At 49.7% G+C, this 139,808-nt stretch overlaps 3 protein-coding genes and 1 long non-coding RNA gene across 11 annotated transcripts; 2 read left to right on the top strand and 2 right to left on the bottom strand.

Moving 5' to 3' along the window:
• Nucleotides 1-3,867: 3,867 nt before the first annotated feature.
• On the bottom strand, nt 3,868-6,275 carry EGR4 (early growth response 4). The gene is made up of 2 exons (XM_065665326.1): nt 6,105-6,275; nt 3,868-5,785 (listed from the first exon to the last, which is right to left on the bottom strand). The coding sequence occupies exons 1-2, from the start codon at nt 6,241-6,243 to the stop codon at nt 4,473-4,475; spliced, it is 1,452 nt and encodes a 483-aa protein (XP_065521398.1). The 5' UTR covers nt 6,244-6,275; the 3' UTR covers nt 3,868-4,472.
• A 26,534-nt stretch (nt 6,276-32,809) lies between these two features.
• On the bottom strand, nt 32,810-35,253 carry LOC136005153 (uncharacterized). Its single transcript, XR_010608689.1, has 3 exons — nt 35,198-35,253; nt 33,906-34,031; nt 32,810-32,903 (listed from the first exon to the last, which is right to left on the bottom strand). It is a non-coding gene; the product is annotated as an uncharacterized LOC136005153 (long non-coding RNA).
• On the top strand, nt 35,254-99,865 carry LOC136005126 (centrosome-associated protein ALMS1-like). Of its 6 annotated transcripts, none has more exons than XM_065662347.1 (20): nt 35,254-35,440; nt 47,536-47,602; nt 47,933-48,067; nt 50,619-50,814; nt 57,059-57,176; nt 58,612-60,823; nt 63,168-63,327; nt 64,619-66,001; nt 66,811-66,941; nt 74,011-75,742; nt 76,201-76,326; nt 78,391-78,558; nt 83,528-84,705; nt 86,754-86,865; nt 87,979-88,233; nt 89,887-90,131; nt 90,744-90,927; nt 91,129-91,192; nt 93,844-93,943; nt 99,398-99,865. In XM_065662347.1, exons 3-20 carry the CDS (start codon nt 48,023-48,025, stop codon nt 99,440-99,442), a joined length of 8,454 nt encoding a protein of 2,817 aa, XP_065518419.1. In that variant the 5' UTR covers nt 35,254-35,440; nt 47,536-47,602; nt 47,933-48,022; the 3' UTR covers nt 99,443-99,865. The 6 variants fall into 6 exon arrangements, with proteins under 6 accessions (XP_065518419.1, XP_065518400.1, XP_065518392.1 ...); XM_065662365.1 differs by lacking the exon at nt 35,254-35,440 and adding an exon at nt 35,540-35,555; XM_065662355.1 differs by lacking the exon at nt 35,254-35,440 and adding an exon at nt 36,897-36,967.
• Nucleotides 99,866-108,163: 8,298 nt separating this feature from the next.
• Nucleotides 108,164-139,124, top strand: ADAM33 (ADAM metallopeptidase domain 33). 3 transcript variants are annotated; one of them, XM_065662288.1, is made up of 24 exons: nt 108,164-108,345; nt 111,058-111,140; nt 118,111-118,181; nt 120,808-120,883; nt 121,542-121,618; nt 121,943-122,129; nt 122,508-122,573; nt 122,678-122,749; nt 123,510-123,676; nt 123,789-123,873; nt 124,545-124,687; nt 127,012-127,189; nt 127,519-127,608; nt 127,899-128,094; nt 128,992-129,100; nt 129,588-129,792; nt 131,060-131,137; nt 132,702-132,810; nt 133,140-133,290; nt 134,026-134,116; nt 135,105-135,335; nt 135,628-135,794; nt 136,530-136,547; nt 137,973-139,124. In XM_065662288.1, exons 1-24 carry the CDS (start codon nt 108,225-108,227, stop codon nt 138,022-138,024), a joined length of 2,823 nt encoding a protein of 940 aa, XP_065518360.1. In that variant the 5' UTR covers nt 108,164-108,224; the 3' UTR covers nt 138,025-139,124. The 3 variants fall into 3 exon arrangements, with proteins under 3 accessions (XP_065518360.1, XP_065518369.1, XP_065518378.1); XM_065662297.1 differs by lacking the exons at nt 134,026-134,116; nt 136,530-136,547; nt 137,973-139,124 and having other exon boundaries at nt 135,628-135,716; XM_065662306.1 differs by lacking the exons at nt 134,026-134,116; nt 135,105-135,335; nt 135,628-135,794; nt 136,530-136,547; nt 137,973-139,124 and adding an exon at nt 133,783-133,996.
• Nucleotides 139,125-139,808: the final 684 nt, after the last annotated feature.

The following is a 139,808-nucleotide window of genomic DNA, read 5'->3' as shown; positions in this document are numbered from 1 at the left end:
ATAGGGATGGGGCCACAGCATCCGGCCACCCATAGCTCGGGCCTGGATCCCTGCCGGCATCTCCTGCTCAGCCTCAGCCATGATCCAAGGCAGGTCCGAACGCTCGCGTCGCCCCATCCCTCTCTTCGGCAGGTTCTATCCTCACCATAAACCTCTCCCACCCGCAGCCACGACCAGGATTGAAGGGAATTATTAGCGGAGTCATTACTACAGCAGCCCCACTATTAAATCCCACAGGCATCCGGAGCCGGGAAAACGCTCCCGGCTGCCGGGAGACTGCAGCATTCCCGGCGCCGCTACCTGCGCTTCATCATGGATCCTCTCCGTGCATTGTTTAGCAGTTTTCCTGCCTCCAACCCCCAAATACGGCATCAGCAGGCATCAGCATTCCCGCCTGCTGGAAGCGGGAAGGGGAGGATGGAAAAGAGGGGTGGTGGTGGAGGATGATGCCGGGTTGGTGGATGCTCCCCGTCCCCGCTGGTCCCCATCCTTCCCCGGCTGAGGCTGCTGCGGGGTGGGGGCACCACGATGGGAAAAGTGCAGGGAGGCTCGCATGGAAAACCGGGATGCATCCATCCCCCCCCACCTGCAGCGAGGAGCAGCGGGTCCCTCCTCACCCCATGGCAGCGGCTTTGTCCCCACCGCATCCCCGCTGCTCCCCAGTGGTCCATGGCGAGGAGCAGCCTGGGGACAAGCCACCACCTCCCCATGAGCATCCTGCTTCTCCCCGTACCTGGTGCTGGGCGCCGAGCTCCTGCGCTTGGCTCCTCTGATGGCAGCATCCCTCCTGCTTCCAGCACCGAGCGAGCCGCGGGGATACGGGATGGGGGCTGGACCACGCACACCCCAACACCCGCACAAAGGAGGAGGCTCAGGGCTTTGTCGGGAAGGAGGGATGTGGTTCGGGAGGGATGCAGCCCGGGAGGGAGGCAGGAATGGCTGGAAGCATCCGGCTCCCTGCGGCCAGCACCTCCATGCCAGCCAGGCCCTGGGGAAGGAGGGAGGGTGGTGGCTGCGGGAGGAGGAGGAGAAAGGGAGCAGAGGCTGAAGGCCCCGGGGGGGAGGATGACGGATGCTGGGGCACCCTGGGGACAGCGGGTCCCCGGGGCTGCGGGGTTCAGGGGGGGCCCTGCATGGCGAAGGGGCGAGGAGGGAGGGATGGAGGGAAGGAGGGAGGGAGGGCGAGCGCTGGCAGCCGCCTCCTCCTCCTCCTCCTCCTCCTCCTTTGCAGCCCCAGCCCGGGCTGTTTCTCTCCGTCGCTTTTCCTCCCTCACAGCTCCCTCTGCCTGTGTCCCCACGAACGCCGCGGGCGCTCCGCCGGCCCTGCTGCCATGCGGCAGCCCCAGAACATCTACCCGGCCCCACAGAACCCCCTTGTCCCCACCCGTACCCCTTTTGTCCCCATCAGTCCCCCCTGCCCCTGGCAGCGCCCGTCTGGGATGATCCCGGAGCATCCCCCTGGATGAGGGGTGTCTGCATCACTCCTTCCCCATCCCAGGCTGCGCCCATAGCTGCAGGGATTCCGGCTTGGTCCTGATCCAGTCTCTGAGCATCCGGACTTGGTACCTGGCTTGGTCCTGATCTGGTCCCTGATTGCCTTGGGTTAATCCTGACAGAGCCCCCGAGTTCCTTGGCTTGGTTCCTGGCTTGGTCCCGAGCTGGTCCCCAAGCACCCCGGCTTGGTCCTGATCCAGTCCCCAAGAACGCAGCATCGTTCCAATCCAGTCAACAAGCACCGTAGTCTGGCCCCTGGTTTCATCCTGACCCAGCCCCTGACCACCACGGCTTGGTCCCTGGCTTGGTCCTGATCTGATCCCTGATCACCCTAATTTAATCCCTTCCTTGGTCCTGTTCTGGTGCTTGAGCATCCTGGCTTCATCCTGATCCAGTTCCCAAGCACCCTGGGTTGGTCCCCGGCTTGGTCCTGACCCAATCCCTGAGCATTTGGACTTGGTCCCTGGCTGAGTTCTGATCTGATCCCTGTCTTAATCCCTGCCTTGGTGCTGACCGAATCTCCAAGTACCTTGGCTTCATCCTTGGCTTGGGCCCCAGCCGGTCCCCAAGAAATCTGGCTTGGTCTTGATCCAGTCCCTTGAGCATCCAGGCTTCACCCTAATCCAGCTTCCGAGCACCCTGGCTTGGTCCTGATCCAGCCCCTAAGCAACCTGGCTTAATCCCTGTCCTGGTCCTGGTTGAATCCTCAAGCACCTTGGTCCCTGGTTTAATCCGTGGCTTGGTCCTGACCCAGTCCCTGAGCACCTCAGCTTGGTCCCCAGTGCCAAAGGCAGCCCAGCACTGATGTGTTCTTATCTCTGCTGCGGACACAAGGCAAGACGTTAGGGCCCAGGATGCTGCTGGCCTGGGCTCAAGCGGTTCATCCCTGGGGATTGGGATGCCCCTGATCCTCCCCTCAGCCCCATCCCACCCCAGGAACCGCTGCTGTGATGGGAGCAGAGGGCGAGGGCTGGAGCCTCTCAGAGCTCTCAGGCTCAGCATCAATAATAGATGTGCTTCCAGAGGGGTATTAATAAAGGCCTCATGCATGATGCATGGCCAGCGGCGAGGGGAAGCAGGGCTGTCTGCTGCTGACATGAGCTGATGTCCCATGGAAAGGTGCCCAGAATCCGTTCTCTTCCCAAAGCAAACCTGGGCGCTGAGTCCCTGTGAACGACGTCTGGAGTGTCCCCACAAGGGAAAGGCTGTTTTTGGGTGCCTGGGCTCATCCGCATCCCATGGAGTGCTCCTTGCTCAGGATGGGGTGGTTCAGCTGCTGGGGCCGGCAATGCATGGGGCTGGTGGGGCAGCAGCACCTTTGGGTGCCATCAGAGGTGTGAGCTCTTGTAGGGACAGTTAGGATTTACCCCTCATCCAGGTTTCCTGCTGAATCCTTTCCCCATTCCATCACATCCCATCACATCCCATCTCATCCCATCCTGTCCCTTGGGGGCCTCACAACCCCTGCCCAGCTTCCCACCCCAGCTCCATGGGGTCCTCCCAGCTCAGTTCAGGGCATTGGATTCTGCTGGGATAATGGTATAAATGGGATTTAACCCTGGGATGCTCCAGTCCATGTGCTGGCAAAGGGCTGCGGGACACCAGAGGACAAGGCAAGGAGACCCCCCCCGTTTCCTCCATAACATGGATGGGGACAGATCCCTCCTCTCCAAGGGACAAAACCCATTGGAAAGAGCAGGTTTCCAGCCATGCCCTTTCCCTGCCTCGGTTTCCCTGCCTCTATTCCCTGCATCTCCCGAGCTGCGGCATCTCCAGTGCCGCTGGATGTTCCCAGCGGAAGGGAAAAGGCATCTCTTGGCCGTGGAACCTGCCAAAAGGGAGGGAGCAAATGTCCATCCTCATGGTGCCTGGATCCCCTCCAGCCCTGGGGATGTGCCAGGTTGAAGACGGGGAGCAGGGGCTGTATCCCACCCCGTTTCCTGCAGGAGGAGCCTGCTAAGGACACATGGAAGGACCAGAACGGAGGCTCCAGGCTGGGGTTTGGGGTCCCCACAGTGAACCCCATGGCTCTGGATCCAAGTAGGGCAGATCCCTCCAGGGTTTGTTCCTATTGGAATAAACCCAGAGCCACGGCCCTGTTTTCTGAGCCGGGAGCAGGGATCCCTTCCCTGTTCTGCGCCCGGACAAGACCCTTCTCCTGGGATAAGCCACCCACCGAGGGGGTTTGGGATGCTCGGGATGAGGGCCACAACCCCCCCACTGCTCTGATTGATTTTCCTCTCTCTGCTAACTGTTTAAGCACCTTTTCCCCCATATGAGATGTCAAAAGCGATGGAAATCCCACCGGCATCAGCTGCTCAACGGGATATAAAGGCAGGAACAAGGCAGAGAGGTCTCGGATCAGCTCAAATCTTTAATTAGAAAAATAGACAGGATTTTCTCATCCCGATAGAGGCTTTTTCCCATTTACAAACAGGATAATAATAACAGCAATAATAATCATGATAATGACATCACCTTTCCAAAGGGACCATCAGGCACCGGCTGCTGGAGCCTGCTGGCATCTCCCTCCTTTGGGAGGAAGGGTCGGTGCTGCCGCAGCCCCCAGCTGTGCTGGGTGGTGGATAACCCATCAGGAGCATCCTGTAAAGTGCTGGCAGGGGGAACCCCAGTCAGGTCGCTACAAACACACATTGTCCATGGGGCTGGGGGTATAAAACCCATCTCTTTCTGTCCATGGGTTTTCATTTCCCCCTCCTTGGAATAGGAGCTATAAAAACGACTCAGTCCCTGCAGTTTGGAGATGGCTCCGGGGCAACCGGAGCTGCCGCATCCCACCTCGGTCCAGCGCCGGGGCACCACATCCACCTCCCGCGCGGCCCTCTCCATCCCACCACGGGCCCGCTCCTTCGCCATCCTCTTCTCCAGGGCCACCCCAGGAGGATGGTCCCACCCCGGCTCCTCCACGAGATGCTCGGGGGGAACGTCGGGAAGCGCCGCGTCCCAGTGCCGGCGTTTCAGAGCGTCCCGAAGGAGAGCCCCACCGAGAAGAACCCCAAGCCCTTGAGCTTCTCCTCGGTGCGGGCTTTCTGCTTGAGGTGCACCTTGCTGTGACGCTTCTTCTCGTCGCTCCGGGCGAAGCGGCGCCCGCAGGTGTCGCAGGAGAAGGGCTTCTCGCCCGTGTGGGTGCGGATGTGGGTGGTGAGGTGGTCGCTGCGGCTGAAGTTCCGCAGGCAGATGCGGCACTGGAAGGGTTTGTGGCCCGTGTGGATGCGGAGGTGCCTGTTGAGCTCATCCGAGCGGGCGAAGCTCCGGATGCAGTTCTCCACGGGGCAGGCGAATGCTTTCTCGTGGGGCTTAGGGCAGAAGCATTTGGAAGAGCACTTGGTCCGGCGAGTCTTCTTCTTGGGCTCGGCCAAGGCGGGAGGGGTGGTGGGAAGCAGGGAAGGGATGGAGGAAGAGGTGGCGTGGCCCAAAAAGTCCGTGGTGGGGACAGAGGGAGAGGGATGAGGATGGAGGAGCTCGGCGGAGCTCATCAGCCCCGGCAGGACTTCGGGCTGGGTTAAGGAAGCGTCGAATTCCGGGATCAACGGAGGAGGGAGGTTGTGGATCTTGGTGTCGGCTGGGAAGTTCTCTGGCTCGCAGCCGAAGCCCAGATGGGTCCCGAAGCAGGGAGCATCCTCGGCCAGGCTGCCGAGCTCCGACTGGCAGCTCACGGACAAGACGCTCTCCATCTTGGAGCCCAGTGCATGGAACAGCCCCTGGCTGCTTTCTCCAGCCGGGAATGCTTCGGGAGATGGGTAACCAGAGGGCAAGTAGGCCTGATGCTGGGTGATGGGCTCCCACTGGGTGCAGGAGGCTTTAAACTTGTCCAGGGGTGGGGAGCCAGAGGGCAGCTTGATGTCCTGCTTGCTGTCCAGGAGCTTGGGTTGGAAGAAGCACTGGGAGGTGTTTGCCAAGGTGGGCTGTGCCTGCAGGGGTTGAGCAGCATCCGGAGTGGGGAAGCTGCCGTAGCCCTGCTCCGGGAATGGGGTTTGGGTGGATCCGTTCATTTCCGGCTGGCAGTTAGGATAAAGGTCCAGCTGGCTCTGAGCCACATCGGGACATGGATAAAGAGCATCCAGATGCCTTTGGTGGCCCTCGGAGGAGGCGAAGGGGGAGATGCCCAGGATCCCTGACATCAGGTTGAAGAGGGATTCCTGGTCCTGGGGATGCTCCGGTACCGCTTTGATGAAGAAGCTGCCGGTGTAGCTGAGCGAAGGGGAGGGCTGGCTGCCCAGCAGGGAGTAATCCACAGCCCCGCCACTCATCGGGGTGCCCAGCACCTCACCTGGGGACACAGAGGGACCATGGTTACAGGGATGCAGGGATGCAGGGATGCAGGGCTGGGGGCGGGATACAAGGGAGCAGCAGGATGCTGATGTTGCGCCACTGCGAGGTCCCCATCCTAGACGAGTCCCCAGGGATGCATGGAGAGACCTGGGCTTCACCCCCCTTCCCCAGCAGGAACCCCCCATGGATAGTGGGGGGCTGTTGAACCCCTATCCAGGGACTAGGGGGATAGAGAGGGGAAAGATTCCCGGTTCCTGGCTGCAGCTCCCACTCCCAGCAGGATCCCTCATCCCTGCCCGGCCCCCTCCGGTCCTTACCTCCGAGGAAATCGCCTTCTGCCAGGAGTTGCTGCTCAGCCTGCCCCAAGCCTTGCAGGTTCCCGGGTTTCAGCTCGCAGCTTTCCTCGTATTTGGAGTAAAGAGGATCCGAGCAGGAAAAATCCATAACGTTGAGCATCTCCTTTGGAAGCACGGCCGGAGCGGGGGGGGGCCGGGCTGGAGCGAGCTCGGAGGGAGCAGGAGGATGCTCAAGGGAGAAGGAGGATGCTAAGGGGGAATAGGGGGATGCTCGGGGGGAATAAAGGGATGCTCAAGGGAAGGAGAGGGATGCTCGGGGCGAGCGGGGGGGTGCTTGCGGTACCCGGACCGAGCCGGGGGGTGCTCGGCGTAGATGCCAGGGATGCTCCGGGATGCTCGTGGCAATGGGGGGATGCCGGGGCCGGGTGCGGGCAGCGATGCTGCACCCCGGGGTGATGGAGGAGGGGTATCAGGTCCCGGGGGGCCGGGCAGGGGCAGGCAGCAGCGGCAGCCCGAGCGGACGCCCGGCTCTGCCTCCCCTGCGCTCCCTTTATAGCTGCAGCGGGGCTGCTCCGACCTTCCGCCGCAGCCATTTCTGGAGTCCCCAGTGAGGCTGCCGTGACGTAAATGCCCATATATGGACTCAGGATGTAGGCTAGGGAGTCCCAATAAGGAAATCTCTCCCGTGACGCGGTGCCCCCTCCCTTCCCCTCCCCCTTTTCTCTCCCTCCGTGTTTTTTTTTTTTTTTCTCCCTTTTCCAGCTCTTTTTAACCGAAAATCGCGATATTTTTATCAAATCGCTGCTCTCGGTGTGCACAACATCACCCCCCCCCCCCCAGCACCCTGCCCGCATCCCCCCATCGCATCCACACCACCCATGTGCACAGGCACGCGTGTGCAAGCACAAGCATCTGCAGCAGCCAGGGCTGGGGATGCACTAAGGGATACTGGGCATCCCTCTGCATCCCTAGCAAGGACCCGGGGCTCATTCCCCCTCCATCGCGGGCTGCTCTTCCTTCCAGATTCATTCCCGATTTAACTCTCCTCTGGCTTTTATTCTCCTCACGCTATTTTTCCCCCCCTCAACGCCTTTTGTTGCTCTTGCTCCTTCTAGAAGCGTGAAATGTGCTGGGTTTGCTGTTCCCCCCCCCTTCCTCCTCTCCCTCCCCTCCGTTCCATGCCTGGTTTTGCATCGCTTTCTGCTGGCAGCTGGGCTTTGCTTGGATTTGGAGCCTTGAAGTGGATGCCGGCTCCTCCTGCGATGGAGCGAGGAGCCAAAAAGAGACGGCAAAGCTGCGGCCAGCTCGGTTCAGTCATCCGAGTTCATGGCTTCCGCCCAGGCTGGCATGTAACAGGCATGGATTTGAGCTGGGAGAAGGAAGATCCATCCTGTAAATCCCACAGGATCATCGAAAGGGGATGGTCTATCACCCGACTCAGAGAAAGCAGTGATTCCGAAGGATCCCAGCAGTGATTCCGAAGGATCCCAGCAGTGAATCCACCCTGAGCATCCTCCCGACCCCCCCCAGTCACTGCACTGGGGTGAAGCCTCCACTGAAGCAAGGCTGGAGGCTGCAGCTTTTCCTCTGCTTGGTTGTTTGGGGATGTCTAAACTGCCAGCATCGATTTGGAGCTCATCCTGGATGGGTGGTGATGCTCCGGGGGGCAGAGCACAACCAGCACAGGCCGTTTGGATGGGGAGGGGAAGGTTTTCTCTGGGCAATTTGGTTGTTGGGTTCAGAGCCCTGGAAACCACATCTACAGCAGCATTTACAGCTACAAAGCCACTGCTTCTGAGGGCAAGGTGGCCCATGAGAAGGTCAGCTCCACGATGGGGTCTGCGGGAGAAAGCTGAGGGGTGCAAAGGAGCCAGAAAGGAGGAGGGGACCTCTCCCCAGCACCCCTACCTGTGCGTTTCATAGGATAGAATGAATCCCAGCCTGGTTTGGGTTGGAAGGGAGCTTAAAGCTCCTCCAGCTCCAACCCCTGCCACGGGCAGGGACCCCTTCCACTGGAGCAGCTTGCTCCAAGCCCCTGTGTCCAACCTGGCCTTGAGCACTGCCAGGGATGGGGCAGCCACAGCTTCTCTGGGCACCCTGTGCCAGCGCCTCAGCACCCTCCCAGGGAAGAGCTTCTGCCTAAGAGCTCAGCTCAGTCTCCCCTCGGGCAGGTTCAAGCCATTCCCCTTGGCCTGGCCCTACAGGCCCTTGTCCCAAGCCCCTCTCCAGCTTTCCTGGAGCCCCTTTAGGCACTGGAGCTGCTCTCAGGTCTCCCCTTCAGGAGCCTTCTCTTGTCCAGGCTGCCCCAGCCCAGCTCTCTCAGCCTGGCTCCAGAGCAGAGCTGCTCCAGCCCTCGCAGCAGCTCCGTGGCCTCCTCTGGAGTGCTGCACATTCAGACAGGTTTTCCCTGCTTTCATGTGCTTCCAGCCCTTGCAGAAGGCCAGATCCATTGGGATGTGCAGCAGCGCCTGCATCCGTAGCCATGAGGCCAAGCAATGCTTGAGCCGGGGTGCAGCAGCTGAAGCGGGGCCCTGCTCCAGAGCTATTCCTGGCTCCAGGAATGACTCACCGCGTTACCTTGGGCAAATCACTCTGAAATGTGTCTAGCAGTGCTTCCCCACGTTGGGGGCAGGCTGCTCAGCCTTGCCTCTGCAAAAGAGGTGCAAAGAAGCCTTGAGGCCTGCCTGGTGATACAGGGAATGTCAGGGAATGAGCTGTAAGGTTCAGGTTGGAAATAAAAAGAAGGGATGGAGAGAGATCCAGGATATTATCAGAGTGTGGGAATGGTGAGTGGCATCCAGGTATTCAGTTTCTCATCCCATAGGGGCTGGGGGATGCCCAGTGCAATGGACAGAAAGTGGGTTTCAGGCAAGGCAAAGGCAATCTGAGCCCTTCAGTGCTTGACGGAACTGGAACTCAGAGCTTCGGGACATCACGGGGACCAGGACGATTGATGAACAGACTGAGGATCTGTGGCTATGAAACACAACCCCAACCTGCAGCTTAGGGTGTCTGCTGGTGGAACACAACCAAGGGATGGACACTGGGCTCCACGCTTTCTTCTTCACTTCTCCTTGGTTGTGTTAGATGGACCTATCAGGCCTTGGTCGCTCTTCTTTTACCTCCCTGTGCTGCACTTTAACTGGGATGTCAGGCTTTGGGGTGTGTAGGATCTCCAGCCTCTGAGCCGAGATCCAGACTCACATCCTTACCAGCGGTGTGCACATCCCTACCAGGACAAGCAGCTCTCCCTTTCCTCCTGGAGATGGAAAACACCATCCCACCTTGTATACAACACCAGCTTAACACACCATGGGCAGGTCCCTGCTATCGCAGCAGGGCCGAGGCAGCTCTGCTGAACCTCTGCTCATCCTTAAAGATGATCCTAAAACACTGGAGCCATTTCAGATCCCCAGACAAGAAAACAAGCCATTACCGTGTGGTTTTTATATGCCTCATCTTCATGGGAGAGATACATGGGGCTGTGTAGATACTGACGTGCCCTATTCCCCTGGATAAACACCTTTTTCTTCTAAGCCCGAGATAAACAGAGACCCACTCATCCTAAAACCCAGTCTGAAGTGACCCTCTTGGATGGCATCCCCATGGGAGGAGCGTGGCTGCGTTAGCTCCAACCGTGGAGGTGACACCACGCATGAGGTAATGGGAAAACGTGACCATGACTCAAGCCAAGCTCCAGGACCAGGAGCTGGCACAGCGTTTCCCTTCCCAGAAGGAGCACTTGGCTGGCGAGGAGGCGGGATAGCCTTCCTGGGGTGCAAGATGGCATCACACACATGCAGGGAGGAAATCCCTGCAGCGGCCAGGCCCCTCCTGCCACACATGGGCACCCCAAAGCTCGATCCCTGCTCCGGGTTTTGGGTCTTCTCCCTCTTTCCCCGGTCCCCGAGGTGCTGTGGGAAGAGATGAAGAGGTTTGGAAAGCCATGTGTGTGTCCATGGGGCATCTCGCAGCCAAGCAGAAAAGCTCCGTGCTCCTCCGTGCGATGGGAGCATCCTCAGGGCGGTGAATGACGATCCCAAAGGAAGGAGTGGGTTTGCTCCAGCGATGCTGGGAGCACTAAAAGCACCTTGGAGCTTTCTAGCTCAGCACCAAGCTCACCCCCAAGCCCATCCAGGACTGTTCCGAGTGTGACGCAGCGCAGGCTCCAGCCCGGGTCTCCCCCAGTCACCAGCCATATGGAGCAGCCTGGCACAAGCCACCATCACCAGGCAGGGTGAGCATTCCTTGGCGAGCTCCTCACTGGCTCCTGCTGATCCACCCTCATGTTCCCAGCCAGCTTCATCCCGGGGGTCACCTTTGTCCTGACCATCCCACCGTACAGCGTGCAATCCATTGCGATGGCGTGTTAGCATTCCTTCCTATCCAGCTTCTAAGTCTGTGCTCCCGTTGGGGTTGTGGCATGGAAATGAAGCCTTAATTCATGGCTTTCTTTCCCCCATTTCTCCCCATTTTGGAGGCTTCATTTGGGATCTTCCCTATAGTCTGGGAGGGTTTTGGCAGAGGGTTGGATGCTCCCAGCCCTGTTTAAGAGGGAAGCAGCTGCGGAAAGGGGGCAAATCCTAGAATCCAGCCTGGTTTGGGTTGGAAGGGACCTTAAAGCTCATCCAGTTCCAACTCAGTCTCCCCTCTGGCAGGTTAAAGCCATTCCCACTTATCCCTCAACCTGCTGCTCATACTCTGGTGATGCAGCCCAGCACCATCCTCTTCCTCCCGCCTTGCCACAAGCCAGCCAGGAGCTGGCGGAAGGTCTGGGAAGCACTTTTCCCACTGCAGCACGCAGGTTGGGCAAGAGGAGAAGCCCTGGAGCTGCTGGGAAGGGCAGAGATGCACGGCCCTGATGTGAGGCTGGAATTCATTTTTCCAAAGGGATGGGCCAAGTATTGGTTCATGGCAATACTTCTTTGGCAGCCAAACTTGCATCTGCGTGCCCAAAGCCTAGAGGTACATAAGGAAAAGTGTCATTTCCACGTGTCTTCTCCTAGCTCCAAGTATTCATGGCTCACGCACCTTCTGCATTCAACCTGATGCACTGTATTTAATAGTCCTCAGTGGATTCTTTCACTGCCTGATCCCTTACTGAACCTTTACCATCTCCTGCGCTGTGAGATGATGCAAGCTTTAGGTGAAGGAGTATCTGTGCCTGGTGTTTTGGAGCATTCCCACCATCCCCACGCTTCCAGCTCCAGAAAAGCCTCCAAGCAAATGTGTGTGTGTGTGATAAATCTGGCGGGTGCTCACACGGGGAGATGAATTCCCTCCTCCTGGTGATGAAAACCTCCCTGTGGTGATGGGTACAGCTGGGAAAATCCCTGCTGGCAACACTAACCTCTTCCAAAGGCTTCTTTCATGGATGCAAAGTGGCTCTGTTGACTCTGGGGCTCAATATTCTATCCATTCATATGGTATACCAAGCCCTGTAGCACTGCCCGTCTCCCCTTGCTCCCTAGCATCTCCATCTCTTACGGCCAACAGGATCCACTGGGTTTTCTGCTTGGTGCTCAGGTTTGTTCTGCAGATGGGATGGAATCGGGCATTTTAAAGAAATCCCTTGGGAAGTGCTGCTGCTTCTCCCTACAGCATTAGGTGGGCACCCACTGCTCACACGCTGCTGTTTGGGTGTGCAGGAGCTGCTGGTCCCATCCCGTGCTCCACAAAGTGCTCTGAATTCCCTTTTGTGACTCCTACCTTCTGGATGCACAGCATCTCCTTTAAACCACCCCCACCAAAACCACACCAAAAGCCAACCACAAACCCCACATTCCTTATAAACCGTGCCAATTTCCCTTCTGCCAGGCATCTGGGATGGAGAAGGGAGCAGCATCACAAACTCCTGAAGCTGGCCATGGACTTCATGGGGTGGTGGATGGCACAATGCAACTCAGCAGTGATTCCTAGAATCCCAGCCTGCTTTGGGTTGAAGGGACCTTGAAGCTCCTCCAGCTCCAACCCCTGCCACGGGCAGGGACCCCTTCCACTGGAGCAGCTTGCTCCAAGCCCCTGTGTCCAACCTGGCCTTGAGCACTGCCAGGGATGGGGCAGCCACAGCTTCTCTGGGCACCCTGTGCCAGCGCCTCAGCACCCTCACAGGGAAGAGCTTCTGCCTTACATCCAACCTAAACCTCCCTTGGGCAATTTAGGTTGCATATAAGGAAGACAGGTTAGGGAGGAAGATGGGTTAGATATAAAGCCATCCTCCTGGGATGGCCACCAGTGATAGATAGCGCGTTGATGGGTCACAGCCCACCTCTCTGGAGATGGACCTCATCTCTTTGCCCTCCATCTCCCCCCAGTTTGCTCCAACCATCTCCCCTTCCAGGAAAACTTCTCGAAGACATCGCTCTGCATTTCCATGGCAACTGGCACGCGACCAGCGGTGCTGTCTCTGCTGCATCCCTATTCCTGGCACTGTAGAGAGGATGCTCGTGTGACAGAGGAGACAACACACAGAGGTGGAGAAGGAGAGCACCATCACCTCCTGGCCAAGTCACCAGCCACAGTACGGCAGCAAAGGGATGCTCTGAGCATCTTCACCAAAGAGCATCTTTCCTCAGGCATGTCCTGACCTGAGGCTCTATAAAATTCCTGCCAAAAGGGGCTTTTGGTTTCATTACCAGGCACAAGGGAGGAATTGCTGGCTGGAATTTCAGAGCCTGGGCACGGCGGGAGGTCAGGGCGGATGGCTATCACCTCCTCCAGGTTTTATGTTGCTGCATATCACCATATTCTCCGGGTGCTCAGCTAGCGATAGCAGCTCTTCCCTTCAAACGTATGGATTGTTCCTCCTGCATCCTTGGGGTTTTTTTAGGGTAAAATCCCTTAAATTTGGCTGTTACCTGCAGTTTAGCTGAGGGGAATCACAGCCTGGGAGCTGCTGCATGTGGGGATGGCAGAGCAGCTTGCCAAAGCATCACCTCCTATAAATAGGCTATAGGCAGAAATAATCCCATCTCCTGCCCTCCAAATAACGAAATCAAACCCAGTTCTTATGGCAAAACGCTCACACTGGCAGCTCTAGGAGGGAGCAGAAGTGGGTTTTCTGTTCTCTCCTTCATCACGTGCTTCTGATCACAATGTTTTTAGCATGTGCTTTAGCACGCCTTGGTCAGGGGCAGGCAGAAGCAGGATAAGCACAGGGCTGAGGCTGGGGCTGTGTGGAACGCAGTGATTTGGCTGCAATAAAGTGATGAAGCAGGAGGGGATGGTTTTCTCAACTTCCCTGCAAATTCACATGTTTCTCTCGGAGTCTGTCTGCCTCCATGTATTGACTGGGAAGCTGCAAACATTTCCAAGGGAGTTTGCTTTCCAGCTTGAATGAAATGATTCATTGAGCCCCAAATAAGCCTTTCTCCACTCATTCTCACACTGGTTTTAATCACCTCTGAAAAAAGAAGAAAAGATGTATATTTTTAAATGAAATGTTCTTGAAACCAAATTTTTGGATGGTTTTAGTTAGAAAAAGCTCAAAGCAAAATATTTGGATGTTAATTCTTTAGTTTCTAGGGGAGCTGAGCTCCAAAGTGAGCCCTGAGCATCGCCAGGCTCTATCCTCATTGTGCTGCACTACGATGAACAGGCCAAGGGGAATGGCTTGAACCTGCCCGAGGGGAGACTGAGCTGAGCTCTTAGGCAGAAGCTCTTCCTTGTGAGGGTGCTGAGGCGCTGGCACAGGGTGCCCAGAGAAGCTGTGGCTGCCCCATCCCTGGCAGTGCTCAAGGCCAGGTTGGACACAGGGGCTTGGAGCAAGCTGCTCCAGTGGAAGGGGTCCCTGCCCGTGGCAGGGGTTGGAGCTGGATGAGCTTCAAGGCCCCTTCCAACCCAAACCAGGCTGGGATTCTGCGACATCTCCATTCCCATTGCAGGTGAAAACCAAGAGGGCTGTTCCTCTTCTATAGGCCCTTTCTTCCCTGGACAGGTTTCTTTAGGACAAGCAGAGGCTCACTCAGCACCAGCAGCCTCGAGGCTGCAGCTACGCAAGTGATACGGAGGAGTGCTCTGAATGAGATGCAAACCAACCTTGGCCCCTTTAATACCCGTATCATCAGGAGAGCTCCCTTGCAATCAGATAAAGGCGTTCATTAAGAAACCATTAGAATAAAATCCCTTTGAGAAGGACAGGTAAGAAAGGCTGCAGAGGGAGGAGCGAGTTTCCTTGCCCAGGGAAAGGAAGAAAGCCTCAAGGTTGCTTCATTCCACCCATCCCTCCCTCTCTGGGCATCCAGCCAGTTTCAAGACCCAGTTTCCCAATGCCCAGAGGGATTACAGGGAACTGAGGCCACCCTGGGAATGGGCACAGAGCTTCCTTGAGAGACCTGGGGTTAAAAAGGCTGTTCTGTGCCCATTGGTGCAAACTGAGTCAGCCAAGGACCTGGCTTCAGTGTGCGCTTGAGCCCAGAACCCCTCCGTGTGCTGGGCTGCACCCCCAGAGTATGAGCAGCAGCTCAGGGAGGGGATCCTGCCCCTCTGCTGTGTGATGGGGAGACCCCCCCTGCAGCCCTGATCCAGCTCTGGGGCAGCAGCACAAGAGGGATGTGGAGCTGCTGGAGCGAGGCCAGAGGAGGCCATGGAGATGCTGCGAGGGCTGGAGCAGCTCTGCTCTGGAGCCAGGCTGAGAGAGCTGGGCTGGGGCAGCCTGGACAAGAGAAGGCTCCTGAAGGGGAGACCTGAGAGCAGCTCCAGTGCCTGAAGGGGCTGCAGGAAACCTGGAGAGGGGCTTGGGACAAGGGCCTGTAGGGCCAGGCCAAGGGGAATGGCTTGAACCTGCCAGAGCTTTTAATTTGTGAGTGTTGTTTGCTTCCATGACCAGCGCACTGCTCCTTTTCAGGGAAGTAAGAATCCAGAGAGATGCTCTCTGGAATCCTTAATCAGAGCAGCATGAAGATTTATTAACTCTCCCCTCCATGCAATAAAACCATCAGCCTCTGAATTCAGCTTTCTGTGCCATCAATTCTTCCTCCCAAGTACATCTAAAGGCTGTCACCGTCAGCTGCTAATGAAGGCAAATCCATCTATCAAGTTCTGATGTGTTGCTTGTGGTTACAGTATCGTGATCTCGACTCTCATCCAACATACAAGAGTGGAATGATAGCAGCCCTTTTTTTTTTGCCATTAGTATTAATCATGTTAATAAAATGTAATGATATTCATGGCAAAGGTTGGAAATGCATGAAAATTCATGGAACTCTTTGAATTAACTGCTCTGGTCTTTCAGCATGTAATTAGGAAAGGTATGAAATACAGTATGGTATGGAAATTGATACAGGTTGTATCTATTCTATAGTCCAGCTCTGAATTTGGCACCTCACCTGCAGGGATCAGGCTGCCCATCCCAGCTGTAAATGGGAATAGTCTTCCTCTAAAACGTCTATGCTAAAGTGCATGTCTTACCCCAAAATACAATGTGTGAATGCTGATTTTGACTCTTCAAAACATCTTAACCTGCATGTTGCAGCCAAATGCTACAGATTGCCAGAGCCTGGAAGGACATATCAAGGCGATACAAGGGCATATGGATACCCCATTGTACCTTCCTCCAGGTATCCATCAGTGGCCACTGCCAAGGGACAAAGTATGTGGCTTATGTCCCCAACATGAGAAGGATGTGGAGCTGTTGGAGCAAGCCCAGAGGAGGGCACGAGGATGATCATGGGCTGGGGCACCTCTTGTATGGAGACAGGATGAGAACATTGGGGCTGTTCAGCCTGGAGAAGAGAAGGCTGCGTGGGGACCTCAGAGCAGCTTCCAGTGTGTGAAGGGGGCTACAAGGATGCTGGAGAGGGACTTTTCATCAGGGACTGTAGCAATAGGACAAGGGGGAATGGGTGCAAACTGGAACAGGGGAAGTTCAGGTTGGATACAAGGCAGAAGCTCTTCTCTGTGAGGGTGCTGAGGCGCTGGCACAGGGTGCCCAGAGAGGCTGTGGCTGCCCCATCCCTGGCAGTGCTCAAGGCCAGGTTGGACACAGGGGCTTGGAGCCCTTTCACCCCAACCTGTTCTATGCTTCTATTATAAATCAACCCAATGAGAAGTGTTACAGAAGAGAGCAGTGTGCCTCCTCGCTTCGTCCCCAGAGCTCTGCTGGATGGAGGCAGTGGGAATCCTGTGTTATTCCAAATGGACAGAGCAGGGCTGGGCCCACTCTGGCTCATTGACAAATACAGATACATATAACTGGCACGAAGCACAGACTGCCTGCCAGGACAGTGCAATGTCTCCATAGAAACCCCTGACAAGAGAACCTGATGCTAATTTAACGGTGGCAGGAGCGATGCTGTAGCCTGTTGATGTCAACTTCCTCGTTTGAGCTCTTCCTTATTTTCTAAAGGAAAATGGGATGTAATTGCTGCTGGATGCAAGGCAAGGGATGGACGCGGTGTCTGCAGTGTTGTGACTGCGAGTGATGACAGATGCCTGCTCAGCTCACACTGATTTCTCCTTCACTGCTCCAGTTCCCAACTAAAAATAAGCAGGAGCTGAGTCTGCTACAGGGAACTGTGGGGCAATGGATGAATAGAAATGAAAAGGGGTATTCCTGAGCGGAGACATTCCTGAAGTGAGTCACCTCCTTCAGTGCTGGCCCTTGAAGCCTCTGCCCAGGGAAAAACCACCACATCAATCATTTCCTATGGAAAAGAATCATTCCCTTCCCATACAGTCAGGAAAAATGCCCAGGGATGAGGGTGCAGTCAGAACCCTGGACCCAAAATGCTCGATAAACACAAAGGTGACGCCCCAGGTTGATAGATGTGTATAGAGAGAAGGAGGTTGGATTGATTGCTGCTTGGTTTAAACTTGCTTTCAGGTCTTGTGGCAGTGCTCACATTTGTGTCTGACTGCTGTGATTGCAGAATCTAGGTTAGGCAGCACCTATGTGCCTAAAGCAAGGTTATATTATAACTGGGAAATCCTCTGGAAGTCCCAAGTCCGTCTCTCCCACTCTCTGGATCCATCCAGTTCCATATCAAGGTGAACCCTCGGCGTGACCTACCCCTCTTTTCCTCTTCATCCCCTAAGCCTGGGTACACCAGAGAGGATATGGAGAGAGCTCTGTGCTCGGTTTAGGTTTTGGAGGGATCAGGATCCCATGATAACAGAATAACCCAGTGAGTTCAGCCGCACATTTGGGAGCAGCTTTTCCTATCAGCTGAACAGTGGGACTTGAGCTCCCAATTAACCGTTTAATTGCCCAGTTTTAGGGTGCATCCCACCCTGCACTCCCTCTGCAGCCTTTCAGTCTCTGCTCATCAGCGCAGGTTTATATTGTGCCTTGCCCATACCTCAGCTCCCTGATGGGAAAAGATCTGGTTGATCTTAAAGGCTTTTCTCCAACCTAAATGACTGATAAGCATACATCAGCCTGAACTGATGATTATGCATCAGCCCTCTATCCCTCCCCTCTGTGCCCTGGTCACCTATAGAGAGGAAACGGATGTAGGTGCTCCACAGCCATGAGGTTGCCCAGTGCAAGTGGCTGCAGCTTGGGGACTCCAGAGACGATGACTTGCATGACACACTTCAGTGGATTAAACATGCATGAACACTTGGGACTGAGGGCAGCTGGTTAATAAACTCCTTATCCTTCAAAACAGGAGAGCTTCCTGCAAGCTGCCTCCTGGGAATGGTCCCTGGCCCCGCTCCCGGTCTGTGATAACGCAGCAAGAAGCCAAGCCCAGGAAGATGTATTTGATGAGCTGATGCAGAGGAACATTGTGAGATTTAATTCATTAAATGCTTTAGAAGTGTTTTAGAAGGGACTGTGAGGTGAAAATCCCAGAATCCCAGAGTGGTTTGGGTGTGAAGGGGCCTTAAAGCTCATCCAATTCCAACCCCTGCCACGGGCAGGGACCCCTTCCACTGGAGCAGCTTGCTCCAAGCCCTGTGTCCAACCTGGCCTTGAGCACTGCCAGGGATGGGGCAGCCACTGTTCAATCCTCTGCCCGGTGCCGTGTATGCTGCCAATCACCTCCAAAGGACTTGAGGAGTGAGATCTGGCCTCTGCAGGGACCTGGTGGTGAGAATATTGCTGTTGACTTTAAGGGTACCAACATTCCTGGCAGGTTTCCACCCCACCTTGGGCTTTACGCACACAGAGACATTTGATGCTATACAGAGCTCTGTTGCCTGCACGACTGTTTGCTCTGGATTCTCCTGTTCTCTTCTCCCAGTGAAATAAATAAAGCTGATTTCTCAGGAAATACCCATTTCCTCATTTGTCCTGGCCATAATCCAGCTGTCCTCAGGGTCTGAAACGTGATGACAATTATTTACTCTTGGCTCTGAAATGCCACCGGTTTTGGTACAGAACATGCTAATATTTTCTATTTTAACTTCCACATGGCATTTTCTTCCGCTTTTTCTCCTCTTTTTAGTCTTCAGATTCAAATAGTGATAATAAAAGGTCTAAAACCCACAAAGCACTGGAAGCACAAAGGTTTTGGAGGAAGAGACATGCCTTGTTTCCATGTGATGAAACCACGCCATGTTCCATGGGCATTGCTGTGGCTTCCTCATGATGAAACACTTTGGAGGTGTTTTGCATCAGGTTTGCACTTTCTCCTCATTCTCTTTGGTGATTAGAACCTCTCTTTGCTCCATCTTTCTCTGCATTCATGGAATAAGGTGATTAATAATGCTTGATATATCTCTAATGTGTTAAATAAACCGCTGTGGTGCTTTGCAGATGTCAGGCTCTTGCCTGAACAGGGCCTGGAATGTTTGCTTCCAACTGTCAGGTTTCACTTCCCCTTTGTCATGTTGGAGTTCATGAAAAACAAGGCATTGCATTTCAATTTCCATTGAATCACAGGGACACTGGAGCCAACCAAAGTGAAACAACTGAGGAGCTGACTCATGAAGTTGGCTGGGGTTGAATTACTCTTCCAGAGAAAACTGAGAGCTGAGGTTTTCACTCCCAAGCGATGTTCAAAACCCCATCGTGATCAACGCCAGTGCATCTGTATTTGCTTTTCATTATTATCCCCAGCACTTGTTATACCAGGATAACTTGGAACAAAAATAAGGCAATACATGCACTAACTGCTTACAAACCATTTGCAGAGATTCAACCATTCACAGAGATATTGCCTGCAGCAATGCAAACATTATGTGCCTACAGCATGCACAGAACTGACTGTCCCAAGCTGGGAATGCCAGCAGGAAGGTTGTCTTTGTGGTCCTTTGTAGATGACACCAGTTGACATCAAAACCAGTACAGCATGTCTTGAGGCGCCGGTCCCAAAATGATTCATGTCAAGGGCAAGGCTACAGAGAAGTGTGCATCCTTTGTACCTGATCCACCTGAGCTGTTTGAATCATAGAAGCTATAGAATCTCTTCCCTCTTCCTTTTCCTTGTCCCAATCTCCCTACCCCTTTGGTCCTCCTATACAAGAGACATGTGCCGCACGCCCCCATGGGGCCTTGGGAAGAGGCAGACAGACTCCTGCTATTCATGTCAGCTCTTGCCTGTATCGTACTTGGCACTGGAGAAGAAAGTTGTCTGGAGCTCCTATATTCCTAACATATGTTCCATGTGCTGTAGGAGCAGAGCACATGCTGTTCATATTTGGGAGCTGGGGAGGGCTGAGGCCCTCATCCATGTTCATGGAACATGCCTGTACATTTGCCACAAACCTCATAGAACACAAGGAAAAAAGCTGCATTTTTCCAAGGTGTGAAGCCAAGCATGTTCAGGGGGATTTTCCTGGGATAGGTATCTCCTTGATCCTTTCATAACACATTCCATACCACCCCAAAACATCTGATCTGGCAAAGCAACATGTTTTTGTCCTCCGCTCATTCCTGAAAACCACGGAGCTGTTTCATCTGAAGCTTTACACACAACCTCGGCAAGAGAGAGACATTTGTCCCACTAAATTCCTGTCCAAACAATTACAGTTTGGCAAAAGTTCTGAGCAACTGAAAGCAGGCGTTGGAAATGGGAAAAGCCTGAATGAGGAGAGCAGCTGGAGTAAGAGGAACCAGCAATGGGCTGTGTATGCTATCTACAGACACAGAGTTTATAGCTTTGTCTCATAGAATGGTTGGAAGGGAGCTTAAAGCTCATCCAGTCCCAACCCCTGCCACGGGCAGGGACCCCTTCCACTGGAGCAGCTTGCTCCAAGCCCCTGTGTCCAACCTGGCCTTGAGCACTGCCAGGGATGGGGCAGCCACAGCTTCTCTGGGCACCCTGTGCCAGTGCCTCAGCACCCTCACAGTGATCTGTGAGCAGCATCCATGACACAAAGCCCATTTTAAACATCTGGCTTCTGGAACCAGCAAAACTCATTGGCAAAACGTTCTAACACAAGTGCACTTGCTACCTGTCTGCACTGACTGGGGTCTTGCCTCTTCCCTCCTGATGATCACCCTGCTTCAAGCTCAGAAACATGAAGGTTTTGGCCTTTAAGACTGAACTCCAGCAGTGAATGAACCCCAAAAAGCAGGAGTCTTCTCTTCCTGAGGAGGTAGGAGAAGTTCAGGTTAAATATAAGGAAGTTCTTCCCTGTGAGGGTGCTGAGGCGCTGGCACAGGGTGCCCAGAGAAGCTGTGGCTGCCCCATCTCTGGCAGTGCTCAAGGCCAGGTTGGACACAGGGGCTTGGAGCAAGCTGCTCCAGTGGAAGGGGTCCCTGCCCGTGGCACGGTTTGGAACTGAGTGAGCTTTAAGCTCCCTTCCAACCCAAACCATTCTGTGATTCTATGATCTTGCAGGGATCTGTGGTCAGCCACAGCAGGCTTGGTTTTCCAATAGGAAATCTTGAACTTGTGTAGCACGGGTTGCCAAAGAAGCTTCTAAAATCTTAGTAGAGTGGATCACAAATACCTGAACCAAGGGCATCTTGCTTCACAGATGGAAAGAGACAGAAACGATGCTGATAAAATGTCTGCAAACTGTAACACACCCACAACACGCAGGCTACCATCTATCTGGCTTTTGCATGTAAATTCCGGGTGATCCTTGTAGCCAAAATTGGCAACTAAAAAAGCAACCTGAGGGGACGCACTTCCTTCCTATGAATTTGGGGTCCAAGAATAATGATGTGTGTCAGCTGTGTGCTGAAGCAGCCAGAATGATTCAGAATGGTTGGCAAAATGGAAGCGTTAGTCATTGGGAAAGATCAAGAAGTTACTGTTGGCATATTGTGGGTATGTCAAGGAGAACAGAAAACCAAATAGGGAAAAGAGGAATGGAATAGAAGAGAAGCTGAGAAGGAGATGGAGGTGGAGAGGGTAACTTCTCAAATAAAGAATATTATGGAAGAGGATTGGCTAATAAGAACATTATGGAGTTCAACAGGGACAAGTGCAAGGTCTCACCCCTGGGTAAGCACAATCCAAGAGTGCAGCACAGGCTGAGATCTGGGTGCAGAGAACGGCCACAAAGATGATCCAAAGACTGGGAAGTGTGTGAGAAAAGGCTGAGAGATCTGGGACTGCTCAGCCTGGAGAAGAGAAGGCTCAGGGTGAACCTTAAAGGGTGGTTATAGAGAAGAGACTCTCTTTTTACAAGAAGTCCTATGGAAAGGAAGAGGGGTGATGGGCACAAGTTACTCCTGGGGAGATTCCGACTGGACACAAGAGGAAAATGTTTCACATTGAGCACAACCATTGGAACAATCTCCCCAGGGAACTGGTGACTCCCCAGCATTGGATACTGTTAAGACTGGGCTGGACAGGGTGCTGGTCCATCCAGTCTATGCCATGCTTTGCCTGGAAAGAAGGTTGGATCAGATGATCCTTGAGATCCCTTCCAACCTGGGATTCCAGGATTCCATGAACTCAGAGGTCAATGCCCGCCACTAAGCATAGACGAACTTGCTGGCTACAGGTGGGAGAGCAAGCTATAGTGGGGCATGGAGTACTGCTTGAGTTCTTTGCCTGATAGGTAACTTAAATGAACTCAGATTTAACTTATGCTTACTACTGGCAAAGTGAGACCCTCAAACATGGTCTCTTTGGCCCACAAAGTGTGATGAACCATGTAAGAGAACAAGGTGGGTGGTGCTAAGTAGAACCAGTGAAGCCTGATGTCCTACAGAGGCTGCAGCTCTTCACTGGGTCCCCAAGTGTCTGTAACAGACACTATAAAATAGACTCTAAGATAGTCTAATAGGCTCTAATAATAGGATCTAATAGACTCTATAAAAATCTTTCCATGCTTGGGATATTCACATTTGGTTGAAGCCCGATGGCTATCAGCCAGTTAGCACTTTATTCCTTTAAAATCAAGAAGCTGAACAGGCAGACGGATGCATACAGTCATCAAAGCCTTGTTTCCAAGGAAGCCGGGCTCATAGATGCCTAAAGGAGCTCAAGGAATTAGGATGGACATCTTACACCTCTCAAGTGTTGATTCACAAGCCCCCACACTAGAACTGACCTGCCAGACAAAAGTCAACATCACGCTCTCTTGGTAACAGGCTCTGACAATGAGTCTGGGTGTGAAATACCAGCCTGGCAACATCCAAACAGGCACGAAAGGGATTGAAGTGCACTTTTTAAAGCAATCCCTGCTTTTGATTTGTTTCTATATTGAAGAGAGCGGAGGAGAACATGAAAAGGTTGAGGTAGCAATGACCAAGTGATTCACCAGGAAAGTGAAGGTCCATAGGTAGGGGCGGGTTCTACATTTAATCTCTGTGCTGGGCTTTCAGGAATATAAATAAAGAGCTGATGACTCTTTAGGACATAAGTGGATGTGTGACCCCTCCTAAGGCTGCATTGTGGGTTTGTATTATGTCTTTGCAACTAAAAATTGCAGCTGAAAACCAGAGAAAGAACAAACTGTAGGTATTTGGTTCAGTAAAGAGAATCTGCAAAGGGCAATTACAAATTTGGGGGGTTTTGAAGTAAGTTGAAGTAAGATGAAGTTTTATGCTGGAATAAACAGGGTCTATGTCTGTGGTCTCACAAATACCTGAGCTGCTCAGGTGATGTAAAGAAGAGCACAGTAAATAGAAGCACATTGGTTGCCCAGAGAAGCTGTGGCTGCCCCATCCCTGCAGTGCTCAAGGCCAGGTTGGACACAGGGGCTTGGAGCAAGCTGCTCCAGTGGAAGGGGTCCCTGCCCGTGGCAGGGGCTGGAGCTGGAGGAGCTTTAAGCTCCCTTCCAACACAAACCAGCCTGGGATTCTGTGATTGTGTTATCAGTAGATGCGTGCTACATGGGGCCCCTTTTTTAATTCAGTCTTGATCTATACCCCAGGAGATTCTCTGGTTTCGGATGCAGATTCACTGCAGGGAAATGTAATAACATAATCAATATTTATGACCTGTCATTGTAAAAGTCATCCAGAACCAAAGTGCTGGGCACTGCCCAAGTGGAGGAAGGAGATTTTTGCTCTACAGAGCCATACACCAAAGAGTGAGACAAGAAGTAATCACCAGAACTGGTGGAAACAGTCACCTCTCTGGGGCTTGGCTGTAGAAAAGACCCTTTTGAACCTTTGCTTCACCACCAACCTGCTGGAAGCAGCTTCCTCAGACATTCCCATCATGAGGGCAGTTGTGAGCTCTTCCTGATCATCCCCAGAGATTCTGCCCCAGGCTCCTCTTTGTGCCAGGTCACCTCTGCATTGGAGACAACAGGTTCTCATAGAGGACAGAGCACAGCACAAGGACTTGGAGCTGCTTCCCATGGTACCTAAGCCTGCCTTGAAGGCACGCACTGATCAGTAGCTCTTTGGAAGGAGAGCTTATGTGATAACACCATTAACTTCACAACATCTTGAGAATACAGAAAACGATCCTTCTCCATCACTGCAGTTTGCCAGTTCTAAAGAAGGAGAATGACTGCTGGGGAATAGTAAATGTTTCCCATTGGCAGGTTTCCTTCTCACAGCCCACAGCTCCCCATGAGGGTGGCAGCCACTTGCTTTGCCTAAGCTGAGAGCCAGCCTTGGTGAAGGAAATGATATTCAGGTCTCTGCTATCATCGGTTCTAAACCATTTGTGCCTGCTTCAGCCCACAGATGGGATCCTGGTTCAGTTTACAACATGGTCTCTTTGCTGCCTTGGAAGATCTCACTTCCTCATCTGTGCCACTGAGAGACACCAAGTGATGCAGTGTCCATTTAGATGGTGTGAGGACCACGAGCCTGGAGCTGAAGGGTGATAAAAGAAAGATGAGATGAAACAAAGTGAAAGATGATTGATAAAAATATAATTCCACTGATAATTCCATCTGTCAGTCTAATAACTCCCAATGTTTTATTTAATAATAACTTGCGCTCAAGTAACAGCTCCTGTATGTGGGTTTTTAAGCAGTTTGTAAGTATTAACTAAAGCCCGAAAGAGCCATGTGAGCCAGGTGGGAATTCACATGGCATAGCACTCTCAGCGCTTCCTCATTCCACAGGCAAAGAAGTGGGCAGAGCTGCAGGCAAAATGCAGTTTGCTCTGAACAAACTAGCTCCCCTTGGTGGTATCCAGAGACACAGGCATGGAATAAGGCCGGAGGAGCAGGCAGGAGGGTTTGGGCCACCTCTTGCCAGCACTGCTTCATTCAGACTTCGGGTCCACATGTCCCTGGGGGGATTCTCTGCTGTCTTGGGCCGGCAGAAGTTGCGCAGAGCTGTGGGCGCTGCTGTAATGTTCAGAGTTGTCTTCACCTTGCTCAAAGCTCAGGTTCTGCTGCTCTAGGTAACCACCTACTTCACCTGTGTCGAAAGACAGTGCTGGCAACGGGCAACCCAGTGCTGGTAACAATCTGTAATCAGCCTTTACAACCAGCACCCCTAATCCTAACTCCTCTTCAAGGAAATCCTCTTTCCTTCTTGGCTGTACTGGGAATGACCAACTGGGACATCTGGATCCTGTAAAACACTTGGGACTCGATTGCTTTCATGCTGTTCTCCCTCAGCCCAACCATCCCATCTGTGGAAATGTTCTTGTATCTGTTATTTGCTACACGTTTCCTTTTAATTGCTGTATTTAATTTCTGATGCTACTGCATTCTAAAATAGATAACCTGCTTGGCAGCATGGGTTCCTGAAATAATCAACTTCATTAATATGATTAGGAGCAACAGCTTTTACTGCTGTGGGCAACTGAAGAACGAGCACTTAAACAGACAGTTTCTTGTTTAGGTCTTTTTATTTTTGCAAAGTATAAAAAAATCAGTTAATTAAGTTTTCTAGCCCAAAATAGTACTAGTTTTAATAGTAAAGTCATAAAAAAGCATCCTTCCATGAAGAAAGAAAGAAACAAAATGTTAACTACTGTATGTTCTCACATATTCATTCCGTGAGTAATACCTGAATGATGACTTTTGACCAGTTAAAAATCAAGACATAAGGATGCTCTATAATATGAAACCATGAGAAAGATGATCGTGCAGTTAACACAGGCTGATGGTTTAGGATTTGTAGGATTTCTGTTACTGTGCTAAATTTACATCCTTAATTTGCTTAAATTACAATTTCTCAGTCTGCTTACAGCCTTTTCTTAGCCAAGCCTGAAAATGAGCTACAGTTGCATGTTATTAGTCTTATTGTGGAGGTTTATAAGTGTAATGACAGTGATTTAAGGATGCTTGGATGGTTAAAACCGGGGGAGACTGAAGAGCATTTGGGGAGGTCAAGGCTTGTACAAATTCAAGCCTTCTCCTTCTTGCTTGTGAGAGTCAAAGGCACATTACTGTGTGTTCAATACAATAAACTATCATTTTACTGCACATTTATCATTCAGGTGTTTTTCAGCCGTACTCACAGACAAGGCCACGCTGTGCCATGCACTGCACAGACACAGAAATAAAAGGACAGTGTGTCTCACAGAGGCTACGGTCTAAGGATAAAGCAAGATAGAACAGATGGAAGCAGACAGATGGAGGAAAGCAAGAAAACAATGATACAATGTCAGCCAGCGTGACGGGAAGTCAGCTCAGCACCCCAGGACTCTGCTAGGCAGCTTTTTGCAGGAATCACAGCAAAATGCTGGGAATGGCGAGGGGAAGGAGCATGAAGGTGCTTGTCTGTGTGGTAGGAGTGAGATAAGGAATGCTGGCACTGCTGGAAGAGAGGGCTGGCTTCCTGATGCTGATGAAAGGTGATGGATGCACTGGGAGTAGGTAAATAAGGCTTTGAAAATGAAGAGTAAGCCTTTGAGTTGGAGGCAACAGAGAGGGAGTTAGAGGATGCAGAGCATCAGAGGTTAAAATGTTTGGGATTGCAGTTTCCCCTTGGGTAATAAGGGGTTTGCAAGTATTAACAAAGCCCAAAGTAGCTGAGTGAGGCAGATGAGGTTAGGCTGGGATGTCCAGAGGTGGGGATGTATCACAGTGGGATATCACAGTGTCTGGGCTGGGAAATGGATGTAGGTGACTGCATCTCTGAGCCTTCAGGTGGAAAGAGTCAGAGGCATTTAGACAGCTTGAATGAAGGGACTAAGAGGAAAACCCAAGTCAAAGCTGGGACCCAAAGGAAAGGTCTGAGTGATCGTCTGCTAATAAAAGCAGAGAAGGGCATTCAGAGCTTGAACTGACATCCATGATAAAAGGATACCAAACACAGGCTGGGTCTCTGCTCCAGATGGAGGAGAACAGGTGGAGTAAGGGGCTGGATCTGTGGGTTGCTATCACAGGGGCAGGACCTGGGTTTGTGTCTGTGAGATTGTTCCAAAGCAGATGTGACCAGGAGATCATACAGCACAAAGAATATAGAGACCTGTGAGACCTGCAGAGCCTGGGAGCAAGAAGAGATATATTCTCCCAAGTCCATACCGAAGGAGCTTGCAGAGAAATAGGAAGATGCCAGAGAAGGACAAGACTCCAAGAAGAGCAGTGTAACTTCTGGAATTGATTGACAGGGCAGGGAAGGTGAGGATGATTGGAACATTCCTTGCTGGAACAAGTCCAGAGGAGGCCACGAGGATGATCAGGGGCTGGAGCACCTCCCATATGAAGACAGGTGGAGAAAGTTGGGGCTGTTCAGCCTGGAGAAGAGAAGCTGTGTGGAGACCTCATAGCAGCCTTCCAGTATCTGAAGGGGGCCTATAGGGATGCTGGGGATGGACCATTCACTAGGGACTGTAGTGACAGGACAAGGGGTAACGGGTCAAAAGTGAAACAGGGGAAGTTTAGATTGGATATAAGGAAGAAGTTCTTTCCTGTTAGGGTGGTGAGCCACTGGAAGCTGTGAATGCTCCATCCCTGGCAGTGTTCAAGGCCAGGCTGGACAGAGCCTTGGGTGGCATGGTTTTAGTGTGAGGTGTCCCTGCCCATGGCAGGGGGTTGGAACCGGATGATCTTAAGGTCCTTTCCAACCCAAACTATTCTATGATTCTATGATGTGTTGGTTTTGCGATTTAACTTTAAAGAAGTCATGAAGGATTCTGGAATTAGCATTTCTTGGGTATTGAAAGAGATGGATGCTGAAAGAATCCAATATAGGTTTGGTGTGTCCATCCCTGGAGATGCTCAGAACTTCACTGGACAAGTCCTGAGCAAACTGGTCTAATTGAATCTGCAAAGTCTCTTCCAGCCCTTAACTATTCTCTAATGAATCTGTAGCAGCAATTGCTCAATGTCTTCATTGAGCTTAGAGGTGGAGAGAGAAGGCAAGGTGGAGTGGGGATGGAGGTGGTGGATGGCTTTCAGAGTGGAGCTGATTGGGATTTGGAGGAAAGGGTTTGGAGATGATAGAACCTAAAGCATGATTGTACTGAGAGAGGGAGATACCAGGGAGAAATGACGGGGTAAGGACAGAGTGGGAGGTGGGATAAAAGTGAGTGCAAAGGAGACAGCTTGAGACATCTGGGGCAAGTGTGGGGATGATCAAGAAGCCCCTACACTGGTGACCACAGAGGAGAACAATGAAAGGCAGATGGAGGGCAGGGAAGCACAGAGGTAAAGCCGGATCACAGCAGACATTTTCCATAAACTCTTGGGAGTATTATGCAAGATCCTATCCTTGGAGAGGAGCAGAGCAAAGAAGAAAGGGAACCTCAAAGAGTGAACAATGCAAAAGACTTAACAGTGCATTAGCCAGGTAGAACTCGAGATTGAGTGAATTCACTCAAAAGAATGAATATACAAAGGATGAAGTCATCCTTGCTCTTCATCATTGCGATTCATCAGACCAAAGATAGACTTTTCGTAGCACAGATATCTCCATTTGAACATGGGTTCTGTTAAAGTCAACACAGAAGAACAGAAACTTTGAGGGCATGCTTCATCTCCTCCTAAAATAGAGATCTAAAACAGATCTGCTGACTCATGCCTTAAAAGAATATGATTTTTCCCCACAGATTAGAAAGGGAGCTCACACACACGAGTTCAGATTAGAAGCCTGTACTGTAGGAATATAACCTTTGATAACTGCTGCGCTGCCAGTCCACCCCAAACACTGCAGTCTGGACATGGGACCAGGGAAGAGCTAAGACTGGGTAGCCTTGCAGTGGGAAAGAAGGGCAGAAGAAACAAAGGTAGAAATGATGGAAGAGTGGAGATCAGACAGATCCAGTGGTAATCCACCATGGAAAAACTGACTGTGGGTTTATGGTTAATGTCTCAAGAGTACTCAGTGTGTGGCTCCTCTTGAGAGCGTGAAACTTGACTAGGAGCTGCAGGCACAAGGTTGGAGCTCCTGAAACAGAAGCATGTGAACATGTGAACATCTGCACCTGAGCAAGGTTTCTAAACTCCCTTTACAGTCAGCTAAAATCTGAGGATCAATTCTGTTGCCCAAGCATAGGCATCCGGTGCCACTTGAGATGCCCAGCAGTATCACATCTCCATTTCCATAAGGGTACAGGTCTCCCATAGGTCTGGTGTCGGATTTACGAGCTCTGCATGGATGTCTTGAGAACTCTATAACATCTCAGATGGCACTTGGTGTCTGTGGCTAACTAACAAGAGTTGAGCACAGTGAAGTGTAGGAGTGATTCAACTGACCCTAGAGTAGACACCCACACTGTGGCAGTTGAGTGCCTCAGGAATCACTGCAAGTTGCTATTGCAGAAGGGTGAGGGCTGTCCCCCCACCAGCTCCACGCAGACGTGGTGGTACGTTGGACTGAACTAGGTGTTATTTTTAAGCAGCTGGATCCCATCCTGCATTGCTACCAATTGTAGAGGGGTCTGAACACACAGTCCACATGTAGAAACCTCTGTATAGAGACTTTAACCCAGGTTTAAGTCCTCTATCAGCTGAACTACACTCTTGGTCTGTAATTCAGATGCCAAGGCATAAGGGCACTGGTGTGGTGGGTGGATTAAGGAGACTGCTACAGAAAAAGACATATTGAACACTTAAATAGACTCCTCAATGTTTCCAGCATAAAACATGTTTCATCTTCCACAGACACAGCCTCAGATGCTACCGCAGATCTTACAAGGAGGTCACTCGGAAGAACTAAGTAGCCCTGGCACAATCAGGGCCAAAGTGCCAAAAAGCCACCAGCACACTTAGCAGAGATGAATATGTTTCTGGCTGCCCCTTGAAGCACAGAAAGCAAGGTCTGAATGGGTGCTGGAGCACAAATGATTCCTGTGTCAGAGCAGAAGCACACCGATGGCATGGCACAGGCAGTAAGTGTACTGCAGGAGCTATTCCGGACCTGTGGGTAAAGACTCCAGTTCCCAGCCCATTTGTCATTTTTCATCCCTATTAAATTCACTTTATTTTCTTGTTTAAACTTAGCACATAACTCAAAAGAACGTAACATTTTAGCTTGACAAAGAGTTTATTCAGGCAGCTGATTTATCAAAGCAAAGGCTACTCCCTACCAACTCCTACCAGAAATGTATGTTCAGTCATAAACCTCTGATTTCATTAAAGGATTTAGATCTCCACACATTATCCCAGCTGGAAAATCTATAATTAGTTGTACACTTTTCCAAAGGAACTTTGCCCTGATTTGCCTGAAACCTGGGGAAGGGCTCCATGCATCCATCACAATTTCCTACCACTTTAGAGACGCTGTGTGGGCAGATTTAATAGGTTCTCTCTTGCTTCCTGGTGAGGAGAAGGATTGCATAAGATGTGAGTCAAGACACAGGTCCTGAAGCTGTGACTGTGATACTTGCAGGAGCTGCACTGTCTGCCTGGCATGTCAATAGCCAGCACATTTTGCAGCAGTGAAATCAGCCAACTTTGGGTCATTGGAGAAAGGTGGACTCAAATGTTCTCCCCGTGCTTGAAATCCCGGGGTCAGCACTACCCACTCTTTGGGAAGAAGGCTTTGGGGTTCTTTTTATCATCCCAGCTTACCCTTTCACACTCCTAACTGTATCCTAAGCTTCCTGACACCTAAGGTGAAGCTTTCTTTGGCGATGAGTCCTCTTGATCGTTTCTCTGAGGGTCCCTGTTTATTCACAGTGCTTTCCTTAAGGGTGTTTTTCACCCAGGTCCAGAGCCTTTCCACACAGGGTTTTCCTTCCTGTCTATGAAATAAGATTTTAAACAACTTACACACCATTGGCAGAGAGAAATTCCAACCCTTCTCCATGTTTAGTCTCCCAAAATTGAGTCTGTTTCACCTAATTTTGGGTATCTTACCAGAATTCCTAACTTAGATGTATAGTTATCCGAAGTACCTTCTGGGGTCACTGTAAGCAACCATGTACCCTCAAAGAGTAGGTCTTTCGCATGCTGAATTACTTCTTCCCTGTGAGGGTGCCTAGAGAAGCTGTGGCTGCCCCATCCCTGGCAGTGCTCAAGGCCAGGTTGGACACAGGGGCTTGGAGTAAGCTGCTCCAGTGGAAGGGGTCCCTGCCCGTGGCAGGGGTTGGAACTGGATGAGCATTAAGGTCCCTCCCAACCCAAACCACTCTGTGATCCTGCACCTCAATAAGAGACTGTGGGTCAACCTCTGTCCCAGCTTAAATATCCAGTTAGGTGTCTGAGGTTGGCAGAGTGATGCTGGGCCAAGTTCCTCAGCTCATTTTATCTCATTAAACAGTGCTCTTGGTTTAATCCTGGTCTGCTCTTTTGAGATTGGAAATGTCAGTTAAGCCCAGATTCTGTTCATCCCTCAATCTGATTTAGAGAGAATCAGCTAATAAAGCCTCCTTTCTCTGACAGTATTTGAGCAATTATCATAGAATCAGAGAATGGCCTGGACCCCCACAGACATCTGGTCATTCTATAGAATGGAAGGACCCCCAAGTCCCTCTCCTCAGGGCTGCTCCATCCCATCGCCCCCACCCTGTGTTTATGCTTGAGGTTGTCCTGACCCAGGGCAGGGCCTTGCACTTGGCCCTATTGAACTCCATCAGGTTCACTTGGTACCACCTCTCCAGCCTGTCCAGGTCCCTCTGGATCCCATCCCTTCCATCCAGCTTGTTAATGTCACCACACAGCTCAGTGTCATTGGTAAACTCACTGAGGGTGCATCAATCCCTATGTCCATGTCACCAACAAAGATGTTGAACATGATCAGTCCTAACACTGACCTCTGAGGAACACCACTTGTCACTGGTCTCCACTTGGACATCGAGCCATTCATCCCCAACTCCTTGAGTGCAACCACACAGACAATTCCTTTTCCACTGAGTGGTCCGTCCATCAAATCCATGTCTCTTCAGTTTAGAGACAAGGCAGATTATGGCAGATTGCTAGTGCTACTGCAGACACCAAGGAGAAAAATCTTTTCCCAGCTTTCCTTCAACTCATATTGACCTACACTGGTTCTGTTCCACCCCTTCAAGTTTCTATTTCTCCAGCTAAATAAACCACAGCATGAAGCACAGTCTCCCCGTTCACACTTTCATTTCCATGTTCCCTGAGCAGCACTGACTCTTTGGTGCCTGTGCTCTATCATAAGCTCTATCATAAGCTCTACCTCGTTATTATCATCATCCTAATACCTGGTTTCATGTCTTGCACCTGCAGGCTGAACTCCTTTACTTACACTAATACATACACATTTCAGCTCTTCTTTTAATGGAGCACTCCCACTGTCCTTTCACTAATTGAATCACCTAATCAGGCCTCCTGCGTATGAGCATGTTCTTTCTCCGTGCTGCCCACCCTTCTACTCACTGACACACTTTAGCTTCCCTTGCTTTTTTGCCTCATATTTTTTAACCAAGTCTAGATGTAGAGATCACCTTGGCCTCTCACACTAATCCACATAAACTTATCATTTACTAGCCAGGAAAAGGCAGAGAGGAGCCAGCTCCATCAGGTTCCTGAGATACCTCAAGGGAAGGGATTCTCTCCTTGTGCTCCTTGTGGAGCAGCTCTGCTCTGGAGCCAGGCTGAGGGAGCTGGGCTGGGGCAGCCTGAACAAGAGAAGGCTTCTGAAGGGGAGACCTGAGAGCAGCTCCAGTGCCCAAAGGGGCTGCAGGGAACCTGGAGAGGGGCTTGGGACAAGGGCCTGTAGGGCCAGGCCAAGGGGAATGGCTTGAACCTGCCCGAGGGGAGGCTGAGCTGAGCTCTTAGGCAGAAGCTCTTCCCTGGGAGGGTGCTGAAGCGCTGGCACAGGGTGCCCAGAGAAGCTGTGGCTGCCCCATCCCTGGCAGTGCTCAAGGCCAGGTTGGACACAGCGGCTTGGGGCAAGCTGCTCCAGTGGAAAGGGTCCCTGTCCGTGGCAGGGGTTGGAGCTGGATGAGCTTTAAGGTCCCTTCCAGCACAAACCAGTCTGGGATTCTATGAATTAGCACATTCAATTGCTGTATTTCTAATATCCATTATATTTCACCTTTAATCACATTCCACCTTTGAAAGCCCCTGTGCTGAACAGGGCTTTGGGGGATGCAGAACCCAGCAGGGCTGGTCAGGTCTGGATCTCTCTGAACATCTTCTACAGCGATGGCCTTTTATTAGCATTCCTCTCTGGTTCTCATGCCGAGTGACATTTCCCTGGGAAGGATTTTCACATATTGCATCTCAGACTGAGTAAGTCTCTGGATATTGTTAGCAAATTAATAAAGACTGTGAACAGCTTCCTGTGTGATGTGTAAGTGATAAACACTCCGAAAACCCCTCCTCCTCCCCTCGCTGCCTGTGAATTGCTCTTCTAAAAATAAAGGAAATGACAGAATTCCTGTATTGTGTGACAAGAGGGGCCCTTCAGTCACTCGCAGCTGAGAAAGGCTAATGTCACAGATGACATTTGGGACTGTTATTAGTGCTATGGGCCAAATCCTGCTCCCTGTACTGCTGTAATGAGGGAGAAATGGCAGTGAAATCAAGCAGGCTATTCCTTGTGTTTCCCAGGGAAAGCAAACATGGAATCTCTGCTTCTTGCAGCGATATTTCCTTTCTCATTCCTCTTCCTCACCCCATCACCCCGCCACCCCCCCCGTGTGCTACTTTCTTAAGCCTCACTCGTAAATTATGAGGTGGTGATTTTGGGGCTGTGCATAACCCATCAGTCTAATTCCAACACATTTAATTGCATCTGTAACAGGAGATGGGTTTGGATCTGAAGCTGCATTTTCTTGTCAGAGCTTTAATTATTTGAAGGAATGTTTTGCCCTGACATACTTCAGCGTTCCCATCTATCCGCTGTGGAATTAACACCCGGTTCAGCGTGGAATTAATGCAGACAAAAATGAACATGCACGCTGCCTTTTGGGAGATGTTACGTTGGATACATGGCTGATAACTGCTACGAGGGGAATAAATAACTCCAGAGCCAGAAAACGTTATGGAGGAGCTTTTATTTTTCAGTCTGCTTCAGCTTCTCCCTTTTTCATAGTCTTCTATGGACAGTCTGGATCTATATCCACACAGACAGTTGGATGTATTGCTTATGCCAACTGCACAGAAGCTTAATTGCTTGTGAGAAGGAGCTCAATAACTTTATGAATGATTAAATGGCGTTCTGCCTGTGCAACACAGGTTGTGAAGCTGCAGTACCTGACCCTGGGGACTCCTCTCACTCCTCTGTAGCTCCTGAGCTGTAGGGAAGGACTGTCAGTTTCCGCCAGATCAATGAGCTGCATCTTCTGCTGCTCCGGCTTCAACTGTCATCAGCTCTTAGTGCTGTAGAAGAAGGTAAGTACGTCAAATACAGCTGGACGGTTGTGGGTTTAAGGGGAATTCCTTCCTCGCCCTTGCTTACGGCCAGTGAAACATAAAGTGTTAGCACTGAATGCCTCAGGGGGGGCATTATGGCTGTGTCAGGGGAAAAGCAGAGCCCCTCCTTCCTCCATGGCACCCAAAGGGAAGCAGTGCAGGGAGTCCAGACCCGGGCATAAAGGGATCCTTCAGAGCTCATCTCAGCTGCTCTGCCTGCCCAGGCAGCTGAGCAGATCCCCAAAACTGCGGCCTGTCCTTCGCCAATCCGCCTGGGAAAAGTCCCTGACAGAGCGGCACTGGCAGAACACCTCCGTGGTGGAGAGGTCTGAGCAAGGTGAGTGGGCTTCCAACTGGGAATTGCAGCGTATTCCTTGGCAACACCAACACTATAGAACCCCAGAGTGGTTTGTGCTGGAAGGGAGCTTAAATTCCATCCAGCTCCAACCCCTGCCACGGGCAGGGACCCCTTCCACTGGAGCAGCTTGCTCCAAGCCCCTGTGTCCAACCTGGCCTTGAGCACTGCCAGGGATGGGGCAGCCACAGCTTCTCTGGGCACCCTGTGCCAGCGCCTCAGCACCCTCACAGGGAAGAGCTTCTGCCTTTTACCCAAGGGTAAGACCCTGCAGAAGGATCATTTCTCTTCATCAGGGGCTGCAGCGACAGGACAAGGGGTAATGGGTTACAACTTAAAATGGGGGAGATTCATGTTAGATCTAAGGAAGTTCTTCCCTCTGAGGGTACTGAGGTGCTGGCACAGGTTGGAACTGGATGATCTTTAGGTCCTTTCCAACCCAAACCATTCTAGGACCCTATGATCACCACTCTGTCACCAGGTATCACCCCTCCATGAGCGCACTGGCACAGAAGAGCAGGGAAAACCACTCTTTACCACAGCAAAAGCACACAGCCATCGCATTCCTTTGAAAACCCCATATTCACATCCATCCCCGCTCACTGCGCACTCCTTCCATATCACTCTGACCCAAGAGATAGCTCCGAGGACGGGTTGTGTGAGCAGATCCCATTCCCCTTCCCATTCCCCTTCCGCTTCCCATTCCCATTCCCATTCCCATTCCCATTCCCATTCCCCCTCCCCTCAGGCCCCGCTCACATCCGGCCACCCTCCCCACCTTTGCCCGCCAAAACGCAGCCTCGCTCTCCCTCAGCCCCGCCCCGTCCACCAACGGCCACTCTGGCAGCCACTGCGCATGCGCAGGAGGCGGAAGAGGAAGGGGGACCCGGCAGCGAGTCCCTAACGACGGGGCGCGTTGCCAGGGCTGCGGCGCATGCGCGGAGCGGCGGGGCGGGCTCGCCGTGAGGAGAGCCGGGGCGGGCGGGTTGCGGCCATGGAGCCCCGGGAGGAGCGGGTTCCTGTGAGTACCGTGTCTGAGGAGGGCATGGGGCAGGCGGGGTTCGGGGGTAACGTGTCAGGGAGGTGCTGGCAGCTCTGAGGAGCTCCTCACGCTGTCTCCGGCCTGGAGGAGTGGGGTGGGTCACTCGTGTTTATCCTTTCCCCCGCAGTGTGGTGGAAACTGACCAGGTTCTGCCGAGGGAAGGGGCTGTTGATGGTGGTTGTTGTGGCTCACAAAAGAGGGATGAAACTCACCACAGCCCTCTTCTTACCTACTGGAGAAAAGGAGGGAAGTGGCCGGCTTGGTTCCTCGCCATTCCCTGTGGTATTCCCTGGGAGAAGGGTGGATGTAACCGGTCTGATTCCTCTTCTCCTCGTGGGAGGAGGGGGTGTGTAGCTGTCCTGTTTGCTTTGTGCCTTATTCTGCCCTGGAGAGGGTAAGGGACCAAGCCAGGGGTGCAGCAGGCTTGGTCTGTAACCCTTCTGGGAACTCGGAGCCAGTGGGGCTGGAGTGGCTCCTTGGAGCCATTTATCTCCTAAGGCTCATACTTGTCACTGTGCACTTTGCTGTGTTCACTCAGTGCTGGAGATGGGGAAGAGGACAGCTATGGAGAGCCAGTGTGTCCCAGTGCATCCTGTCACATTCTCGAGTTAGTGTCTTCCTGACTTTGTCCCTTCTGAGAGCAGTGGGAAGCTTCTCGCTGTGGTGTTACACTGTTCTGGCATCTGAACTGTGTTGCTTTTCTCATGGTGGTTTCCAGAGGTGCACAGGGCTTGCAGCAGCTGCACAAGTTCTCACTCCTGCAAACTGAGTGCAAGCTCAGGCTTGAGAGAGCTGGGCTGGGGCAGCCTGGACAAGAGAAAGCTCCTGAAGGGGAGACCTGAGAGCAGCTCCAGGGCCTAAAGGGGCTGCAGGGAACCTGGAGAGGGGCTTGGGACAAGGGCCTGTAGGGCCAGGCCAAGGGGAATGGCTTGAACCTGCCCAAGGGGGGACTGAGCTGAGCTCTTAGGCAGAAGCTCTTCCCTGGGAGGGTGCTGAGGCGCTGGCACAGGGTGCCCAGAGAAGCTGTGACTGCCCCATCCCTGGCAGTGTTCAAGGCCAGGCTGGAGAGGGCTTGGAGCAAGCTGCTCCAGTGGAAGGGGTCCCTGCCCATGGCAGGGGTTGGAACTGGATGAGCTTTAAGGTCCTTTCCATCACAAACCAGTCTGGGATTCTATGAAACTGTTGGGAAGCATATTTGTGCAGGGTATTTGAAGAGCTGGTGTTGGACACTTGGGTCTGGAGATGTTTATGGGTGTCAGTTCCACAGTTCTGTATTAGGAAACATGTAAGAGGAGAACCCAAAATGAGAAGTTATGAAATGATCACTCCAAACATTTGTCCCAGAGCTCTGAAAGAGCCTGGATACACCACAGCCAGATGGTAACCAGTGGTAGATGGCATATCAGCCTTTACTTATGTTCCCAGCGAAGAACCATGGATGGGTACAGGCTTCAATCTCAACAGGAAAAAATGATAGAAACTAAACCAAAGAATGGAAGCAACCATGTGAGTAAATATGATGTGTTAAAGGCAAGTCTGGCTGTAATGAATGTGTGAATATGGGAACTCAGAATAGTCTTAAACCAGTTTCCAAAAGTCTTCTGCTGAAGGACCTTCACTATGTGTTTTCAGGCAGCTGATTTGCCAGGGAATAGAAGGGGTGGCTCTTTCACTAATGTGTATATATTGTATCTATTCTATGTGGAAAAGAAGTTGGTTTGAGTGCTGATGTACAGGCCAGTTTCACGCTTTATGTTTCAAAGTTGTAGATGGTGTTATAGACCGGTGACTTTGCCTCTTGTTTCTTACCTTAATGCTCATCCCATTCCAACCCCTGCCATGGGCAGGGGCACCTTCCACTAAACCAGCTGCTCCAGGCCCCATCCAGCCTGGCCTTGGACACTGCCAAGAATGGGGTATCTATCACAGGCATGTTGTTTTGATCCTTTTTAGGTGTCAGCTTGGCTGTTCCACAGTGGCCGTTGGTTGCTTCCTTGTCTGTGTTTTGCACTGTGGTTAATTGCTGCTCTGACAACCAGAGCTCAGCTCTGGGAATACCCAATGGAGCTGAGCCAAGCTTGCTGCTGATGTGCTGCTGTTCTTCTGGGTCAGGGGGACGCAGGTGCAGACAGACAGTAGGCCAAACAGTCTTACTCTGGTTGTAGTATGGCTCCTCTTACACCTTTAGTGTCTATTCCTATTGCAAGAGACTATTTTAGCTCTAATTTCAATTGAGAAAGAAATAACATGACATTTGTATCTAGTGCCATGCGATGCTGTGGTTTCACGAGTGCCACGTAAATCAGCAAGCCCCAGCTTACCTATGGGAAGATGTGACCTCTGCTGCTGTTCCTGGGTAATGTGTTATTGCTTCTGTGTAGTTTTGTCACATATTACAACAACTAGGCCATGGACTGTGTAATTATGCTTAAAATTGCCCTAAGAAACATCTACTTAACTCTTACTTCAAGTTTGTGCTTACTGAAGAGAGACTGGGATATCTTCCTGCCAAAGTGCCGTTGATGATAACTTAAAGGCATTATGGAACTTGTGGCGTCAGACTGCAAGAGTGAGAAGAAATTCTGTAACCAGCACAGTGATACTTTGCACTGTGTGTGCTCTTTCTTATCAGTGAAAATACTTTGTCTGTTCCCTCTTTCAGGTTATTTTTGATTAAGAGGATGATTTGAGTCCTGCAAACTTACTTATCCTACATTTAGCTAAGCATTAAGTATTACAAATAAGATCCAGGAGGATCAAGGTTTAGGTTCTCCTTTAATGCTGCAGTTTGCCATCTACATCCCAGGAAGTCAATCATTCATAGAACTTTTTCTATCTCCTTTCTCTTTTTTAAAGCTAAGTAGAAACGTCGAAGTATGTATTGATGGAGGCACCTTTTATTTCAATGCTAGTTTAGTGTGGACAAGAGAAAGGAATGAACATTTCCTTAAAGCTCAGAGGACAGCACAACACAGTTACAGCTCTTGGAACTATGATCAAAACAAACTTAACAAAAAATGATTCAAAATCTGCTTTTTTAATGGCCCAAACGTGAGAATGTAACAGAGTAGCTGACCTTCTCATTACATAAAAGCACTCAGGAACGCTGTTAAATGCTCCTGTTGGAGTTAGGATTTGGACAGCGAGCAATTAAGGTTTTTTTTTTGCCCAGGAATGGAAAAAAATGGCCAAGCTAGCTTATGTGAAGCTGAATTTTGTCTTTCTTTGCAATAAGCAGAGAAGAGGTTGCTGCCTGGGGGAAAGTGAAGTTTTCATTATTAGCTGTTAGGTTGCTGAGGTGGCTGTAGCAGTGGTTACACATTGGGAATTTAGTATGTTCTTGTAACTGGAAATTAGGCTTTCATCTACACTGCCTTTCCCACAAGAGATTGGGCTAGATGATCTTTGAGGTCCCCTCTGACTGAGCTGCTCTATGCAACCCAAACTAATTAGTTCTGAATTAACAAAAAGAGTTGCCAAGAAATAGGATAAACCTGTAGTTTTTTTTGATCTTCTTCCTTGCTCTGCGTGCCTGGTAGAAGAGCTTGTGGGTGAGGAGTGCCTGGTGTGGTGGAGGCTTGTGGAAGTGGCTGCTTAGGTAAGATGGACATACATAATCCATATGGCTGGATGGGGTGTATCTGATGGAGTGGTTGAGCTGGCTGGTGGCCCATTTCTATCATCTTTGGAAGGCTGTGATGGCTGAGAGGTGTTTGTGATAACTGCAGGAAGGTTGATGTTATGCCTTTTTTCAAGAAGGGCAGGAAAGAGGACCTGAAGAACTACTGCCCAGTACAACCAGTCAGATGTTCAAAATCCAATTGGTGGTGTTCCTCTGGGGGTCAGTCCTGGGCTAATGCTGTGTCACATCACCACTGGTGACCTAGGTGGATGGGAGATGCACTCTGTGAATGACACCACATTGGAGGGAGTGGATGTTATGCTGGAGGATGGTGCTACCACACAGAGGGACCTTGGCAAGCTGGATTAATGGCCCAGGAGCAATCTCATGAGGTTCAGCTATGAAAAATACAGAGGATTTTTCCCATGAAAGAGCATCCCTGGACATCAGCACTGACTGGTGGCCCTTTGGAGAAGAGCCTGAAGGCCTGGGTGGAGCAAGTTGAATGTTAGGTGACAGAGCACTCTCCTGCAATGAAAGCTAGCCGTGCATTGGACTGCATTAGTGGAAGCATAATTAGCAGTTGAGGGAACTGAATATTGTCTCCTCTGGGCCACAGCTGGATCTTCTCTCTTCTTCTGGGCTGCCAGTACAAGCAAGAGGTCAGCACCATGGACTGAGGCTGGTGGAGGCCACTAAGATGGTCAGAGGCTGGAGCACGTGGTGTGTGATGAGATGCTGTTGAGACTGGGTTTGTCTGTCTGGAAGGAGGAGGGTGAAGGTGAGGGTCTGGCAGTGGTGCTTCCCTGCTGTAAGAGGGATTCAGGGAAGGCAAAGGAAGACTCTTGGAGGTGCACAGCAACAGGACAAGCAGCACTGGTGATGTGTTACAGTAAGGAGAAGTTCTAACTGGATACAGGGAAATTCTTTTATATGCAGAGGATGGTGAAGTTCTGGACCAGGACTTCACAGACGTGGTGGAGCCTTCATGCTTGGAAGTAGTCAGAAGCTGAGAGGATGAGACCTGAGGAATCTGATCTAGCCTGGAAGTTAGTCCTGCTTTAAGGAGAAGGTTGGCTTAAGTGGCATCCAGAGGTCCCTTAACTTCAGTTACACCCTGATTACCTGAATAAAACTTCTGATTCATTCATTAGTGTGTACTACAGTAATCAGCTTTCAGGTTGTGTCCAGTGCCCATGGCTGGGGTATGGCTGAACAGAGAGGTGCTGCCAGCCATGGAAGCCCTACATTCCTGATAGAGTCACTGCAGATCAGCAATGATGAATTTTCCGCTTGTTTTGGGATGTTCTGTAAAGGTAATTCCAGACTGGTTTGGGTGGGAAGGGACCTTAAAGCCTATCCACTTTCAACCACTGCCATGGGCAGGGACCCCTTCCACTGGAGCAGCTTGCTCCAAGCCCCTGTGTCCAACCTGGCCTTGAACACTACCAGGGGTGGGGCAGCCACAGCTTCTCTGAGCACCCTGTAGCCAGTACCTCAGCACCCTCACAGGGAAGAGCTTCTGCCTAAGAGCTCATCTCAATCTATTGATGTTAGAAAGTTGACAGCGGAAACTACTATTTTTGATAGATTCCAAGTTGTGTGACAGCAGTGTTTGCATTCGATGTCTATTGTGTAAATATAAATTCAGTGTTTACTGTGTAACAAACCAACCAAACCCAAAACCTAAACATTATTGTGTAAAATTACCTTTCTAGAATGATTTCAGCCTGTCCCACACAGTTTATTGTGTGATGAAGCAGGGTTGATACAGACTATAAAGCTATATGTGAAATTGTTGGGTTATTGTGAGATGCAGTCACATTGATGTAGCATGAAGGGAATTCTGAGCTTGCATATAGCCTCTGAGATGCTTTTTTTGCACAACATTCGCTTTGCTTTTCTTCAACCCTTCATTACAAGCCAATGACTGCTCCATGAAATGAGCAGGTGGGTATAGAACTGGGACCTACATTGTCTGTGTTCTGGCACAATAGTTCCTTTTATCCTCAGGGACAGGGTGGCCAGTTCCATGGTTTAGCTGTAAAGATGCACTTGTTTCTCCCTATTCTTTGCTCTTTCTCTGCACTGGGGCAGTCGTTGCCCTGCAGTGTTGCTGACTCCAAGTGGCATGAGGCTCACACTGCACTGTCAGTACATGCAGGTGAGAGTGGGAGCTCACACCTTGGCTTCCTTCTTCCTCAGCCTTCCCACACTGGGGTAAGAGCCACGATACAGGCTGGAAACCTTCATTTAGGTTTTGTGACAGCTTTTATAGCTTTTAAAAAGTCATTATCCAGTAATGTTTAAACACAAGCCAATGGAGAAAGCAAAACTAGAACCTTTCAGAGGGTAGTATGAGTTGTACAGCTCTAAAGGAACCACCAATGAGAGGATTTCAGTGGTACATCCTTTGGGTCCAGTTATCAGCTAATGTGCCTGGGATTTGTAGGATGAAGACTTCGCTGCATCTGTATTTAGTTGTACATATAGCCAAATTCATCCTTGTCTGAAATAGATGTTTAATTATTCATTAATTGTGGGTTTTCTATTGTATGCTTCTTTATCCACTAGGAATAGAACATAAAAGCTCAGAAGTGGAAGAATTTAGAGCAAACTATTTGAAACTGCTTGAAATAAAGAAAATACCCAGCGGGATTGTTACAAACAGTTTATTTCAAGCCTGGTTTATGGCCATCTTTGAGAGGGTCAGTGATCTAGTAGCTGAAAGACATGGTGGAGTATGATTATATCATGGCCTCACAAGTGTTTTTTATCTTGGGATGAGCTAAGAAAATATGCAGCATGTTTGGAAGGCATTTCAGGTGCAGCTTTTGATGGTTTTTCCTGGCTCATTCCTGTTACGTGATTCACCAATGAAAATACTTTGTTAGTAGATGGTGAGACCTAGAGAATAAGTTAATAGAGGTGTGCTAAAGTAATAAATGCTGTGGGAAATGGTATCAGAATGGGGATTGTTCTTGGCAGATGGGGAAAAATAGGTCCTGGAGTTAGCAAGATGAAATCCAGCAAAGGAAAGATCAGAGTGGGATCTACATGCATTGTTAGTGATCACCTTAATTTGGTGCAAGTGCTTCCTAAGGTGTGAAGAGTTGGTCCTGAGCTCTGCTGCGTGTTTTAACAGCTGCATGTTTAGATGGATAAGGGAAGAGAAACATTGACTTATACTAAATTAGCTGTGAACCTCTGACTTTGTTGAGAGGGAGAAGTGAGACAAAATGAAGTATTTGAAAGAAATTAGTGTATTTCATAGAATCCAAGCCCCTGTGTTCAACCTGGCCTCGAACACTGCCAGGGGTGGGGCAGCCACAGCTTCTCTGGGCACCCTGTGCCAGCGCCTCAGCACCCTCACAGGGAAGAGCTTCTTCCCCTCACAGGGAAGAGCTCATCTCAGTCTCCCCTCGGGCAGGTTAAAGCCATTCCCCTTAGCCTGTCCCTATAGGCCCAAATATATGATGTTTTGAGAAGATCACACTTTGAGAACTACTTTATCTAGGGACTTCTTTCCCATATATATGATGTTTTGAGAAGATCACACTTTGAGAACTACTTTATCTAGGGACTTCTTTCCCATATAATGGAGCTTTCATGTTTGGACCTGATGATCTTAAAAGGTTTTTACTAACCTAGTTGATTCTATGATTTTGTATCTCTCTAGATCTTTTTGTTTGTGGTTAGAATCACGGGCTGGTTTGGGTTGGAAGGGATCTTCCAAGATCATCCAGTTCCAGCCCCCTGCCACAGGCAGGGACACCTTTCTCTAGACCAGGTTGCTCAACACAAGACCTGTCTTTTTGTTGTGTTGTTTTTCCTTATGTGATATTTTTACTGTGATATTTCCATTGCTGCGTGGGTCAGAACACAGTAGGGAATGCTGAGTCTGGCTACTCATGTTTCAAACCTGAGAAACAGTCCTATTTCTTTCCATGAAATGTAGCATCAGTTAATACCAAACAGGAATTGCTGTTGCTACCATTTAAGTTAATGGCACTGTGTTGTGTGGGGGTGGTTGTGGTTGTTCAGCTTTATTTTTGTCTTTTCCTCTTATTATGGATTTAGCAGCAAAATCTATCTTTGATGTATTGGATCTCAGGAAGAAAAACTTGGTAAATGTTCTTCATTTGAGTTTAATTACATGGAAGCCCTCAGAGATGATTATACTAATTTACTAAACCCTAACATGTTGCTTGCAACTGCTTTATGTACCATGGTGAACACAGTCCTAATATGTAGTAGATTTCTTCTATTATGCTGATTCCTTAATGCTGCTCTTTGCTATGGGGATTAAACATGAAATAATGAAGCAGAACATGTTGCTGTTTGTTTGTTTCCTTCCACTGCAAACCCACCAGGTCCCAGTGGCTTGGTTCTCTCGGAAAAGGAGATTCTTTTCTGGTGTTTGGTTAATGTGCAGCAGGTTCCTTTAAAGAGCAATGCTAAATCCATGAGGAAGCGGGAGAAGCTGCTGCTGAGGAGTGTGTGGGCCTGAAGCACTGCCACTTCTGGGGCATTGGTTATGTGAAAATGCAAACCAAGCTCGGGTGGGAGAATCTGACTTGTGTGGGAAGTATTTGACTTTAGGAACTGATCATCTTTCCTTAAGGTCCTCCTGTTACTTGGGTAGCTCAAGCTGTGCCAGCACCTCACCACCCTCACAGGGAAGAACTTCTTAGTCTCCCTTTTGATAGGGGTCTGTAGGGACAGGACAAGGGGAATGGCTTGAACCTGCCAGAGGGGACATTGAGGTGAGCTCTTAGGCAGAAGCTCTTCCCTGTGAGGGTGCTGAGTGCCCAGAGAAGCTGTGGCTGTCCCATCCCTGGCAGTGTTCAAGGCCAGGTTGGACACAGGGGCTTGGAGCAAGCTGCTCTAGTGGAAGGTGTCCCTGCCCGTGGCAGGGGGTTGGATCTGAATGAGCTTTAAGGTCCCTTCCAATGCAAACCATTCTGTTATCTTATTTCATGTTCTCATTCATGCTTTAATCTCCTTGGCTCGTGATGCTGTAGTTGTTCTTTTTGACGTTCTCTCACAACTTGCAGGCAAAGACAGATGAAATTGTAGAGCATCAAGACACGTGCCACTATGGGCTGATCAGAGTACTCAGCGGATGAGCTGTGCTGCTGATTTGCTGTGTTGTTGTACACTAAGAGAACTTAGTGTACAACAGAAAGATAAATATTTATCAGGCACACTCTAAAGTCATGGTGTGAATCAGTGCTGATAAAACATCTTGGGGCCTTTGCATGGAAGGTGCTACTTGAATGATCTCAGCAATAGTAGTACCACTTCAATTCCATCCTGCTCTTTTGGGGGACTGAGTATCTCAGCCTTTGGAAGCACTGGATATAACTACTCTGAATCTTCTAGAATATTGCTATTTGTAGTAATTGCATCATAACTCATTAGAATTCCTTCTGGATGATTCTGCATATGGTACACTTCTGGCTCTGTTCCCCCAAAAAATTCTTGTCAAACCTATTTGAAATTCTAATGGGAGATTAGAATGGGAGATTTAATGTGAGGTGTCCCTGCCCATGGCAGGGGCGTTGGAACTGGATGATCTTAAGGTCCTTTCCAACCCTAACTATTCTATGATTCTATGAATGGGGTTTAAAAACTGAGTGTTCAGGGAGTGTTGGGGAGGGGGAAGTACTTCTGGGACGAAAATGTTCCCGAAGTGGAGCTCCCTTGGACTTTATCCTTCTGTACTCTCATTTTAGCCTCATTTGCCTAAGACTTGGGGAACCCTCCAAGGAATTTTCTTTCTGACTCCAGCTGAGAGTGAATTGTGCTTTTCTTATTCTTTCTATCGTCAATGATTTTGGTAAAAGATAGGAAGCTACAGGTAAAACAAACTTGTTCAGATGATGTATTTTTCATGTTTGAACATACCATACCAGGTGCATTGAAACTGTCATGGAAAAAAGCTCAAATGCAAAGCTTGGCTTTAAGGTTTAATGACATTATTATCTTGGTCATATTTTCTTTAGGTTGCCAGTTTCTTTCCGAAAGCAGGTTAATCAGGAGGCTTTGGGACCTGAGGAATTCTCTTTGCGCCATGTGCTTCCTCTCCATGCTGGTGGGTAGAGTGAGGGAATGCTGCGATGCCAGTGCTGCAGCATAGAAAAGGGATTATAACTGAAGTGGTTGACAGGTACATGAGTAATTAAATGCTTTGGAGAGAAACAGCTAGCCACAGGCTGAAGAAGGTCATTATAAAAAGGGGAGACTGAAGAGTAACCTGCACACAACATGCACAGTTGGCTTGTGTAGTGTTTTGTTCATTGTGTGCATCTTGAATGCTATCATTACTCATCCCTTCTGATACCCTCTATACCACCCACTCCATCAGCTCTGCTCAGTGTATTTAAATACAATCAGTACCTGGTTTTGGAATTGCTTTTCTAATCATACCCAGTCCTTTACCCAACTGTTCATTTCCAGCTGGATTAATAAAATTGCCCTTTTCTGAAGATGCACATTGTAAACCCAAATATCCTGTAACAGACCTTAATTAAATTACCAAACAGCTACTGGAATGCTTTTACCTTACGAGCTATTGTTGCACATACTTTAGTGCTCCTTCTTTTAGTTGATTAGTATGAACAACAGGAGCCAGGGGAATGCAAGAGGGATTGAATATATGCAAACAGGCTGCCGTTATTATGTTGAGTCCCTCTACAAAGCCCAAATGCATTTTGTGCAGGGAATTAATTTAAATGAGTAGTTTCTGCCTGGTTGAGCCCCAGTTTTACCGGTGTGATTTGTACATGATCAGTAATAAACATTTTCCTTTTGAGTGCTACAGCTCTTCTCAACTTGGGCAAAAATATTCATGAATTCCAAGTAATCTACTTGACATTGACCTGTATGAACAGTTCTGTTGTGTGTCTGTTTCTGTGAGGCTGTTTGCTGGAAGGGTTTAAGGTGGCAAATGGTACTGAAATCTGGAAGTTGGTGTGAGCAGCAGCTCGAGGGAGGGGATCCTGCCCCTCTGCTGTGCTCTGGGGAGACCACCCTGCAGTCCTGATCCAGCTCTGGGGCAGCAGCACAAGAGGGACCTGGAGCTGTTGGAGCGAGGCCACAGGAGGCCATGGAGATGCTGTGAGGGCTGGAGCAGCTCTGCTCTGGAGCCAGGCTCAGACAGCTGGGCTGGGGCAGCCTGGACAAGAGAAGGCTCCTGAAGGGGAGACCTGAGAGCAGCTCCAGTGCCTAAAGGGGCTCCAGAAAACCTGGAGAGGGGCTTGGGACAAGGGCCTGTAGGGCCAGGCCAAGGGGAATGGCTTGAACCTGCCCGAGGGGAGACTGAGCTGAGCTCTTAGGCAGAAGCTCTTCCCTGTGAGGGTGCTGAGGCGCTGGCACAGGGTGCCCAGAGAAGCTGTGGCTGCCCCATCCCTGGCAGTGCTCAAGGCCAGGTTGGACACAGGGGCTTGGAGCAAGCTGCTCCAGTGGAAGGGGTCCCTGTCCATGGCAGGGACTGGAACTGGATGAGCTTTAAGGTCCCAGACCAGTCTGGGATTATTCACATGGAAGTCAAGCTCTAGGAAGTAACTTGCTGCTTTCTCTCTGACCCTCTCCTTTTCTCAGTCTGTGACCTCCTCTGCCCTTCACACATAACTCATCCCCTTCTGGGTCACTGTAACTCTCTCAGCAGGCAAATACTACCAGATGGTAGATGCATAACTCTTGGTACAGGAGTAGGTGTTGGGGAGCTTACCCCTGCCCTGCTTGCTCTTGCTGCATTGTTCTTTGGATCCCACCATTCACTGCCTTGGGCGCTAAAAGCTACCTCCAAGGCTGGCTTGGCTTTAGGAAAATTACTATTAATAAGTTAAACTGGAACTGGAATTGCCATGAGGAAGCAGAGGAGGACAGGGAGGGTATTGGAGATGGGGGGTGAGCCACAAATCCTTCTCCTGCTTGAGGCTTCATGTTAAATCACTGCATTAATAACATTACCTGATATTCTCCTGTGCCACTCTCTAGGGGCTGTTTTTAAGCTAATACTTCCTTTTCTGGAACATTTTTGTTTGGGCTAAATCTTGGTGTTCCAAAAATGTCTATTTTCACAATTCTGTTGTGTTTGGAGCTGGCTCTGTCTTGTCTGCAGAGAGCTGTTACAGAGACCTCAGGCATGGGATATTCTAGAAGAGAAATTCCATTCCCACTTCAGAGCAGCTTTCTTTGTTACTTTGTGGGGAGGAAAATGTTCCAGCTGCCTTTCTAGGCAGCCGTGCATTGCAGCTACAATTCCTGCCCTCAAAGGATGGCAGGTATTGCTGAATTATAATATAGAAACCAACCTAGACTTGCTCTAAGGTAGTTACATAAGATGGCTTTTAAAATTCAGTTTAAAACATAGATAGAAGTAAAACCCTTTTGGTTTTAATGTAATAAATAAATAAATTTGCTGTTAACCCCCCTGTTTTAACAGCCACTGTTAATAAACCATCAGGACAAATGGCAGGACCAGACTTGGATCAAGGTGTTGGGTCTCTTTGGTATGTTGTGATTTACTTTGCACTGCACCTGTATGGGTTGGGAATGAGAAATACGTTTCTGGCCCTTAGAAATGATTGGCTAATGTGCAGAAAAACATGATCCCAAAAAGCTGGATTTTGGGATCTAAAGTGGCAAAGAATATCCCTGGTTTAGTGAAGCTGTGGGATTCTGGATGGAATTCAAGTCACATGTTGAGGTAAATGTCCCGCTTTCAGCACTGAGGATGTCTTGATTGTTTTATATGTTTCATTGCCCTTGATTTAATATATGAATATATTGAAATACTAAAAAATTAGTTTGGTTTTAAACCCACGTGTTGTTTCTTTTAGCCCATTGCAACAACTCCACCACATCATGGCTGGGAGGAGGAAGCCTTAAGCTGCAGCAGTAGCGAAACCCAGGTGTCAGCTACCAGTGGGATGTCCCTGGGAGAAGCAATACGTCAGGAAACAGCCATTAAATGGGTATTTGCACTGTGCTTTCTTTTTGCTTGTGGTTGAAAGATGGAAAATAATAGGAAGTGCTTTATCTGTGTAATTTAGGCCTCCACTGTCCTTGCCCTGTAGAGGTGTGTGGTTCTGCATCTTGGAACTGCAGAGAAAGATTGTTGTGAACTCTGGCAAGTCATCAGTCCAGTTGTCAAAAATCTTTGCAGCACTTGGATCACATCTGGAGTGAGAGCTCAGGGATTCTGCCCCTCTGCTGAGCTCTAGGGAGACCACCCCCTGCAGTCCTGATCCAGCTCTGGGGCAGCAGCACAAGAGGGATGTGGAGCTGTTGGAGCGAGGCCAGAGAAGGCCATGGAGATGCTGCGAGGGCTGGAGCAGCTCTGCTCTGGAGCCAGGCTGAGAGAGCTGGGCTGGGGCAGCCTGGACAAGAGAAGGCTCCTGAAGGGGAGACCTTAGAGCAGCTCCAGTGCCTAAAGGGGCTCCAAGGAACCTGGAGAGGGGCTTTGGCCAAGGGCCTGTAGGGACAGGCCAAGGGGAAATGGCTTTAAACTGACAGAGGAGATTATGTAATCCATTCTGTGATTCTATGAAAACTGAATTACCAGTAGTTCAATCATTATTTTTTGTTATTTTTCTGTTTTCAGGCTATAAACCTAGGATATACACTAGTATAAACCTAGTGTAGTAGTTTCATCACAGCACTACCTTTGAGCTGGTTTCCATTTGTAATTTGCTGTAACCTTGGTCCTGTTACTGCCTCTTAAGTTGTCAGATCTGTCTAGTTCAAAATAGGATCATAGAATGGTTTGGGTTGGAAAGGACCTTAAGATCATCCAGCTCCAACCCGCAATTTGGATGTTAGCACAGAGCCATGCTTCTAGTCCGTGTGAGATCTGACTCCTTTTAGACCTTGGTTTTAATGACGTGTTCAGTGTGTGATTAAGGAAAACTGTACTTGCATCAGGATACAGTCATAGAATCAACTAGATTGCAAAAGACCTTTAAGATAATCAAGTCCAACCATAGTCACACTTCTGTCTGCTGGATGTGCTGCCAAGTATTTGATTACTTTGAGAATTGCATAAGATCACAATTGTTTTGGAACAACTGAATTGATAAAAACTTGTACTTCCAAATTGTTGTTGTTTAAGCCCAGCCAGCCACACAGCTCACTTCCCCTTTCCCCCCAACCCTGCTGGAGGGATGGGGAAGAGAATTGAAAGAATGTAACTCCCAGGGTTTGAGATAAGAATAGTCCAGTAGCTAAAATATAACACAAACCACTACTGCTACCACCAATAATGATAAGGGAAATAACAAGGGAAGAGAATACAACCGCTCAACACCTGCTGACCGATACCCAGCCCGACCCAGCAGTGATCTAGCCCTTCCAGGTAACTGCCCCCAGTTCTACATACTGGGCATGACGTGCTGTGGTATGGAATACCTCTTTGGTTACTTTGGGTCAGGTGTCCTGTCTCTGCTTCCTCCCGGCTTCCCCTCCTCCCTGGCAGAGCATGAGACTAAGGAAGTCCTTGGTCAGACTAAACATTACTGAGCAACAACTGAAACCATCGGTGTTATCAGCGCTGTTCCCAGGCTGAAAGTCAAAACCACAACACTGCACCAGCTACTAAGGAGGAGAAGAATGACTGCTACTGCTGAGCCCAGGACACAAAATAATGAGAAGAATCTTGTGCAAAACATAGTTCATATTAAGTTTCTGATGTGAAAAGTAACTTTTGGTAACTTAGTAGTGCTTTAACAGGTAGAAGAGCTTGCAGCTATTAAGTAGCAATAGTACTGTACTACTACCAACTCACTGGGACACTTTCTTGCTTATATTAACATATAGATACTGATAATAATGGTTTGTTTTATTGATCTTCTCAATTCTCTGCACTGAAGACTGGTCTGTGCCTCTTCTGTAATTAAAGTTTAGCTGGTTTAATTACTTCCCAGTGATCTCAATGCTAATTCTTTAATGAATAATGTGAACCAAAGATGCTCCTTTCCATTTGAGCATGAACTGGAAGTCTTTCTTTAAATATACCAAAGAATTGCCTTGGATTCTTGAGCATTGTTTGTGTGAGCTCAGTATCCTGTAACTAGAAATTTCACTTAGAGACAAATCAAACTCTTCTGCATATTAATCCCCATTTGTACAATGCAAACCATCTTTACCAGTTAGTGTCTAGAGCTGGGTTGCCCCAGTATCCTCCTGAAGTGTTTGTCCTGGTCAGGATTTCTCTTTCTAAGTGGGAGATTTCATTGTGTTTTGGTACAAGCCATCTGAAGTGGCAGGATCTGGAGCCTGAGTTTCAAAGTGATGGGAAGCTAGTGGTCAGATAGTGTCAACTCGGGCAGTAGTGAGAACTGAGTCTGGACTTCAGCAGTTCATAGTGCATCATAATTCTTTTGAATTAAAATCTGAGTATATATGAAATAAAGTACAATTTAGAAGCAATAATTCCATTGTTTCACAGCTTCATCCTTTGGAAATATGTCTTATAAATATATATATCTTCATGCCTGAGCACTTCTGTTTTCTCCTACCTGCCCTTAGGGAATTGAGTCATGGTATCAGCTCCCTGCAGAAGTGGATGTCAGCCGATTAACTGCTGCCTCAGAGACCAAGCTTGGCCTGACTGGTGATAGAAATGACCTGACAGAGTTCCCTACCCTGGAGGAAGGAGTGTTGCCTTCAGCAGAAGCATCTAGAAGGCAGTCTTCTGGAGATGCAGCACAAGGCTTACAACTGGGTATGGTCAAAGCTGCCTCGGTTTAACTGCTGAATGATTAGGATTTTACTATTAAATCAGTCCCTAATCTGGATTTGACTTGTTTTAGTGAGAACTGGTGTTGACAAAACAAATTCTGTGTAATTTGGGTCTGGGCAATCCCAGGCACAGCTACAGGTTGGGCAGAGGAGTGATTCAGAGCAGCTCGAGGAGAAGGACTTGGGGGTACTGGGTGGTGGGAAGCTCCCCATGACCTGGCTTCAGTGTGCGCTTGAGCCCAGAACCCCTCTGTGTGCTGGGCTGTACCCTCAGAGAGTGAGCAGCAGCTCAGGGAGAGGATTCTCACCCTCTGCTGTGCTCTGGGGAGACCCCACTTGCAGCACTGTGTGCAGTTCTGGTGTCCCCAGCATAAGAAGGACATGGAGCTGTTGGAGCAAGTCCAGAGGAGGCCATGAGGGTGATCAGGGGCTGGAGCACCTCCTGTATGGCGACAGGCTGAGAACATTGTGGGGCTGTTCAGCCTGGAGAAGAGAAGGCTGCGTAGAGACCTCAGAGCAGCCTTCCAGTGTATGAAGGGGCCTACGAGGATGCTGGAGAGGGACTCTTCATCAGTAACTGTAGTGATAGGACAAGGGGTGATGGGTTCAAACTGAAACAGGGGAAGTTCAGGTTGGAGCTAAGGCAGAAGCTCTTCCCTGTGAGGGTGCTGAGGCGCTGGCACAGGGTGCCCAGAGAAGCTGAGGCTGCCCCATCCCTGGCAGTGTTCAAGGCCAGGTTGGACACAGGGGCTTGGAGCAAGCTGCTCCAGTGGAAGGTGTCCCTGCCCGTGGCAGGAGATGGAGCTGGATGAGCTTTAAGGTCCCTTCCAACCCAACCCAATAAAATGCCTTGATATTTGTCAAGGTTTGCATTTTAAATGCAACTGGAATTAAAAAGAAAGCAAAAGGCTTTTTAATGTGATACAAAGATGTAAGAACTTTCTCTACTGCTGCTATTTCATTTGTTGCTCTCTAGAGAGTGTGCCAATAGCTACGGGCTTTTTGTAGATGCGCTTAAAATTCCAGCTATGGGAGGCAAGGTGAGAGGGAAGGGAGAAACAGAAGCTATAATACTAATTTATTCCTTCTCCTCCTCAGAAAGTGTTTTGAATTTCATTTGGGGGGTGGAGGGGAGAGAATCATAATGACAGTTGTATCGGAATCGCTCCTGCTCCACTGTGGAACAGATTGACAAAGCCAAGAAGGTTTTGTTTTTGTTTTGCCTTCCTTTTTTATCTCCCACAAATGGCAGCTTGACTCTGGCATTCAGACTTGTCAGCAGGCTGGAAGATGAAGTAGCATGCCCAGCTTTGCTTGTGCAGGGAATTCAATTGTGAGGAAGCTTCTGACCTTCAGAGCGACAGCGGGAAGAGTCACTGTTTTGACACGAGATGCTCGAGGAGTGTTGTACTGACGTCACTCGCTGCTTTAAGCATCCAGCACCTGCTTCTCTGCCTGCAAAACCTGGGTTATGTCTGAGCAAAATGAGCCCCTAAATCATAGAAAGCATCCAGAATATGATAGCCCTGATCTTTCTGCCTCCTGAATAAAAGAAGTTATGGGAAACATGAGTTTGTGTGCTGTAAGATTCAAAAAAGCCAGAGGATGTAGAGCATGTGATATGGCTGGAGTTATATTTTAGAATGATAGAATCCAGACAGGTTTGTGTTGGAAGGGACCTTAAAGCTCCTTCAGTTCCAACCCCTGCCACGGGCAGGGACCCCTTCCACTGGAGCAGCTTGCTCCAAGCCCCTGTGTCCAACCTGGCCTTGAGCACTGCCAGGGATGAGGCAGCCACAGCTTCTCTGGGCACGCTGTGCCAGCGCCTCAGCACCCTCCCAGGGAAGAGCTTCTGCCTAAGAGCTCATCTCAGTCTCCCCTCGGGCAGGTTCAAGCCATTCCCCTTGGTCTGTCCCTACAGGCCCTTGTCCCAAGCCCCTCTCCAGGTTTTCTGGAGCCCCTTTAGGCACTGGAGCTGCTCTAAGGTCTCAGGGCTGTTCCGTCCAGTCTCCCCCAGCTTGTGTTTGTGCAGGCGATTGCTCTGACCCAGGGGCATGACCTTACTGTTGGCCTTGTTGAACTCCAGAAGGTTCACATGGTCCCACCTCTCCAGCCTGTCCAGGTCTCTGGAATTTTCTGTATACAAAAATATATGTATTATCTATTTTAAATACATATAAATTTGTTTTTCTAGTCCCTGTGAAGTGCCATCTATTGAATTCCATAAGGATGCTTTTTCAGGTCATCGCAGTGGAGGCAAGCTGGAAGAGAGGGTTTCCACTGAGGATGTGTCAGCAGTGAACCTTGACTATTCTCTTCCCTCTTTTTTTTCTGTTCCCTTTTTTCTTCACTCTTCTTTCCTGGCCTTGTCACTCATCTGCTGCTTCAAGGCAATGATTACACCCACAGTTCTCCAACTGGAAACCTCTGGGGAAGGCAGGGAACTGTCAGCCTGAGGCAGATTTGCATGGCAAAGCCAGGAAGTTCTTTGGAGAAGCCAGGGGAGCAGCCCTGCCTGGAGTGGAGGTTTGTCTCAGTCTATCTAATGAGCTAAAATCTGCTACTGCAGAGGAAGAGCCTGGCTTTTCCTTGTCCTGCAAACATGCTCCTGCTGCGGCCCCTGCTAAACCCGCTGTGGGAATCAGTGCAATCAGATCAGCTTGCTGTTTATAGGATCCCAGATTGGTTTGGGTTGGAAAGGACCTGAAGATCATCATTCAGTTCCAACCCCCTGCCACAGGCGGGGACACCTTCCGCTGTGCTGTGATTCCAGGTGAGCCAGAGTGCCCAATGTGAATGGTCTGTGCAGTGAGACTGGCAAATATCAGCCTCATCCAGGTGTTTTCCCTGTAAGACCTCAGGGATTACTGAAGTTTCCCATAGGGAAGAGCCAAGAGCATCCTTGAAGGGCCTCCCTAAATGCAGTGAGGATTTCCTGCTTATAATCCTACTTAAGGAATCATTTTTCATCTAGTTCAGTGTTGGGTTGGCTTTTTAACACAAATGCTGAGTGGTACTTACGTGTTTGTTGATACATCTTTAAAGCATTGATTTATCAGCCAAATGGTGTGACTTCCATTGTGTGTGTATATAAATGTGTGTATGCACATTTATTACATCAATATATGTGTAGATGCATTAAATTCTTTAGCAAGATGTATTCTGGATAGCATTTGACAGCTTTGTTTCAATTGCATGTAGTTCCCTCCCTCAGTCTATTTTGTTTCTTCATTTACAAAGGCAGCACCCCCAGAATTACTGTGTGGAAAAGCTTTTCCTTTAATCACTCCTGATTTTAGTGTAGCTTTAAAGCATGTTCTCATTCAGAGGGAAGAAGTTAAGCGGAAAATGAGGAAGGCTGATTTTCCTCTTCTATTACATGAATACAAGTGCGATGCTGGTTCTGCAAACACAAAGGATAACATGATGTGAGATGAAAAGTCTGATTTGATAACAGCCATTGCTGTTGCCTTTGTTCACTAATACCATTTGAGCTGTAAAACCAGATTTGGGAGGGAAATAAAGTCCGTCTACCACAGTTAGGATAGTTTAGGTCCAGCTTGCTTAATGCTTCTTAAAATACACGTTCTTGTGTCTCTAATGCGATTCTCTATCCAAGATTGATCTACTTGATATTTTCAAGTGAAACAACAAAGAATTGCCTGAGTAAATGCACCCTGAAATGCATTGGAAATTGCTCCCAGTAAGCAGCTGGGAATAAGGAACCTAACTTGCAACCTTGATCTGGTTCTAGGTATCAGCCATGGGAAACAGCCCTCTTTGTGTCCTGTGAAGTACGCACGAAATAACACTTGGATATAGCAGAGAATTAGATCAGTCTCTTCTTCCCTGATTTTGAATCATGAGTTAAATTATAATTAAAATCACAGAAGTACCTAAGTCTGGTGCATTAGATCCCAATCTTGGTTGTACTCCACAACATAACAGAGCCCTGAGGTGCTGTTACGTTATAAATGAGACATCTCTGACCTTGTTCCTTATTTTCTTGGCTCCCTCTATGCGGATGCTGCCATTTTCTCTACTTTTTTACACTTCCATGTATGTTACAGGTATTTTTTCATCCAGCTTTACACAGATGCTTATCGGTCTACACTTCAGCCTCTTCTGAATGGCTCCTCTTATCAAGGAGTAGCTGTTTGTACCTATTTCTTTAGGCGTATATAATTTCCTTTCCTATAACCTTCCAAAAAAGCAGGTGGCTTCTATTACTTTTCACTCCTGTTTGGTATTGCAGATCCAGACTGGTTTGTGCTGGAAGGGACCTTAAAGCTCCTCCAGTTCTAACCCCTGCCACAGGCAGGGACCCCTTCCACTGGAGCAGCTTGCTCCAAGCCCCTGTGTCCAACCTGGCCTTGAGCACTGCCAGGGATGGGGCAGCCACAGCTTCTCTGGGCACCCTGTGCCAGCGCCTCAGCACCCTCCCAGGGAAGAGCTTCTGCCTCAGCGCTCATCTCAGTCTCCCCTCTGGCAGGTTCAAGCCATTCCCCTTGGCCTGTCCCTACAGGCCCTTGTCCCAAGCCCCTCTCCAGCTTTCCTGCAGCCCCTTTAGGCAGTGGAGCTGCTCTCAGGTCTCCCCTTCAGGAGCCTTTTCTTGTCCAGGCTGCCCCAGCCCAGCTCTCTCAGCCTGGCTCCAGAGCAGAGCTGCTCCAGCCCTCGCAGCATCTCCATGGCCTCCTCTGGCCTCGCTCCAGCAGCTCCACGTCCCTCTTGTGCTGCTGCCCCAGAGCTGGATCAGGGCTGCAGGGGGGGTCTCCCTATCACACAGCAGAGGGGCAGGATCCCCTCCCTGAGCTGCTGCTCACGCTCTGGAGGTGCACCCAGCACACGGGGGGGTTCTGGGCTGGTTAAGATGAAAGTACAGTGCAGTGGTGACTGGTGCAGGGCATTTATCTGGTAAACCGGGGGGAGAGTTTGCCTTTAAAGAGGCACTGGATAAACAAAGACTCCTCACTTCAGTTGCTGTAGCATGTTTTTGCCATCTGTACTACAGATGCTTCCTCTAGGATGCGTTAAGTTGACCATGTGGTGGAGACAGCTGCTGGGGTAAAAGGGGATCTCTGAAACTCTATAGCAGTCCTGCTATTACTTTTCTAGCTGCTGCTGAGGTGGGAGTAGGGGATGTCCAGATTCTGAGCCAGCTTTGCTGTGTGATGTAGGTTTATTCCTTTCTATATAATTATTCTCTCCCAACATACTTATCTGAATTCATTATGAAAATGTTCGTTGGAGATATTAAATTAAAAGTGAATCAGATATTTTGTCTTGTGGTTGGGTACCACAAATCAGGTGATGTAATAGAGGCTGTAGAAAGCCTCGGGGTAAAGATGATGCAATGTAAACTTGATTTTTGTATGTAATAGTCTTATCTGATGTGATTATGTCTCTGTAAGTGATGCAGAGTATGGCTGGTCTGAGATGCTTGAAAACTAATGAACCTAAGTTGAATGAATGGAGATTCTGGTTCTCAAAGTCATATTCTTGACCACAAATAACTTGTTTTGCTTTAAAAACAAGCTTAGTTAATGAAGTATTGGAGGTAATTTTCTTCTGCATGTATAAAATGTGTCTGTAGGCATTTACACTGATCAGATCCCAGTTTATAGTTGGTTTTATTCTTGTGGTATAAAACACTTCCATTTGTAAGCAGTGAACTGAAAGTGCCAGCTCCTTCTAGGGACAAGGGAATATAATAGAAACTAAGATTTATTGCTGGTGTGGTACTGTTGTAATGGTGATGACTGGGTTTTACTACTTATATCTTGAAACCCTAAAGAAAAAACCTTATGCAGTTTTTGCTATAATCAGAATCCATGGAAAAATGGAGACTGGGAAAGGCTTTACTGGGGATTCTTGGTTTTTAAAGCAGTCAATGGGGTAGAAGCCCTGTGGATGTACAGTTTGCATGGAAATCCCCAAGGGAGTGAGTGGAGAAGGACAGGGATGTGCACAAGGAGAAGTTTAAGGTTAAGAGAGTAAGTTGGAGATGTCAGTTTGAGACTAACAAGAAGGAACCTGAATTTGGTAAGAAAGCTGGATTTAATCTAGGAGGGAACATGCCTCAGCAGGGGATTTAAGTGATGGGATTACATCATTTTCACTGCAGTTGGCACGGATTTGGGTTTTGAAGGCTGGATTAGTTGGCAGAGCAGTTTAAAGAGGGATTGCCTGGCAAGCTTTTATTGCTGTGCTCTTCTTGTTTTGAACAGATACTCCGGGCACTGAGTTCTCTCCCTGTCTTCCATGGCTGACGTATTTAACACAAGGTCAAAGATGTTCAGGTGTGACACTTCTCCAGCAATCAGAAATGGATTTTATTCCCTTAAGGTAGGATAAAGTTACCTGGTGTCATGCCAAGCACAAACCTTATTCCCTCAGTGGCCGTAAATTTCCCTACACTTGATAAATAATGCCAGTTTTATGGTTACACAAATAAGACAAGCATGGTTTACCCTTTGTGTAGAGAGGAGGCATTGTCAGACTTCAACTCATCATCTTCTTTTGCCTTCAGAGAGTTTGAACAAGGGAAAACCTGAACTTCTCATCCTAAAGCACCTGAAGAACATGGGAGAATGAGGAGCTCCACCCTCAAAGGCATCTCTTTAGACTCTGATATAAACTTCATCGCATCTTGCACACAAAAATCAGATTCAACTTGTATTTATGACTAAATATATGTGATAATACTGTGGTTTCTGTATACCAGAGTAACTGATGTGATGTGTAAATGAAAATACATCTTTTTATATAAAATATGAATACATAAAGAAATAGCTATATCACTAAAAATCTTGATCCAAACCTTCACTTCAGGGTGTGACAAATGACTCCTTTTGTGCAAGAAATCCTCTGCCTTTTATTAAGAAGAGGAAGAAAGGAATATACCTGTATAAACACAGATTTCCATGTTTAGGCTTCCTTCTATTTTACTTTGGGCTGTGACAGGAGACTGAAGTTCTTTCCTGTTAGGGTGGAGAGGCACTGGAATGGGTTGCTCAGGGAGGTTGTGAGTGCTCCATCCCTGGCAGTGTTCAAGGTCAGGTTGGATGAAGCCTTGGGTGGGATGGTTTAGTGTGAGGTGTCCCTGCCCATGGCAGGGGGGTTGGAACTAGATGATCTGGAGGTCCTTTCCAACCCAAACTATTCTATGATTCTATGATTCTAAAGTCATACACTGTGATTTTGCTTTGTGCATCGAAACTTGGTTCCACCAGAACTGATGATCTGCTTGCATGGAGAAATACCAGTTTGTGTTTGATGTTCCTTTTAATATAAAAAAACCATTAATTCAAAATCCCCAATGGAAATAGTAGAAGTCTGTGTGCATCCAAGGCCTGGCTTGTTTTATGTCCTTCAAAGAACTAATTGATACAATGAAACTGAAGTTGGTGATTTATATTAAAGAGAAATTATACAGAAACTTCTATCTGTGTGAGGAACTCCTGCGTTTGATCTAACTGATAAACATCCTGTTAAACTTCAGTCCTCTATTGGTTGAAAATATTAACGTACCAAGTAGAAACTAATGTTATTTTCAAACCTTTGTTTTATATGGCAGCAGAGCTTTTGGATATTGTTTGGAGTCTCTTTATGTTCCTTCCCTTCTGAAATCAGCCTGTTGAGGAGATGTGTTTCTGTGTGTGTTGCTAAAGCCCAGTTATTCCAGTGAAGTTCTCCTTTTGCCTCGTATTAAAACAGAGAATGTGGATGTTGAAGTGAAAAATATGATCAGAAATTCACTTGCTTTTCTTGCCTCTTGCAGAGGAGTCCCTGATGTTTCTGGTGTGTCTGAGGAGCATTTAAAGCCATCATACATCCATGAAGCTCTGTCACTGATGGACGCAGAATCCCCCTCCAATGCACCCAGTGACTGCTTTCCTTTATCCCAGCATCCTCTTCCACTTGAACGCATGGAGCCTCATGATGCCAGTCTTGGTGGTGGTTTGGCTCAGGAAACCTCTTCTTCTGGACAACCACTTGTGAGCAAGGAGGCAGATGAAGACTTTAAACCTGGTACTCATGAGGAGGCGTTGATCCCCCAAACAAATGCCAGTTTAGCAAACTCTCCTTCAAAGGTGATGCCAACAGAGGCAAATAGACTGCACCAAATGGCAGCTTCTCTTGCAGAGCAGATCTGTAGTGTCTCTGTAAAAGATGAACATTTCTCCCGTGACAGCAATGTAGCAGCTATTGGCTCGGAGCTTGCAGAGAAAGAAAAAGGGTTATTGAGGAATAATGAGTTCTCATCTTCAGAAAGCTCCTCTTGTAAAACAGCACTGACAAAGGACTCGGAAAAGAATGAGAGAGAGATGCAAAAGGAAGAGGTAAAAAGGGCTGAGAGTGAGTCAGAAGGGTGCATGAGGCAGCTGCACAAAGAGGAGAAGGTTCCTGAGCTGAATTTATCTATTAATTTATCTGATAATTTGAGGAAAGACAATTGTAAAAATTCAGATGCTCAACATGTTTGTTCTGCAGAGGCTTCTGAACCAGGCAAAGGAGTGTCAAAGGAACGTGGAGTGGATTTAAATGGCTCTGAAAGCCTGAAGTTAGTGGCTGTTACTGAGGAGCTCCAAGGAGTTTTCCTAGATCATCAGCAGAAACAACCATCTCCTGCAGTGAGGTCTGAGAAAGAGGAGTTTATCCCTGCTGTGACAAACACCAGTGATTGTGCACCTAAACAACTGGTTGTGACTGACACGGGAGCTTCTTCCCCATTCAGTGAGGATGCCTCAGTGGAAGCAGAACCTGGAGGAAGCAGGAGTACAGTAACTATCTCAGACTTCTCCATAGAAAGGGGCCATAAAGTAACAGACATTTCCCCTTCCTTTAACCTCGTGAGTGATGGCTCATTCTCTGTCCACCTTCCTCGTCCAAGCTATCAATCTACTCCAGGGATACTTCTAAAGAAAAAAATGAAGGCAGAACTTGGTGTCCTTATGGCCAAATCAGATATTCAGGCTTCTCCTTCCTGCTTAAATGAAGAAACTTCAGAGAACTCCTCTGCTGTCACACCTGCATCTGATGAGAAGCAACAGTCACTCCAGTGTGCTCAGAAAGCATGCAGTGAACATTTGGAGTCCTTAAAACTGACACATCCGCACACTGGAAGGATTCAGGCTCTCCCACCACTTAGTTTCATGGAGAAGGTAGGGGCTTGGAACATGAGCCAGCCAGAGGAAGCATCTGATGTGGTGACTTCATGTGAAATTTCTCCAGGTGGAATTTCTCCCAGGAGAGCCTTCAGTGCAATTGCCAGTTCTTCAAACAAGATGTTATCAATGCAACAAAGTGATGGAGACCCCAAAGATGATGTTGCTGCTTCCTCCAGAGTGACAGGTTCCTTGGAAAATTTGCATTTCCACACTAAAAACTTACTCCTTGCTTACCCTCTCACCAGGTCTCAGTCTGACAGCACAGTAAATGTTTCCAGTAGGAATGCATCCTTGGTTGAAGTTCCTCTTCCAGCAGACTCAACAGAGGCAGTGCAGTCTCTAGAAGACACAAGTAATGTTTCAGGAGTGTCTGAAAACAGTTTAGGAGGCTCCATGATCCAGAAGATTACAGCTGACATGGTTGCTGGATCTAGCAGTAAAGATGCACAAGATAACAGTACAGGACAAAGCTCAGACCCGGATGTTCTTGTTTCCAGTGAAGGAGTTGCTCAGCTCCTTAGAGAGGATGGTAACTCTTCAACTGATGACCAGAAGAATTGTGATGCTCTGGAAAATCAGTCTCACAACTTCAATATTCCTGCTGGCCATGTCGGTGTGGACAATTTGGGTGATATTTCTCCTGATAGCTTGAATCTTCCCATTAGTTCTGGGGAAGGTAGACCCAGGGGCTTGGGCTCTGCAAGGGGCTCTTCAGGGGTTTCCAGGCACTTCTTCACCAGTGCAGAAAATAACTTCATCCCTGTCGGAGCAACTTTGGAAACTCCTGAGGAAGAAGAGCTTAATATTGAGGAAAGGATCCCAGTAAGTTGGTTCCTAAGAGAGAATTGTAACTCTTCTTTGCCTTTTGATTGTGAAGAGATCAGCGTGCACTTGGCTGTCATAAAGTAAGGCACAAATGTAGAGGTATCACAGGAACGAGACACAAGCATGCTTATATATAGTTTCTGATACTCATCAGGTTAGGAACTTGTCATGCCATAGTTCATAGAGCCATGGGTTGTGTTGGAAGGGACCTTAAAGCTCATCCAGCTCCAACCCCCTACCACAGACAGGGATTCCTTCCACTTGCTCCAAGCCCCGTCCAACCTGACGTAATGCAGGAGAAATGTAAAGATTGGTGGTGGATGGTGATGGAACACGAAGAACGCAAGAACAGGACATGATGATCAAAAGTGCAATCTTTTTGATGAAACTCATACAGGAACTGGTTATGACTCTTTTAGCAGAGCATTGATAAGCAATTTCTGGTCTTCCAGAGTCTTTCTAAAGATCAGGTTATAATTATCCAGCCATGAGGTTGAGGCTCAACTGCTGACTAAGGAAACACTGGGCTGCAGAAGAGCTGAACTTCACCCACCCACGATCTGCAGTAATAGCAAACCCACCACAGGATCCTGGCAAATCAAACTGCCTTTTTCTTCTATAAATACTCCCTTTGCATGCTCACTTTGTTCCTGTATCCAAGGCATAAATTCCTGATCCTTTATATATTGCTCATAAAGGCTTTTGGAAGCCTCTGAATCCATTTCCTCCTTTAAATCTCCCTTAATGAAGATTCCTTCCCTCTTTTTCCCATTTCAGGCTGGTTACTGGGATTGGAGGGCAGGTTCTGGGAGCCATGTGAACTGTGCTAATGGGTGCTGAGTGTTAGGGGAAAATGAGATGCAGATTTATGTTAATGATAAACGTGTAATTATCTTCTGAGTAAGTGGCTGCTCCTCTCACAAGATGACTCCTGTAATGATTAGGGCTTTGGAGCTGGGGTTTAGAGCACTCTTCACTTGATTGTCTGGGCAAATACGTGGTGAAACAAATATAAATATTGTAGGGAGGATGTTGTAAGTGACATGGATGAGATGTAAAGGTTGTCTGCTACCTTGTATGACAATAATCAGGCCTGTTCTCCAGCACTGGGTCTAAGGAATTCTGCTCTTAGAAATCACTGGCCAGGTAAAGGAGATTGGGTCAACTGTATGGCTGTTATATGTAGGGTGTCTTAAATAGTAAGAAATGAGACTCTGCATGCAGCACTGTGTGCAATTCTGTTGTCCCCAACATAAGGACATGGAACTGGTGGAGCAAGTCCAGAGGAGGCCACAAGGATGATCAGGCGTTGGAGCACCTCCCATGTGGAGACAGTCTGGGAACATTGGGGCTGTTCAGCCTGGAGAAGAGAAGCTGCGTGGAGACCTCAGAGCAGCTTCCAGTGTCTGAAGGGGGCCTATAGGGATGCTGGAGAAGGACTCTTCATCAGGGACAGGACCAAGGGGTGATGGGTTCAAACTGAAATGGGGGAAGTTCAGGTTGGATATAAGGCAGAAGCTCTTCCCTGGGAGGGTGCTGAGGCGCTGGCCCAGGGCGCCCAGAGAAGCTGTGGCTGCCCCATCCCTGGCAGTGCTCAAGGCCAGGTTGGACACAGGGGCTTGGAGCAAGCTGCTCCAGTGGAAGGTGTCCCTGCCTGTGGCAGGGGTTGGAAGTGGATGAGCTTTAAGGTCCCTTCCAACCCAAACCAGTCTGGGATTCTATAATGGTTGCTGTGCAACCATTATTTGGGAGGAAGAAGGTTTTTAAACCAAACATTTGTGTTCTCCTTCCAGCTGATAAATGTCATTTTAAAGAGGTTAGGCTGAAGTTTATCAGCCTCTGAAGTATCAGATCTCTTGCTTACGCAGTGTATGGAGCACGTGAGTAAAAAGACTACAAGCAGTTGGCTGTTGTCACAAGAACAAGATACGTGACCTCTTCTTTGTCAAACTTTTCTATCCTTTCTGGATCCTGTGGAAAGGGCTGGGCACTGGTTTGGTAGCATCAGGCTGCTGCCAGTGTCCATCTTTGGCGTGTGCTGAAGGAAAGGTCAGGAAAGAACTGTTGGTGAGTGCAAGCACAAGCTATCCCCATCGGAGTAGTTCTTACAACTTAGAGCTGAATTGCTTCCAAACAGAACCAAATGAGGAATAGGTACAGGATACTTCAGTTGTCTGCTGAGCTGCACATGGCCTGTGACTTGTCTGCTAGGTAGACTTAGTCATATTGGGTAGAAAACAGGCAAGTTGTTTGCATTTGTGATGATGCAGAAAATGTGCACCTTCAGAATCTGATTTTTCTATAAGAGTGCCATTATCTTACTTATTTCTTCTTTTGCCAGATATATCTTCACAACCTTGGCATTGATCAGTCACCTGGAACTATACTGAGGCCATTTGTGCCCCGAGGGCCCATCAGGGAAGTTGAATTTTCCCCTTCAGAGCTTAGAACACTGAAGGACTCCACTGACACACTGGCATGGTCTGCTCCACAGCCACAAGGTATGGGGAAGGAGGGACTTTGTGTTGTGCAAGGCTTTGAGAGCACAGAACTTCAGGCTCACCTGTGTCAGGTGTGTTTCTTCTCGTGTGATGCTCTCTTTCATTCTATGAGTTGAGCTTCTCCCATCTTGCATGTGAAGTATTTGACGTTGGAAAAAAGAAGTATTAAAACCATGGAAAACACACCTGCTCTCTAAGGACTCAAGGCTATGTGGCATCTTCCAGCAGTGCAGTGACATTTTATCATGTTTTATCCTTATTTCTCTTTTATAAGAGTTCTTAAGAAAGAAATGATTTCTCTCCAGCCCTCGCAGCATCTCCATGGCCTCCTCTGGCCTCTCTCAAACAGCTCCACGTCCCTCTTGTGCTGCTGCCCCAGAGCTGGACCAGGACTGCAGGGGGTTCTCCCCAGAGCACAGCAGAGGGGCAGGATCCCCTCCCTGAGCTGCTGCTCACGCTCTGGGGGTGCGGCCCAGCACACGGGGGGTTCTGGGCTCAAGCTCTCACTGAAGCTGGGTCATGGGGAGCTTGCTAACCAGTAATGCGAAAGAAGCTTATCCATAGCATGTCCTTTGCCTGTTTTCAGAAGGATCTCCAGTATCTGAAGGGGGCCTATATTGATGCTGGGGAGGGACTCTTCGTCAGGGACTGTAGTGACAGGACAAGGGGTAACGGGTTCAAACTTAAACAGGGGAAATTTAGATTGGATATAAGGAAGAAGTTCTTTACTGTGAGGGTGGTGAGACACTGGAATGGGTTGCCCAGGGAGGTTGTGAGTGCTCCATCCCTGGCAGTGTTCAAGGCCAGGTTGGACGAAGCCTTGGGTGGGATGGTTTAGTGTGAGGTGTCCCTGCCCATGGCAGGGGGGTTGGAACTGGATGATCTTGAGGTCCTTTCCAACCCAAACTATTCTATGATTCTATGGTTCTGTGATATATTGGAAATGCTGCTTTTTTTAATACAGATGCTCATTTGGACATTCAGGCACCACTGTGTCATGTACCTAAGAGCATGTATTTAAAATTCAGTCTAAACACTTATTTAAAAGCAGGTTATTCAAGTCAAGTTCTGTATTTTCTTTGATATTTATCCCAAGTGGTTTGAGAGATTTTCAGTAGCCAATTCTCATGGAAGTCTTAGTTCATGTCTCATTCCAAAACCAATTTCCTAAGTGTTTTCCAATATGTGGATTCTTCCCTCCCTTTACCATCCCTCCAGTACAAGAAAAAGTCTTTCCTGATGCAGTTGTTTCTGGAGCCCCAAACTTACTGACTCTTCTGTTTCTCTGTAGGTAAATTGCTGTCAGCAGCTGAAATCACTCAGACAAGTTTCAACTTCGGCACCTCTGCTCTCAGTGTGTCTGTACCAACGCATCCAGAGGTTGGCTTTGACGCTCTGTCACCCCATGAACTCTCTCCCTGCTTCTCAGGGTCTCTTAGAGACAGCCCAGTGAGTCAGTGCAGTGTTTCATGCCATCATCTGGAGACGACAGCTCCTGAGGCAGAGTCTTCAGCTGTCTCCAAAGCAGCGGAAGCAAAGCAGGAGCTGTGGAGTGTTTCACCTCACTGCCATGCTGACAGGGAGAGTCCTAGCCTTGCTTCCAAGAGCGTTCAGGATCTGCTAGCTAAAAATGAGCCCAAAGATGCAAACAGCAGCCCGCAGAGATGGGCTGCTGGTGCTTTGACTGCGGTTAAAGGTGAAGTGGAAGCTGACAGAGGATCACAAACATCAAGTGTAGGTAAGAAGAGAAATAAGGATCAACAAGATTGTCCTTTGATGGGATCTGCTGCATTTCAAGAAATACAGAAGCTTTTGGCAGAGGCAGAGGACATAGCTGGCAGGTGGAGTGAGCCCGTCTTCTCCACTGGCTCTTGTAGAGAAACTGGTGAGTCTTCCCCAGTGCTCAGTAGAAAGGAGGATGGCTCTGAAGATTCTAGGGTAGGGAAAGACAGAATCCCTGAGTTCCACAAGATACTGTCACAGGATGAGACTATGACCCAAAGAAGTAGTCAAGAAGAGGGGTTGGTAATAAACCCTTTGGATTATAACACATGCAATTTAAGATGGGGAAACTCTTTTGATGTCAGTTTGCACAGTAGCGAAGAGATGATGAAGGAAATGACCACTATGCTTAAGACGGGAAAATCTGTAGGAAGATCTGAGCCAGAAGGCTGTAGCAGTGTAACTACAGACAGAAACCAGCCTGGGTTTGTGGCTCTTGCACAAAGCAGTGGAAGCAGTGAAGTCAGCACTGGAACAACTTCAGAATCAGGGAATCCTTCTTCCTCGGAGCCCCCGGGCAGTGTCACTGATGCCCCAAGAGGATTCCAAAGCCCCTTGTCTAATGCTGGTGTAGCTGGAAGCAAGGCAGGAGGCACACGAGGGAGTGATGACAGCAGCAGTGGAGATTCACTAGCTGCCCATGTCAGAAACCTCCTGATGAGGAATCCTTCTTCCTCGGAGCCTTTAGGCAGCACCACCAGTGTCCCAGGAGGCTTCCAGAGCACGTTGTCCAGTGCTGGTACAGCTGGAAGCAAGGCAGGAGGCATGAGGGAGAGTGCCAACAGCAGCAGTGGAGATTCCCTAGCTGCCCGTGTCAAAAGCCTCCTGAGGAATGGATCACCTCTGACACAAGTTGTGACGAGTGCAGATGAAGAGGAGAGGAAAGCAGGAGGTAATGAAATGTCTCAGTTGTGTCTTATCAAGTGTTATGTTAGAATGCACATCTTCAGTTAGGTGCATGTTGAAGGGATGACTTTAAAGTGGTTGCCCAGAGAAGCTGTGGCTGCCCCATCCCTGGCAGTGCTCAAGGCCAGGTTGGACACAGGGGCTTGGAGCAAGCTGCTCCAGTGGAAGGGGTCCCTGCCGGTGGCAGGGGTTGGAGCTGGAGGAGCTTTAAGGTCCCTTCCAACACAAATCACTCTGTGAGACTGTGATGACTTTGAAGTGAAGGGCTATGGATGTAAGACAACCTGAATCTGTTCCCCTGATTTTAGAGGTACTTATATTACATTTATCAATGTTAAATTTAAAGGGACAGGGCTTAAATTATCAATGTTTTATAGTCATGTTGTGTAGTATGATGGAATTGGGGTAGAAGTGAACTTCTCCAGTTTGAATGCCTTCTTTTGCCTGACATTGGTGCAAAAGTATTTTGTCCACATAGGTATCATCCATGTGCTATGTTATGGGTTTGGGAAGGGACTGTGTGATAGAGTGGTGACTGGAGTCTGACACTGTAAAGAGGATGGAACCGGGTGATGGGTCCTGGATCCATCTTTCCAAAGAAATATTCAACAGAGTCATTTAAAATTGTATCCCTGGTCAGTCCACGAGCTCTGTTATTAGAGTGGTTTTTGTTCCCTCAGTCATGCTAGCTACAAACACATAGCAAAGTTTGGATTTTAAGGTATAGGACTGTTACCATACGTGATGTGACAGAAAGGAGAGGGAACTGCCTTCTGTTTCTTGTTCTTTGTGTAGCCTGGGTGAAGTTAAAACTGGCCAGTCAATCTCAGGAGTCTGTGTCAGACCTGAACCAAGAGGACCAGCAAAGGATCCAGGAAATAAAGGCAGAGCTGCTTCGGAGTGCCAGGAAATCTGCACGTGCCAAGGTACAAGCCAGCTGCTCTGGGGAAAACAGTTGAAGTGGGGGATAAATGCTGCTGTCTTGCTGTGATCTTAAAATGATGAGTTATATTGCTGCGGTACTTTGGAGGATTGGTGCCTACAGAGGAAGGGGGGGATGCAAACACTGAGAGCTCTGGTTGGTGGAGCTGCTTGTTTTGGCTTAGCCAGTTCCTATGTATGTTTTGGGACCGGCCGTGGTGCATGTTTTCCCCCAGCTGATAGTTGGGTACCTTGGGTGAGTGGGGTGGTTTGAGGCGTTGGAGGGTGACACACAGCTAAGATGTATTGAAAGAAGGTGTGAAGGACAGGGATGTGGTCAGGGATGGAGTGAGTCCAGAGGAGGCCACGGAGATGCAGCGAGGGCTGGAGCAGCTCTGCTCTGGAGCCAGGCTGAGAGAGCTGGGCTGGGGCAGCCTGGACAAGAGAAGGCTCCTGAAGGGGAGACCTGAGAGCAGCTCCAGTGCCTAAAGGGGCTGCAGGAAACCTGGAGAGGGGCTTGGGACCAGGGCCTGTAGGGACAGGCCAAGGGGAATGGCTTGAACCTGCCCGAGGGGAGACTGAGCTGAGCTCTTAGGCAGAAGCTCTTCCCTGTGAGGGTGCTGAGGCGCTGGCACAGGGTGCCCAGAGAAGCTGTGGCTGCCCCATCCCTGGCAGTGCTCAAGGCCAGGTTGGACACAGGGGCTTGGAGCAAGCTGCTCCAGTGGAAGGGGTCCCTACTCGTGGCAGGAGTTGGAGCTGGGTGAGCCTTAAGGTCCCTTCCAACCTAAACCAGGCTGGGATGCTTTGATGATGTGATGGGGCCATTGCTGTTACTGAGATTAGAAGGTGCACACAGCTCATTGTTCTTAGCAGGTCCGCATCCTTCTTTTTGAAATGAAGAACAGTGTTTTAAGAGCAGTCTGTGTTTGTGTTCATGGTTTCTTGGGCATGGACTGTCTTGGTCATAGAGACATCAGCTTCCAAAAACTATTGGACCAAACTGCTCAGTTACTCACAATTTGATGTAATATTTGACTGGGAAGCAGGAAAAAAACCCCATACTTCAACAATTCTGTTTAGTTTCAGAAATTCAGACAGATAGAAAACCAAATCACAAATGCATTTTTGCTTCAATCTCCTTGTCAAAAACTAGAGGCCTGAAGCTGTTTTTCCTCCCCAGCTTTTGTTAGGTCACAGCTTTGTCCCTGACATTAACTTACGACTGATGAACCAAGTGTTTTACCTTCGTGTGATTGTGTCAAATATGAATTGCTTTATCCCAAATGAGAATAAGCAACTATCAGTCACAGTTTTGCAAACCAAGATTCCAAGAAACTGCTTTAAGTCATCCGCAACATGCTCTGCTTTGAGCTTGGAGATACATTTGCTCTACAATGGCTTTGAGGTAAAGAGTGGGGTTGAATTTGCAGCATGAAGGTCAATGGGGTGTTTTTTGGTAGACTTCAGCTAAGTGTACTTTTTTTTCCTCTCTTTTTCCTCTCTTTTCCTGTATTTTCAGTTTCTTCTCAAGTAAAACAACACATCACAGCAAAGCACAGATTATTGACAACTGTTTAAGGGGGTAAAAATTGCACCCACTTTTGTTGCTCACAAAGTAATTGCTGTAGATGTAATGGATCTTGTTCTGTACCATACCTGTTGAATTCCCAGAGCAAACCCGTGCGCTGCCTTCAAACCCGGAACAAAGATGCTGGAACGATATTTTCCTTCTTGCTAAATTAGAAAGGCTGAGGAAGACAAACTGTTCCCAAGTACTCCAGCAACCAATTCTTTCGTCAGACCATCATCTTTATTTAGTGCTTCTGATGCAGGCATGCGATGAATGTTCTTTTTGGAAAGATTAGACTCTGCCTCTCATTTCTCTAGGTGACAACTCAAGAAATATAATGTACCACTGCGAGATGTTCTTGTTTCCTGCAGGAAGCATGGGAAGCTTCTCTCGTAAAAAAAACCAAGGAGTTGTTTGACTGAAGGAGTAGGACAGTTTGGGAGGGTTCTTCTCCGTGATCTTCTGCGTTTCAAGATTGTTCCATGTTTTGAGGTAGTCAAGGAGCCGTTTGATAGATGTTTGTCACTGGTGATGTGTTAACAGACGGTCAGAAAGAGAAGCATCATAATGATTTCTCAAGTTCTAGCTGAGTGTTTAAGGAGGTGACTGGGACATATGCACATAAATGGGCTCCAAACATGTACTGAAGGGCTCTGCTGAGCAGTGGCCCAAAATATTCACTAGGGAAACTGAATTTTGAAGGCTTTAAGATCTTAATTTTTAAGCTCCCCATGACCCGGCTTCAGTGAGCGCTTGAGCCTGGAACCCCGCGTTTGCTGGGCTGCACCCCCAGAGCGTGAGCAGCAGCTCAGGGAAGGGATCCTGTGACCTTAGAGCAGCTCCAGTGCCTAAAGGGGCTGCAGGAAAGCTGGAGAGAGGCTTGGGACAAGGGCCTGTAGGGACAGGCCAAGGGGAATGGCTTGAACCTGCCCGAGGGGAGACTGAGCTGAGCTCTTAGGCAGAAGCTCTTCCCTGTGAGGGTGCTGAGGTGCTGGCGCAGGGTGCCCAGAGAAGCTGTGGCTGCCCCATCCCTGGCAGTGCTCAAGGCCAGGTTGGACACAGGGGCTTGGAGCAAGCTGCTCCAGTGGAAGGGGTCCCTGCCTGTGGCAGGGGTTGGAGCTGGGTGAGCTTTAAGCTCCCTTCCAACCCAAACCAGTCTGGGATTCTGTGGTTATTTAATGCAAATGCTTTGTAAAGGGGCCTTAAAAATGTGACATTTCAGATTGGTCCATGAAGCTTAGGATGGACTGGTGGCTCTCTCCTCTAAACTTGTTTGTGACGAAGGGAGACAAAGAATTGCCAAGATGTTACTATAGACAGGTCACTGGTCAATAATTCTTACATCTGTGGGGATGCTGGTGTGGTTGTGGAGATCTCGTTTTGCCTGAGCAGGTAAGCTGGCAGTACTTACTACTTTGACAGGCTGAGCAGCTGTACCATAGGGATGGCTGCTGCTTTCCAGAATGAGCCATGAACCACAGATGATATTTGTTGGGACTTTAGGAAAAACAAATGAAAAGCCAATCCTAAGCTCCAGAACTCAACCCTGTTACTGTTCTTCCATTGAAATCATGAGGCTCTTTCCAAATCAGAAGAACTTTTAGCATAACAGGGAAAAGCCAAAGAAAGACTTGTAGGTCTAGTTTCCATTCCAGGAGCATTGTCTTTCACGTTTAACCTTCTTGTGCTGTGTGTACATTTGATGTGGTCCCTAGTTAAGATTGAGGGGGTTTGAGTTGCTCTTAGATGTAAATGCAGTTTTAAAGTATTAAACCTATGAATTTTCCTTCTCGACTGAGGACCTTTTTCCTTCACCTTTATTTTCGTAGATGCCAAATAGCCACCTCTTGTCTGAGAGCATTCCGCCTTTGTATACTGTATTCTCCCAGATTATGCTGTATTTTTCCACTCCTTGTACTTTCTCACTTTTTCAGGAAGTTCACTGAGTTGTAGCTCTAAATTTGCACTGCAATCTCTTGTGGATCATATGCCATATAGATCTTTTTTGGAAAGATGACACATAACAAGCACAATAAAACATGTGAAAGGCTTGGGAAGAGGAGTTTATAGCAACTTCTGTGCTTGCTCTCAGGAGTAGGAGTTGCTTGGTATTACTTAGAATCAGAATCGTGGAATGGTTTGGGTTGGAAGGGACCTTAAAGCTCATCCAGTCCCAACCCCCTGCCATGGGTAGGGACCCCTTCCACTGGAGCAGCTTGCTCCAAGCCCCTGTGTCCAACCTGGCCTTGAGCACTGCCAGGGATGGGGCAGCCACAGCTCCCCTGGGCACCCTGTGCCAGCGCCTCAGCACCCTCAAAGCTCACTCATGGCCTCACTGCTTCAGGCCATCAAAACTGGTGTGTGGTTTGGGGAAGAGATGTCATGGGAGCAGCCCTACCCTGGCACGGGGCTGCTCTGTGTTCTTGTGTTCTTCTACAGTCCCTCTTGCCTGTAGGAACCAGGGTATCTAAACTAGTTTAGTTCTGCTTCAACAACATAAGACCGCAGAAAAATACTGCTTGGGAATAATAATCCAGACCTTGCTGAAATAGTTCCCTGCTAATGACATCTGGGATGTAAAAAGGATGGAAAATCAGCTGTGGAATAGTTGTTTATACTTTGATTTACACCAAAAGTGTTGTTGACTGAGTTTTCTATTTCCAAACTCCAGCTAGCTACTGAGCTATAATCATCCAGGGACCTGTGAAATATACTCTGCTGTTTCCACAGTTATTCCACTCAGTAGGAATATATAAATATAGCCAAGATTTATATCATTATCATTTTCTAAAGAAGCTTATCTGGCCCATCTCCATGGTACTGCATGTATCTGAGGTTTGCTCTCTGCAATTCAAGTATCGTTATTTTTAATGACTCTTAAATTAAGGAAGGGCAGAGAGTGATAAGTTAAAGATGTCCATACTTAAATCCTCTCTAAAGAAGGCTGGTGGCTTGCAGTTTCACATTCACCAACATGAGCTCTTATGATTTGGGTGTAAGGTTTGGATGCTGATTTGTCTTTTGTCCTGTCCATTCCCAGTGGTCACTAACAGTGATGCTGCTTCTGAAGCTAAACTGACCCATCACAAAGCCTCGGGGTGGAATAACGTAAGAGGGAGCTGCTTCCTGCATGGTGCGGTTTGTGTCAGCACTGGGACTGTGTGAGACCTGGTTTAGTTAGTGCCCACCTAAGTGAAGGCCATCTCAGTGTGTAGATAAATGTTCCTTTCCCTAGAATCAATACAGCTACTTCTAAAGGTTTCAGCTCTCTTGTTCTTGCCCCTTGTTGGAGGTGCAGTGTTAAAGGACCAGGTCAATAGTTGTCTTAATGTGCTTCAGGGTAAAATCTGTTGCAGTTTATAGTGAATGATAACTTAAGGTTTTCCCAGTTGTACTTGCAAGGCTTTCTCTTCGTGTTCTTAGAGTGACAGCTTTCTGCGTGCACCTGGGAGTGTGATGTTTTCTTCACTTGTGATTTATTTGCTTGTTTGTGGTGTGATCTTTAATCTCTTAATCTTCTCTTCCAAACTACCTTTTCCATATGCGAGTCAGGTAAGTTGCTGCATGGATCAACTCTCAGCATTTGGAGCTTCTGCTGTAATGAGAAAAGTCTTGGGAGCAAGGTCTTCTCCATCCCTACCTCCTGATCCTTCCACATGCACAGGGAGTTGCAGAAAGTAGGGAAATCATAAAATCCCAGCCTGGTTTGGGTTTGGAAGGGACCTTAAAGCTCATCCAGTCCCAACCCCTGCCCCGGGCAGGGACCCCTTCCACTGGAGCAGCTTGCTCCAAGCCCCTGTGTCCAACCTGGCCTTGAGCACTGCCAGGGATGGGGCAGCCACAGCTTCTCTGGGCACCCTGTGCCAGCGCCTCAGCACCCTCACAGGGAAGAGCTTCTGCCTAAGAGCTCATCTCAGTCTCCCCTCGGGCAGGTTCAAGCCATTCCCCTTGGCCTGTCCCTACAGGCCCTTGTCCCAAGCCCCTCTCCAGGTTTCTTGTCATCTCTTTAGGCACTGGAGCTGCCCTAAGGTCTCACTGAAGCCTGTCTCCAGAGCAGAACAGTTTAAGGCACAGCTTTTTATACTGCTGTGTAAAACACATGCCAGAGACGCCTGAATCCGTGTAGTCAAATAGTGGAGCCCTTAATACAGTGATCCTGATACTGAAGGGATGATACAGATGTGGGACAATTCATATGGTCAAACATGTAAATGTAACCTAGTTTCAAAGAGACTTTATGAGCACAGACAACTGACAGTGAACTTCATTGGTTTTGTGGGATTAGCATGTTATGTGAAACCTCTCTGCAATACCTTCTCTTTCTTGCAGCATTGTCACCAGCATTGTAAGCAATAAAAATCCTCTTTGTGGCAAACGTACCTGTTTTGATGGGAGAATGACACTATCTGTACCCGAGAACTGGAAAGTTCTGACAAGTTCTCACTGACCTTAAAAAGCAAATCAAAACTCTGATGATTTTCAGTCACTTTCTCATTACTGTCAGCAATGGGTTGGGACCATAAAAATAAAGAGGTTTATTGCAGCAGTTGTCTAGAGGGGAAATTGGCTTCTTTCAGGGCAAAGAGAAATACCAGTTATGGGAAATTGAAGCTTTTCTAATTAAGTATTTTCTCATTAGTATAAAGAGCAGCTTTCTTTTCTTCCTTGTTTCTCTCATATAACTGAGTTCCTTTCGGTTTAGTTCTCCTTCATAACCAGTAAAGTCAAACAACTCAAGTGCAAGGGAAACCCTTTCTCTCAAGTTGTGTTTCATACAGTGATAGTTATGGCAAAGCAAAGTGTCAGCTGTAGAAGCATCTCCATAACCCTAAAATGTCCCATAAAGCAGCTCTTTAATAGCGTGGAGTTTGTGTGGATTCATCCAGACCAGCAGAGTTTTGGTGTGTCTCTGCTACCTGATGGCTTGGAGGTCACCAGAACTTAACATTATGTACTTAGTTCAGGTCTGAGTACTTACAACTGGAAGTAAACGTGGCTTTCTGTGTTGGTGTTTCTGTGGAGCTCTAAGGGGATTCTTTTAATCAGTAATGCATAGGTCACAAGTAGTTGACTTGTATGTGAGTTCTCCATCCCTGGACATTTTTGAGGCTTGGTGGGACAATTACCCTTGATGAGGATGCTGAGGCGCTGGCACAGGCTGCCCAGAGAAGCTGTGGCTGCCCCATCCCTGGCAGTGCTCAAGGCCAGGTTGGACACAGGGGCTTGGAGCAAGCTGCTTCAGTGGAAGGGGTCCCTGCCCGTGGCAGGGGTTGGAGCTGGATGAGCTTTAAGGTCCCTTCCAACCCCAACCAGGCTGTGATGCTGTGATTCTATGATTAGTTCCATTACCAGATGAGTTCCAGAGAAAGGGTGTGCTCACACATGGTGACAGACTCTTGATTATTGACAGCACGAGTCCCCTGAATTCCACAATCCAGATTTGGGCAGGGGCAGGGAGTTACCCCCATAACCTACATGAATTCTTCTTCTTCTCTGTTTTTCAGGCTCCATGGGTCTGTGGTTTGGAAGCTGCTTCTGGGTGCAGTCGTAATGGGGAACAGGACATTGAGCATTTCAACATTCCAAGTGACAGAAGATTTCAGACTGACAAGCACAGACAATCCATCAGGACTGAGGAGCTTTTAGAGTCAAGGTTGACGCAAGCTGTGCCATTACATCAAGCTGATCTTTCTGATTGTTGCCTGCTGAAGGATACACACATTAAATCCTTGAGGATTGTTCAAACGCCTATCTTCAACCAACATCAAACAGGTCCAACTGGTCATTCTGATGCTGCTGCTGGGCTTCACCCACCGTTGCATATGGAAGGGGACATGTGTGCAATGAGGTCTGCAGCTGCTTTTGATGCCCAAACAGAAGCCCATTTGCTGTCTCAGAAGAAGCTGATGATGGAGAAGTGTTCTGAAGATCTGGCCAAGCAAATCACTTCTATCACCTTTTCATCCCGAAAACGTTTGCAGTCACCATTGACTTCCATGGCACTCAGCAGTAGCTTTACTAGAGATGGTTTTGATGGGATAATGCCTTTGGAAGTTGACTGTGCTAGCACTGAGGAGCACAGCCATGACAAACACTGGGAGAGATCAAAGACCTCTCCTCTAAGCCCAATGCTTGCTGGCTCCGTGTCTAGTAAGATTGCTTATACTGCTGAGAAAGACAGGTTTCATCATGTCTCTGCTGACAGTAACAGTGTTGGAGCTCATCAAGAGACAGACTGTTTGTCAGATCAGGATTCTGAAAGCATCCGTATTGATAAAAGACAGACCTCTAGTGCAAAGAATTCTGATGTTCTGCCTCAAGATGTGACTGACTCAGGCAGGCAAAGTGCCAGACTCCTCGGGCTTGACTGTGAAAGGAGATTTGGTCAAGAAATTAATAGATTTAATGAACCATATTCTGTAAGCTCCTACCAGGAGGAGAAAAGCAGCCCAGCTGGCCATGTCCAGTTCTATGAGAGCTTAAAAGGTTCAGGTCCAGCTCTACAAACTGACCTGATGAGGGGCCATGTTAAACTGTCAGCAGAAGAGAAGAAAAATCCTTCTGATGAGGTACCCCTCATTCAGAAAGTGAGAGACCCAGTCGATGCATCTCACCACTCATCTACAGGTGAGATTTTATCCACCACATCTGTATCTCCTTCCTCACCAACTAAGAAAGTATTGTCTTGTGTCCACATAACTCTTTCCTCAAAGTGTAATAACTCAGAGCTGCAAAGGGATGTGAATACTGAAAATGAGATGAGAGTATGGGATAAACCTGGAGTTAAGGCTCAACCGTTGTCTTTTAAAGCTCCAGAAGCTTCAGTAGAAGCTGTTCCTAAATTGTCATCTGCTGATCAAAGACCTTCATCTTTCTCCATGCCAGCATCTTCAGCAGATCCCTGCCTCATCCTCTCCTCTGTCACCAGCACAGCAGGGCAAGAGCTGCCTCCACAGGGCAGTGAGAGACCACAGGTCACTGTTCCAGGTTCAGGGCGATGTAGTCTGAAGAATTTCAACTCTGTAGCTCCTGCAAGCACTGTGAAAAGCACTTCTGATGCTGCCACTCAGATAACAACAGAGAGTCCTGTAAAAACCACCTTTTCAGCAGAGATTTATGTTAATTCACAAGACAGTGGAAATGATGTTCACCAACCACCTCTCCAGAAAGCACATGAGCTTCCCAACAACACAGCTTCGTCTCCTGACAAGGTGTCCTCTTTCGCAAAGCAGGGTGGTGAGTACATGTGTCTTATGTAGATCGTCATCTGTCAAAGCCTGAGATATTGGAAGGGGCTTGGAGCATCCTGCTCTAGTGGAAGGTGTCCCTGCCTGTGGCAGGGGTTGGAACTGGATGAGCTTTCAGGTCCCTTCCAACCCAAACCATTCTGTGATTCTATGTTGGTACCTGAGTTGGTCTTTTTACATCAGTGTTTGTCACCCTAGTCGCAGATTGAATATTGAATAGATCAGTAAACTGGTTTTGATAGCAGCAGTCAACCTTCTAACCACTGGGCGAGTATTAAATAATGAAATTAAATGAATTAAATAGCTAATAATGGTAATATATTTTCCTAAAGAATAAGAGTTTTCTTCAGCAGTCTCCTTGGGTCCTGATTAGTTGCTTTTATCTTCAGTTGCGTTCAAGGATTAAAGCCTGACTTGTGGTAACAGCTTTGTCTCCCGTCCCCACAGATCAGCCCTTACTGCTGCCATATAAACCTTCTGGAAGCACTGGGATGTATTATGTTCCTTATCTAAAGGCAGTATCCAAAATGTCTCCAGTTGGATCAGAAACCAGCATGGAGAGGTCTCACTCAGGTATGTGTTTCATATTATCATTTATCTGTAATTATCTTAAGTCTTCCAAATGCAAACCGATGGCTGTAGCTCCTGAATCAAAATCCATCTATTTCATGTGCAGAAGTGTCTCAGTGGAGCTCAGAACTCTTCTGTCCTACCAGTTTAGAGTAAGTGCATTGGTTTTAACAGCAGGATGTCTTTGTTCGTGTTCACACTGCTTTATAACACAGAGCTCTACAAGTCCTGACTGGAGGCTATGGTTTCAATTGCTTTCATGAAAGGGATGGTAGTACTCCATTCTGGCCCTGAAAAGAAACACGGCTCCATGTTTTACAGCTTGATAATTCTTTACTTTCTCCTGGGAATGACTATTCAGCTTGGACTCTTTCATATCTCTGCCAGTTCTTCTTTTTAGTTCCCTTATTTATGGGCATTTTCCTCCCTTTTTATTAATTTGGCATGTGTGCTCTCTGAAATAGCTGCATAATACAATATGCATTTCAGAGAACAGCTTTCTCAGTACTGCATTTTCCCTCCCTGTTAGGGGATTCTAGTGTAGAAAGCTTTTCTACAAACAATGTAACTCATAACTGTGATTTAAAGTGCACATTCACCTCTTCCCCACATCATCCCAGTAAAAAGCATTTCTCTCTTACTGGAAGAAAGGATGCTCAGTGATTCATCAACTTCTTTTGCTTTGCCTGCTGTCTGTTATTTGTCAGTTCTCTTCTATACGTGCAGAATGCATCACTTAAGAATCATAGGTCTTACTTGCATGTTGCTTCCAGTCAGAGCTTTGTGGCATCCATACATATTTGTAGACAAAACTAATATTGCAGAGATGTCCAGGTCCTGCCAGATGTGCCCTAAGGGAGCAGCTTGATACCACAGTGACAGTAAGTGCACAGGTTAGTCATTATAGCCACAAGCTGTGCTTGTAACTATGTCTATCTCCTCTTTCTTATAGAATCACAGAATGGTTTGGGTTGGAAGGGACCTTAAAGCTCATCCAGTTCCTACCCCTGCCAGGGGCAGTGACACCTTCCACTACACCAGGTTGCTCCAAGTGCCATCCAACCTGGCCTTGAACACTTGGACACTTGAACACTTTACCACTCCCTCTGTTGTAAGATGCTCAAAATAAGAGAAACAAATGTGGTGTGAGTCTGTTGTTTTGCAGAAACTGTGCTGCTAGATATAAAATTTCAATATGCATAAGAGGCAATGCAAGGTTCTAGAAAACGTACAGCAGAATTTAAACATATCTTTTGTCCTTTAAACTCCCTGCTGCAGTTGGGATTCTCAGCTCATGACTGGTAGCTGATGGTAATTGAGTTAAGCTCACTGAAGTAACCAGGTGGTGTTGACAAGGAGAATAAATCAGTTTGGGACCATTTTAGGAGGCAACAGTATGATAGTAAGAGAGCTCTGCTGCTGGTGGCTTGAATTCTTGTTTAGAGGTTATGCAGCCCTCCTGTAGTCTTCCACTTTTCCTCCGTTGTTATTCTGAGCCCAGAAAATAGATATTTACATCAGTCAGAGAAAATGTCTGGAATTTTAATGTGAGCAGGAGGGGATTTGGACATTTTAAGTCCTGTATCTGCCTTTCCAGCAGACCGTCTAATACTCATTTTCTTGTGTTCTTCTGTGCTCATCAATTGAACAGGTAAAACGTGTCCACCTCTTAGGGAAAAACCTTATAATAAATGGTGTGAATAGAAGAATGGTTTGGGTTGGAAGGGACCTTAAAGCTCATCCAGCTCCAACCCCTGCCATGGGCAGGGACCCCTTCTACTGGAGCAGCTTGCTCCAAGCCCCTGTGTCCAACCTGGCCTTAAACACCGCCAGGGATGGGGCAGCCACAGCTTCTCTATCAATGTAAAGCTGTTGTCAGCAAAGATCATGGAAATCAGTGTGGCACAATACCCATTGCTTCTGCATTACTCACTAGAACTGCTCACTAGGGATCACGACCGTTGGCTGGTGAACATCCTCGTGCTACTACTCGGATAACAGGTTCTATTAGACCATGTCTTTTTTCCTGCTTCCTATTTTTACTCAGTTACTGCTCTTTCTCTGCAGGGTCAAATGATGCTCTTCCTCCGAGATTTCAGGCAAATGTGTTTGGATTAAGGGGTGATAATCCTGACACTACGGCTCTCAAGCATCAAGAAGGAATCTACAGTAAGAGGGCCAAGCCCAAGTTGGCCTGGGCTGAGGACCAAATGATGCTACCAGATGCTCCCCCAGGTAGTTAAAGTGTGTTTAATGTTGCATGTGTTTTCATACACATGTTTAATGTTACATGTGTTTTTATATACATGAAAGAATGTAGAACAGAATAATTACATTTCAGCATCCATAACTGTGTTCTTATGATATGCTGATAGTAGCCTAAAGATGCTGAGTGTGACTCAGTTTTCTCTTCCCCATCTTTCTGCTTCTCCCTGACTGCCCAAATATTTGGACATTAGTATTTGCAGGCATTCCTGTGGCCCCAGGACTTATTGTGGACTTTATAAGACATTTTTGGGGTTTGGTGGGGTGTTGGCTGGTTCTTTCTTGGGTTTTAAAGTGCAAAGTCTGTTTTAAATAAGTGTAGAAAGGATGCTGTTTTAGAAAATAACAGGAATTCCCTGGTAAATAAAACCAGGATATATATAGGATTTGTCTATCCTATTTATAAGATAGATATAGGATTTCTCTAGGATAGATAGGATTTGTTTATCCTATTTGCAGGATATAGGTAGGATTTGTCTGTGTATTGAATCACAGAACCATGGGATGGTATGGGTTGGAAGGGAGCTTGAAGCTCCTCCAGCTCCAACCCCTGCCACCGGCAGGGACCCCTTCCACTGGAGCAGTTTGCTCCAAGCCCCTGTGTCCAACCTGGCCTTGAGCACTGCCAGGGATGGGGCAGCCACAGCTTCTCTGGGCACCCTGTGCCAGCGCCTCAGCACCCTCCCAGGGAAGAGCTTCTGCCTAAGAGCTCATCTCAGTCTCCCCTCGGGCAGGTTAAAGCCATTCCCCTTGGGCTGTCACTCCAGGATTGGGGTTGTGTTCTTGCCCACGGATACACTGATGTGATGTCATGTAAAGTGTCTCTGTAATGTATTTAGCTGAGTTTTAATTTGATTTGCCTGATGTTTCTATCTGCCTCTACTACATTGACCTCGTTGGATGGTGATCCTGAGAGATGAAGGTCACGGTTACTACTATAGTAGCCTACTTAACGGCTTTACTTGTTGAGAATGCTGACAAAATGAAATCACACTGAACTAACTGATGATGTGGACACTGTATCTCCTGACAGCAGCTATAATCAGGAGTCCTGATGGCTCCTTTTTTGTACAGAACCTCATTCCAGGATTGCGAGTGGCCGATAAACTTCCTTGAGTCTGAGTAGGGATGGAGACTGTTGTGTTTGAGAATTACCTCCTGTTCCTGGACAGAGGTAACTGTGAACTGAAGATTGCTGAGGGGTTGATCCTCTCCTAAATGCAGTTATTAATTCCTCAGGGAAGCTGTTTATAGCATGATCCAGTATTTGTCAGCATGTGCTATAGTAAACAGTGAGCAAATTACGAGGAGGTAATAATCCAACTGTGGCTTTACTGAAGGATGGGACTGAAACATGAACAGGATAATGGGTTCTGAATTACGGAGTTCATGCTCTCTTGTATGCAGTCACATACAAAGGGGGGTGGGGAGCCCATTTATTATTCGTAGCATCATGTAAACTTATTTGGAGAACACTGAATGAAACAGGTTTTCACTGAGTGCCTCAGTGTGGCTATTGTTGCCCTTTTAAAGCAGGTACCTCGATAGGTAAGGTCCCCACACACATGTACTGATGGGGATTCCTTCTGATGGTTTGAATTCATCACTTTAAAAGGGGTTTTCTTTAAAGCTTTTCTCCTGAGAATGGAAAGATTTTAGTATTTCCAGAAAATAATATAAAAAGACCAAAGTGAACTTCATTATTTTATGTTCATTTTACTGTTTTGGTAAGTGTACCCATGACCAACAGTTGAACTAGTGTGACAGTGAAGACAATATTGTTTTCACTCAGGTTTTCTAATGGAAGAAATGATTCTCAGTGAGCACTTACAAAATGCAAGGATACAGAAATCACAGAATCAGATAGGTTGGGAAAGACCTTTAAGATCATCAAGTCTAAGCGTAAAATAAGTGGAATAAGGTACTAAAATGCAACAAGAATCGGCAGTAACAAACAAAACCTCATGTTGGAGCAAAGATCAATGGATGCATCCCTCTAAATAGCCCGGGTAAAAAAGAAAGGGGACCACCAATATAAAATCATCTAGTAGTATTTTTCAGTAGCTGTGATAGTCCAAAGACACAGCCAAGAAAGGAACTGAGTAGAAAGAACCTTCTGTTAAAGCGGCCGCTGCCGTTGAAGTTTTAAGGAAGCTTTGTGAAGACTTGAATGTCTAAAATCCTCCCTGACTTCTTCAACTGTATTTTTAGATGGTCTAATAAAAGATTATCTCTACCCACAGAGTTTGTCTAGAGCTTAAAATCATGCAAGTTATGGGGTTATTTTAATGTTTCTATAAACTTATGTTTTGCTTCTTTGCATTCCTTCCATTTTGTTGGGAATGTTAAAAAAATAGAGAAATGGCAGAAATTCTGCATAGTATTCCCAAGCCTGAGCTCATTTGTCAGGAGGCCGTAGAGGAATCTTCTTGCATCAGCATATAAACACTGACCTTGTATGGGCAGACAAAGTCCTCCAGTTTCAGAGTTAGTGAGGCTGGGTCTGGTTATGCTCTTCATGATCTTTGCATTACACTGGAGTGTCTCTGTGTTGGGAAGGGAAAAGATGTTTAGAAATATAAGGAAACAAGTAATTGATCATAGAATCCTAGCCTGGTTTGTGCTGGAAGGGAGCTTAAAGCTCCTCCAGCTCCAACCCCTGCCATGGGCAGGGACCCCTTCCACTGGAGCAGCTTGCTCCAAGCCCCTGTGTCCAACCTGGCCTTGAGCACTGCCAGGGATGGGGCAGCCACAGCTTCTCTGGGCACCCTGTGCCAGCGCCTCAGCACCCTCCCAGGGAAGAGCTTCTGCCTAAGAGCTCAGCTCAGTCTCCCCTCGGGCAGGTTCAAGCCATTCCCCTTGGCCTGTCCCTACAGGCCCTTGTCCCAAGCCCCTCTCCAGCTTTCCTGCAGCCCCTTTAGGCACTGGAGCTGCTCTCAGGTCTCCCCTTCAGGAGCCTTCTCTTGTCCAGGCTGCCCCAGCCCAGCTGTCTGAGCCTGGCTCCAGAGCAGAGCTGCTCCAGCCCTCGCAGCATTTCCATGGCCTCCTCTGGACCCGCTCCACCAACTCTGCATCCCTCTTGTGCTGTTCTGATGTTATTAAGTAAGAGGGCAGTTTATGAGGCAGTATTAACAGTGTGAATTCGCTCAGTTCTAGCCATTGCTGAGCTATTCTTGTATCACTTTCTCACGTTTCAGTGAGGTTTTGTAAAACCATGGCTCCTGGTGAAGTAGGTTGGTCTTTTCCTTCTGGCATGGGGGGATGCTCCATGTGGGACTTGCCATCCTTCGGCTGAATCGGTGGCAAAGCTGTCTCAAATGAAAAGGTGCTTTCCAGTTCCGTTGTCATCAGTAGCTCGCAGTCAGGGAAACAAGACTGTTTAAAACCAAACAGCGAAAGTCCCAACAGGAAAACAAACCTGGGAGGAATGTTGGAGACCTGGATTAAAACCAGTGTGAGTGTGATCCCTGCCATTAATGGAGCCTGAGACACATTTGCTGACAGCTCCCATTACCTTGTCACTGCTGTTACCATTACAGAATCACAGAATCACAGAATCCCAAGGGTTGGAAGGGACCTAAAAAGATCATCTAGTCCAACCCCCCTGCAAGAGCAGGGTAACCTACAGTACATCACACAGGAACTTGTCCAGGCGGGCCTTGAATATCTCCAGTGTAGGAGACTCCACAACCCCCCTGGGCAACCTGTTCCAGTGCTCTGTCACTCTTACAGTAAAGAAGTTCTTCCTGATGTTAACGTGGAACTTCCTATGCTCCAGTTTACACCCATTGCCCCTTGTCCTATCACTGGATATCACTGAAAAAAGCCTAGCTCCATCATCCTGACACCTACCCTTTACATATTTGTAAACATTGATGAGGTCACCCCTCAGTCTCCTCTTCTCCAAGCTAAAGAGACCCAGCTCCCTCAGCCTCTCCTCACAAGGGAGATGTTCCACTCCCTTCATCATCTTTGTGGCTCTGCGCTCTTTGTATTAACTTTTCAATTTATATTAAAGCTGTTAGTACTCTATGAGGCATCTTTAAATCACATACTTGGCTAAAATGGCATGGGATGTCTTTCAGTAAGCACAGAGACTTGGAAGGCCTTCTGGTGCTAGCGTCTGTAATCTCTACTTTCTGCTTGCATGGTTCACTATATGGTTCAGTCCAGTATACAACAAGCAGAACTTAAAACACGTTTTTACCTTTTAAATGTGATTTTTGATAGTATATTAGAAACTATTTCAGAATTATTTAGGAGTACATTCCTGTTAGCACATGCTGCATACTGATTTCATGTACATCTACTAGAAATGAGTTTATAATTGCATTTTCTTTGTAATTTCGGATAACAGCATATTCTGGGGGGATTTCACAGCTGCATTGAGCTAGGATGTGTCCTCTGGGCTTGCAGGCAAAGCAGGGCTAGATCTTGGCATGTGCTGTCCGAAATGGTTCAAGGAGCTGTGGAGGGAGTGGTATTGGTTGTACCCTATATATAGTGCTTTACAGAGTTAGTTGAGAGAGAACGTTCAGGTGTAGCCTAAGAGGACATTGTGCTCCATGGGCATTTGTCTGAAAAGGGGCAGAATGGGTTGTGGCTGCCTCTCAAGAGTTCCCATAGATAAAGACTCAGATCAAGTTTTGGTCAAGGTAATTACCTTGGTATAACTGGATTCCTCCTTCAGATTCAGTTGGATAGAATATTCTCTTGGATTCTGTGTTACAAATGATATAAAATATTGTCCATGTACTTCTAATAATGCTGAAACTTCATTTGTAAGCTTGTTGCATTTGGGAAGGGATGCAGTGATCCCTGCTTTTATCCTTTGAAGTGACTGGGAATCGTTAGGATGAAAATCAGCCTGGTTAAGATTTGCCATTTGCTATTTGCTTCACTGAAAAGAAAGAGATTCAAACGTTTTCTTCTCTTCTAGAACACACAGAGCCTGTGAAAACCACTCATTCAGCCTCCAAATCTGCACGGTTCAACTTTCACCATCCGGTGCCTACCTGCGAGAGCTACATCCTGTCTAACAGTGAGCTGTCAGAAGCCAGTTCTGGTGCTGGACCTGCTAGACCTTCTTCAAGTGCTGTCCTGCAGAAGAGGAGGAAACCACATCGTCATTACTGTGTTTTCTCTGCTCGTCATAAAAAAGATGGTGAAAGTGAATTCTTTCCACTCACTGCAGAAGCAGATAACAGCAGGAATGAGGATCTAGACACGAGCACATCTATGGGGAATGAAACATCATGGAAGGAGCTCCTTCACCGCAGTAGAAGAGAAGCAGAACAAAAAGCAGCTAGAACTTACCCTTTGCCACATAGCCAAACAACTCGCCTCAATGAGGATGGGGAGAAAGACCTGGCACGGAGACAGAGAACCCACTCCAGCAGTAGCTTAGATGAACTCTGGGTTAAGTTTTTGGAATGCCAGAAGAGACACCAGCACCATAGTTCCAGGAGTAATGGTGAGCTGACCCTGGTGGAACGCCTGGATCGACTGGCCAGGGTCCTTCAGAATCCCCTTAAGCACACACTGATACCAACAACATCTAACAAGAGTGTTTCTGAAAAGGGAATGAAGGGAAGAGAACAGGAGAAAAGAAGAGTGCCAGAAAAAAGCATGTCTGAAAGTACCTCTGAGCCTGATGCAACACATGTTGAAGAAAGACCACGCATCACCCATGGCAAAAATAGCTTTGTTGAGCTGAGGAAAAACAGGTCAGGAGAGAAAATCATCTGCCACATGAAGAACATTTTGGAGCAGCAGTACTTGGAAACTCCAAGTGACACCTCCTCAGAGGCAAGGCTTAGTGGAGATCATGGCACCACGATCACTTCCACCACCTCAGAGTCAGATACAGTGACCCAAACAGAGATGGAAACTGTCACTCAGACTGAGGTGAGCAGCTCTATTTCCACCATCGATACTGCCAGGCTGATCAGGGCTTTTGGCCATGAAAGAGTTCGGGTGTCTCCAAGGCTCTCCCAGCTTTATCATACCATCAACCACCAGAGAAGTCGCTCTGAAAAGTGGGACAGGGGCAAAGCAGTGGATGTGGAGTATCCAAAGGTGACTTCTGAGAGACACAAGAAGAGGAAAGAGACCCAGGTATGTGGTCAGATGGAGCAAAAGACAACTTTTTTTTTAAAGAACTGATCTTTACAGGAACTTCTCAACTGTTGTGCAGTGGGAGACTTGGTTGTCTGGGGAATTATTTTAACTTCCCAGAGTGGTGTTTGTATCACAGCCTCTTGTCTTTAGTCTAAGTAGCCCAAACAAGTCTTTCTGCCTTCCCAGGAATGACGTTGAGGTCAAACTATAGAATCCTAGAATAGTTTGTGTTGGAAAGGACCTTAAGATCATTCGGTTCCAGTCCCCTGCCATGGACAGGGACACCTCACACTAGACTGGCACCCTGTGCCAGTGCCTCACCATCTTCAGAGTAAAGAACTTCTTCCTTGTATCTAACCTGAACTTCCCCTGTTTCAGTTTGAACCCATCACCCCTTGTCCTATCACTACAGTCGGTGATGAAGAGTCCTTCTCCACCATCCTTGTAGGCCTCTTCAGACACTGGAAGCTGCTCTAAGGTCTCCATGCAACTTCTCCTCTCCAGGCTGACCACCCCCAACTGTCTTAAACACGGTTCTTTCTTTCCCTTGAAAGGTCCCTTTCAGCCCAAACCATTCTGTGATTCTGTGATGTTGGTGATTCCTGTGATGCTTGGCTCAACAGAAATCAATAGTCATTTAGTCGTAGTTACAAATATCTGTGATTAAAGATTGCTGTTTACTTCCAGTGAAAGCTCTTCTCCTCGGAGACCACTGTACCATTCTTTTAGGCAAATGCTGCATGTTAGAGCTCAGTTTCTGACAGCCTATTGTCAGCTCAGCTTCCCAAAACCTCCGTTACAGCTTGCTTTATTTATAGATGCTGAACCCATCATCCCAGAAGGATTTTTATCTATTCCAGTTTCTGTTATTTCTAAAGTGCTCTTCAGGCTGCCATCTGGTAGCAGGTACAAAGCTAAAGGTTGAGCTATTCAACTGCTGAAGGGCTTTGAAAGCACTGTGCTGAATATTCGAGTCCAAATAGAATCTCTGTGTCTGTATTCAGCACTGAATGGCTGCTCCTATTTATTTCTGAGGGCTGATATGCATGTAAATAGGTTAGCTGGGTGTGTTTTTCCATGCTTTCTACTCTTTTTCCCTTTTTGCTGAGCACATACTCAAATCTGCGTCTGTTCTCTGAATGACACAGATCTACTACATCTGTCTAGTGCACTCTACTAGTGCTGGAATAGTTATCTGAAACCAAAACCCCAGTCCTTTACCAGGGCAGGAGAGGACAAATTGCCTCTTTTTAATGCTGAAACAAACCCCTGTGTAGCACTGAAGTGCCGCTAGCAGAGGTTCCATCAAAAGGTAATAAAAAAAGCCTCTGTTCATTTCTATGTGATGAGTTACTAACAGGATACTAATTGCTGTGCTCAAGGAATGAGAAAGTTAATCTGTTTCATAATTAAAGCCTACATCCAGTGGAGTTGCAGAGGTGGGGCTGTGCTGCACTGTTGGGTTTGGAGCCTGGGGCAGCACTCACAGTTAATGGCTGTTAATAAAACACTCTAAAATAGAGAACCACAAAGCCTCTGGATTAGATTAGTGTGGTATTACCCTCGGAGTTTATACCTTGTGAAATGGCTGTGAAGTTGAAACGTGTCCCTGCTCATTGCAGGGGGGTTGGACTAGATGATCTTTGAAGGGCCCTTCCAACCCAAACTGTTCTATCATTCAATGTCATACAATCTAAATTCATGTAATGGGTTTAAACTGAAACAGGGGAAATTCAGCTTGGATATAAGGAAGTTCTTCCCTGTGAGGGTGCTGAGGTGCTGGCACAGGGTGCCCAGAGAAGCTGTGGCTGCCCCATCCCTGGCGGTGCTCAAGGCCAGGTTGGACACAGGGGCTTGGAGCAAGCTGCTCCAGTGGAAGGTGTCCCTGCCTGTGGCAGGGGGTTGGAACTGGATGAGCTTTAAGGTCCCTTCCAACCAAAACCACTCTGTGATTCTATACTTCTTTTTGCTGTTTAAAACCCATTTTCTGTTCACTTTGGTTGGTATTCCATCAATTGCTGTTCTCTTGCATGTTGTTTTTCTAGACTGCCATCTCCCTTTCATCAGATTCAACTTCTATAAGCAGCACGTGGGGACCCAGCTCTGCTCTTAGTAACAAACGGCGGACGCGGATGCTCAACAAAGGTATCCAAGCAGGTGAGTTGTTGAATTCCAGACTTTTTTGTACTTGCTTTTGCCTTTGATCTCTTTGGAAACCATTCTCCAAAGTCTGGTGCATGTTTTGAGTGACGGGTTGTGTACAAATACCATTCTTCAGATGCTTTTAGAGAAAGATGTTGTATTGTAACCTAAATGAGTTGTTTCATTTCATTCCTTGGGCTGCTTTAGTAGCCAGTTTTCTCAGTTAGCAGTTTATTAACCCAAACTCCTGACCCATTTCAATAGCAAAGGTGGACCAAGTGTATGTTTTCTATATTATTTTCTCCACAAGACATCTGTTACACACAGAATGTATTTGTGGGCATGTGCTATTTCTGAAGGCAACTGCAGTGTTTCTTATTCTTCTTGGTGATATTTTAGTTGTTATATTCTATTTAAAACATGAGCTGACCCTGGGCTGGTGCAGTGCTGCATTTGGGTGTTTCTGGTGTTTCTTACCAGTTTCTTCATTGCTTTCATTTACACACCAATCTCCCATCGTCAGATTGAGCAATAGCTTTGTTGAATTCATCATACACATCCATTAGTTATTTATTGCTGCTTCTTTTCCCCCATGTGCATGCGGATTGAATCAGAAAAGTCTTTTCATGGCTTGTTTTCAAGATCGTGTTACAACATTTTCCATGTTAGTTGACACCTTTCCACTTTATATGCTTGTGTTAAATATTTGTGGTGGTGTTTCTCTTAAATATTTGCAGTGCTGTGTGTAAACCAACCTTCTGTAGCTAAAACACGGTTTTGATGGGACACATTGGGTAAAATAATGCAGTTCCATTGTCCAAAATACAGAGCTCTGTGTTGACCTCCCACTGTGTCTTTCTGCAGCAGATTTGAAGTTGACTCATAGAGTCACAGAGTAGTTTGGGTTGGAGGGGACCTTAAAGCTCATGCAGGTCCAATCCCCTGCCACAGACAGGGACACCTTCCACTAGAGCAGCATGCTCCAAGCCCCTGTGTCCAACCTGGCCTTGAGCACTGCCAGGGATGGGGCAGCCACAGCTTCTCTGGGCACCCTGTGCCAGCGCCTCAGCACCCTCACAGGGAAGAGCTTCTTAATATCTGATGCTTCTGTTTCATTTTCAACTACAGGAGACTTGGAGATCGTCAGCAGCGCGACTAAGAAAAACACTCGAGATGTTGGGGTGACTTTTCCTACCCCGAGATCAAACCTGCCAAAAGAACAGCCACCGGAACCCTGGCGCTGTGTTGATGGTAATTTGGGAGAGTCAGATGGTGCGGTCACAGCTCAGCAGGCAGCAGGGAGCAAGGGGAAGCAGAAGGGAGAGCCAGGCAATGTTTTCATGGAGAAAAGGACAAAAAGGAGCAGGCTGCATTTACCACAAGGTCAGTCCAACATACACTTCTCTGTACACTAGAAGAGTTGTACAACTCAACAGCAACCAGCAAAATCTGAGACAGAGTAGTCTGTTCCTAGTACAGTCTGTCCTTACTCTGGTTTTAATCCATGACATTAAATAAAACCACTATATCAAGTGCATTATTATAATGGTATTTTCAATCAAGCTGTTAGAGGCCACCTGGCCAGTAAAAGTAGTAAAGAATGAGCAATACATACGGTAAGGAAAGATGAGTGAGATGGGAATCATGCAGATGCGTAAGTTTGACTTGAAAGCTATAAAAGGTTCTATTAACCTCTGAGTATTCACTGTTTCATGTCCTGAGGCTTCAAGGGACAAGTATATTTTCAGGAGTACTTGAAGCAAGACTGTGGTACCACAACCAGCCTCATCCCCCTGTTTCAGCTGGAGCTGTGTTTTCAGGCTGATGCTGTAGCCTCCTCCTGGCTTTTTTTTTTTCCTTTCCCCTTTTAAATTTCCTGTCAGTTTTCACAATGTCATAATTAAATGTTCAAAAATATTTTCCTTAGTCATCACTGTTGTTGGTGTAGGGACAAATCATTCTCTTTCATACTGGTTTCATTTAGTACACTTAGGATATCTGCGCGGAGTACAGGCTGATGTATTCAAATCCCATTATGTGTGTAAACTGTGAGTAATCTAGTTCTTACATACACATTTAACATTTAGAAGATGTAAAACATTTCATCTCCAGAAACACCTATAAAAAGCCTTAGGGCTTAGGACAATAGAGAGGCTCTTAAAAATGTCTAATTGCTGTTGAGCAGCCTTTGTATAGAGAGCAGCATGCAAATTAAACCATTTTGGGCTTTCCCAAAGTGGTGTTTGGTAAAGACTCACTGGTTTACTGGCACTTGGCAAAGGAATTCTTTTGAAGCTGCCCAAGTTGTCTGCTACAGAGTCCCACTGTTGTTAAACTGAAGTAGTTTAGTAGAACTAAGTAGTAGAACTCACTGCAGTAGTGTTAGGCTGCTGATTTGGTTTAGCTAAAGCCTTGGGTGTTGTGGTGTAAACCCATCCGGTAGCTTAGAGTACCACAGAGCTACTTGCTCACTGTCCCCCTGGTGGGATGGGGGAGAGAATCAGAAGAGTAAAAGTGAGAGAACTCATCAGTTGAAATAAAGGCAGTTTAATAAGCAAAGCAAAGCAAAGCAAACCAGGGAATGCATTCACTACTTCCCATCACAGAAGGTGTGCAGCCATCCTCAGGACAGAAGGGCTCCATCACCCGTAACGGTGACTTGGGAAGATTCCTCCTTCTTCCCCCAGCTTTATATGCTGAGCATGATGCCATACAATCTAGAATATCCCTTGGGTCATAGCTGTGTTGCCTCCCAACTCTTTGTGCCCCCCCAGCCTCCTTGCTGGTGATGTGGAGTGAGGAACAGAAAAGGCCTTGACCCTGTGTAAGGCTGCTCAGCAATAGCTAAAACATCCCTGGGTTATCAACACTGTTTCCAGCACAAATACAACACCCAGCTCCATACTAGCTACTGGGAAGAAAACTAATTGTACCCCAGCCGAACCCAGCACAGGCATAAAGGACCATAGATGGGGATGGAAAGTAGGCACATGTATTGTCCGCAATGCTTTATTCTCTTCTGTGGTCTTTCAACAGGGATTTCGTGGTTTGTCCAGGCAGGAGACTTGAAATCTGAATCTAGGAAAGAAAACCATTCCATTTCCTTTGCTGGTCCTGGTCCATCTTGGTTTGAGCCATTCACCAGCACAAAGCCTTGGAGAGAGCCTCTCCGTGAGAAGAACTGGCAAGAGCAGCAGCACAGCAACATGGTTCAGGCAGGAGTTCCAGGAGGAGACCCTGAGAACAGGTCCACATGGCCCTATGTGAAGCTTACTCTGCAGGTAAAGGCACCGCACTGGAAGGCTGCTGGGATCTCAGGGGGATTTCAGGAGTTAGGCTGAATCTTGTGGAAACACTTGGTGTCCCTGCCCCTGCAAGGGGGGTTGGAATGGGATCAGCTTTAAGGTCTCTTCCAACCCAAACCATTCTATGGTCTGTTCATGTCCTTAGAGACTGCCCTGTGAGGGAAATTGAAGTGTGGCAAACAGAGATATGGGAAGATTGCTTTCAAAAGTCCACTTTTGATCCAAACCAAATTGCTAATGTTGATGTGCCACTGATTTAGACAAGCGAGATTGTAATAAGTCACTGAATCTCCTATCCTGTGGGATTAACTTTGAGGTTTTTTGAGAGGAGTTTTGAGTCCCTTTTAGTAATTATTTTAGCATTTTCTCTTCTTTCTGATCAGTTCTTTGTCAATAGCCAGAAAATGAGTTTGTTAAAGGAGGTCTCTGAGGATCTACCCAGCATTAGGGCTACAAGTTTATTGTGTTTTATACCGGATAGTACTTTCATAGGCTTTTTTCCATGCTTTGGTGATGGTATTAGATACCTTCCTGCTCTGGGGAGACATCTGCCCACTTGAGGCTTTGTTTTGTGTCATGCCATCTTAGGAGGCTCTTGCAGTGCATCGCCCCGACTTCATCTCCCGCTCTGGAGAGCGCGTGAAGCATCTGAAGCTTGTCATGGAGGAGAGGAAGATACAGAGCGTGCTGCAGTCCCAACGGGAGGAGCTGTTTAACCCTCCAGAGAAAAGAAAGGGCTACAGGAATGCGAGTGACATGCTGTCTGACAGAGGTACCTCCATGCTTCTGCTTTGTACCTTCTACAGGAACCAGTGGCTTTCCACAGTAAACTTTAGGGTGTTTGTATTTTAAATTAAGGTATTACCATTCCTTAACTATAAGAATCCATAACTTCTACAGGAGTCATATTCCTGCAGGAGTGTTCTTTGTGCGATTTGTTCACCATTTTCCTCTCTCAAAACTTCCCATTTAGGTATTCTCATTAGAGAAAAGAGAAGACCAATTCCAAGGAGTGAAATGGTTCAAAGATCTAAACGGTGAGGTTAAGAACGTGTTGGTTTGGGTGGTTTCTTCATCAGTTTTGGTTTGGTTTGGTAGTCTCTTCATCAGTGACTGTAGTGATAGGACAAGGGCAATGGGTTCCAAGTGAAACAGGGGAGATTTAGGTTGGATATAAGGAAGAAATTCTTGCTGTGAGGGTGCTGAGGTGCTGGCACAGGGTGCCCCATCCCTGGCAGTGCTCAAGGCCAGGTTGGACACAGGGGCTTGGAGCAAGCTGCTCCAGTGGAAGGGGTCCCTGCCCATGGCAGGGGTTGTGACTGGATGACCTTAAGGTCCTTTCCAACCCAAACCAGTCTGTGTTTCTATGATTCTATAGATAAGTGATCTGGGTAGGGAGATGGATGAATTGTATCTGAAGTCCAAGAATTTACTCTGGGGGATAGCTCAGCTTTTTCCATGCAAGATGTAGGCATCTTATCAGAGGTGTGTGAGGAGAAGCTGCAGAGTTTGGCTGGGGAGGAGGAGGGTGAAGGTGAGCATCTGGCAGCAGTGATTCCCTCCCAGAACAGGTATTGAGCATGGCAGAGGAGGACTCTTCTTGGAGGTACCTGGTGATATAGGACAAGTAGTACTGGTGGTGTGTTACAGTAAAGAGAAGTTCTAACTGGAGACAGGGAAATCAATTCTTCAGGAGGAAGGTGGTGATGTGCTGGACCACAATCCCACAGAGCCGGTGGAGCCTGCATCCTTGGAAACAGTCACAAGTTGATAGGATGAGGCCTGAGGAACCTTATCTAGACTGGAAGTTAGCCCTTGCTTCAAGCAGGAGGTTGGACTTTGTGACCTCCAGAGGTCCCTTAACTTCAGTTGCACCCTGATTTACTATCTATTGGAATTCACAATATATAGATTTTTATATATTCACAATATATACATTTTTAACAAACCCCTATGATGGGAGAATCGAGGATGTTTTATTTCAATAGCCTTTGGCATTTAAAGGTACTTTTAGGATGCCAGTAGAGAGGTGGCAGAAGTGGTGACTGTGGTAAATACATCAGTTCCCCAAGGAACCTCCACATGTTTTAGCTGAAGTAGCAGGATTCAGGTGCAGGTCACTTGGACTGTGAGGTGGACGGAGCTGAACTTGTATATTTTAGGAAACCCTGATTTTGTAATACCCCAGATCAGCAGGATTTCTATGGAGACTGGTTCAGGCAGTCTCACTTGGTGACTCTCTGTTCTTGCTGCTGTCATGCTCCAGCTCTCAGTTGGAGCTGAGAAGTAATTTATTCTGTACCATTCTTCCGAAATCCACACCTCTAATGAGAGCAGAAGCTTTGCCTTGTTCTCTGCGAGGGTATAAGTGGAATTTCTCATGGCAAATTACCTACAAGCAGTGAAAATAAGTTTCAGTTAATTTACTGCAGTTCTGCATTGCCTGCTTCTTGCTCTAAACATCCTTATGGTGGGATGGGTCGGGAGGGGTTCGTCTTGATCCTTTTCACCTGGAACGGTGAAAGCCTTTAGAGAATGGTGAGATGGTATTAAAGCAACACCACAAATACCGTATCCAGAACAAGCTGGAGGTTTTTGTTCTATTTGCTGATTATCAAAGCAGCATCTTAAGAAATGAGTTATTATAAGATGTGCCTTGCTTTAAATATTACAGGACTGACATTTTTGGACATCATTCATTTCCACCTCCTGCAAACCACAGTGTTTTTAAAGCTGCATGTTTCTTGGCAACCACTGCCATGAAATTAGGGAAGCTTTATGATCTTGAAGGAAGATTTGGGGAAGGCAGTGGGAGCGATACAGTGCCATCCTCGCCCTCAGGTCCCTCCTTCACGCGGTAGTCCATGAACCAGACTGGAATGACACAGCTTTTATTCATAGAATCATAGCATGGTTTGGGTTGGAAGGGGCCTTAAAGCCCATCCAGTTCCAATCCCTTGCCATGGGCAGGGACCACTTCCACTGGAGCAGCTTGCTCCCAGCCCCTGTGTCCAACCTGGCCTTGAGCACTGCCAGGGATGAGACAGTCAGTTCCAAGCATTCCTTGCTGTTTGGCTCCGGAATGGGAGGAGTTCAGTGCTTGAAAAGACTAAGCCTTCACCTAAACAGGGCAACGCCGCTGAATGCTGAAAATAGAGCTAAAATCAGGTTATTAATTGTGATAATGATGTTGCGATTGGTGGATGAACATGTTGCTCAGATCAGTATAACCAGGCGCAAAGCAAGAGCTGTTCTGTACTGCAGATACTGGAACTCTACATGGGTAATCATACAAGCAGTATGGTCATTTTCATGTGTTATATGCTGCTTGTGATAGAAAGGCATTATGGGATGTGGGAATTTCCAGTATCACAACTGCTACGTATTCCACAGTTGAGCAAGCTGCTCTAGTGGAAGGTGTCCCTGCCCGTGGCAGGGGGTTGGAACTGGATGAGCTTTAAGGTCTCTTCCAACCTAAACCATTCCATGATTTTCCCTGTGTGACGCTAGTAAACCCCCAAATAAATATTTCTATGATGTGGGTGGTCAAGAACATTTAACAGAATATGATGATAAAACAGAGGCTGGTTTAATTTATATATATATATATGTATATATATCAATATATATATGTATATATATCAGTAAGTTCCTTTAAAGTCAATATTTTGTCCTTTTTACACTGCAGGATCTATGAGCAGCTGCCAGAGGTGCAGAAGAAGCGAGAGGAAGAGAATAGGAAAATGGAATACAACTCCTATCGCCTGAAGGCCCAGCTTTACAAGACAGTAGGTGTTCTGCTTGAGTATTTACACTGGAGCATTCTAGACCTCTCTTTCTGTTCACAAACATTATAGAACTATTTGCTGCATCTCAATTCTGTGGTATTGTTTTGCAGCTTCTAGGTGGTTAGGATGTATTGGCATTGAATCAGGGTCAAAGCAGTCAAGCTTAACACAACTTGGAACATAAAATCCCCCTGGAATCCTTTCCATACACAGGGTGTATGGAGAAAAGACAGGGAAGCCTGGTCCTGATTAAAGGGTACAAAGAAGGTCAGGTGGAGAGTCTTGAGGGCAGCACAGAGGGATGATGGAGCATGTTTAAAGGAGGATCATGCTTCCTTGAACTGAAGGTTGCTGGTTTTGCCCTTACATGTAAGCTAAACCCACCTACAGCAAGAGCACAATTCACAGCTAACTTCACAGCCATGGCTAACAAAGCCTGAGTTGTCATTCCTCATTCTGATCCAATTGGAGAACTGGCAGTCCCAGTGGGAATTTGTTGACTCTGGGGCCTGTGGGTTTCACCATTAAGTGTGCGTGCAGCTCGTGGGGTGATCTTACCACACTGGCACCGATCAGCCAAGGATCATAGAATCATAGTTAGGGTTGGAAAGGACCTCAAGATCATCCAGTTCCAACCCCCCTGCCATAGGCAGGGACACCTCACACTAAACCATCCCACCCAAGGCTTCATCCAACCTGGCCTTGAACACTGCCAGGGATGGAGCATTCACAGCTTCCCTGGACAACCCATTCCAGTGCCTCACCACCCTAACAGGAAAGAATTTCCTCCTTATATCCAATCTAAACTTCCCCTGTTTAAGTTTGAACCCGTTACCCCTTGTCCTGTCACTACAGTCCCTGATGAAGAGTCCCTCCCCAGCATCCCTATAGGCCCCCTTCAGATACTGGTAGGCTGCTCTGAGGTCTCCACGCAGCCTTCTCTTCTCCAGGCTGAACAGCCCCAACTTCCTCAGCCTGTCTTCATACGGGAGGTGCTCCAGTCCCCTGATCATCCTCGTGGCCTCCTCTGGACTTGTTCCAACAGTTCCATGTCCTTTTTATGTTGAGGACACCAGAACTGTTGACCTCAGCATGGTGTGGCTAACCTTGAGCCACAAACACTTATCCAAGCAGTTCCAGAGTAATCTCTATACTGGTGCCTCACCCCACAACCAGCAGCAGAGCAAAGGTGTAGGGTGAACACTCCAGGGTTTTGGGGAGCAGGAGAAGCAAAGAGGAGGGCCCATTTTACTCCTGGACTCTGCTGAATCCTGCCTTATACAGCCATGAAGCAGAGAGAGCCCTGCTTCTGTTCCAGCTAAACTGCTGCTGATGCTCTTCCTCCTTGGTTGTCTGGGCTGTGGAACACGTGCTTTGTGTCTGGGTGTCTAATTAATGACATAGAGATTGAAGAACCCTGTGCTAGACTCATGGGGGTTAAGCACAATCAATATCAAGAAAGAATCTTCTGTCCCTGGGTCCTCCCATGTGCACACATCTCTTTATCTACTACTTCTGTGTATCAGGCAGTATCACTTTATACACAGTGATGTGATAAGTGCCCTGGTAAAACAGGAGGCCCATTTGTTCCTTCTGAGAAGTGCATCTCCAGAACTCAGCAGTGTATCACTTTTTGAGCTGTTCCAGGCATCCACATGCTTGAGCTTTCTCTTATGACTTTTGTTAATGACCTAAAGACGAGAAGCAACAGTTTGCAATGCACACACTGAGGTTCTAACCTGCCTTATCTTCTGGCTTTTTAACTAACCCATACACCATAAAATGTGGCCTTGCAGCACGCAATAAACTGCATTATAAACCTCAGTGGTTAAAGGGCAGACATTAAAAAACCAAACCTGATTTCTTTTTCCTCTGGATCTTAAGCTGCACTTCATTTTTAGCATTGCAACGCTTTCCTGGCTGAGATGTCCTACCAGAGCTGGGATAATGGGGTTAGGTATTTGTTGGGAACAAATTGGATTTGTATAGCCAGGGATTGTAACACAATGCATTATCCAGAATACCTAATCTGATTATAGGCATTTACCACTAGAATGACTCGATTTTGATGCTATGCTTCCGCAGGGCATAGTCAGGAAGTGTTTTTTTCACTAGTCTGAGAATCTCAGATGCTGTAAAGTCTTAAGGGTTAATGAACACTGGCAGGCATTGACTTGAAGTAGCATAGTCAGCTGGAATCAGGAGTTTTGTGTGTAAGTATGGTTTTGATTAGAAGAGGGCTGGTGATTCAGTGCAGTAAATATTGTAACCTCTTTGTCTGATACAGAATAGTTGTAGTGAGTAGCTGTAAATGCAGTGAATGGGCTGCTTCGAATTTGGTTAATGTGTTGCTGAGAGCATCAGTTTCGAAGCAGATCTGATTGTGCAGGAAAGAAAGGACCATAGATTTTGTGGAATGGTTCCAAAGATGCCACAGAGTATTAGGAGGAGAAAACAGCTGGTACAAAAGCTGGATAAAAGCAGGGTGGTGTCATTGTAATGATGTGTAGCGCTGTACCCAAACTGTGGGCTGAGTATCTCTTAGCGGCAAGTTGGTGAACTGCTGGTGTAGAACAGCAGGTCCATCCTCTGGGCTAGATCTGGCTGCTGCTTTAATTGCAGTCACCTAGAGGAGTCCTGCTGTGCCTTATCCAAACCTAGCAGGGGACAGCGTCTTCCAAGATCATTTGGCATATTCTGAGTCTCGTTACTCATGTTCTCTGACTCTCACTACTGTCTTTGACTCTCAGGTCAGTGCTTAGTGGCATGAACTGTCCTTACTGAAACTTCTCTGTGGCAGGGGGTTGGAACTGGATCATCTTTAAGGTCCCTGCTAACCCAAATCATTCCATGAATCTATGCTTCTTGGTCCTTCACTCTTTGGATTTTGACAGGCTGGCATTTTCCCATCTCCAGGATGAGGAAAGGATGGACTTGTGTCCCAGGCACTCCGGAGTGCAGCTTAGCAGATTGAACTGCTGTGAAAGTGTGTGCTCAGACATCCTGTGCTGGAGTGCCTGAGGCTGTGCTCGTATTTGCTTGGCTGACTTTCTGCTGAGAAAACATTCATACCTGGCAGAGGAGCACTGATGAAACAGCTGGGGAGGTGGGGATGTCTCTGCCTTAGTGAAGGAGGATCTGAGCACTTGTTCCATTCCAGAGGCTTTTCCTTTAGGTTTAGTGAGTTTGTAAACAGGGAGCATGGGAGAAAACACCATAAAGGTGATAGCAAAGTTCTGTGCTTGCCTTTACTCCTTAAAAACCCAGTTTGCTGATGACACCAAGCTGTGTGGTCCGGTTGATATGCTGAAGGGAAGGGATGCCATCCAGAGGGACCTTGACATGCTTGTAAGGTGGGCTGATGACAGCCTTATGAAGTTCAACCACGACAAGTGCAAGGTCCTACACCTGGGTCGGAGCAATCCCAGGCACGGCTACAGACTGGGCAAAGAAGAGATTCAGAGCGGCCCTGCAGAGAAGGACTTGGGGGTGCTGGTCGATGAGAAAATGAACATGAGCCGGCTGCAGTGTGCGCTCGCAGCCCAGAAACCAACCGGATCCTGGGCTGCATCCAAAGGAGCGTGACCAGCAGGGCGAAGGAGGTGATCCTGCCCCTCTACTCTGCTCTTGTGAGACCTCACCTGGAGCATTGTGTGCAGTTCTGGTGTCCTCAACATAAAAAGGACATGGAACTGCTGGAACAAGTCCAGAGGAGGCCACGAGGATGATCAGGGACTGGAGCACCTCCCGTATGAAGACAGGCTGAGGAAGTTGGGGCTGTTCAGCCTGGAGAAGAGAAGGCTGCGTGGGGACCTCATAGCAGCCTTCCAGTACCTGAAGGGGGCCTATAGGGATGCTGGGGAGGGGCTCTTCATCAGGGACTGTAGTGACAGGACAAGGGGTAACGGGTTAAAACTGAAACAGGGGAAGTTTAGATTGGATCTAAGGAGGAAATTCTTTCCTGTGAGGGTGGTGAGGCACTGGAATGGGTTGCCCAGGGAGGTTGTGAGTGCTCCATCCCTGTCAGTGTTCAAGGCCAGGTTGGATGAAGCGTTGTGTGGGTTGGTTTAGTGTGAGGTGTCCCTGCCCATGGCAGGGGGGTTGGAACTGGATGATCTTGAGGTCCTTTCCAACCCTAACTATTCTATGGTTCTATACTAGCATTCAGCCACATCAACCACTGTCGTGGCTATCCTTTAGAGCCTATTCTAGACAGGAGCCACAAGGTGTCACTACCCCAAAGGGAAAAACCCAGGCTTCTAGAGGTGCGGAGCTGAATTGAGCTCTGCTTCCTGCTTTACAAGTGGTTTGTCATGTCAGTGTTTGTTTTTTCATCCCCTTGGCTACAAGTTCCCTCCTGTCAGCAACACGTTGGGGTTTATTGATCTGTAGTGGCTTCCTGGAGGGGAAAGGGGTGAGATAGAATCTGATTCTAGAAGGTTTGCTTATTAGATTGCAAAGGAGCTTATGAAGGACTGATGGGAGGTTTTGTGACATGAGGGGTTTTGAGCCCTTTTGAGCCTTTGTGAAGTACTGGGGACAGATTCCATACTGCAGTTTGTGTGCCAATATACTATGTGTGTGTACTATATACTGTATACACACTGCATACTCTGCATGTGGGTGTGTGTATAGAAGAGCTCAGCTGCCTGTTGCATTCATCTCTGTGATGCAAAAGGTCCCGTCAGGTAGTGGCTGTGATTCCCAAAGCTGTGAGTAATACATGAGTTACCCAAAGCTCTTACTTTATCTTTCACTTCCCTAAAACCATGTCATACGTATTCCATGTTTCAAAACATCACTGAGCTGTCGGCTGAGTTAACAGAATGGTGTTGGTGTCATTGCCTCATGGAGTTCAGCAAGGCCAAAACCAAGGTCCTGCCCCTGGGTGGGGGCAATCCCAAGCACAAACACAGGCTGGGGGATGGAGCAGCCCTGGGCAGCAGCACTTGGGGGTGCTGGGTGAGGAGAAGCTCCCCATGACCCGGCTTTAGCGTGTGCTTGAGCCCAGAACCCCCCGCCGTGTGCTGGGCTGCACCCCCAGAGCGTGAGCAGCAGCTCAGGGAGGGGATCCTGCCCCTCTGCTGTGCTCTGGGGCAGCAGCACAAGAGGGACGTGGAGCTGCTGGAGCGAGGCCAGAGGAGGCCATGGAGATGCTGCGAGGGCTGGAGCAGCTCTGCTCTGGAGCCAGGCTGAGAGAGCTGGGCTGGGGCAGCCTGGACAAGAGAAGGCTCCTGAAGGGGAGACCTTAGAGAAGCTGAAGCAGTGTAAGGCAAGACACGCATTAGGGTTACTTAGGGGAAGAGTCTGTCAGCAAATGTCAGGGTGTGTTCTGACTTTTGAGACTTGTTTCTCACCATCTGACACTGATACTCTCTTCAGACAACATCACCTGCAGTGGTTTTAATGCTTAGAGGATTAATACTCATCTCTCACTTTGGTTTTATCTTGCAGAAGATCACCAACCGTGTCTTGGGGAGGAAGGTGCCTTGGAACTGATAGAGATCTCTTCAAATGAAGTTGTCTGCTGCTTGGTAACCTTGCAGCAGGCAGGAGATTGTGATGTGCCAGAGATAAAGCAGTAAATATGTGTGCAGAGGATGCTGTGTGGTATTCAATTGTGTTGGTTTTGTACTAATATCATCTCTCTGTATTTAAGAATCAGTGATTTGATGGGAATGGCAGGTTTTCAAATAAAGGACTCTTTTTGTAGTGATGTGCACTTCGGGAGTGAACACAGTTTGAAACTACTCGGCTCACAATGTATTTATAACTGATTGTAAAGCGATTTTATACATACTTATTTCCAATTGGTTTTCACGATTTTGTAGGGTTTTTATTTCCTCTCTCAATGTAGAAAACACACTTGTAATGTTTTGTACTGAAAAGCCCCTTAAATAAACAACAGAAGGTCTATTTGTAGCAATCATTGCAGCTATCCTGAATGTATCTTTGCGGTCATATGGGCAACATCTGGGCTGGAACCACCTCTTACTCTTAAGGAAAGCTTAAAGGTGACTGTAATGGCTGTTTAAAGGGGACGTGAAACTGAAAGGGTGGAAGGTTCATGACTTCACTGCCCTTTCACTTGGTTTTCTGTCTTTCTGTATGGGCCAGGAGGGTCTGATCAGAGAAGATGTTTTATGATGATGGGGAGCTTTAACCTCGCCTGGGAGAGTCCCCTTTGCTTCATTCCATGTTTGCATTCTGACAGTATTCTTGTGCCCTTAACTAGCATCTCAGGGGCAGAAGATGATCTATAAAGATTGTGCTGCTTGGTGACGGCAGCCTGAAGTCTCAGTTTCAGTTGCTTATCACAATGGATACATCTGATGTATAAACAGGAAAAGACATCTGAGGAAAACCGAGTGGGTGCGAGCAGTGGTTTCCTATCTTCTGTACTTCAGATGTGCGCTGCAGTTCACTTTGGGGAGCAGCTGTAACCAGTGGTGCGCCCAGTTCTGCACAGGGGGAGGCACAGCTCGGAGAGTTTGACTTCTTATGTTCACTAGGGATGTCACAGAGCTTCTTGTTTCACCCCTTGGCAAACAGTGGTGCCTATGGTCCAGCCCTGCCAGAGGGTCACCCCTCTCATTCATGTTGGGATGTAAAGCATCAAGTCTTTAAATGATGGGAAATATGATTCCCTTAAAGATTAATAGAACTACACTAGATTATACTAGACAATGATTTGGCAGAGTAGTGTTTGAACTATAGCCTCTGCTGATGGAGCCACATGGTATTAAAGCTGCTCTTATATTCCATCCCAGAGTCAAGTGTAAGATTCATGTTTCATATGGGAGTGCAAAACCCCCAACTACCACGAACCCATGATCTAACCATCAGGAGGCCATAGCTGCTCTGGTCTTAGAAATCTTAAGTTGAAAGTGGAGCTTAAAACTAATACAGCATCACATGGCTGATAGATCAGCTCAGGGAATGGCTTATCTCTTTAGACCTTGTCTCAAACACTGGTTTTACCGGTTTGCTCCTTCCACTATCTTGTCCTTTGGATGAAAGTCGATGCTTTGCCTTTCAGAGGCTCTTCCGGGGCTTGAAAGCAGCCTTGCTGAAGCAGAAGGTGCTAAAACCTGGTGGTGCTGTGATTTCTCCTGCAGATTCTCTGATATCCATATGAACAGACTCTTCCCTTGCTTCAAGAAATCCAGTTGTGTTGGAGTCCTGACAAGATCTTGCCTCACTCAGTGCCTGTTTAAAGCCAGTCAGCTGCTTCAACGTGCTTTAAAGCTTTCAGCTGATGAAAAAACAGAGCTTAAGGGCCCCGCCGATGCCTCAGGGGATGCCTGGAAGTCTTCTTACAGGCAGATAACACAGTTCTGATGGTTGTTTGTATTGAAATGTCTGTCCTGTGCCTGTTGCTCCCTGACAACAGCAGAGAGGCCACTAATCAAGTGCATTGCAGATGGAAGAAAGGCAGAGGCAGTCCCTTTACACTCCTTGAGCACCATCCTCAGCTGAGGAAGGCACTATTCACTGTAAACCCTTCCAAAACAAATTGCTGCTGTGGGTTATTTAATGTTTTACCTTGCTTAACAGTGTTCACCGAGTACCAAAGTTACCCAACAGCCATCCTGTGAGTTAAGAGGTGCAGCTTGAGAGCTCTAGCAGCAAGTAATTGCTCCCTTGGTGATAATACTGTAGCCTTCTCCCTTTCTGAGGGTGGAAGTGTTTGCTTCTGTTAAGCATTTTCTGCTCAGGCATGCTTCAGTAGATCAGTATGTGATGTGGAGATTGGGCTCGGATGTTTTACACTGGTCTGGGGCCTCACAAAGAGTTTACCCTCTGCTTTCTGACATGTAAAGCAAATATTCTCTTTGCACACAGGGAAGAAGAGAGTTTTCTAGAGGAACAACGTGAGATTGTTTGACTTTTCTGCCCAGAGGAGTGAGCAATTCCAGGGGAAATCAAGTGAACATCAGGCCAGGTTTAAAGGATGCAGATCTCAGCGCTGTGTTCTCCTCCATCCTCCCCTGGATCTCTTCACGAGGGATGCTAGCGGAGCTGACTCACCCCCATTCCTCGTTGTCATCAGGTCAGATAAAGCTCCTGTTGGCTGCAAAGCCTCCACTGTTTATAGCTCTATGGAAGGAGACTGTTGACATTGGGAGTCAGTGGTTCCAACTCTCAAAACCTCTTTCCAAAAACTCAGGAAATTGTGCTTTTCTTGTGTGGATTCCAGCCTGGAGTCATCTCCATCTACTGCTGCACAAAGACTTTTAGGGTAAATCTGCCGATCTTTGGAAGCTTAAAGAGGGCAGAGCTATTCCTTTTAACCCTTTTGGTCTTGGTTAAGCAGAAATGGTCACTGTCCATCCATACCTTGTTCGTCATCAAGTAAATGCAGTAACAGCTCCTTGGCTTTGGATCACCTCTAGATGTGCTGTCTGCAAACTGAACTTGAGGTGAGAAGTGTGGTGGATGTGTGGGTAGAGGTGGACAAGGTGAGGAAACAGTGGAGGAAAGGGGTGTAAAAAGCCACCTAATGCTTTGAAAAGTTCCTCATTTTAAAAGAAGAGGCTTATTTGCCCTTCAGAAGCACCTTTCATTTCCTCTTTCGTGACCATTTTCACTAGTTTTACATTTGGTGCTGTAAATCCCATCCTGATGGACCATTTATAACAACATAACAAGTCCTGTGGTTCTTGGTGGGTGTATCTGGAGCCTTCTCTACGGGGAACCATCCTCAAGCGAGACATCTGCCACATCAGGCAGTGATGGGGCTCAAATGGATGTTGTCTGGCACATGTTCTTTCATCTCTGGTAGCGGGAAGCATTGCCATGGAAGCCAATTGCAAGGATGATGCCATCCAGTGGGACCTTGAAAGGCTGAAAAGCTGGTGTGAACCTCGAAGTTCAACAAGGCCAAGTGCAAGGTGCTGCACATGGACTGGGGTGATCCTAAGCACTGACACAGGGTGCGCAGAGAAGCTGTGGCTGCCCCATCCCTGGCAGTGCTCAAGGCCAGGTTGGACACAGGGGCTTGGAGCAAGCTGCTCCAGTGGAAGGGGTCCCTGCCCGTGGCAGGGGTTGGAGCTGGAGGAGCTTTAAGCTCCCTTCCAACACAAACCATTCCCTGATTCTGTGAACTTCTTGGAAGCTGGCTGCAGAACATAGTCATGTTACTGTACATCTGTTTCAGTATGGCCTGCTCCAGAGTGGCTGATTCCTGGAAGACTGCTTCCCAGAAGGAATTCTGCTGTCTGTCAGTGGTAAATTTGCTAGTGGTTGTGCCTGTAGGAGAACACAACTAAATGAAGAGGAGTCTTTTAGTCATTGCCCTGTTCTGTGCAAAAGCCAGGTGAGCTAATCTCTTCCACTTATCCATCCTGGTTTATAACTCACTTTTCCTGAAACAATGAACCTAATATAGGAATTACCTCCCTATAATCCAGGTCAAACTTCATAGAATCATCGAATAGTTAGGATTGGAAAGGACCTTAAGATCATCCCGTTCCAACCCCCACCTTTAATCCAGTAAAGACGATCTTAATATACCTCTTCCTTTAGGCTGTGTTTCTTAGTTGGTCAGCTTGGAAGTGTGACCTGGAGTCCTTGGGCATGCTCATCGTGGCCTGGGAGAAGGAATTCTCCCGAGCTGCTGTAAATGGAAAAGCCGGGATTCGTTCACACAGGCAAGGTTTGAAAGTTCAATTTATATTGCTATTTTCCTCCCTCCGTCAGCAGATAAAGGGAATTCTCGGAGCCAAATTGGACCCTGCGGGAGGGTGAATGGCCTCTGCGTGACAAATGAGAGCCGTGTTGATTAATGCACTTCTGGAAGGCACCCAAATTCCATGCTGATGAAGACAGTTGGGAGAGGTCTTGACAGGGGAGAAGGGCTTTAACGCAATCTCATTTGAGCCATGCTCTGTTGCTTTCTAGCTTTATCAGGAGTTGCTTTCATGATGGAAAAGAGTCATCTTCCCAGAGCTGTGTTGGATCCGTACATCCCAGGAATCATTGGGACCTGACTTGCTGGCCTCTGCCAGGTCCCCTTGAGTCATCTGCTGAGTAGCGAGCCCCAAGCTGCCTCTGGAGAGGAGTAAGTAAGTCCCTTGGACTCCAAGGTAACCAATTGGATCTGGAGGAAGCAGTGTGCCAGCCGCATGACGGGGCCTCGAGGAGCTGAGTTCCTGTGGTTGTATCCAGGTTATGTAGCCGTTGTAACAGGACATTGGGTGACATTTGGTCTAAGGAGGCTTTTTGGGGGGTTCTATCAGGGCAGAAGTCCCTATGAACGTCATAGAGCTGTCATCCTTCCAACTGTCCTTTTCCTACCTTCCAACTGTCCTTGTCCTTCACAGAAGGACTCGTAACAGGCTCAGAGCGATGGCGTTTGTGGTATAAGACGCAACGTGTGGGTACCCACAACCTTCCTGAGTGCTTGTGGACTGCGTGTGCTGGTCACCACCTCCATGGCTATGAACAGTGAGTGCCTGGAATGCCCTGGAAACAGACACCGAGGGCTCTCCCTGGGCTTAATTCCACAGTTGTGAGTGATCAGCACTACTCACACGTGCTGCTCTTGGCTCACTCCGGACACACGCATCCTGGCTCGGTGCTCAGCTGCCAGGCTGTGACCCAGCTGCAGACCACGGCAGCTTCTGAAGGCTTTTGTCAGCAGAGGTATCAAGTGATGGGGGCTGTGGAGAGGGGGAGAACGCCTGTTCCTGTGCACAAAAAGGCCTTTTGTAACTTGGTCTGGAAAACCACCAGGCATTGGGGGGCCATGCACGTCTCTGCAGCCAACAGCTACACTCAGGTTCCCTGTGCTGGTGGGAGGCAGAGAGAGTTCTGCCTCCAACTGGAGTCAGACTGGTTTGTGTTGGAAGGGAGCTTAAAGCTGCTCCAGCTCCAACCCCTGCCACGGGCAGGGACCCCTTCCACTGGAGCAGCTTGCTCCAAGCCCCTGTGTCCAACCTGGCCTTGAGCACTGCCAGGGATGGGGCAGCCACAGCTTCTCTGGGCACCCTGTGCCAGCGCCTCAGCACCCTCCCAGGGAAGAGCTTCTGCCTAAGAGCTCAGCTCAGTCTCCCCTCGGGCAGGTTCAAGCCATTCCCCTTGGCCTGGCCCTACAGGCCCTTGTCCCAAGCCCCTCTCCAGCTTTCCTGCAGCCCCTTTAGGCACTGGAGCTGCTCTCAGGTCTCCCCTTCAGGAGCCTTCTCTTGTCCAGGCTGCCCCAGCCCAGCTCTCTCAGCCTGGCTCCAGAGCAGAGCCGCTCCAGCCCTTGCAGCATCTCCATGGCCTCCTCTGGCCTCGCTCCAACAGCTCCACGTCCCTCTTGTGCTGCTGCCCTCTTGTCCTGTTGTTGCAGGTCTCCATCCCCAAATGCTGCTCTCAGCACTTTGCACTGGTTGAGAAAGTGGAGGAATGAGTTAAACCCATCCCATAACAGGCAGTAAAGAGCTGCTGGGGGATGAATGGAGTCTGTTGGCTGCCCAGGGCTTTCTCTGGCTCGTGGCCCCTGCTCCATCCCACCCCTGGCTCACCCCTGCACAGCAGTCCCTGCCACCAATGGCCCTTTCTTGGAAAGACATTGGCAGGGCCCTGCAGCTCTTCATGGCCTCATCCCTCTGGACCTTGCTGTGCTGGGATCTCTCCTGAGCTGTGTGCCAGGCTACTGATGTACAGGCACTGCTGAACCTCTGCCTGTCCCTGCACAGGGCCAGCAACGTCCTAACCACCCTTCCATAGGTTTAGTCTTTGGAGTCACTTCCCCTTTGGCAGTCTTTGTGCTCTCATGGAAGCAGTGGGACCTGCACAGCCCCTCCGTGGTGAGCTCTAGGAGGAGATGGTCTTAAGAGAGTCCTTCCTGGTACCCTGCAGAGCTCGACTCAGGGCAGAAGATGCTTAGAAGAGCTTGTGGTGACAGTGAGGTGCTGCTAAATGGCATTAAGCCACCTCAGGAACACTGCCTTTTGGGCTAATGGGGGCTTCAAGGTGCTGTGGGGAGCCTCACTGATGCTGTCCAGATGTCTGCATCTGCTGGTTGCATCCGCGTGCCCTGTTACCGGGACCTCAGCCCACGGTTGAGTGCCAGGAGGGCTCTGGCTGTGCTGCTAAGACTGGCTTTATGTGCTTTTTGTGCTGGAGAAGGGCTTTGGACAAGGGCCTGTAGGGGCAGCACAAGGGGAATGGCTTTAATCTGCCAGAGGGGAGATTATGATTAGGTAAATCCCCTATCCTATCCTATCCTATCCTATCCTATCCTATCCTATCCTATCCTATCCTATCCTATCCTATCCTATCCTATCCTATCCTATCCTATCCTATCCTATCCTATCCCTTCCTCTCCCAAAGTGTAGGGGTCCCCAGAGGTCCCTGGAGCCTGTTGGGTGAGGGTGTCGTGTCCTCATCTCCAGAGTAAAATCATTTGCAAAGCTTTAATTATGAATGTTAATCAGCATTATTAGTAGGATTTGAATAACGATTGATGAATCCTGATGGGAAGAGAGGGGGTGACCCCAGAAAAGGACCTAAAAGGGCCGAAATGGAGCAGAGAAAGTGCCATCTGTGTATGTCTGTATGTGTCCATGTGTGCCAATGTGTGTCCGTATGTGTGTCTCTGCGTGACTCTGGTTCTGTGTGCATCCATGTCTCTGTGTGTTCATGTGTGTCCCTGTGTCTGTGTTTGTGTGTCCTTGTGTCTGTGTGACTGTGTCTCAGTGTCCACATGTCAGTGTGTCCCCATGTCCCTGTGTTGTGTCCCTATCTGTGTCTCTGTGCTTCTGACTCTGTGTCCATGTCCCTGTGTATGTCTACGTGTCTGTATGTCCACGTGTCCATGTATCCCCATATCCCTGTTGTGTCCATGTGTCCCCGTATCCCTGTGTGTCCATGTGTCCCCATATCCCTGTGTGTCCATGTGTCCCCATGTGTCCCCATATCCCTGTGTCCATGTGTCCCCATATCCCTGTGTCCATGTGTCCCCATATCCCTGTTGTGTCCATGTGTCCCCGTATCCCTGTGTGTCCATGTGTCCCCATATCCCTGTGTCCATGTGTCCCCATATCCCTGTGTGTCCATGTGTCCCCATATCCCTGTCGTGTCCATGTGTCCCCGTATCCCTGTGTGTCCATGTGTCCCCGTATCCCTGTGTGTCCCTGTGTCCCGTATCCCTGTGTGTCCCTGTGTCCCCATATCCCTGTGTGTCCCTGTGTCCCCATATCCCTGTGTGTCCATGTGTCCCCGTATCCCTGTGTGTCCATGTGTCCCCATATCCCTGTTATGTCCATGTGTCCCAGTATCCCTGTGTGTCCATGTGTCCCCGTATCCCTGTGTGTCCCTGTGTCCCCATATCCCTGTGTGTCCCTGTGTCCCCGTATCCCTGTGTGTCCATGTGTCCCCCTATCCCTGTGTGTCCCTGTGTCCCCATATCCCTGTGTGTCCATGTGTCCCCGTATCCCTGTGTGTCCATGTGTCCCCGTATCCCTGTGTGTCCCTGTGTCCCCATATCCCTGTGTGTCCATGTGTCCCCGTATCCCTGTGTGTCCCTGTGTCCCCATATCCCTGTGTGTCCATGTGTCCCCATATCCCTGTGTGTCCCTGTGTCCCCGTATCCCAGTGTGTCCATGTGTCCCCATATCCCTGTCGTGTCCCTGTGTCCCCATATCCCTGTGTGTCCATGTGTCCCCATATCCCTGTGTGTCCCTGTGTCCCCGTATCCCTGTGTGTCCCTGTGTCCCCATATCCCTGTGTGTCCATGTGTCCCCGTATCCCTGTGTGTCCCTGTGTCCCCATATCCCTGTGTGTCCATGTGTCCCCGTATCCCAGTGTGTCCATGTGTCCCCGTATCCCTGTGTGTCCATGCATCTGTACATGGCAGCACCGCAGCCCCCCTCGCTGAGCCGAGCCTCCCTCCTCTTTGATACCCCTAAAGCCTCACTCACCCGAACACCAACCCCAGCCCCGCCGCGTCCCGATGCTCACAGCCGCCTCCCTGCCCCTCTTCCCTTGCGGGGCTGGCGGATGTGGGCTCCCAAACCCCTTTTCCCCCCTTCCCCATCCCTCGTACCCCTCGTGTCCCGCCGGGATGCGGGCGGGGGGAGCCCGGGAGCCGCGCTCGCCTCCGCTCTGGTTCTCATTACGCGGCCGGGCTGGGCCAAGAACCGCAGCAATAAATAACGGCGAACAATGCCGGCCCCCTCCCTCCCTCCCTCCCTCCGCCGCCCGCCCCTGCAGCCTCCAGCCGCCGCTCGGGCACGGGGGCTCCGGCCCGGGGCGGGCGGCGGGCGCCACGGTGACGGCCGCGGGCAGCGGCATGGCCGGGCCCGGCGCCCCCCGCCGCGGGGACAAGGTTTTGGGGAGCCCCGGCTCCGTCCTGGCGCTATTGGTGCTACCGGTGCTGCTGCTCGCCCCGGCGGGGGCCGCGGGACCCGCAGGTAAGGGGATGGGGGGGGGACGGGGAGGGTGGTGCATGGATGTGGGATGATGGGTGAGGGGTTCCTTGGCTTCATTGGGCCCCCTAAATCCTCCCTTCGCTGCCCCATCCCGTTCCAGCGCTGCTCTTTGACTCTATATGGTCCGGTCGGGATGGGAGGGCTGGGATCGGCTCCTCGCCCCCGAAAAGTGGGGACCCCACATGTCCCCCTCCCGAGCGTCCCCCACTATCGATCTGGCTGCGGGTAGTGGCACTTTGGAAGGCTCTGGAGGTGTTTGTGTTGCTGATGTGTGTTTTGGGGTGAAACATGGCTTTTTCTGCTCTTGAGGAAGTAACACTATTGCCACCCCCCAGCCCCCGATGTTCCTATCGCTTGGGGGGTGCCAGGTTGGGGTTATCCCCTTGTATCCTCTCTTCTCCATCGCTAATTCCATCCACAGCCCCACCACGAAGCTGGGGCTGATGCTTCTCCACGCGAAGCCCCCTTTTCGTGACGGTTGTTTTGCACTTCCGAGCTCTCCTGGGTTCCTTGCTCGGTTTTCCAGCAACTCCAGGATGGACCCGTGCGAGCAGGGAAAGGAGCGGGCAGGGTGGTGGGAGCCAGGATCCGCTTGGATAAAGCGGAGAGGAGGAAGGGATGGGAAGCGTGCCCGCTTCTTGGAGCTCCGGCATCCTCCGAACGCAACAGCGCAAACGTCCCAAGCGCCAAAGCAACGCCGTTCCCGACACAGAAAGGGCTGGGAATGAGGGTTTTCCAGGAAATACAAGAGAGGGGGGGTGGTGGGAGAACCCCTCTGCTTCGTGTTTGGGTTTGTTTGACTTAGATTTTGTTAAGGCCTTATCCCATGCTCCGAGTGTCTTTGATTCCCAGCAAAAAGCTCCATCCAAACCGGCGAGGAAATGTAAGAACCAAGAGGATTTTAGGACGTGGCTCAAAGCCCAGCCCAGTAATTCCTGCAGAACGGCTGCCCCTCGTGTCCCATCCTCTCCCTGGACAGCGTGGGAGAACGATGGGATCTGCAGCAGGAAAAATTGGATTTGGGATTTCTTCCCCCCCCCCCCCCCCCTTTTGTGTAATGGGAAGGCAGCAAATCCCACCGGAGCTGAGCACAAATCACATCGCAGCCGTGCCTCAGTTTCCCCATTAGTAAATGCGGGTGGTTGTGGCCGGGGGGGGGGGGGGGGGTTGGAGGCCCCTCGTGCCTGCTGTCGGGAGAAGGGACCTGGGATGGTGCCACCACCTTATCTGCAGTTATTCCTGGAATCTGATTGCATGCTATATATAAGGAAAGCTGATTAAATGCCACTGTGCGATAGCGGCGGGCGCGTCGCGGGGTACCTCGGTCACGTTAAACACTCCATCTGCAGTTCCCAGCCTGCAATTCCTGCCCTACAAATCCAACCATATTCCAGTGCCTAAAGGGGCTACAAGGAACCTGGAGAGGGGCTTGGGACAAGGGCCTGTAGGGCCAGGCCAAGGGGAATGGCTTGAACCTGCCCAAGGGGAGACTGAGCTGAGCTCTTAGGCAGAAGCTCTTCCCTGGGAGGGTGCTGAGGTGCTGGCACAGGGTGCCCAGAGAAGCTGTGGCTGCCCCATCCCTGGCAGTGCTCAAGGCCAGGTTGGACACAGGGGCTTGGAGCAAGCTGCTCCAGTGGAAGGGGTCCCTGCCCGTGGCATGGGATGGAGCTGGATCAGCTTTAAGGTCCCGGCTGGGATCCTATGATTAAGCCAAATCCCCCCTGATCATTGCACAGGGAACCAAAACAAGCACATAAAATGCTGAAGCCCTAAGCCCTGTTATTCCACTCCCTTAGTAAATAACTTCACCCTTTGCTGGGGAAGAGGATTCGATCCAAGTGTCCACTGACAACATTTGGCTTGGCGCAAGGCTCCAACCCAGGACCGTTTTGCTCGACCTCATCTCCCTGCAGCATCACTTCTGTTTCTGTTGTTGTCCAGCCTTAAGCCCTCGGTAGCTGCTCTCTCTGCTGCAATCCAATACAGCCACATTGTTTAGGAGAGAAAAAAAACCTCTTCGAAAGCCTGTCTGTGTGTGATGGAGCCAAGGAATTGCTTGTTCTGCTCTGCCCGGGGGAGCTGGGATGGCTCAAGACAAACCCATGATGTGCTGCTGCTATTTTAGCTCCTCAGCTCCCTGCCTGAGCCCAGCACTGGTTGGGAAGATGATGGCTTGACTTCCGGGGGGGTCAAACTGTGCTTCCTCACCCCATAAATGATGATGATCAATGGTATGAAAGCATAAAGAAAAAGGAAAAAAAGCTGAAATATGGAAGCTTTTGTGTGATTTGGGAGTGATGGAGCAGGGGGAGGATGCGCTGCCTCCCTGCCCTTGCTCTGGGGTGCTTGGTGCGGTTTGCTTGCATTGGTTGGTGGTGGCAAAGGGGATGCCATCCATGTGCTGGCTGCTTCTCAGGGTTTAGGGCCATTTAGGTCACTGTTTTGGGATCTGGGTGGACGGAAATGCTCCTGAGAGCTTCCAGGAGCAAGGCTGGGCCAGCAACAAGGGTGCTGGCAAGGGGAGAGGGTGATGCTTTGGCTTCAACCTGGTGCCCATGCCCCAGGAGCACCTAAGAGGTGGCACTGGTTGTTGGCTGGAGTCCTCAGCTCTGTTCCTGGTGTCTGTGGAGCAGCTCCTGCTCTCGGGGTCTGCCATGCTCTGTTCATGTACTCACCAGGTCTTCTCCTCCCCAGGGCCACCACCCCATGGGGAGCGGGTCACCCCCCACTGGCTCCTCAAGGGCCGGACCAGACGAGCCGTCAGCCTGGGTGAGAAGGTAAGAGCAGAGATGGCTCCTTCCTGTGCAGATGGGTCCTGGGCATGGAGGTCTGCACGGTGGGACTCAAATGGAGGTGTTCAGTTTGCATGAGCAGGATGTTGGGCTGGGGCAGCCTGGACAAGAGAAGGCTCCTGAAGGGGAGACCTGAGAGCAGCTCCAGGGCCTAAAGGGGCTGCAGGAAAGCTGGAGAGGGGCTTGGGACAAGGGCCTGTAGGGCCAGGCCAAGGGGAATGGCTTGAACCTGCCCGAGGGGAGACTGAGCTGAGCTCTTAGGCAGAAGCTCTTCCCTGGGAGGGTGCTGAGGCGCTGGCACAGGGTGCCCAGAGAAGCTGTGGCTGCCCCATCCCTGGCAGTGCTCAAGGCCAGGTTGGACACAGGGGCTTGGAGCAAGCTGCTCCAGTGGAAGGGGTCCCTGCCCGTGGCAGGGGTTGGAGCCGGATGAGCTTTAAGGTCCCTTCCAACCCAAACCAGGCTGGGATCCTGTGCTGTGTTGGCAGGATCCCGTTAGATGTGGTCATAACTATTGGGCAGGAGGGAGGATGGGTGAGATGTGCAAGGGGGACAGAAAGGAGCTGGGAGGTTTGGAGGGGGGAGATGGAGGTAATTCATCAGACTGACAGCTTGGCCAGGGTCGAGGGACCAACAGCATTACGAAAGGATTTAAGTGTGATGTCCTTTGGAATTCTGCGGAGAAGCTGGGTGCAGGCTGTTGGAATGAGGTGCCGTCTCTTCCCAGGATGTCTCTGCTGGCTGTCCCCTTCCCCACCACCTCACCATCTCCACATCTCCCTTCTGAGATGCTCTGGTGCCCCTGGTCTGGGTTTGGTGCTTGGCTCTGGGGCCACCAGCTTCACAGCTGCCCATTGCAGCTGGTCCCTGTACCCCTCAGCAAGGAGGTGCTGGGGGCTGCGGTCTCCTTTGGGATGGATCCAATCACTTCCCAGCACAATGATCGCCAATGGGATGGTCGTAGGATCCAGCTTTGTGTTGGGGCTGAGCAGATTCGCTGCTGGGAATACTCAGTGCTGGGAATTGCCCTTCTCTGGTAGCGGAAATAGCCCATCACATTGGGGATGCTGTGCTCAGCCTTCAGCAACGTGCCCTCCCTTCCAGGAGCCCCACGTTGGTGTATATATGCATTGGAAGGCACTTGGAATGGGGAGCACATGGCAGCAGGAGGTGTATTTATACCCCCAAGTGTCCAAATGGTGCTGGGTGGGTGCAGACCATGGGCATTTCGGGAATCACGCTGGGAATCCTGGGCCGGGATGGCTGGGCAGGACCCGGAGCACTTCCTGGCGTCTGCTTTGCATCCCCTGGCTCCCTGCAGCCTGGAACAAGGAGGCTCCTGTTCCTCGGGGCAAGGGAAAGGCGGGGAGAGGAAGGGTGGTCACAGGAGGGGGGGCTTCAAGCAGGCAGGATGGTGGCAACCAAAGGATGGGGTAAGGGATGAGCGTGCTCCCTGCTTGGGGACAGAGCCCCAGCCCAATCCATTCTGTCCTTGTGCTGCTGCTGGCTGTATCTTTAGGATCTGTTTAATCCACCCCATCCCCACCCTGTCTCCTCCTGCTCTCCAGCAAAGATCCTGGAAATAAACAGGGCTGTGTGGTTGCTGTCAGCCATCCAGGCTGGGCTTCCCGGGTGGGACTCTGCCAGGAGACAGCATCCCAGTGCAGGGAATGACGGCTTGTGACAGCCCCAGTGCTCCTACATCCCTTCCCTGCAGGTGGGATGCTGCACGCTGGCCCGTGCCGCGGTCCATGGGGACATCGCTGTGTCTCAATTCCTTCCTCCCGATGGGACGAGGAGGAGGATGATGATGGTGGCCCTGCGGTCCCATCGTGTGCGGGCTGGCACGGCGCTGCCTCCCCCCTCGTCACCCTCCTCTCTCCTATTGTTCGGGGCTGAGCTCCCCGCGGGCTCCTTGGCTCCCAGCACACATGGAAGTGATTTGGGAGAGGCCACGGAGGAGGTCGTGGGGACCCTGATTGCAAACAGCTCCCTCCTTGCTGCTGGCTTGGGGTGGGATCCTGCCCCCTTGCATCCTCCTCCTTCCCCTGGCTTGGGATGCGAAGTGAAGGATGTGGAGCGCTGACCATGGGCTTTTCCTGCCCTTCAGAAGTGGGCATGGAGGTTGTGCCCAGCACCTTGGCTTGGGTGTCCTGCCAGCATCCAGCCTTAAAGCACAGAAGTCCTTTGGGACCCACCAGCCTGCCTGTCCCTGCCCGTGGCAGGGGTTGGAGCTGGATGAGCTTTAAGGTCCCTTCCAACCCAAACCACTCTGGGATCCTGTCGTTCCATGATAAACAACCCCCAGGGAGCACCACACACGTGTGGGATCCCAGCCCAGCTCCGGAGGAGGAAGGGAGGAGAGGGCGCCCATGGTTTGGGTGGGCTGCAGGTGCCGAGGACACGTTCTCCTGCATCTGTTTCCTGCAGGGAAGCCCTTTTCCCCTCGCAAGGTGTGGCAGCGCTGAGCAAACCCTGATGTGGTCCCTGAGCCAAGTTGGCTTTGGAACAACCAAATTCCTGCCTCTGCCCTCCATTCCCCTGGCTCCCATGGAGCTGGCTGCTCCTGGGATGCTTTTCCAGCGAGCAGCTGGAGCCAGAGGCCTGTCCTTGAGCTCTTGGATCCCGATCCCGGTGTGCGTTCAGTACAAGCCGTGTTACAGCATCACAGAATCCCAGCCTGGTTTGTATTGGAAGGGAGCTTAAAGCTCCTCCAGCTCCAACCCCTGCCACGGGCAGGGACCCCTTCCACTGGAGCAGCTTGCTCCAAGCCCCATCCAACCTTGCTCTTCCAACCCAAACTCTGCCGCTCAGATCCAGCTGCCTGGGGAGGACCTGGCTCATCCATTGATGCTCCAGCTGCAAAACCCATCTCCAAACCCTCTGGGGAGCATCTCCTGGTAACTCCAGACCCCGTCTTCCTCTTTACACCCAGGCCTGCATGGGCTTACTTAGGAAATGAGGGCTTATGGGGCCGAGCAGATGGCTGGGCTGTGATTTGAATGTGGCTTTTGGCTTAACTCATGATGTCCCAAGGAGCTCAGTGCTCCCCGAGCCCGCTCCTGGGGGCTGCAGGGCAATGGGAGCTTTCCAGCAAGGATGGAGGAGGGAAGCAGAGATCATTTCCCCCTTGAAGAGCAGCACAACCCCTTGGCCCCTGCTGTGGTTTGTGTGATCAGTGCATTGAAACAGGAAAACAGACTCAGGCTCAGCCCAATGGGTCTCTGGGCTGCTCCAGGCTGGGTCAAGGCCAGGTCCCATTCATCCCAGCTGTATTCCAGCCCTTGGTGGGACTGGGCTTTGCTGGGATGCTCTGGAGAGAGGCCACCACTTCCACATCCAGCCAGGGCTGAGCTCTGGTTCCCTGCAGCCAGTGGTGGGGACCAGTGCATCCCATTGGGGTTGCTGGAGAAAGGAGGTGGTGTTTGGGTGCAGAGGAAGGTGCTGGAGCCCAGGATGATGTGGGAACCTGGGAGGATGCTGGAGCTTGGGATGGTGATGGAGCTTGGGATGGTGATGGAGCCTGGGATGGTGATGGAGCTTGGGATGGTGATGGAGCTTGGGATGGTGATGGAGCCTGGGATGGTGATGGAGCCTGGGATGGTGATGGAGCCTGGGATGGTGATGGAGCTTGGGATGGTGATGGAGCCTGGGATGGTGATGGAGCCTGGGATGGTGATGGAGCTTGGGATGGTGATGGAGCCTGGGATAGTGATGGAGCTTGGGATGGTGATGGAGCCTGGGATAGTGATGGAGCTTGGGATGGTGATGGAGCCTGGGATGGTGATGGAGCTTGGGATGGTGATGGAGCTTGGGATGGTGATGGAGCCTGGGATAGTGATGGAGCTTGGGATGGTGATGGAGCTTGGGATGGTGATGGAGCCTGGGATAGTGATGGAGCTTGGGATGGTGATGGAGCCTGGGATAGTGGTGGAGCCTGGGATGGTGATGGAGCTTGGGATGGTGATGGAGCCTGGGATAGTGATGGAGCTTGGGATGGTGATGGAGCTTGGGATGGTGATGGAGCCTGGGATGGTGATGGAGCTTGGGGTGATGCTGGAGCCAGGAATGATGCTGGAGCCCAGGAAGGTGCTGATCCCTGCTTATTCCTGATGCACAGCCTCTTGGCAGCAGCTCTTGGGGACCCAAGTACCCACCAGTGATGCTTAAGGCAAAATTACCAGTGTTTAACTCATGCAATGGCCTTTCCTGGCCTTAAAGTGGGGCTGTTTGCCTCCTTCCTGGCACGAGTGATTCCTGCATCCTCCTCCTCCCTCTTTTCCCTGCTATTCACGCTCCCCACCACCTCTCCATGTGCTCTCATGGGAAACTGAGGCACGGGGAAGAGGGAAAACTTCACTCCATTGAACACGAATGGGGTTGAACACGGACCCCATTAGAAGCAGTTTGTTTTCCAGCCTTTGGCAGCTTGGGATATGGGATGGTGCTCGCACAGGGAGCTGGGAATGCCGGGATAACCCCGTACACACACATATCCCTTTAAGACAGCAGCTGGGAAAGAGCATTTTGCCAGTAAAGGCCCTTAAGCCGAGGCAGGGAGTAATTGCTGGGGAATTCAAACCCGGGAAGGAGCCGGCAGGGATTGGGAAGGAGGAGGAGGAGGAGGAGGAGATGGGCTGCGGGGAGCTGGTGTTAGGGAGATCAGAGAGGGGAGCAAGAGGCCTGAAGGAAGGAGGGGGGGGGGCAAGAAGGAGGGAAAGAAGGGAATCGGCAGGAAAAGCGTCCCATGGCCCAGACCATGTTTGGCCACGGAGGGATGTTTGGATAAGATCATGTTCTATAAATACAGCCCGTTCCCACCGTGGCTGCGGGAGGGAGCCCAGCGCCTCCCTCAGCACGCAGGGCCCCTGGCTGGGATCCAGGACCGGGGCTCCCATCCCCATGGTCCATTTGAGTTGCTTAATGGGGTGCATCCATGTCTAGAGCTCGGTTTGGGGGGGATGTGGAGGAGGATCCCCACGTCCTAGGCTGCAGCAGTGGTGGTACCCGGCTGCTCTACACCCCAAGATCCTCCATCCAGTGATGCTGTCCTTTATAAGCATGATGGTCCCCAGGAGGGTGGCCCTGCGGCTGCCAGACTGGAGGCCTCCAGTCTGCCCAGTACCCATGGGGATGAGGACTGGCTTGCAAAGCCTTGCCTTCCATCTCCATAGGGATGAGCAGGGGCAGCAGGATTTGACCTCTGGTTTAGCCCAAGCTGGGAATCACCCAACTTCACCCCCACCCTGCTGCATTCCTGCAGAACCCTGTGATGTTCCGAGCAGCCGAAGCCAGAGCCTTGTGGAGGCAGCTCCTTCCTCTGCCCTTTCCCTCTGGAGCCAGGAAAACCTCACCAGCTCTCAGCCAGGAGCCTGCAATGGATACGGAGCACGGGGCTGAGGGCTGGCAGCTCCCTGCATCTGTCATGGATAGGGAGGGATCAAGGGAGGAGAGATGGAGCCAGCCGCGCCGGCTGGGCCATGAGCAGGAGGCAGGGTGATGCTGTAGTGTCCTGGAGGTGGGGAAGGGACATGGGGACATCGTAGGAGGGCTCTTGGGCTCCAGCCCATCCTGTCACGTGCAGGCGGCCGTGCTGGTGTGGATCCCTGCGTTGGGCTCCTATTTAACACCCTCCAAAGGGAGGGAGTGAGTAAAACCACCAGCATCCTGGGGAAGCTGAGTCAACCGTTTCCTCCCAGTGCCCCTGGTGCTCATAGCGGTGTGGTTATCCGGTGCCTGGGTGGTTGCTGGTTATAGCCATACCCCCACAAGGGTGCACAGGAGGGGCTGAGCCCCGCTCAAGGACCTGCTTCTGCAGGGATGAGGCTCTTTGCACTGGCTCAGGATCTCTGGCGGGATGGAGCGCACAGGGACCCTGCTCAGGAGGCTCGTGTGATGCTCCCAACCCGTATCCCACACAGAGTCATGGGTGGTTTGTGTTGGAAGGGAGCTTAAAGCTCCTCCAGCTCCAACCCCTGCCACGGGCAGGGACCCCTTCCACTGGAGCAGCTTGCTCCAAGCCCTTGTGTCCAACCTGGCCTTGAGCACTGCCAGGGATGGGGCAGCCACAGCTTCTCTGGGCACCCTGTGCCAGCGCCTCAGCACCCTCACAGGGAAGAGCTTCTGCCTAAGAGCTCAGCTCAGTCTCCCCTCGGGCAGGTTCAAGCCATTCCCCTTGGCCTGGCCCTACAGGCCCTTGTCCCAAGCCCCACATCAGTTCTCCCTTGCTGCCTTTCCCTGGGGAAGCTGCCAGCAGAGTCCCACCCCCATCCTTGCAGGGTGAATCTCAGTGTGAATCCTCTTTTATCCCCTATTAGGCTGGGAATTCAAGGGGAAATCAAGCAGGAAGGTTTATTTATCGCCTTCCATAGGCTTGAGGCAGGGTATGGAGTATGTGGAGCAGACCCACAAGGAAGAGGCAGGAATGCGCCCTGAGCTGGGGAGCAGAGGATGCTGGGGACAGGGATGTGCAGAGGAGACAGTGTCCAGTGGGAACAGTCCAGTGTGCGCTATGATCCATTATCATCACAGATCGAGGGGCCTGAGCTTTGGGGAGGTGGGAGTTGATGTGGATCAGTGTGGATTGTCCCCTGCAGAGTAGCTGAGGATGCTCAGGGACCTCCTGATCCCTGTGTCCCTACTGATGCTCTGTGGCATGCAGCTCCCACTGCACTTTCCCAACTGGAAAAGCAGCTCCTGCTTTTCCCAGGAGCCACCTGCTCCAGTGGAAGGGGTCCCTGCCCATGGCAGGAGGTTGGAGCTGGGTGAGCTTTAAGGTCCCTTCCAACCCAAACCAGTCTGGGATTCTATGATGATGCTCGAAATCCATTGCCCCCACTGCCCTCCGTGTTGCTAATGGAGCAGTAGGTCCTACAGTAACAAGGCAGGCAGTGGAATGGGTGGCTGCATCCCAGGTTCTGCCTTTCCTAATCCCATCCCTCCTTTGCTTCCTCCATAGGTGCCTGCCCGAGCAAAGGTGGCCGTGAAGGCTGAGGGCAAAGAGCTCATCCTGATGCTGGAGAGGAACCAGTAAGCGTTGGGGCTGGAGAAGGGGTGCTGGGTGTCCCTGGCATGGTCCTGCATGGAGTGGTTGTATCCTGGCCTTTTTGCCATAGCGGAAGGGACAGCCCCATGTGGCTTCCTGCCTGCTGCAGCTGATAGGGCTGTTCGGGCTGAAATGCTCCTTTTTCCACTGCCAACACCCATATGGTGCAAGAAACAGTCTATGGCACCCAAGACATTGCACCTAAGAGCTTCCATGTTATCCATGGCACCCAAGGCAATCCATAATGGCACCCAGGGTAGCCCACAGCGCCCAAGACACCTGGACTGGCTGTGTCTAGTGGGGAGACCAGTACAGCCTCAGCCATCTAAACTGCTGTCTTGTGTCAGCTGCCAGGTCTACCTTATCCCTGCTTCATGGGCCAGTGGGACCATGTTAGACCTCAAGTCTTCTTTCTTCTGGTACTAAGAGACATTGTTGGCCTCCGAAACCATCCTGGTGGTGTTTTCCCTCCTTGTGCTGGAGAAGAAGACACGTCTTGCCCTTTGTTCCTTGGGTCTCCTGGTTTTCGGTCTGCCCTGGAGGGGATATCCCAATGACCTGAGCCATGCTGGGACTCGCCGTGCCCAAGGATGTGCCTTGCTGTGTCCCCATTTACGGGATCAGCTCAACCTTCCCATGTCCCCCGTTCCTCAGGCATAGAATGGAGGCTTTGTCCTCTCCACGGCCCTCAACCAACCCATCCCCATCCCTGTCCCCATCCTGCCCATGTGCCCCGCACTGACCGGACTCTTGTCCCGCCCGGCTGCCCATGGATCCCTTTCCAGGAACCCGTCTCAGCTCCCGTCTCCTTCCTGGGCTGTAAATGGAGTTCCTGGTGCCAAGCACCCGCTCCCAGGCCGGCTGGGGAGCTGGGCTCGTTCCTACAGCAGCATTCCTGGGGCCGAGCTGGCTGCAGAGCAGGCACCCAGAGGCCGGAGGGGGTTATTCTGGGTTTGTTTGCTTCTGCTGCAGAATGAAGCCTCTGGGGTAGGGCCAAAGCCCAGGGATGGAGGGCAGGGGCAGGCGCAGCCCTGCTCTGTCCTGCTCTGGGTGGCTGAGACCCTGCGTGCGCCGTGCGCTACGCATGGGGACCTGCCCAGCCCCACGGTGGCTGCAAGCTCATGGTGGGAGCCCATCACCCCGGCGTCTGGGCGAGGGGGTGCGGATTCGGGGGGTGCGGAAACCGCCAGCATCCTCTCGTCCTCTTTTTCCTCTTTCTCCTCTTTTTCCTCTTTTTTTTTCTTTTTTCTTTTTTTCCCTTTTTCTTTTTTTCCCTTTTCTCTTTTTTTCATCTCATTTTACCCTCTTTTTCTCTTTTCTTTCTCTTTTTCTTTTTTTATTTTTTCCTTTTTTCTTTTTTTCTTTTTCCTTTTCTCCTTTTTTCCTTTTTTTCTCTTTCTTCTTTTTTTTTCTCTTTTATCTTTTTTCTTTTTTTTCTTCTTTCCTTTTTTCTCTTTTTTCCTCTCTTTTTTCCTTTTTCCTTCTTTCTTCTTTTTTTCTTTTTTCTCTCCTTTTTTCCTTTTCTCTTTTTCTTTTTTCTCTCTTTTTTCTTTTTCTCTTTTTCTTTTTCCTGTTTTCTCTTTTTTCCCCATTTTTGTCCCTTTTTTTCCTTTTTTTTTTCCTCCCCTCTCTTTTCCTCTCTTTTTTTCCTCTTCTGCCTTTTCTCTTTCCTTCTCTCTCCTCTCTCCTTCCTCTCCCACCTCCCCCAGGATCATTTCACTCCGAATCCCCTGTCTGCGCCCCAGCCCCAGGCACTCCCTGGCTGCGAGCTCGGCTCCTGCTCTTCCCTGTGGCAGGAAGCACTTTGTCAGCGTGGGATGCGGCTGTGTCCCAGGTGCTGGGGACCAGCCTGGCTGGGATGCGGCAGCTGGGACACACGGGGACCCCGTGCCTGTTGCTGGTGTTGTGTCAGGAGCATCACCCCCCTGTGCTGTCAGCGAGGTGAAGTGGGGTGAGCGGGCCTGGAGGGGGTGTTGAGGACCCCAAACCTCCCACATCCGCAGCTGGACCCTGCGCACGGGGTTGATCCCTTCTTTTCCCAGAAGGATGCTTCCCACAGGGACTTTGGTATCCCCAAGGGGGGTTTGGTCCCTGTGGGGAAGCTGTCCCCCTGACTGAGCTAATCCTCGGTGGTCAGCCCACCATAGAACCATAGAATCAGCCACATTAGAAATGACCTCTAAGATCATCAAGTCCAACCTTTACCGCAGCACTGCCAAGTCCATCACTAACCCATGGCACTGAGGGCCTCATCTACGTGGGCTTTGAACACTCCAGAGCCCTCTGATAGGGGATGGGTGGGCAGCTGGACCCCAGTGCAGGTCCCCCATCCCGGAGCAGCAGGACCCCAAACCAGTGGGTGACCGCTTTGAGATGCAGAGGGGACACTGGACTGCGATTCATGTCCCCACTGGCCATGGGCAACCATTGGTTGGGAACCAGCCCTGACTCAACGGTGATGGCTCTGCAGTGGGGTCTGTGAAGGGGAGCCATGCGGATGGCTCAGCACCACTGATGGTTGCCTGGGTTCAGGCACAGGGACTCAGTGTGTTCCTATGCTGGGCCATCCAGGGCACCCCGAGGGTCCTAACCCTTCTCTTCTCTCCACAGGCTGTTGGCCCCGGGCTACACCGAGACTCACTACACCACGGATGGGCAGCCCGTGACAGTGTCCCCAAATCACACGGTGGGTGCTAGGGCATGGGCAAAGCTCACCTCCTGTTTTGGGGTCCCTTGTGATGGAGCCGGAGCCCCACTGGGCCGGGGAGGGGTGTTTTGACTGGCAGCATCACTGGTGCAGGAGGAGCACAGCAACACGTGGCTCCTGTAGCTCTTGGCTGTGGTACAGGGCAAATAAACACAGGCAGCGCCGGCTCTTCCCGACGTTCCCCACTGGTCATCTGTCACCCAGGCACGGGTGTCTGTGTCCTGGGCTGAACCGATGGAGCCAGCGGCTTCCCGGCTCCATCCCTCCTGTTCCGCAGCGCAGAGGGATACGGCTTGCATGGAAAGGAGAAATGGGATGAGCACATGGGTTAGTTACTGCCCAGCCCTGTGTGGTGGCTTCTAAAGGAGGTCTCCATCACAAGAGGGATGTGGAGCTGTTGGAGCGAGGCCAGAGGAGGCCATGGAGCTGCTGCGAGGGCTGGAGCAGCTCTGCTCTGGAGCCAGGCTGAGAGAGCTGGGCTGGGGCAGCATGGACAAGAGAAGGCTCCTGAAGGGGAGACCTGAGAGCAGCTCCAGTGCCTAAAGGGGCTGCAGGGAACCTGGAGAGGGGCTTTGGAACTCATGAGCTCTAAGGTCCCTTCCAACCCAACCACTCTGTGATTCCATGATCTCTCCAGGACCACTGCTACTACCACGGGCACGTCCGGGGCTACAGCGGCTCCTGGGTTGTCCTCAGCACCTGCTCAGGAATACGGTACGGAAACACGGATGTGGGGGGCTTGTGGGGCTATTAGCAGGGGGTGGATCCAGCTGAGCCTTCTGCTCTGCAGGGACCCCCTTGGGTACCCCCAAGCAGCACCAATAGTCCTGCAAACACAGCTCTGGATGCTTCATGGGGCTGGTTTTTCCATTGCTCCTTTTCTCCCATCCTTGAGGTGTCCAAGAGACACCCATCTCTTGTCTCTGCCCCTACCCCATGTATGGACCAAGCTGCAATGAGTTCGTGGGTCCTCATCAGGGGCTGGTGAACCAGCCTGAAAGCATCACAGGAGTCCTCAAGGGCTGTTCTCCATTGCAGGGGCCTCATAGTGCTGAGCAGCAACACCAGCTACTACCTGAAACCCCTGGGGACCCCCAAGCCAGGCCACCACATCATCCACCGAGCAGAGCACTTGCCCATCCGAGGTGGGACCTGTGGCCACGGTGATGACCTCGGGAGCACCATTGCTGACATTGCTCAGCTTTTCCAGCCTGTGCCTCGCCGGGTAAATCCATCCCGGAGTCCTTTGCTCATGGGAGGGATGGAGGGATGGGAATGGGGCTGTCTGCACTCTTATAAATGCCTGTGGGGGGGTGCCTGTCACCCTGGCATCAGGGCAGGTGGGACCTGTATGAGTTTGGGCAGGAGACCTCAAAGGGAAGGTTTCTGGGTTGGGTACCAGTGCTGTGTCATGGGACATGATGTGAGGTGATACTGGGAGTTGTACTGTAGCCACTCAGCTTTTCCTTGTGTCCTTGTGCCTCAGTTTCCCCTCTCAGCTCTCCTTCCTGAGCAGCTCTGCAGGGACTGGGAAGCCTGAGATGCCCAGAGCCACGGGCTGCCTGCTCCTTCACTCCTCTGAGCATCTCTGTCTGTCTTGTAGGCCAAGAGAGATGCCTGGAGGACCATGAAGTACATGGAGCTCTTCATCGTTGCTGATCACACACTGGTGAGTGGTGTAGGGAGCAAAAACATGATTCCATGACAGTTCCCCCTCTGCCTCCCTCCCTGCTCTTCCTCTGGTGACCCTTCCCCATCCCCATCTCTCTGCAGTACAGGAACCAGCACCTCAACCTGGGCCACACCAAGCAGCGCATCGTGGAGATCGCAAACTACGTGGACAAGGTAATGGTTAGTGAGCAGGACCTGCTGCTCCCTTGGGACCAGCTCCATCATTCCCAGTGCATGTGAAAGCATCAGCCCGGTGGTGGCCTCCTGGACTGTCCCCATGTCACTAGGGTAGGAGTTTAGATAGCGGATGTGGGCAGGGTGCCTTGCTGTGGTGATGGGGATCGATGCTGGCATCCTTGACATAAGGAGGGGCACATGTAGTGGTTGTCAGCTGATGGATGGCATCGTGTCACCATGATTCGGAGGTAGAATTGGGACAAGCATCTCCCCAAGTCACCCAGCTGGAGGGAGACAGTCATAGAATCATAGAATGGTTTGGGTTGGAAAGGACCTCAAGATCATCCAGTTCCAACCCCCCTGCCATGGGCAGGGACACCTCACACTAAACCATCCCACACAAGGCTTCATCCAACCTGGCCTTGAACACAGCCAGGGATGGAGCACTCACAACCTCCCTGGGCAACCCATTCCAGTGCCTCATCACCCTCAAAGTAAAGAACTTCCTCCTTATATCTAACCTAAATCTCCTCTGTTTAAGCTTGAACCCATCACCCCTTATCTTATCACTGCAGTCCCTTATGAAGAGTCCCTCTCCAGCATCCTTGTAGCCCTCTTTAGACACTGGAAGCTGTTCTGAGATCTCCACACAGGTTCTCTTCTCCAAGCTAAACAGCCCCAGTGTTCTCAGCCTGTTTTAATCATGGAGACCCCGCAGCTATTCCCCATCCCCTCCATCTCTGTCCCCTCCCTGCAGTTTTACAGGTCACTGAACATCAAGGTGGCCCTGATCGGGCTGGAGGTGTGGACGGAGCGCGACCAGTGCACTGTGACCAGCGATGCCAACGCCACTCTCTGGTCCTTCCTGCAGTGGAAGAAGTCGCTGAGGGCACGCAAGAAGCACGACAATGCCCAGCTGCTGACGTGAGCATCCCTATGGACCTGAGGACACTGGAATGAGGGCTCCTAGCTTGGACCGGGGTCTCCAAACCATCCCTGGGGTGCTAATGGCCCCTTTGTTCTTCTTTCTATGCAGAGGGAAGACGTTCAGGGGGACAACCATCGGCATGGCCCCGCTGGAGGGGATGTGCAGCATGGATAACTCCGGAGGTGTCAGCATGGTAAGAGGGGTGGGGGGGGTCTTCACTGCTTCTCTCAGGCTGGGGGATCACACTGTCATTCCACCTTACTGGAGTTCTTCTCTTGGAGGACCAGAATCTGAGGTTGGTCCTGGGATATAGCTTGAGAGCAAACAATGATGCTGGTAGCCCCTTACCCCTCTCAGATATTTGGCCAAGTGAGAAAGGGATGGTTTAAAGGTCTCTTGCCCCATGTACACCCACAGCTTGCAGCTAGCAGCAACACTGGGATCTTCCGTATTGGTTTTGCCCCTCATATTGAATAGCCCTGCTTGTTCCCTGCTTGTACTCCATGGTTTTGTAGGGTTATCTCTGCCCCAGATACCTCTTATGCTCCTCCTGATAGGGTGATGGTGGCCCTGGTGACCTGTGGTCCCTGGGCAGGTTGGTGATGTAGGGCAATGAGGTGTCTGGTTTTTGGGATGCACCTTCCGAGGCCCCAGGTTCTCTGTAGTTGGCTGCAGCCAAAGAACTTTGAACAATCCCATGCAGGACTTTCAGGAGACCAAGCCCCACTTCTGCCATGAACCCTCCTCCGTCCCCCTGTCTGTCCCTCCCATGGGGTCCAGCTGCCACCCCAGGGATGCTGTGGTCCCTCCATCACCCCAACCCCATTCCCTGCTGCGGGGTGACCCCTCTCCATCGCTGTGCAGGACCACTCGGAGCAGCCCATCGGAGCGGCCGCCACCATGGCCCATGAAATCGGCCACAACTTCGGCATGAGCCACGACAGCTCCGGCTGCTGCGTGGAGGCCACCCCGGAGCAAGGCGGCTGCGTCATGGCAGCGGCCACCGGGTAAGTGGGGATGGGATCATGGAATCAGGGAGTCAACCAGGTTGGAAAAGCCTTTTAAGCTCACCCAGTCCAACCATTCCCAGCACTGCCAAGGCCACCCCTGCCCCATGGCACTGAGGCCCCGTCTCCACGGGGGGTGAACCCTTGCAGGGCCGGTGCCTGCAGCCCTGCCCTGGGCAGCCTATTCCAATGCCTGAGCACCCTCTGGGGCAGGAATTGTTCCTCAGCTCCATCTAAACCTGCCCTGGGGCAGCTTGAGGCCGGTTCCTCTTGTCCCATCCCTTGTTCCTTGGGAGCAGAGCCCAGCCCCTCCTGGCTCCATCCTCCTGGCAGGCACTTGTAGGGAGCCATCAGGTCCCCCCTGAGCCTTCTCTCCTCCACCTGAACCCCGCCCAACCGTCTGATTCATCCCAAGTTGTATGAAATTCAAGTGGTTGGTGCCACTTTCCCTTCCAAAATCCTTCTCCTGTTGGATTTTCCAGCTCCTGACAGCACTCATCCCAGATTTTTCCCTGAAGAAAAGCAGTGATTTATTCCCCTTTATTTGAACCCACCAGCTCTTTCCATCAACAAGTAACAGTCAACCCCCCCCCAGTATGATTTCAGGGTGTCCTCTGGTTGTTTCCTCCTGGCCATCAGGGCTGTCACGCCACGGCACTGTCGCATGGGGGTTGGTGTCTATATGGGTGGGTTGTGGTGGGGAAAAGCACTGGCTTTTCAGCACGATGCAGTTGTGCACTTGTTTAATGATCCTAAATGTATTATAGTAACTATATATATTATATAGTTATATATAGCTATAGATAGAAAAATACAGTCACAGTATTATATATATTATATATTATATATGATATATGATATATATTATATATTATATATTATATATAATGATATGTTATATATTATACATTAGATATCATACATTATATATATTATATAAGATATATATTATATATATTATATATTATATATATTATATATTATATATATATTATATATTATATATGTTATATGTTATATATTATATATTATATATTATATATTATATATTATATATTATATATTATATATTATATATTATATATCCTTATTAATGACACTCCCACCCACCCGAGCTGGATGCAGATGCAGCGGTGCAAAGCAGTAGCAGATGCTGTAGCTGAGCCGTGCCCCTGCTCACCCCCCAGCCAAAGCTTTCTGAGCTGACATCCTCCCTGAGTCATTTCTTCCTCCTTATTTCTGCTGAAATAAGTTGGTTTTTCCCCACAAGGGCAGGAAACACATTTTTGTCTTCAACCTGTCCCTGTTTGCACATTCGTGTGCCAGCTCCTTGGGTGTGTTTTGCTCAGCCACCCATAACCTGCTTGGACTTAGAGCTTAAGAGATTTCCCCTAGACTTCATATATAGCTTTACAAAAAGCCCTTTGTGTCATCTCAGAAGTGAGAAGTCCCGTATGAAATAAACCTCTTGTTTTCAGCGATAGGAGGAAACGAAACCAGCTCTGAAGCAGGTGCCCAGCCCTTGCTCTCTGCTTCCTCTTAGTACAGCACACAAAGAAAGCCACAAACTTGTGTAATGTCACAGAAGGAGCATGCCCAGAGCTCCAGAAAATCACTGTTCCTCTTCAGCTCCATATGGGAAAGGCCGGTTGGGTCGGGAGAGAAATGACCTCACATGTTGTAGGCTCTCATTTTAGTTCAAGCCTTGTGACTGATTTAATTTGAGGCTTTTCTTTATGTTCCTTTTCCATATTTCTTTGATTTTTTTAAACTGCTTTGGTCCATCTCGTCCTCAGAGGTATTTAAATAGCCCCAAATGGGTATTTCCCATCAGTGATGACAGACACATGTTTAGCAGACATCCTGAGCATCACTGCAGATGTGCTCTGTGGTTAGGATGGGGGGGGTCTGCGGTGTCCCACATGCAGGGGACCAATGCACAAGGGTGTTACCTACACCAGCAAGAGCCTGTAAGCATGGGTGCCCCTGGGCTTTGAGGTGCAGGCCACTGTGTCTCCATTCTCCAAGAGGTTTCTTGCTGTAAAGGGTTGATGCTCTGGGGTTGCTGTAGAGCAGCTCTGATTGTCCACCCCATCCCTTTCTAAAGGGTGCTTGGGTTCGGCAGTGTCCTCTGGTTGTTGTTCTGGTGCTCAGCTGTGTGAGTTGGGTGGGAGATGCTCACGGTCTCGATGTACGGTGGTGGGTTCTGCCCTTGGAAGGGTTTGTGCCAGTTTGCCCATGTCCTTATTTCCCAGTTCTGACCGCGGTTTTCCACCTTCTCCTGGCCCTGGTCTCCCCATCCCTCCCCATCTATCCCCTTACAGGCACCCCTTCCCTCGCGTGTTCAGCTCCTGCAGCAAGAGGCAGCTGGAGAGCTACTTCCAGAAGGGAGGTGGGATGTGTCTCTTCAACCTGCCCGACACCAAGGACCTGGTGGTGGGACGGAAATGTGGCAATGGCTTTCTGGAGGAAGGAGAAGACTGTGACTGCGGGGAGGTGGAGGTACGCTGCTGGGCTTGCATTGCTCTCCTGCACAGGCTTCTGCAGCTCAGCTCAAGGTAGCAGGACGCGGACCATGTATTTCCAAGGGAAAGGGGTTTGCTGGTCCATCCCAAGGGCTCTTCCCAGTCCCCGCTTCCTAAACCCATTTAACTGCTCCTGGCTTTCTTCTTGACTTTGCCCTAAGGTGCTCAGTTCTTCCTCACACCCCCGTGCCTCAGTTTCCCCAAATGAGGAGCAATGCTGTGGTGGGTGGAGGATGGATTGGGGGCAGCAATGGGATGGAATGGAATCACTGACCATGGTGGTGTCTTCTCCACCTCTGCACACAGGAGTGCACCAACCCATGCTGCAATGCTCACAACTGCACACTGAAAGAGGGGGCCCAGTGTGCCCATGGTGACTGCTGCCAGAGCTGCAAGGTAAGACCTGCACCGTGTCCCCACCATGACCACCTATGGGATGAGCAGGGAGATCCAGCCCCCACCATTCCCTTGGGACTCATGTGCTGCATGTCCGTAAGGTCAAACCCCCTGGTGCCAAATGAGGGCTCTGCAGGAGAGTCTCTGCTGGCTGCTTTGTGGCTGGGGTCCAGCCCAGGAAATTGGCCTTGTATCTTGACAACCCCATAGAGACCCACAGAGGACATTATAGATGGTTTATGGTTCCAAGATGTGCTCGGTGCTGATGTTTCTCTCTCCTCCCATGGCAGCTGAAGGTGGCTGGGACAATCTGCAGGGATGCAGCAGGATCCTGTGACCTCCCTGAATACTGCACTGGTGCCTCACCCTACTGCCCAGCCAACGTGTACCTGCTGGATGGCTCATCCTGTGCCTACGGAGAGGCTTACTGCAACAACGGCATGTGCATGACCCACCATCAGCAGTGTGTCCAGCTCTGGGGACCGGGTGAGTCCCATCAGCCCCCAGCCTTGCCTCCTGACATCCCTCTCCGGAGCAAGAACAGCCTGGTCTGCCCCAGCCCATGGCAGGGGTTGGAACTGGATGAGCTTTAATGTCCCTTCCAATCCAAACCCACCCGGGATTCTGTGGTTCTCTTCTGCGCATGATCCCCATGCTGTGCATGACTTCATATTCTGCAAGTGACCTCCATGCTGTAGTGCAACCCATAGACTACCTATGGCTTCAGCACTGCCTGCAGTTTGTACCCTACACAGACTGTGACTCCTTGCTTTAGTTAGCCCATATTCTGCATATGGCCCCCATGTTGCCTACAGACCTTATACTGCATATGGCCCAGAGGTGATGGGGCTCATAACCTGTTCATAGAATCACAGAATCATAGGTTTGGGTTGGAAAGGACCTTAAGATCATCGAGTTCCAACCCCCTGCCGTGGGCAGAGATGCCTCCCACGTGGCCGATGCTTCATTTGGTTGTTGCACACTTCATATATATGTATACACACACACATTATGTGGCTGCAGACTGCATACAGCTGCATATGGCCCCCACTCCACATACAGTCCATAGCTCATATACTCGCTATGACCTGGCAGTGCTCAAGGCCAGGTTGGACACAAGGGCGTAGAGCAATCTGCTCTAGTGGAAGGTGTCCCTGCCCGTGGTAGGATGAGCTTTGAGGTCCCTTCCAAGGCAAACCACCCTGTGAATCTATGATTTCATCCCTCCTGTGCTGTTCTTGGCCTGGCACCCACAGCAGCAGCTCTCCAGGAGGCTTTTCCATGATGTTTTCTCCATAAGCATCCAGCTGCTGCTCCCAGTTTTGGTATTTCTCCCCACTGGCTGCTTTCCTCATTCCATGTGGACCTTTCCTCCCTCTGCAGGTGCCTGGCCTGCCCCAGATGCCTGCTTCCAGGATGTGAACATGGCTGGCAACACCTACGGCAACTGTGGCAAAGACAGCCAAGGGCGCTACGTGAAATGTGACAAGAGGTGGGTGCAGCGCTGGCACCCATGGGTGCCCCATCATCTCCTCCTCCTGCACTCTGTGAAGGGACTGGCAAGGTCCTACCTCAGCCTCTTGGCATCAGCTCCATTTTGGACCTCAGGAAGCCCCAGGTCCTTCCTGGGCTCCATCCCTGCAGGGAGGTTGTCCCACCACACATCACCTCCCAGCCGGGCCTGAAGGGAAGATCAAAGCCAGCATCAGCAGGATGCTGTTTAGGGACCGCGTGCCCTCCAGCATTCCCAGTTTGACCAGGGTTGTCAGGGGGTTCCTGACTGTTCCCTCCAGCATTTCCCTGTGCTGTCCATGATTTATCAAAGTCCTTTCTGAGCCCACTGAGTGTCTCTCATCACAACCTAGCATGGACATAAAGTCAGAGGGAGAGGAGCCAGCAGGCAGTGGGGCAGATGGGGCAGGCAGGGTGAGGTGGCTGGTACTCACATCCGCCCTCACCTCGCTGTGTCCTGCTCCTAGGGATGCCATGTGTGGCAAGATCCAGTGCCAGAGCTCAGCTAAGAAGCCTCAGGGGACCAACACTGTGTCCATCGACACCACCATCCGCTTCAATGGGCGGGAGGTGAAGTGCCGTGGTACCTACATGTACACTGCGAAGGATGACGAGGAAGACCTCTCTGACCCCGGGCTGGTGATGACAGGGACTAAATGTGGAGATGGGATGGTGAGTACCTCTTCCTAAGGCTCTGCTCTCCTACAGAATAACATCTCCTTGGCTGTTACCCCAGCTCCAATGTGGATATTGGCTCTTCCCTGCATTGCAGCTGGTCCATGGGATGTGGTTTCCTCCGCGCTTGCAGACATCTCTCTGGTGACATCTCAACCGGGGCATTTCTACACATCACCAGATGCTTGTGTGTAGGCCACCAAATTCTTCTCTCCGGCCTCCATGCTTCTTTGCTGATTTCATGCATAGTGCAGCGACCCCAACAAGAGTTGCATGCCCCGGGGCTTGATGGATGAGGATTCCTTCTGTGAATAAATTGCTTCCCAGGAGAAGTCTTAGGGAATGTGCGTTAGGGCAGCGTTAAGGATCAAGATGGGAGATCCAAACAGATGCTGCTAACTGAGCATTACTCTCTTTTCCAGCCCCCTACATCTCCAAGTACTTTAAGAAGGCTCAGTTCAGCTGAGAAAGGGCAGAAGCCTGGTAGAGCGCGTGGTAGCAGGGATGCGCGCCAGACAGCATTGGCCATGGAGATGTGCCCTTTGCTGTTTGGCATTTTAATTGTGAAATCTTCACCCCAGTTTAGGGTGGAAAGCCAAAATGTCAGCATTTTTATGGGAAAGGATGGCTGGGCTTGAAATCCAGTGTCGTTTTGCTTTGGATGGTGCCTGCGTTTTAGGGCCAGATGGGAAATGCCATCTCCAGGAGCTGCCAGAGGGGTTGTCAAGGGAATAGTGGTGGCTGGTCTCATCTGAGCCATCCTGGATGAGGGAATGGCAGAGGTTTCCTGGGATGTGCTGAAACCTGGAGTGAAATGCACTGACTTGGCACAGTGTGATGTAACCAACCTGCATTTTGGATGCTGGAGAGGGACTCTTCATCAGAGACTATAGCGACAGGACAAGGGGTGATGGGTTCAGACTGAAACAGGGGAAGTTCAGGTTGGAGATAAGGAAGAAGCTCTTCCCTGTGAGGGTGCTGAGGCGCTGGCACAGGGTGCCCAGAGAAGCTGTGGCTGCCCCATCCCTGGCAGTGCTCAAGGCCAGGTTGGACACAGGGGCTTGGAGCAAGCTGCTCCAGTGGAAGGGGTCCCTGCCCGGGGCAGGGGTTGGAACTGGATGAGCTTTAAGCTCTCTTCCAACTCAAGCCAGTCTGGGATTCTACATTTTCCAATGGACAGCATCCTTTCAGAGCATTCCCAGCTGTAGATCCCTGTCCCTCTCCTGGGCCTTCCTCTAACCACAGTTTCTTGGCTGTCCCTCAGGTTTGCAAGGATCGCCGGTGCCAAAATGCCTCCCTTTTTGAGCTGGAAAAGTGCGTTTCCCGGTGCAACGGCCATGGGGTGAGTTACTCCCTGAGCAGGCTCCTGGGATCAGACACATTCTGAAGCAAAACCAAGTGTCTCCCGCGGGGACGAGCCTTGCAATGCAGTGGGCATCTGCTTGTCATAGTTGTCTCATGCATCAGCTACGGGTGAGGCTGAGCTCAGATCTTTGCTCACCCGTGTCCCAGTTAGAGGAAGAAGATCATTTGTGATGTAAGGACCATCTGCAGAACTTGGATCAAGGTCCGGTTTGAACCGCAGGGTGTTTAGAGCTCGGAGCAGGTGCCTGTTCCCTCTGAGAGCAAAGCAAGGGTTAGAAACACAACAGGGACTGCAGAAAGGAGGGAAGCAGTTTAGTGAATAGGAAGACCCGCTGTTGTCCAAAGCTTAAAGCCTGCAGAGATTTGACCTCTGCGGAAGGCTTTGCCAAATCAGACAACAACAAGCTGCTGTAGAAGAGTCACTGCTGGATTATGTAGAGAAATATGAGATGTAAACCACCCAAATTTACCCTTCCTTTCTGCTCTTGGGTTGGATTCTCTGCTTCAGAAAGGCTGTGGTTTACTGGGAAAGACCCTGAGGGGAAGATGTTCAACAAACCCCTGGCTAATATAAAGTGTTAAGGGCGTTCAGCTTGTGTAGTCCAGCAGTGTGAAAGCTGAATGTACGAGATACCTGCCTGCCTTCAGGGTTTCTGCAAAGAGCAAGGAGATGAAAGTACCAGCAAGGAGATAATCTCTGTACATCACAGTCACAGATGTACGAGTACCCGAAGGGGGCCTATAGGGATGCTGGGGAGGGACTCTTCATCAGGGACTGTAGTGACAGGACAAGGGGTAACGGGTTCAAACTGAAACAGGGGAAGTTTAGATTGGATCTAAGGAGGAAATTCTTTCCTGTGAGGGTGGTGAGGCACTGGAATGGGTTGCCCAGGGAGGTTGTGAGTGCTCCATCCCTGGCAGTGTTCAAGGCCAGGTTGGATGAAGCCTTGGGTGGGATGGTTTAGTGTGAGGTGTCCCTGCCCATGGCAGGGGGGTTGGAACTGGATGATCTTGAGGTCCTTTCCAACCCAAACTATTCTATGATTCTATGTGAGGGCAACTCTGGCATGATCCAGGTGCTGTTCAAGGAGTGAATATTGGCAGGGGTTAAGCTCCCTCAGCCTGGACTGCCGCCATTGGCCATCTGCTGTCATCCCCATCACACAGACCATCATTCCCAACACAAGAGGGACGTGGAGCTGCTGGAGCGAGGCCAGAGGAGGCCATGGAGATGCTGCGAGGGCTGGAGCAGCTCTGCTCTGGAGCCAGGCTGAGAGAGCTGGGCTGGGGCAGCCTGGACAAGAGAAGGCTCCTGAAGGGGAGACCTGAGAGCAGCTCCAGTGCCTAAAGGGGCTGCAGGAAAGCTGGAGAGGGGCTTGGGACAAGGGCCTGTAGGGCCAGGCCAAGAGGGAGATTGACATGAAATCTTAGGAAGTTTGGAACTGGAGGAGCTTTAAGCTCCCTTCCAACACAAACCAGTCTGGAATTCTATGATTCCCACACCTCCTGTGTGTTCTCCAACCCTCCCTCTCTCTCTGCAGGTCTGCAACAGCAACAAGAACTGTCACTGTGATGCTGGCTGGGCTCCCCCCTACTGTGAGAAGCCAGGCTTGGGTGGCAGTGTGGACAGTGGCCCTGTGCAGCGAGACAGTGAGTTACATCTCCATCCCATGCCTTGTGACACTGCTGGGGCTGGAGCAATGCCATGAGAGGGGGAAACAGCATCACACAGCTGCTGACAGCCCTGCTTCCGAATGGGCTGGATTGGGTCCATTCAGGCTCACAGCCTGTGCCCAGCTCGGTGGCCACCCATCAGAGGCCACCGAATGGCTCTGCTCCCTCTTTGGTGGTTGATCAGCAATGATGTCCCTAGTTCGGGTGGCTGAGGATGGGCAGATGGGAGCAATGTTTCCACAGAGCGAAGCCAGAGGCTGTTTGCTCTCCCAGCCCCACACTTATCTTTGTGCTTTCCCTGCCAGATCATGAAGCCATCCTAATGACCCTCCTGCTCATCTTCCTGCTCTTCCTCCCGGCCCTGATGATCATCATCTACTTCTGGTACCGGAGGGAGAACTCGCTCCTGAATAAATGGATAAAGGAGATAAGGAGGAGGAGCCAGGAGACGTACAGGTGGGTGATGCCTCCTAAGTCCCTTCTCTCTCAAGGACCCAGTAAGACACAGAAACCTCATTTTCTTGCCACTGTTGGCATCCAGCCTGGTAGGAATGGGTGTGGAGAGCTGGTGGTGCACAGGGTCTGTTTCAAGGTGATGTGCGACCTGGTTTGAGATATGAAGAGCTCTCTCCTGGGAAAATCTGAGGCTCTCAGCTCTTCCCAGAGCAGAGGACAGGGATTGTCCCCCGAACAGGACAACCCCGGAAAGTGATGATGGAGGTGGCCTGGTACCAAGAAGCTTTCTCCCCATTTACTCCTAGGAGACTGCAAGAACAGGGAGGGCTCTAAAGAAGCATTGAATTTAGAGACTCTCATTTGGGCAACCTGGTCTTTTAAACAACCTGCTCTAGTGGAAGGTGTCCCTGCCTGTGACAGTGTTGGAACTGGAAGGGCATTAAGCTCCCTTCAACACAAACCATTCTATGCTTGTTTCCCCTCCCGGTACAGGTACAGACACACACATACCTCAAAACCCCTGCAACAGTCTGAGAAAGCCAACCAACCACCTTCATCACCCTCATCACCTCAAGACAGATTTGTCATCCCTGCTCACCCAGTGCTTATCCCTCAGTGCCATGGGGTAGCGGTGGCCTTGGCAGTGCTGGGCAGCGGTTGGACTTGATGATCTTAAAGGACTTTTCCAGCCCAGTTGATTCTGTGATCCTGATTTATGTTTGTGATCCCGAGCAGGAATAAAACCATGGGGCGGAAGTCAACCAGTGGCCACCCCAAAGCTGCTTTCACCTTGAGGAACATTTCCACCTCCAGCCACACTAGTAAAGTAAGTCATAACTCACTTGCCAGGTTTGCTTTCCCTCCCTGGCACTTTATACTTGTGGGGGATCACATCTACCTCTAGCAACAAGGAAGGAACTGATGCTCTTTGATGGTTGTGCATTGGGTCTACACTGTGAGCCCTCGATGAGTTGTACACATCCCTCCTTAAGCTGAGTTTGTTGGGCTCTGCCTGTTCAGAAAGACCCTGGTGATTGCCAAGAGCCTCAACCAGGAAGTTGCCTATCACCACAGCAAAGCCTAACAAGGGCTGTGCTCTCCCTGTGATGACCTCGTGTTGGGTCTCCGGGAGGCAGATGTTCCTGCTGTGGCTGTGTCAGCTCTGGTGAGCCTCGGATGGGTAATTCCGGGGCTGAATCTGGGGAAGAATTGAGGTTTGTTGAGTATGGCCACAGCGGTTGAGAGCAGAGCAGTGACTTTTCATTAGGGACTGTAGAGGTAGGACAAGGGGTAATGGGTTTAAACTTAAACAGGGGAAGTTCAGGTTGGAGATAAAGAAGAAATTCCTTACTGTGAGGGTGGTGAGGCACTGGAATGGGTTGCCCAGGGAGGTTGTGAGTGCTCCATCCCTGGCAGTGTTCAAGGCCAGGTTGGATGAAGCCTTCGGTGCCATGGTTTAGTGTGAGGCGTCCCTGCCCATGGCAGGGGGTTGGAACTGGATGATCTTGAGGTCCTTTCCAACCCAAACCATTCCATGATTCTGTTTGTGGAAGTGGATTCAGCAGAGCTGAACCTGGTCCAGGTCTCCTGAGACCAGCACCTTGCCCATCCCTGTGTGCTCTCATATGGTTATCAGGAGCAAACACAGCTTTTGGGCTGGATGGTTAAAGTGGTGGTCCCAGGAAGTGCAATAAATACCCAGTGCTCCTCCTGCTGCTCCCTATACTCCCATTCTGGGCTCCATTTGCTTTCCATCACCCAGGCAAACTCACCTAAGGATTTTCTCCATGCTTCTGCTTTTCTCATCCCTGCAGGCCACAAGGGCCACGTTCCCTCCCAAACCCAGCTCTCAGCCCGTCAACATCGTCCACCCTCTTCGCCCAGCTCCTCACTCCATCCCTCCACGTCCAAGAGACCCCAAACCTGCCAGGCCACCACCTCCAGCCTGCAGATCGCCCATGGTGCCCACCAAAGCAGCTGTGTCCCAGGCTAAGCTGCCACCTCCAAAGAGACCTCTTCCCTGCAGCCCCGTGAGGACCCCACTGGTGAGCTTTGGCTGTGCTTTCCTTCTGGACTCATAGGAATTCCATGGGTTGTGGCTGTCTGTGGCTCTTTCGGGTTAGGTATCATTAAGGAGCTGTCATGCCAACCCTAAGAGATGAACCTGTTGTGGTGATGAAAGAAGCTCATTGGATAAGGAGAACCTTTTAAGCTGGTTTGGGTGTTATCAGATGCTTTGACGCATCCCAGCTCTGCAGCAGGGCACAGAGGTTTCTAGGAGGTCACTGGATGCTCCTCTAAGGATGTTGTCTCTCCGCATGCACTTTGTGATCCCAGGTCGCCCCAAAGCATCAGCCACCCCGTCGGCCGTTGCCTGGAAGTCCTCTTCTGGCCAAAGAACTGCCTCCTCCTGCACATGGACAGACCCTGCTGGTCATGGTCCCTCCTACCAACTTCAAGGTGCCAGGTACAAGCACCGTGAGCCACCCCACGAGGCCATTAAAGTAAGTTGAGGGAGCAGTTGAGCCACCCTGAAGGTGGACACAGTGGGGTGTATTGTGGGTCATGCCTGAATGGGACATCCCAAATGGCACTGTGTTGTGCTCTGCTCTGACCCTTATGGTGTCTTCACTGTGACCTGGGTTTCTCCTGTTTCTCCCCCAGGCTGGTGTGTGCAGGACAGGGTGCTCAGGAGCAGCAGAGATGTTCTGTGCTCTGGGCTGTGGGGGTTTGTTCTCTGGACCTACAAAGGAGCAAAAAGCCCACCAAATTCAGGGGAACTGGCCTGTAGGCCGTAGTAGATCTTTGGTGTGGGGCATTTGTGGGCAAAGGTGGGAAAGAAATCAGGAGACATCCTAAATTCTACTTGGGGAGTAGCTACAACCAAAGCATTTGTCTAGATGGGGATGCTATATGCATAAAAAGTCTTGTGCTCATTCTCCTTCCTGCATGGTGCAGGAAAAGAGCCTGCCCACTCAAGCAAGGTACCTGCAGGTGCCCATTATCTGCACCCGTGCCTTCACTGGGCAGGACCCCACAGGGTTTGGCCATTGACCAACGATGACCAAGGTTGGGACTTTGGGTCTTATACGGTCCTGATGGGTTATGGGAGATGCTATCCTTTGGGGCGCATGTGGCATCTCATCCCAGAGCACGGAGGGAGCTGTTGGTGTTATGCTGGGGGGCACTGGGGTGAAGGGGTAGACACTGATGCTGTCTTTCATCTTTCCTCCCTGCAGGCCGATGCCACCTCAAAGGTGAGTCACAGACACCCTGCAGGGCCAGGGGGACTGCTGGTGGGGGATGGCCTTTGGTTAAGCAGTGGAATGGGAGCCAGGATGCTGGGGAATAAACACCCACCTTCCCAGAGGCTCCTAGATGAGCAGGACATAGCCCCACTTGGTACCCCAACACGAGGTCCAAGGAATGAAGGGTTTTGAGTTTGGAGCTGGGAGATTCAGCCCAAATCCTTTACAACATCTCTACAAGCTTCAGCTCTCCTCTTGTGTACTGCTAAATCCTCTGCATATGGTCAGTGGTGCCTCAAGGGATTGTGCTTGCATCCACTCCTGTTAGCCAGGCTTGTGGGCTATATCCAGCCATGGAGAGCAGGCACCAGGCTGAACTGAAGCTGACCCTCATCTCCAGACAGTCTTAATGACTGCTTTGACCCTCCTACACTATTTTAGGTTCAGTTGTCTTTGTAGTTGCCACCACAGAGGCTGAACGTGCCCTGGCATTTCTCAGTGTAACTCAATCCCTGTAGCTCAGCTCTTCCCGTAGATAAAACAGGCCTGTTCTGCGGTCCCAGAAGGGAAAGACTTGGCACATCCTGGCAGCCAAACTTAGCTCCCTTTCTCAAAGGGTGTAGTTTTGTCCTTGCTGCCCACTGGACTGTTCCTGTCCGTTCTCTCTAGAAATAGTGCCCATGCCAGGACGTGTAGACTGGCAGAGCCAGACTTGGGCCATAGAGCAGGACATCCCTGTGTCCTGGTCCGTATTCACTACCTGACACTGCCAACATGCCAAGAGAGGGCCAGGGAGCTGTTGTCTTCCCGGGATGGATGAGGGGAGAGATTTCATGAATTCCCATGGACTGTAACATCCATATCAGGTTGTCGATTTGGTGATGTCTCTTGGTAGTGCTGTAGCAATAGGACAAGGGGGAATGGGTTTTAACTTCAGGAGAAGTTCACATTAGACAGGGCTTGGAGCAAGCTGCTCCAGTGGAAGGTGTCCCTGCCCGTGGCAGGGGTTGGAATTGGATGAGCTTTAAGGTCCCTTCCAACCCAAACCAGTCTATGGTTCTGATTCTAGACCACCTTGCCTGAACTTGGGAAGCCAAGAGCAGTAAGCCTTTTGGGGATACCAATCCTACTGCTGATGAGCTCCCAGTTCTCACTGCTGGCTACTGCCTGGTGTCACCGTGTGCTTTGGTGGACTCTGTGTCTTGTCGGGGTTTTGAAGGTAGGCCAAAGGAAAACACTTTAAAACGATACAATCTGGGGCTGTATCTTTGAGACAGGATGTGGGTGACCATGACAGTCCCAGGTCTCTCTGGTCTCAGGGACAGCAGATGTTCTGTCTCCCCTGAGCTGTGGAAGGATGCTTGTGGTGGAGGTGACGGTTGCTTGTTCTCTGCACTCAAATGAGTTGTCTCCTTCCTCTTCTCCTCACTCCAGGCCAGTCCCAGCCATCAAAGTCCCATCAACCTCCTTCCCCTTGAAGAAGTGACAAACCAAGGACACCTTAAGCGCATCCTTCCTGAGCTGGCTCTCCTGATTTGCACTGCTGCTGGCGACAGGGGTCTTCTATTCCTCTCTTGTTTTATTTGTCTTTTGATACCAGAGGACTATTTTTATAAGACAGAATATGTATTCAGCACAAAAAACTGTAGTTTTGGTGGGGGGAGGAGAGGGGAAATTGGTACCGCGATGTAACTCAAGGGTTGGGGTGGATTGGTGGTGGGGTTATACCATGATGGAGACCCCACCACAGCTCTGGCCGATTTACCCCCCAGCTTTAGTTACGTTTTGACATTGCACATGGGCTGGGATGGGGTGAACATCCAACACTGACAACAGTGGCAGCAAAAGCCTTGTCATATCCTTCTAGCTACCTCCTCCTTCTCCTCCAGGCCTGGTGAGACCCCACCATCACCCATGCCACCAGAGTTCAATGCTGGGCATTGTCTCCAGGGAGACATTCGCCATCAGAGCAAAGTGATTTCCAGTTTGGGCTGTGCCATACAGTGTGCTGGGACAATTCCATGAAGGATCCACGTTCTCGGGCTCCTCCTGGCCTCCTACCTGCTTGCACAAGAAACAACAGTGACAATGCTGGGGTCGTAGCTGGATGGAGAAGCGATATGAGAAGTGGTTCAATGTCCTAAGTACTGGTGGCGGCTTGTTACCAGGGTGCTTTCAAGGGGCTCAGGAGCCCCCCATAAACATTGCATACTCCCTGCCCATGGGGCAAGCCAAGCAGTGGCTCTGTGAGCTGCTCACACTCTGCTCTCCAAAGGGGGAAGGAGCCACAAGCCAGGAACAAGAGCAGGGAGACCTCCTGCCCATGCCGTTGGCTTGCCAAGAGGCCTTGGCCAAACCGTTGCATTTCTCTGTGCCTCAGTTTCCCCCCTTGTCTGTCATGGGGGGGGTGATACCTACCTCACAGGGGTGTTGTGAGGTTTAACAAACTCGTGTCTTGAAAGGGCTTTTACAATCCTCAGACGAAAGGTGCTGTTGACCTGCACAGTATTCTACCGTGCCACTTTCCTATGACTTGACATGCGGCTCTGTCAGGGGCTGAAGTGAGAACAAAGGCTTTGTACAGTCCCCTGGCTCCTCTGTCTCTTTTCTTGCGCAGAACTTCCCCCAGCCTTTAAACCCCAAAGTCTTTGGGTATCCAACCACGCTGGTGCACACAGATCCTTGGAACAGCTTCTATTAGCCCTTAAACATGGGGTCGTTGGTCCAACTGTGTGTGATGTGTCAACTACCCTGGGGTACATCCCTTCTGAGCTGGGATAGGTCTTCCTGGGGTGTGTCCAACCAATGTAAAGGTTGTTCACAGTGCAGGCTCAGGGACAACCCTCAGGAAACTGTTCTGCTGTTTCACAATGCCCAGTGTTAAACAATGGGTTGCTAATTGCAGGATGTGGTTATAGAATCATAGAATCATAGAATCATAGAATAGTTTGGGTTGGAAAGGACCTCAAGATCATCCAGTTCCAACCCCCCTGCCATGGACAGGGACACCTCACACTAAACCATCCCACACAAGGCTTCATCCAAGCTGGCCTTGAACACTGCAGGGATGGAGCACTCACAACCTCCCTGGGCACCCCATCCCAGTGCCTCACCACCCTCACAGGAAAGAATTTCCTCCTTAGATCCAATCTAAACTTCCCCTGTTTCAGTTTTAACCCGTTACCCCTTGTCCTGTCACTACAGTCCCTGATGAAGAGCCCCTCCCCAGCATCCCTATAGGCCCCCTTCAGGTACTGGAAGCTGCTCTGA

The sequence above is a fragment of the Lathamus discolor genome, chromosome 1 (genome assembly GCF_037157495.1).
Source record: "Lathamus discolor isolate bLatDis1 chromosome 1, bLatDis1.hap1, whole genome shotgun sequence".
In the NCBI taxonomy this organism is placed as follows: Eukaryota; Metazoa; Chordata; class Aves; order Psittaciformes; family Psittacidae; genus Lathamus; species Lathamus discolor.
The sequence above is the reverse complement of the archived record's forward strand: the minus strand, read 5'-3'. Positions and strand labels throughout refer to the sequence as shown.

What these genes read in the sequence shown, in the direction of transcription:
- ADAM33 (XM_065662288.1), top strand. Translation starts at nt 108,225, where the DNA reads ATGGCCGGGCCCGGCGCCCCCCGCCGCGGGGACAAGGTTTTGGGGAGC. An exon ending in CTGATGCTGGAGAGGAACCA is followed by an intron (nt 118,182 to 120,807) that starts GTAAGCGTTGGG and finishes TTCTCTCCACAG; the next exon opens with GCTGTTGGCCCCGGGCTACA. An exon ending in CTAAATGTGGAGATGGGATG is followed by an intron (nt 129,793 to 131,059) that starts GTGAGTACCTCT and finishes GCTGTCCCTCAG; the next exon opens with GTTTGCAAGGATCGCCGGTG.
- LOC136005126 (XM_065662320.1), top strand. Translation starts at nt 35,354, where the DNA reads ATGCGCGGAGCGGCGGGGCGGGCTCGCCGTGAGGAGAGCCGGGGCGGG. An exon ending in AGGAAACAGCCATTAAATGG is followed by an intron (nt 48,068 to 50,618) that starts GTATTTGCACTG and finishes ACCTGCCCTTAG; the next exon opens with GGAATTGAGTCATGGTATCA. An exon ending in CAGGCTGCATTTACCACAAG is followed by an intron (nt 88,234 to 89,886) that starts GTCAGTCCAACA and finishes GTCTTTCAACAG; the next exon opens with GGATTTCGTGGTTTGTCCAG.
- EGR4 (XM_065665326.1), bottom strand. Translation starts at nt 6,243, where the DNA reads ATGCTCAACGTTATGGATTTTTCCTGCTCGGATCCTCTTTACTCCAAA. An exon ending in AGAAGGCGATTTCCTCGGAG is followed by an intron (nt 5,786 to 6,104) that starts GTAAGGACCGGA and finishes CTGTGTCCCCAG; the next exon opens with GTGAGGTGCTGGGCACCCCG.